Source organism: Zeugodacus cucurbitae, chromosome 3 (assembly GCF_028554725.1).
Source record: "Zeugodacus cucurbitae isolate PBARC_wt_2022May chromosome 3, idZeuCucr1.2, whole genome shotgun sequence".
NCBI classification, from domain to species: Eukaryota; Metazoa; Arthropoda; class Insecta; order Diptera; family Tephritidae; genus Zeugodacus; species Zeugodacus cucurbitae.
The window spans coordinates 1,359,995-1,504,173 of record NC_071668.1 but is presented as its reverse complement, the minus strand read 5'-3'; the positions used below and the strand labels follow the sequence as shown (position 1 = coordinate 1,504,173).

Below are 144,179 nucleotides of genomic sequence, written 5' to 3'. Positions count from 1 at the left end.
TTAAGCTCTTCGGAATTCAGTACTTCGTGTGAATACCTGTATTGTGGCTTTGAACGGAACTGGGTTCTATGAATACCAAGCATACTAAATTACTACCCAATATCAAATAAGCTATAGAGGACACTCTAACTGAATATTTCTTACAATTTTCATTTTAATTTTTATTTTTTATATAAATTTCGTCAAATATCTGCATTAGCACCTTAACCAATATCCACCAGCAAGCAGACTTTTAGGCGCAGAAACCAATAAAACGTGTTCAACTGAATGAGATGACTGTTTAGCAACGCTTACAACGGTCAATGCAATACACATTACCAATGACCTCATATAACAAAATTCTGCCACAATTCGGTCGGGACTGTCGTCGTCATCGTCGTGTTTGTGAGCGTTGCTTTGGTGGCATGCTGCGCACTTAATTTACAACTTTTGACATGTTTATGATAACTTGGGTCATTTACGTGCAACCTTTGTGTTAACGCCAGGTGAGATGTGGCTACAACAACAACAACAACGCATATATACTTTAAGCCATACTTACCACAGACTTGTTAGCAAAACGCTTTGCATACGACGCATGCGCATTGCTGCAGTCACAGTCGCAATCGAACTGGCCCCACACGCAATGTGCGACCGTACGACCAGAAAGTGCCCACCAAAACGGAATGGCACAAAAACACAGAAGAATGTCGAAGTTAAAGGAGACAAATTCATTGCCACAGACACTGTGGCTCTGCCAGTGCGCGGGCATATTTCATATATAATATTTAGGGTTTGTTTGTCGAGAGTGGAGTGCGGCGGTGGCGGAGGCGCCACAAAGTGGAATGTACAATAACAATGTTCGCACTGCAGGACATCACTTAATTGCAAACATGTTTTTTAACACGACGTTCAACATGCGCTGGCACAGTTGAAACTCGCGTGCTCAGCGAGGGACTTGTGGAGCGCCAAGTGCTAAGCGAGCTATGCAAATATCAAAAAAAAACGTAAAATTTGTATACAACTGTTTTGCAAATGTTGTATTGTATTTAAAAAAATTTCTTATACCAGCTAAAAAAAATTTGAATTACAAAATTTTCGAATTCGAAAAAAAATTGAAAAATCTTTCGAAATTTGACTGTGAATTCCTAGTTGCCAAGCTTCCATAAATCAAAACGAGGTAGTAGATGAAAGCTTAAACTGGAACTGCATGTCTTTTGTGAAATTTAGATGATATCACTAAAGTGAAGTATAACCTCAAAATCAACCTCGTCGTCTATCTCAGAAATCTTGAAGTTCATCTTCAGCACAAAAGTAACTGCTTCTTTAACATTTTCTAGAATTATTCGAACCAATATGCCCTAGTAACAATATGGCAGTCTTAGTTATGAAGGGCCTTATAAATATTTCCATATTTTATAGCCTTAAGCCGGCGTTCATAGCCATCGGCAACCTGCGCCATCGCGACAACAAGAAAGGCAAAATGAAACGGCAAATATCTTTGGTAATAACAATAAAATAATAAAATGTTATACTAACAGAAATGAGCTATGTTAACAACCACAACGGCCCACGATAATTAACAAGTTTTATTGATGCAGCTGCCTTCCAACTATATAAGTACACTGCGGCTCATATGCAGAGGAGGGCGATCGAAGTTGTGATAAACATGCGCCAAAGGCAACGATGAGACAATGTTAAGCAGCCGGAGAGGAGGTGGAGGCAAAACTGAAACGGAATTAACGCAGATACGGCAAATTAATTAATTTATAAGGATTATAAACATTTTATTATTGTACTACAACACATTCGAAATGGAGCTGGGAGAAGACGCATTTCGAAGTGCGAGTGCGAGTGGTCAGTTGTAAATTTTAGTGATATTAAGTGAGCTAAAATTAAAGGTGGATATAAAGACGGAAAGAGCGAATCAAAAATATATGTTTTTCGAATCTTTGTTGATCGCATGTGTATTTGTTTCATAATCCTAACTATGTCATGTTCTTATAACGGTTACTGAGAAATCGATCGATTTACGACTCGGGTTTGTTCGTACTTGATATCGGTTTTTGAAAAACGACCGTACTTCAATTCGTATGTGTTCGTATTAGATAAATACCCTGAGAAATCGACAAACTTCGACTCCGACACGTTCGTATACCATAATTGATTCGGTTTTTGTTCAACTGAGACCAAGAAACAACTTGAAAAAAATTTATTGGGAAGTGTACGTAGAAAACACACGATTCTGTTCGACTTCAGTTCGGCTCAATCTCTCACCTCACATGGAACTTCGTGTCGCCTTCAATCGCATTTGCATTTCGTTTTGTTTCGCAGCTTTATGCCGTTGTAAATGCGTGAAATATGCGAACGCTCCCATAATTATGAAACATAAGAGCGTTTTTCGAAACAGCGTGGTAAGAAGAAGAAGCAGCGAATGGTGTCACATGTAGTGCGTCAGTTGTTGGCCACATTTCCACACGTATGTGTGAATTGCTCAAACGTAATAAAAGACATAAATTGCTGAAATCACATGCTAATGCATAGTATCAGCAACTTATTATATGAAAACAACAACAACAAAAAATCGCATGTCAAGCAAAGCAATGAACACAACAAAAAACGACGCCATATACGAGTCCTAACACTTAACAACAACAAAACAACAGCGATGACATAAAGGCAACTAAAATGAAAAGCTTCCAACAAAAAAGGGAAATTCCATTGCATGTTAATTTGCTGTTGAAATAAGTACAAATGAAAAGGAAAATATTATTTTCATAACGCCTTATATATGTACTGTTACCGATATATAATAGGATGTGTATAACTGAGTCCTTGCGCACACCCTTTTGGTGCTTTCAGTGCGGCAGCAGAACAAGCACCAGTGATTGCATGCTCACCGCCAGTAGCGTTGGCGGTGTGTCAGCAGTGACGGTGGCACGTAAATGTCCATAATTCATAAAGGCCACCTTTGCGACTTACATAACCACACTACGAACACATACACACACACACTCACAGGCGAGTATTTATAGAAATGTGTTTAGCACAATGCTTGCCTAATCCATCTTTTGCTCGCCGCTCGCTTGCAAACAGCAAACCACTTCACATTTCATTCATTTGCGCCCATAAAAACACCAGCCGTCTATTTAAGTTATGTGACAACTACAACAATAAAAAAACGATGTGTGTATGTATGTAAGTGTCGTGAGCTTATCTGCTGGAAATTTCTAAAGGGCAAGTTGCGCTCGACTCGCAAGCACCAACGCGATTAGTAGTTGCCACAGTTGAAGTTGTAATTTTGTTGTCGACGGCCTTATAAGCTGGCAACATGCGAAATTTGTGTAGGACAGGCGATCACAGCTATTTGTGGTAATGCAGTGAGACATTCTCTGAAGTAAAACGCAAAAACAAAAAACCAAAAAAAAAAGTATTTTAAATGACATGAAGCTTTTGTGTAAGTGTGTCCAAAGCAATGAGAAAAAAACAACTAACTTTTTTTAAACAAATTACATAAGACTATGACTACTTGAAATTAGATAGACATATTTTGGTTTTAAGAACCCTATTATTGTAATCTTTTATAACATCCCTAATATGAGATGTGTTCAAAAAATAACGGGAATCCTTAGAATTTTAAAAGTTAAATTTCCCTTTATTTTTTGAATACAAAATCGGAAATTTACAAAATTTAAAAAAATAAAATGTCCGTTATTTTTTGAACACAAATCGGAAATTTCGAAACATTACAAAAATAAAATTAAAACTTTCATTACTTTTTGAACACAAATCGAAAATCTTCAAACCTCACAAAAACAACAAATTCCCGTTATTTTTTGAATACACCCTGTATATGCCAGGACTAAGTGGTTTTAAGGTAAATATTGCATTATTGAGCTTCGAGATCTTAAATACATCAGCGCAGACATTTAAAATACTCAAGAAATATGCCAGAACCTAGCATTAAGTAGGACTTGGAGTATCATGAATTGGAACCATGTTAGCTAAATATCTAAAAATAAAAGCTTTTTGCCTCCCTGAAAGTCAAGCAAGCATATTGAAGTGACATAGAAATGACTCTAAGCTTCGAAACACTTTATATGAACAATTTGAACATCCCAGCAGGGTGTAAATTTGAATTTCAAGAACGCATTAAAAATTATTATTGGAGTCAAATAAGATTGTATGGTGGTAACCTTAATATTAGCTTGAAATAATTAAAAACAAATTCCAGAATATTTTGCATTGTGACCAGAACTAACAAAAACTAAAAAAAAAAACAAATATTTTTTCATTAAAATTAAAAATAAAAAAATTCAAATAAAAGTCACAATTCGCCTGCTGCCCTATTTAAAATACGACGAAGTGGTATATTAAAATATGGCATAAGCATATACTTAACGGTTATAACTGTAACTTGGCAATAAACGAATGTGATAATATTTTTTAAAAGCATTTATTTTTTTTCATTTATTTATTCGCCGCTCTCCTTCATATATGTTAATTAACTTTGGCGCTTTGTGCCAATTCTCAACACAGAAATTTAATAGCGTCCACGGCTCTTGGTTGTTGCACGAAAACACTCACCTCCTTTACAACCCATAAATGCGCTCGTAAAAGCAGGCAGTAGCTGTGCGCATACGTATCACATGTGCCGGCGCGCATTTTCACTTTTCGTTTTTAATTGAAATAATATATTTAATAACAGAGCAGACGACGGACGAAGTCGCTCGCTCAGTGCGTTCCTTTGCGCGCCTTAAAGAGTTTGCGAGCTGATTATCCTTCGCCAACACACACTTGCATGTGCGTCTGTGTTCATATTTAAATGCGCTCGTGCATCTGTAGCAGTTGTGTGGCAGTAGCAATGCGTCTTCTCCTCGTTCAATCGGCCGCGTTCGGCACCTCCGCGCTTGCACCGTGCACTTGCAACGCCTTGTTGGTGCGAGTATGCAGCGGCACCGCTGTTGTGACGGCGCGTGTTGCCAGCGCCCATTCGCGCCAGAAATATGATCAATTTTCATGTTTATTGCGCACGATTCTTAGCCTCAAAGTTAAATGCGCCGACCTGTAATTTGGCAACGAATTCCGCGCCGCAGCGCGTCCAGCAAGTCTTACCAAGTGCGAGGCGCGTAATTCGCTCACATTACCATTCGCTCACATCACCGACCAGCGACCCGACACGACAACGGCAGCAACACTCCTGGACTTAATTTGCCCAAAGTGCTGGCTATAAACTGAAAAGGTGTGTAAAAAATGCAAAAAGGTGGCAAAGCACTGTACGCGGCCGACACATGAAATGCGCGAAGAATGGAGGTGAGGAAAATGGAATTTAAACATTTAAAAGCGGTGGAGGGAGCGACGTAGAGTACTTGGAAGGGGCATGAACGCATAATGAGTGCATTTAAGTAAATTTTTGTATATATAAATATGTGTAAACAATAAGAGTATGAGGAAATTGTCTTCCGTATCGATACTGAAAGTGATTTGTAACAATTTAATGTCTTTATATCTTGAAAAGCATGTAAATACACTCGTCTATAACTCGATATATGAAACGAAAATATAAATAAAAATCAAAATGTGTTACTTGTAAACCATTTAAGCAACCCTGTAGTATCCGAATGAGTTACAAAACATGCCAGATGCTGTTGTGTAAGATCACTTTAATGTGCATTTGCCTCAGGACCTACGCCATGCAACAAGTAAAGTAGCTCGCTATAGTCTACTCCTGTCCATTTGACAACAGCGACAGTTGTAAATGAGTAGATTGGCACAAACAAGTCAACTCAATTCAACAGACGTGTAATACTTAATTTGCAAAGACATTCAAAATTGTTCGACAATGGAATTTTGCACGCAACTTGAACCCAACTATCTCTTAATTCTTCAGCAGAGAAGTGTATATAAACGCTTAAATGCATATAAATAGGCTGCTCAAGTACGCAGCTGACATGCTTTGTTGATTTTCATACTAAATTTGAATACTCATAAAGAGGATATTATAGAAAACCTTTTAGACGTTGTAACCAACTGTTGTAAACTCAAGAATTCGGAATTTTTTTTGGAAAAAAAATTAAATATGGATATGAGTAGCTTTATATGTTTCACATCAGGCAAGGATCTGACCGAAATATTGGTGATATGATATTTGAAACAATAAAAACAAATTATTGAGCTCTTTTGGGCAAATAGGTTATGAATTGTTTTAAAAATAAATAAAAATTCTTTAGATATTACATGAAAACTTCACAGTTCCCGAAGAACCGATTAAAATAAAACAAGTTGCTCGCTTAAGTCTTTTGTTTGGCAGCAAAGTTTATTTCATTTTAATAACTCACACCTATAGATGATGTAAAGCGCTTTATTGCTATTTCAGAGTCACAGTTCAGTTTTCCCTCAATCAGAGTTTTTGTTGTAGCATACATAAATTTACCTCTCAAAACCATTTTCGAACATAAATTATGGGATTTTCGACATTTCGTTACAGAAGAAATTAAAATTTTATCACTTCGCCGCTTTTAATTATTAACAATAAAACAATATTTTTCCAACATTTTTAACCTTTTTTTCTCAAATTTCTCTTGCAGATTACATTTGCCGCGCGCGATTGGTTACATAGCCACAAGTGTATGTAATTGCGTGTTGTGTGCATGCCTGCAGCATTCAACGGCTGACTTTTTATTATGTGGCATCCACAAATCATTTCATTGTTCGCCAGTAAGGTGTCACATTTTATTGCGCGCGCTCCACAATGCCTACGGCGCGCTCAAACAACAACAGACACACACATCAGCCAGATATCCGCATCTGCATGTTTGATTGATCACGCTGGCTATCGGACATAATTTGGTGGATTTGAGGCCTTCGAAAAATATTATACCTCGAACAAACGAGCGCTGCGAGCCGAATTTCTAGACACCATACACACATGTTCATACACATTCCATGTATTGAGGTTCGAAAATGTATTTAATAAATTTTTACTGCGCCTCAAGAAATGACTTTTATTATTGACTGCATAAAAGGTGAAAACACAAATCTTTTAAATCTAATAAAGCAAACCCCTTGCGAATGCGCGTATGTGTGACTTTGTGACTTTGTGTAGAAAGGACAACTTGTTGCATTCAAAGCTGGGTTTTTATGTGACGCTCGCTTGTTAAGGTCTGCATTCACAAATTGTGGCGTTTCTTTGTGTGTGTCTTTCAGGTTTTTATCGCCCACATTTTGTTGCGGCGATCGCCTCTCACACCGATACTCAACTCGCTGGATTGATTGATCATTAATCATAATTTTCGAAGCGATCAACAGTTTTGTACGCGTAAGCTTAAGATTTTTATGATTTCTATATGTATAGCGACTCAAATATTTTCACACCTCGCAAACAATGCAGTCACGGATTTATGGTTTTTTTTCTATGCACGATCGTGGGGGGCTGGCAATGCTCCAGCGTTTACCAGCGCTCGCGTTCTCTAAGCGCGAATAACAATAGTTTCGAAAGGTCTTTGTTATTTTGGCACCTAAATGGTGTGTACTCGCATGTGCGCACACAACAAATGTCTAATATCTAAATTTTCTATCGAATTATGACTTATCATAACTGCGCCCGATGATCGATGATCGACCGATCACTCGCTGTTCATGCAATGACTCATGAGGATACAGCGCAGAGACGGCGTTGAAATGCTCACCTGAAATTGTAGTTAGTGTTGCAAATAGCGCGTAATTGACACTTTATTGGCGTTGAGAACGTGAATTAGCAGAGCAAATTGAGAAATTTATACGGAGTCACAACTGATCATGCGATTTTGCACTTCAATTGATCTTCAAATATTTAAAAGCAGTTATTTTTGGTATGAAAACAAATTTTAATAAGTATACAATAGCAATGAGTGCCTTAGTAGTAACTAATCACCCCCGTTTCTCATTCCCAAACAAGCTCAATTTCATCACTTGAACGATTTCTTAGCATTGCATGCAGTTAATGATCTGCTCCGCATTTATTTCGGATTTCTGTTTGCTACCCAGTTGACACTGACGCCCATACTGACAACTTCATTAATAAATATTTTGTTTATTTGACATTCTCAACAATTTCAGAAATACATAAATATTTGTTTTCTGTTTCAAGCAGCATCTCAACAAGCATGCAACACAGTCTTCTAGCCACTTTCTATACCCCTTAACCCGCTATGATTCCCATAAAGCTTACAGTTGTTGTTGGCCTGTCAACTCGCTTCGCGCTGACAAGTGATCTTGCTTATGATTTCTGACAGCCAACAACTGACATTCGTTTGTCGTTCGCTGGAAAACTCTTGAACCGCTCACAAATACACCCTCATTCGTATTCTAATTAATGATGTTGATTTCACTGTCTGCATCGCGTATCGTCATTTCTATGAATTTGTTGATAGGCATCTTCACCATAATGAACTTATGAAAAATGCATAAGCAATTAAGCGAGTCGTTCGGATATTTTTTAGGTTTATTAGTTTTTGACTCTCAGCATTTAAATCACATATTTCTGTGGTATTTATCATTCCATATATGATTTTATGATTCTTTAATGACAAAGCTAATGTAGGTACGAACGAGTTTCATTTCAAATATCGCAGCACCAAACGATATAGAGCTCATACAGGTCTCCACTGCAAATCATATCAGTAGCTTAGTGTTTTTCGCGACCGAATTTCTATTACTCATACTCAGTTTTGAAAAATTTTAAACAAATGTACCGCATACTATCCATTTCCAATAGAAATTGCCTTATTTCTATCATATCCATCAAATGTACCTCTGCCATTGCATGCAACATTTACTGGTCTAACAGAACAATTACTTTCCCATGACCTATACACAGAGCCAATTTCTATCTAATAACTGTTTTGTAATTCATATGTAGCGTTGATTGTCTCCACCCCACAATGGAAGACAAGACAACAGCGCACACCGCCCAACAAATGATATGGCTCATTTACAGGGCACGTGTTTCGCCCATTATGACCGCAAAGGAATGCTAATCGACGCAAAGAGCGACACTGACAGCCGTGAAAATCGGATGCCGAAAATTGAAAGCATTTTTTATCATTTCAGTAATATCCGCATTTCAGCAGAGCGGAAGACAATGTGACACACGTGGTCACAAAGCCGCTGCTAATAATGAAGGCGGCCACAAGCAGGGGGGTTGTGCAAGCGAAAGCTGAAGAGAATGGGAGAGAGAGAGAGAGAAAAGGAAAACATTTGTCGCACTTGCATTTTCACTAAAAAATATTTGAAATAATAGAATTAAAAAAGAACCCGTAAAATTTAGTACTTTTTACCAAACCGTGAAATCTATTTTAGACAAATTATTCGAAGAGCAAATTTATTTATATATATTTTATACTTTATGTTAGTCAACGGCCCACCCACCTTATTTGCCTATGGATTCATTTTTTGCTCGACGACAGCACACAAAACTTACTTTTCGGAAGCACAGCGTGTCGAGAATGTGGGAGCTCATCGGTCCGTAATGAGAACTTTCAACGGAATTACCGCTGACGCCATTATTTATGATAACGATAAATCTTCTGTCAACCGATTTGGGTGGTTTGAAGTTCACTGACACGGGCAAAACAGTCCAAAATTCGTTTCAAGGAATCTGAACTGACGCCAAGTTTGCAGCCGGATCCGCAATCACGGGCAATACGCCTTTGTACGGTTGGCTGGCGGATCGCAGCGCCCGATCGCGTGTGCGTGTGGTCCAATTAAACGCGAAAAACTTTAACGGCAGCCAATGTGTGAATGATGCGTGAAATGTGCCACACCAATCACTAGCACACACATACACACATAAATGTGATGGCGTATAAGTCTCCGAATCTCCTCCCCATACACGCCCCAATTGTCGGTCGCTTGATGGGCCCACACGCGCAGCTGGATGCAGAGGGCAAAAGTTGAGCGCCTGTTGTCGCTTGTTGCACCGTCGCCACCGTTGGTGAATGCCGCCGAAAGTGTTGAATGACGCGCATCGACGACAAACAAAATCCGGCAACAACCGTCGCATCAGCGCAACATAGTACAAACGCCAAATTAAATGGGGATTTTCATATCAAAGCAGCGCTGCTGCTCCACGGCGCTGATTTTCAGCAAAGCCGATTAATTGAAACAAGTGTTTGCCGCACTGTCACAGTGTCACACCGAAGCAGCCACTTTCGTTGCACTTCATCAGCCGCAAAACAACAACACCAGCAACACTAGCAATAATAACAACAATAAGAGCAATAGCAGCATCAGCACATATGCCAACACCAAGTGAAGCGCTGAGAGTGCCACATGCGGCACGCACATATTTTATTGCAATTCAAGCGTTTGGCGTTAATTAAGACAAAATCAGGCGAATTTTTGTCACGTCGTCAGCGTGTGCGGATGGTGTGCAGCGCCCCCCGACTATGCGAAGTATGGCATGCAGACGCAGCGCTCACGGCGCCCTTTCCTTTGCATTAGCGCGGAGTTATGTGATTAATCGTATTTGTGGGCTTATTGAGCTTAACGGAATAACAGCAAACAAAAAAATGTATACATACATATGTATATAGAATAAAGACGAAAAATAAATTGTATACATTGGTTAAACATTTTATTTTATTATTTTTGATGGATCCCAATCGTCCTTGAAAATTATTCTTATAGACCCTACCTTTTTCGTATGTCATCTCTAAGATTTCGGAACATATCAAAGTAAACATCTTAAGCCAAGATTTCCACAGCCATTTCCAAGTGAACCCGAACATTGTTCAATAAAATCTGGTGAAATAAAATGTCTTCGCTGACATTTTGTAGCCTCTTATTACTTTGGACACCCCTCGTTGAACAAAAAGTCAAAATAGTAACAACTAATCTTTGAGGCGAGTGTTGAGGTAGATGAAAATAAAGACAATATACCTACAAGCATTTAATGGTGGCGCATTAGTCAAATGAGCCGCATACATGATGCGCTGATGATGAGCTGGCTGTCTATGCAAGCAACCAGCACATGCCCACGCGGCCCCAACAACATATATTGTCTGTCGCACTTCGCATGTTGCACGGCGTCAAGCATTTCAGCGCTTTGAGCGCTCATGCCAAACAATGCGCTGACGAATGAAATTGCTGCCGTTTCATCTCGAAATTATTTTCGCTTTTCGTTGTTTTCGTCGCCAATTTATTGTTGTTTATTTATGATTGTTATTAGCGAAAAGATCAAAGCCGTGGGCTGCACTCTTTGTTTTTTTGGCTGCCAGCTGTTGCCACATCAGCGCTTTCGCCGCACTCGACTGCAAATGTGGCATTTTGTAAATATGTTGCATTTTAGCGCTTTGCTCAAGCGTTTCACCTCCTGGCACACGGTGCACATAGAGAAGCTCTTACTCTTGCCCCACCACACACACACACCATCACACGAATAGCGGCAGTAAGATGCCGCATTTAATTTGTACAAATTAAATTAATATTAATTATGTGGTCAATTTGAAATTATACTTACTACACACACACACACAGACACACACACGCTCGGATGGTCAAGTAAATGCGCATTCGGCGCAACTCAAGTACTCAATTCAAATTCACCGCAACGAAACCACAAAATTACAGTCCACTCACACTTGACAAATTGACAAAAGCATAAGTGGGCTAAATAAAGGTGCGCTTGACCGACACTTGAGGGCTTCCATCATTTGACAAGACTGTCAGTAGCGCTCTAAATGGCACAGACACACAAAGTACCCATTTACTTGAAGCTTACACACATACGCATCTCTCTAGTTACCCTGAGTGCCAATTGTCCTTGCACAAATACAACGAAAGCGCCCCCGGACCACCCCATACACATTGACAGCAGCACACTTCAGGCCATCGAAGTTGCGGTCGAAGCAGCAGCTGACACTCTGCCCATTCCACTAAGGCCTCAAGTATATTCAAGGCATGCCTTTTCCGATTGTACACGAATGTGTGTATATTTATGGTCGACTTTCTTGTAAGAAATGCACCAGTGCGTAGCCAGTGTGCTGTTGTAATAATGTTGCAAGTTTGTTTGCGAACGCATTGTTGTTGTGTTTTGTGCTTCTTCGAAGAAATGTCAAAATCTTGAACATTGATTATCTGGAGACATTTTCAGCAATTAGCAAATCAACTGGACTGCGGTCTGTGGTAGTCATTTGTCAAATTGAGTAGCAAGTGAAAGCAGTTTTTGTGCGCATCAAGAGATGTGCAGATTATTGCTGGTTGGAAGAAGAAAATAATGCCATGATTTTTGATGAATCAAAATGGATATGGTTTACTTACTCGCCATTACAATGTCGAATTGATTACAATCAACTAAATGTATTGCCAGACTCTAGTTTCACGTGAATACTCACTATAACCTCACATGACTCACAAAATGTAAATCTGAGATCACGAGACTCCTCAAAATGTAAAAAACACGTGACGTGACAATCTAAACAATTTAACAAATTCATCTCACGTGATCCCTCAAAAAGAAGACAAACTTGACCTAATATTAGCTCTAAAATTAAAAAAAAATTGTGCCTTACGTGATCCCTCAATATGCCAACCTACCCCATTTTACGTTAACTCCGTCTTTCCTATTATAAACAAACCTGACTCCACATAACGACTTATAGTGTAAGGAAACTTAATATCACGTCACCGCCTACAAAATTCAACTATCTTGCCCTCACATGATCCCTAGAATCATAAACAAATGAATGAATGATCACAGCATAAGAACACACTTAACCGACTTGTGTGACCTCGGTAAATGCAAACAAAACTGATACCACGACACCCCTGAATATGTAAACAGAACTAACTTTAACTGACCCGTCACAATGAAAAAACTCCAAATTTCAATCCTGGAGAAAAATGTAAACAAGACTCAGACAAGCCTGGTCTCACTTGGCTCCCAAGATGTAAACCACCGTGATCCTTCAAAATATTAAGGTCATTGACCCCGAACCAAAATGTAAACAAACCCCTGTCAAAGGTCACTGACCCCGGCCAAAGGTTTGTTTACATTTCGGAATCACGTGATGTCTGGTTAGTTTACATTTGGAGATCACGTGACGTCAAGTTTGTTTACATTTGGGGATCACGTGATGTGTGGGGTTATTTACATTTGGAGATCACGTGTTGCCCGGTTTGCTTACATCTGAAGATCACGTGATGTCAGGTTTGTTTACATTTGGGGATCACGTGATGTCAGGTTGTTTACATTCGGTGATCACGTGATGTCAGGTTGTTTACATTTAGGGATCACGTGATGTCAAGTTTGTTTACATTCGGTGATCACTTGACTTCAGGTTAGCTTACATTTGACGATCACGTGATGTCAAGTTTGTTTACATTTGGGGATCACGTGATGTCAGGTTTGTTTACATTTGAGGATCACGTGATGTCACGTGATGTCAGGTTTGTTTACATTTGGGGATCACGTGATGTCAAGTTTGTTTACATTTTTGGATCACGTGACTACAACTTAGCTTACATTTGGAGATCACGTGATGTCAGGTCTGTTTACATTTGAAGATCACGTAATGTCAGGTTGTTTACAATTTCAGGATCAATTGTTTACATTTCAGGATCACGTGATGTCAAGTTTGTTTACATTTTTGGATCACGTGACTTCAGGTTAGTTTACATTTGGAGATCACGTGATGTCAGGTTTGTTTACATTTGAATATCACGTGATGTCGGGTTTGTTTACATTTTTGGATCACGTGACTTCAGGTTTTTTTACATTTGGAGATCACGTGATAAAGAGGCCAGGCTTGTTTGTATTATAAGGGTTCACGTAACGTAACGTTAATTCATTTTGAGGGAGCACGTAACAACAGGTTGGTTTATATTTACGGAAATCAGGTTTATTAATGTTTTGAGGTTTTAGATGAGTTGAAGTTTGTTGTTTGTGGCAAAATTGGTTACAAGATTGATTAATATTGGTTGTATTGCGATTAGTTGCGTGGGGTCAGATTTATTTACAATTCAATTGATCATGAGAAGCCAAGCTTGTAAAGGTAATGTGACGTCGATTTGGTTTACATTTTCGTGTGTTTACATCAAGAAGGTTAGCGTTTTCCATGTGGGTTGCCATTGCATAAGAGTTTCACTGAAAGAGTGAGAAAGTTTGCACACGTTTGGAAAACGACTTCTTCTCCAAAAGTTGATTAAGGAACCTACAAAGATGTCGGAGTTATTGTTAGTATTTTAAGAAAGACTTGAACAAAAGACGCTTGAATTACCCCTCTTAAATAATTCGTGTAGATTCCAACCAAAATAATTCTTAGTTTTTCTCATTTGACATTGAAGTTTTAATTTGAAGATCTAAATTCGCCGTTATGTTACTTGTTCCTATACATGAATGTTTGTATATATGTATGTATGTATTTGTTCACAAACAGCATCTGTTCGAATGTTAACTGTTGTTAAAGAGCTGCCCCCAAGGATGCGTACTCATTTCACACCTCATTTAATATTAGCATACGCGTTTGTCAGCCTAGAAATATGCTATGTGAGTTGAAATGGAAAAAATCCACTTAGTTAGGCAAATGAGACATTCAACAGACTTGACTGCTTGTCACTTTATTTTAATTTTTCGTGATTTATATACACGATTTTTTCAACGCTCTCAATGCCATGATTTATGTGTGCACATCTCAGGCGACAGATTCCCAAAAGGACTTCAAACACACACACACACACTTGAGCGATTGAAAGGACAATTGCTGTTGTTGTTCGGCTTGTTTTTGTTGTCACTTTCAGTTGACTGATTTTGTTACGATTACTTTGACTCTATCTTCTTTTTTTGTATTTGATTTGAGAATTACGAAGTGTTAACAAGGCTTTGCCTTTGTAGAGAGCAACGCAGGACAATGCTGCCGCTGTGGCGATGTGTGAGTGTAGCGTGTATACTCGTAGACAGCAAACAAATGTAAATTTATCAAATTATGGCATAATGAAGTGGCATCATCAGACTGGGCGTGATAGCTGTGATGGCAAGCGAGCGCTAAGGGAATTAAGGGAAATGGCGCATATGTTAATTTTCACCCAGCAGTCTGTTTGTGCGCGCAAGTGGCAAGTATCATTCAATTTTGTAAATATACGTATATTTATATTTATTTATTTATACATATTATTAGCGCTCGTTTCGATTCGACGCTTGCTCAGCGCTTAATGATGGCAGAATGCAACAAAACTAAGTACAACAACATATATGTATATGTGCCACCCTTTGTGCACTCACTATCTGTATATGTAGTTATTTATATGTGTGAGGACTTTTACAAGTTGCCAACTTTTGTTGCAAATTAATAATTTAGTTTTAATGTGTCTTCTGCCCTAGCAAATTTTAATAATACAATTGACAACACGCGAAAGCATCATTAACAAAGCCGACACAAACGACTAAAGCACATACACACACTCTTGCAAGCAGTCATGAGTGTCATATCACATGAAATAAAAACAAAAACAAAAACAAAATGCATAGTCGCTTCCGCAGCTCAGGAGGCAAATGACACCAGACATCAGCAGTCGCAACATGTGCACCATCGAAGTGTTGTTGTTGCAAGTGTCAGCAATTGTTGTTGTACTGCTCTTTTTGCATTCATTTGTTTGTTTGTAGCCGAAAGCTACTTATCGACATTCACTTGCCAGCAGCGCCATTACAAACGTCCTTCGCCGCTCATACAAGTCGTCAATTAATCTACTTGCCTTTCAACATGTGTTCCGAAGACAGTTTGTGGCTCTGCAACACACTTTCTCGTTGAGATATTAATATTTAGCAGTTATTAATATGTAAATGCGGATATGCACTCATACATACACAAAAAAAGGCTTGCTTGTGTGCGTGTTTCACGCTGCTGCTTTTCATAGCGAATAAATGTACAAAATTCTTTGGCGGCTCACATTTTCGCTTTGTAATTATTTGCCAGCTAACTAATTCATGATTCATTTCAACGAATGCGGCACGAAGCCACCACATCTGTTTGTCTATCTGTCCATTTCTCTGGACGGGTTTTTTCGACAACAATCATATCACCAGGCAATCAATTGGCCAAATCTTTTGTTTCGCTCTTTGTACTCCATTGTAATTGAATGTTTTGCCACGAAACCCGTTGTTTTGTGATGTGTTGAGTGGCTTGCATGCGCTTACAGACCGCTTCACTAACTGCGAAATAATTATTTTGTTAATCTGTATAACAGAGTCTGGATTTCAAGTCCATTTAAAGGGAAAAGAATAAAAGACAGTTGCATGAAATCAGCATAATGACCTCGTTATGATTTTCTGCCTAAGATTATCTTTTGTTTGGGGGTTCGATATGTTTTAGTATTGTAAATGAATCAATCGGACCTTGTCGGGAATTATAAGTCCTAAAATTGGCCATTCTTCTTAATATACTCTTAGTTTCCGAAAGAGAAAAATGTATTTATCTTCGAATACAGAGACGAGTCGAACATATCTATAAGCCGCTAGATCATCCGACTTGCAGCTTAGGAGCAACCTAAAGAACTTGTCCACATCTCTAATTATCCAATTCAGGATTTTCACGAATCCCATTACTTCTAAATAAATAATTGGACCATCCACAATTATTACAAGGATTTTTCATATATCATCATATATTTAAAGGTAAATGGATTAAGTATATGTTCTCTTTCTTTCTACTAGATATCTACATGATACATAAGTTTACTATATTAAATCAGCGGCTGAAAGGATACTCCAAGAATCTTTTTTGCACTACTATTCCACATGCTTAATGTTAACCCGAAAATCTGATTTTCAACATGACTGACTTCGCCGCTATTGACTTTCGCTTACCACCACCGGCTTACTCACTGCTCGCGCATTGAACCTGATTTGCTTTGTTACGCAGTTAATGAGACCATAGATAACAAAATAAACTGTCAACTCGAACCCTAACAAATCAACTAAGTGCCAGCCTATACGAAAGGAAATCAGCAGATCTACCACCCAACGCCAGTCACAACAAAGAAAGCACAACACCAGCAGCATCAAACAAACTGGCAAATGAACAACAATGGCTACAATGTGGCAAACAAAAACAACTACGGATATACTTGTATGGCTAGCGCCGCAATATCTCTATTTATTTACTGCGAGCCGAAGAAGAAGGGTAAAAATAATGTGCGAAATATCACAAGTTGGCACTATAACGCTGCCGACGGCGGCGAGTGTGGCCGTTGTGCGTGCTCAGCGTTGCACGTTCCGCGTTCCGCGTTGCGCATTGCTGGCGGGCTTTGCAGAGCGCCTCCGAAGCTGACGCAGTTACGCCGGATTAACAACCCTTTCGACGACGCACACAAGCGCGCAAACACGTCTTCGTGAATATGTGTATGTGCGTGTCGGCAGATTCATTGCGCTACGCACGAGAGGGCAAACCCCTTCCGTGCCCACCAATGCACCCTCCATTCGCACGTCCGCGCTCGCGTCGCTGACTTGGTTGGCTGAGGAAATGAGCAATTTATAAAATTGTTCCGCTAAATAAATTAAAATTTTTGAAGTATTAGGCGTGAAATTGAGATTTTAAATTTGCCGATTTAAAGTATCGCAGCTACGCGTCGACTTAAAGTGTTTATCTCGGCGCGCAGACTTAGCGACTGCGAAAACATTGAATCGCCGTTTCAACTGTGAGTTGAAGAAGCTGCAAAAAGTACTGCGAAAGAAATTAATTACCAACGCCGACTCATTAAGAATTGTTTTTGCTCTGGCTGCTGACATGCAATCGACAGGCAGTGAAGATCATCAGATCCGCTGCTCCATCTTCCCTCCGCGCCCCCTGGAAATATGAAAGTTCGCCGCTTGTACTATTGGACCAATACAATGATGCCGATACATGAGACATGGCATGTGAGTGGAATTAGCTGCTTGTAGCCGCAGGCAAGAGCTTCGAACACCAGCTAGAAACCTAATCAAACATTTTCTCACCTCGGAGGCAAGGCCGGCAGCTAATCGCTCATAAACATATGTACATGCGTGCTATCACAAACAGACATGTGTATAAACAAAATTGCCGCTATTGCATGCCTCAACCGGTGTCTGTGTTGGTGGCTGGCAGTTAATAGTTGCATGTTCTTCCTTTGGCTCCTTTCCATTCCAATGCAGCCGAAACCAAGAGGGGCGTTATTAGCGTTGAACGTTCTGTCGACCTACCAGACAATCTTCGTTCTTTTGTTTTAACACCGCACTACAGTTGATCTTCCGCCGCCACTTCTTCTGTGCGCACCCTTCGGATTCCTCACCACATCTCTCCCATCGGCTTCTTGTTGTCTGCTATGTGCGCATTCGCCGTAAATCAACCTGTTGCCCTGCACACAAGATGACGACAGGCGATGGAGGCTTCATCAGCAGTGCCATCAACATTGTCAAAATCACGATCAACAAAATGATCGTCACTTTTTGCTCCGCTTTATTCTCTATTATTTGTTTGTATGATTACGCAGCGTTGTAAGAAATGCAATAAAAATGTAAATGATACACCTAAGTATCTGGAGTCGCGCTAGTTGAATATTTTGAGGGTTATTTTAAGAGCAGTGAACAGTAGATTCGAATAAAAGCCGAAATCAGAAACAAGGTTAATCGATTTTAAATCGATTCTACCAGCCATCGCTATAGGCAGTGTCTTTTTATGGTTTTTAGCGCGTTCTTTTCTTCATGAGCCTGCGATTGCTGGTTAGGCGACCGTCTTGTAGCTTTTAATTAACTTTCTCCAACCAGAAGAGTGTTTATTTGAATAGTAGTAATTGTGATTGTAAAACCATTTTATTGCAGCTTGTTGCAGGTAAGTGGCATTTAATGGACCCACCACAAAGCAGAAGCGCAATGAGTGATATTTAAAGTGATTTAAAAAAGTTTATGTTACAGCTAAACATTTTCACACCAGATTCCCACGAAATCACATGTGAGTATTTCTGACTTTGTTCCAGAATTTCAATATTTCGAAACCTGAATTGATTGCTTTCTCCATAGATTTCACATGGAACCAAAAATCTTCCAAGAGAATACTTTATAAATTTGTATACCAAATCAAACGGTAGATATTCGCCGTACATTTCTTTCACGCAGCCTTTGCTTCTTCAATAAAACGCCCAGCGGCAACAACCTTTCTGCTCGTCCTGAACAAATCATTTTCCACATCGTTTGCCATGCTGCTCGTAAATAATCCCGCTGGCAGGGCGCTCGAACAAAATCAACAACGTAGAGCGCCTCCTCTGCCAGCCACACATACCCGCAACACATGTCTCGCAAGCTGGAATGATTTATTTGCTCGCTTCTTGGCTGGTGTTCCGTTTGAATGACATTTGCGTCTCATTGCATTGCTGTAAATTCACTACTTGCCACTTTCGCAACTTAAAGAGGCGCAATAATTGCACAAGAGCACACAGCAAAAAGAAAAGAAGAAGCTGTATAGTCTACAAGCCAACCTGGCAGGCAACCATCGACAAGATCGCACACCCAACTCGTTGAAGATCAAGCAGAGGAAGAACTCAGGGTGCGAATGCGCGTGTGGCAGAGTCGGAGGAGGTGCGACAAATGAGGGGAGCCACTTTATTGATACTTTCTTCTTCGTTCGGGCTCATGTCAAATGATGAATGGCAAGCGGAAGAAGTGTTACACATGTTGTAAGCACACAGAACTGCTTTCACAGTGCGATATTAATTTGCTAATTTACATGAAAACGAATATTTACGCTTTGAAAAAAGTCAATAAGAACTCATAAAACGCGTCAATTCTTATTACACTATCATTTGCTTAAGTAGTAAACCCACTACTCGAACTCCGAATAATGCCCAGCCCTACTCTTCAACATAGATGTTACAGTCAAGGTGTCAAATTGACAGACGACACTTTTGTCAGTCACATTAGTCATTTATTTTAATGGCAAGCGAACGCTGTGTCAATCTCAGTTGTCTAAGCTACGCACTCTATTCCACAGCGTCACCCCAAATGGGTGTATATTTCACTCAGTCAGCTTGAAAAGATTCCGCAAGACATTTTTATTTGTCATAATTGTCACTGGTGTCAAGGGAAGTGACAGTTGCTAAATAGTTGCAAGCAATTGCTGTGCTATTTCGGTCTTCTGTGTGCTCCCGACTTCCACAGTTAGTCGTACTAGGCATTCGGCACTATCTAAGAGAACTGGTAATTATAATTTATACAGGCCCATATTTCACGAGAATAGCTTTACATATGGGTATATAAGTGAGTGGCGCCCCTGTAGAAAAATAACATTCAGAAGAAGATATGTTCGAACGGAACTGAGCATTATCTTGTTTCCAGAGAGGCACGAGGACTTTGCGCATACTTTCTAAACTTTAACCTAAAAATTTCAGCTTCTACAAAGTATTTCATGAAGGTTGCCAGAACTTCAATGCCTTTACCCCCACATAGTATATACCTTTAAAAGTAAATAAACACCAAATGGAATGAAATCAGCTCGAGGCTGGTCGCATGCTCTCGTTGGCAGTCCATTTCACCGAAACAAAATTTATGGCCAACGCTTAAACGCTGTACAAACTTTGCATTGTGGCAACTGGCTTATTAACACAGGCCAGCAACATTCTCCGCCGCAGTCAGGACGTCATACAAACTCTTAAGATAACTTTTGTTTTTATTTTTTTACCCGAAAACAGCTTTCATATAAAGCACTCAACTGTCCAACTTGTGGTCAACAGTTGGTGTTTTGGAATAACCGAACCTTTTTAAACCAAGAGCTGAACTTCAGCCAGTCAGCTCGCAGTAAGCGAGAGTTATGACCGCACATTAATACGCTGTCAACACACTCATTTGTAGTAAACAGCTAAGCCGCGGAGCGAGGGCTTAAATGTTGGACAGTCAAAAACTCGAAGTGCTTAGTACTGAAGCAGCGCTGGATCTGCGAAGCTCCAAATAAAAGGGATCGTGCCAGTGGTCAAATATTCGGCTTATTCAGGCATTTGCATTTGCATATAGTCCGATACAGAATGTAAAGGCACATCTACTTCGGTTGTTCATACAAGCTTGTATTGAAACTTTGTGCTCCTAACCACTAATGATCGCTCATAACTTTCGCGCACAAATCAATTGACATTTTTATATATGTGTATTCTACCACTGTTCTGCTTTGAAACTCACGTTCTTTACGGATTTCGAAATTCTCATAAAAACGCTGCAACTGCTGTTGCAAGTGTTGATGGGCTTAACTGTTTGCCCCTGTCGCGTTATTATTGATTAGCTCTGGCTTTTTGCACTTGTTTGATTGTTATATGGACAACCGTTTGGGCCATTGGTACCTACGCATGCCGTTTGCTTTATTGACTGTTTGGCTTTATTTATTTTTGCTATTTTTAAAGATTTTGACTTTGTTTGCCTGCGTTGTTCTTACGCTGCCTTCTTCTGTTTCATGTTTTCTGTTCAAGTGATTGTTGCAGCTTATGACAGTCACAGCAGGTGGCTAAGACCCTGCTCCAACAGTCTGTTTCATATTTTCTTATACAGTCAACTGTCACTGGTTGGCATCGTTGGCGCTTCGCTGTTGGTTTTGGCTGCCTACCTGCTTGCTGTTGATCAATTTCCGATTTTGACATTTGCTGTTTGTTTGCATATTTCAATTTTATACCAAAAAGCATTTGAAGTGGGATCTGGTAGTGATCAAGATCACTGATCAAAGCTTTAATCAATGAATTCTGGATTTGTTTACGAATGAATGTCATGTACGAATAAGAACAACATAGAATATAAGTGAACAGACTCGTATCCTTTTCTAGTACTCTTTATAAATACTACTGGGCTTTCCTCAGACCCAATAATCAACCGAAAGCTTTTCAAAAACTGTGTTCTCTTCACCAAATATTAAACCAAACTCACTTTTGCTCAAGTTCCACCTCTATACTTCCACCATGTACATATGTTCCTGTCACCATAATAAAATCATCAAAATGCAGACGACGTCCCCTAACCTATAACCGACTCTAAGGTGCTACACATCACAGGCACCGACTCAAATCAGTGGCACACAAGCACACTCCTCTCGTGTACGGTCACTTCGTGTTCGATGCAACTGCCACCACATACGAGTAAGTACTTTTCAGCCGATCGCCGCTGGCAACGTTCAACGCAGGAACTAAATATTTAATTCAACAACAAATTCATTTGCAACACTTCGGCTACCAGACGTTGCACAATGAAGCAGCAAATGGCTGTGTGTGTGTGAGCATCGACTAGTCCCAGTCTTAGTAGCTTAAAGCTTTGTTGAGTCGCTGCGTCGCACGTCATTTCGTCAAAATTGCCAACATGCCAGAGATTACCAACTGTCAGTCGAGTGTCATGCTTGTGGAACATACGTCATCCAAAGTGTTGAGCTAATTTAACATATGTTGATAAAACAAAAACAACACGCAAATGTTGCAACAAACACTTGTTGTTGTACGCTCAGTTGCACATGTATTTGGCGTATTTCTTGAGATCGAGTGAGCAAACTGTCTCGAGAAGTTGGAATATATACAAATAGAAATAATAGCAACAACAACAACAATAACAACGACGCAATTAAAATATTTCGAGCGCTGGCAACATTGCCACTGTCAGTGCCATGGCAGCGTTTCGGGCAGCAGCAGCAGCACTACCACCGCCAACAGCAATAGCAATAGCAAGAACAATTATAATAAAATTATTGCAACACAATTAACTGCACATTAAAAACATAATTATCGCATTGCAACGACCGCCCGGACGTTGTTGCCCGTCGGCTGTCGGCAGCCAGCAACCAGCATTGTCGTAGCGTGTTCGTTTTGTTGTTGTTGTAATCGCTACTGCTGCACTCTGCTGCCATTCTTGCAGCGGCAATTGCAATTTGTTGCACGATCATGTCTTTGCCGATCGCGTTCATGGCCAACCGCCTCGACAACGCGGCAACGGCAGCACCACGCGATCGCACATTTCTATTTGTCTGTAGTTGGATCTGTTTGAGTGCGCATGTAATACATATGTCTAGCGATATGAGCGCACATATGTAAGGCAAGTATCCAGCGCGCTGATCGTGGCGGCGATCGTGTTGTAATTAGAAATTGTTGTGCATAATTGGCATTGTAAATGAAACGTGCGCAAGCAGGCAGGCAGTCAGTAGAAACAGCAAATGCTACCGAGTCACTAATGAAAGCCGCTAGTAGCTGAGATTCTATGTAGGCTGCAATCTTCACTGCGTTGCGGAAGTCAACAATTCTGTTCCGTGTTACAAACACTTTGCATGACATTAAAATACATACAGACACATTTGCAAATGGAAATGAGAAGTTTATTCAATGTGACAATAATGGCCAAAGCATCACTGGGTAATAACCGAATTAAAATTATAGAATTATAGAACATGGGCGACATGGGTGACATGGCTGACATGTCGCCTTTAAATGAGTTCACGATCATCTCAATCTAGAACCAAAGTAACTCCACTGCCAGTACTGTTTACATGCCCATTTGAATGGAAGATAGTATGATACTCGGGTCCAACGATAGGTCTCCTTGTACCACAAGATTCGTTTTTTCAATAAAAAAATTTCAACATTTTTCGTATTTAGGCCAATATTAGACTGTTTAGTCCAATATATAGATTACCGATTTCTGTCAGTTCCAAAATAATAGCTCTTTATATTCCTTATTATAACTTTTATAAATAAACTCCGCGAAGTTATGATCCATATACAAACACGCCATTATGTGTGTTCCCATTCATGTTTCCTGTCCACTCTTGCTGCTGGTGTTCGGCTTGTTCCCCATAAATTAAACATAATATTTCACTTTAGCGTGTATGGCTCGAGAGCGATCTTTATCTGGCCAAGTGCTTTGTTGTATGTCTAAACGATTTTTATGATGTGCCATGACGTTTCGTTACGTTCGTTATGTGTTTGTAAGTGTTCAACGCCGCCAAACGTGTTCGTTCTCAGTTGATAATTTAAGTATTTTACGACCCACCGAAACCGGCTGCAAACTATTTACACACAACCGAATACATACCTACATACATATTTACAAGATACTTGTGTAGCTTGGCTCAACGCTAGCTAAGCTGTCGTTGTTTTTGTTTTCGTATCGCATTAATAACGAAATTAAACGAACACGATTTTAAACGTTGATTTTACATTTTAATCGTCGTGTTTGGCCAACGCTATGCCAGCCAGCGCTCAGCTCATGAATGTCAAATTTCCACCTATCATGGATTCGTCTGCTCATTTCCGTTTGCTACTACACAACCGACCCGCTGCGGCAAACGAAGCGCTGGCTTCGGCTTCAAATTTCAAAATAATGAACGCTGTTATTGTAAATGCTCATGCTGATGGCCGTTGAATGATCATTTAATGAGCGTTTGATCATTTGATTTTAATGTCTGTGAGTATACTCCGAAGCTTATGGGTCTTTGGTGGTTTCTGGACAACAGAAGTGAGGCTGCCAGACCGGTTGCGTATCGAGTATTTTGAGTATAAAAACACTTCGTCGATAAGTTTGTTTCTGATTAGCGCATTCGTAATGGTTTTAATAGTAATCATTACACGTTTAAATTATGTGAGCGCTACTAGAAGTTTAGAGGGGCTTTCCTCTCTTATAGCTATGAAGTCCATGTATTGCTGTTATGCGAAAAATTAAGCGCTCTCCAAAATGATCGGATCGTTATTTAAAGCCACAAGGTTTCAGCTAACATCGGAGTTACTATAAGAGGCCAGTTCAAAAAATAACGGGAATTTTTGATATCAAATTAATTTCCTTTCTCTAATTTTTCAATAATATATGGCATCACTTAAAAAAACTTTCAACGACCTTTTCTCAACTATCCATCTACCAAAGAATCAGCAGGCAAGTATGAGTCTAACCGAAAACAATGGCGCATAAAAATAATACTTTGTTGAAATCATTAAAATCACATAGTTTATCGCCACCACCGGCATTCAGACGACAAAAACTCAGTGAAAACTGTCCAATTGATTTAATCCGTGCATTAAGTTTTCTGGCATAAGTTGCCGTTTGTCACGCTTAGATTTCAGAGCACATAATGCCAGCTTTAGCCCCCCTGCCTCTGCGTCTTTTCACTGATTGACTGAATGTTGCCTGCCTCTTTTGTACAGTGAAACACTGAAACTCGACACACATTTGAATGACAATGATGTCTTAAGACAGCATGACTGACTTTTTAAATAATCATTTAATTCTCCTGCCCTTTGTGTTCTCTCATTCCGTTGTAGACAATATTTTGACATTTTTAGTGATGCTGTCCACATCAAATGGACAATAGTTATTGACACCGCTTCGGTAACACATACACACACTCATACCCACCCAAGGTACTTATGTGTATTAATTTATTGTTGTATTTATAGCAATCTGTTCATATTTAATATATGAACGATATTAATGAAGTGTGGCGTAAGGCAATATTTTGAATGTGTTTATTATTTAAAGTCACTCTTAGAGGCAGGTGAATGCTTCAGACATACACTAGCTTACTCTTTCCAAATTGGTTTATCAAAAGTAAGCTCAAAATTAGTCGGAATGAAAAATTATTATTTTGAAGTTATCTGTAAAAAAATATCAAAATATTGAATATATTACTTCGTTTTAAGAAAAAATGTGCTAAATACTCTCAAGGTGATACTTTCAGTACTTAATTTGCTTAAGATGCGGCTTAAAACGGTACTAGCAGCCTTAATCTGCGGGATTATTGTATTTGGTGGCAATTACTTATTAGCTTTTCGCTTGCAAATAATGACAATAGATGGATACAATTCACACACAACGCTCAATTAAGACGTCAAAAAGCACTAAAAAAGCATACAATATAGTAATGGCTTCACTGAGTCAAGCCATTGTCCATATAAAGTCGTTGAAGCTCCAGAATGAATGGACTGGAATGAATGGCGTAAAAGTGGAATTTTTACTTTAATGAATGAAAATCGATTTGGATTGTGCTTTTTACTATGCAGAACTTTGTTACCGTTAAATAATTTTCTATAATAATAAGTGTATTAAGACATTAGGGGCACACTCAACTCGTTCTGTATAACTCAAAGCAGCTCTCAAGCATACTTCTACACGGCTTATGCTAATATTATGTGGAAATACAGTTTTGAAATTTCGCATTTAATATCGTTTCACTTTGTAACTGCTACATTTTTAATAATAGATAACCTTTAATAAAAGACGAAAAAGGTTTTTGCGCATTATCCTCTCTGCCGATGTACACATGTACATACTCGTACATATTTATAGCCCATATTTGTGCCTTTATGGCGAAAATAAATGTGCTGACATGGATCTACACAATTCGGCTTTCTACTTTTATGACGCGCAACGCTCTCGCTCGTGAGCTTGACTAAACAGCATTTACAGGCATATGAAATAAAAAGCTTGTCAAGTAATAATTTGTTTTATGATATGAAAAATATTCCACAACAAAGCTGCCGAAATAAAATAAAAACGTGAAGGCAAGTTCATAAAACCAAAATTGCCATTATTTTTACAACCTCCATGCACACACACACATTCACACACAAATACATAAAAACAGGCATATACTGTTCGATATGTGACTATATACACGAGTATATATGTCTGTTAAAATTATTTAAACCGCCGCCAGCAAACAAGCCATCCGCTATAGGCCCAGACCACCGCTCACTCAATTAAATGAGCGTTATCTATGCGAAATTTTAAAGCGTTTACACATAAATCCTTGTAATTTTATGCTGCTTATTTGCTGTTAACCCAAAACGCTTTGACAACCCATTCACCAACACATGCTAACACGCTCTCCATGTTCGCCAACAGCCAGCAACCACACCCAGCCGAGCGGGCGAGGGCGAGGAAAAAAGTATCGACGCACAAAAAAGCCAACGTAACGGAGCAAAAAGGGATTTGAAAATTCAACTGTAGCTTATATGGCTCATCATAAAAATAAATTTCACCCACACCGACGCCATTGTGTCTAAAGTGAGTTTTTTAAGCGCCCTCCCCGCCTCGCTTTGCCACACCAGCCATAGAAAGTTTGCAACTGCCAGTCAGCGATGCGAAGCGGAGGCAGCGGCAACAACAACAGCAACAAAAACGTCGGGCAAAGTTTATCAAAGTACGCTTCCGCCCTCCTCCGAGCCACCAGCAAGCGCGCACAATGTAATCTATTGCCCTGCCCCGCTCCGCACTGTCACCCACGTGCTGCGAGACATCAACACGCACACGCCGACTAACTGAGCAGGACGCTCGTTAAAATGTGAATTTAAACGGAAAATGGCTTTTGAAAAAAAAAGTTGGCGGAGAGAGAAACGTTCGCACAATACCTAAAATGGCGCATTAGCCAACACTTTCTTGACGCCCTCGGCACCCGGCACACCCCCAATCGCAACTGCTGTAACTTTGGGCGCTCGAGCAGTCGGCTGTGGCAGGTACTTTGGATATTTTTGCGCACATTTTCATGCCACAAAACTTTTCGACGCGCTCTTTTACAAATTACCAACAACTTAATTTTTATTTTATTTTCAACGCAACGCTCACACGCCGCGCGCCGCCAACTGCTTGCTGCCTCATCGAGCCGAATGTGGCCGTCTAACGGCATAACGGTTATAGCCAGCAGAGCCAGCAGAGTTGTGGAGTTGAAAACGTTCGCAACATTTTCGCCTGCTCGTCGCCGCCTCATTGACTTGTTAAAGTGTTAGTGAGCTTTTTGGGGTTTTCACAAAGTGCCGTTACGCATGTGAACACACACTCGGGCGTATGTCTTACTTACCGAAAAGTAGATAACACATTGTATGTACCGAAATTGCGAAATAAAGGTTTGAGAAAGGAATTCGCAAGTATCTAGCATGAGTATTATATATGTATATATGTATATGAGTGTGTCTGTAGGTGCGAGGGCGTTGCTGCTGATACCAGATAATCCAGTTGTAAAATGTCTGCTTTATATAAAAATTAACATTTTAAACAACCCTCCGCCGATCCAGCCATTTATAAACTTACATACTCTTCTAAAAAGTATGTAAGTGTGTACGCAACATAATTTCACCAGCCGTTGCGTCACTCAGTAAGAATGTTGTGAAAACTAATTTTCATAAAATTAAGCGGCAGTTGCTTTCCCCACCTCATTCTCCACTCAGCGCCCATCCCCAAGTGAGCTAATTTTTGTAGCCATTTTATGCGAAGAGCTAAAATTCTCGACTCACTTAACTCGCTGTTGCCATGTAATTAGCCAAAATTATGATATGACGATCTAGTCTAATGACTTGCAAGGACCGTTGGGGTACTGCTGGCATGCAGATACTTTTATATATGTACATATGTATATACCCATCAAAGAATAAGTAGAATTTGCATAGAAAAGACAAATTGCTGCAAGAAGAAGAATTCTAATAAAAGTAACTTCTTCTTTAATTAGCTATAATTAAAGCACTCGGAGGTACAATTCTATTTCGGAGCTTTCAAGGGGATTTATGCATTGATGCATAGTTATTTAGAGATACTTGGCGTCAGTCGCAGCTACGATTTATCGCAAAAGCCTCTTGAAATATCAGAGCTCTCCAAAGACTTCCATATAGCATCTTACATATTATATGTATATGAAGTAATAGGGTAATGCTGCCAATATCTGCTACTATGGACCGAGTATCTAACTGTAAAAGTAAAGTCCTCTCTCCACGAACTAAGACCAAACTCTACAAGTCCTTCATCATTCCCGTCCTGCTCTACGGTGCAGAAGTGTGGATGATGTCGACATCCAATGAGACGGATCTCGGAGTTTTCAAGAGAGCGTTTTTGCGGAAGATCCTTTGAACATTGGCAACTGTTCCATAAGCTGTATGAGTTATACTACGAAATTGACATAGTTCAGCGAATAAAAAGACAGCGGCTACGGAATGGACGGAAGCTCTTCAGCTTTAAAAGTGTTCGATGTATCCGCTGGTGGAACTGCGAGAAAAAGTTATCAATGCCGCGCTGTTGTTAACTCAGCTACAATCGCATAGCGGTGTCTCAGTTGGTATCTAAAGAAGAAGAATTGGGTAATTTAATCATAATTACCACTATGAAATTCTAACGAAGATCTCTAGGGCTTCCCATGAAAGTCTAAGCTTCACCTTGGTGAAAAAAGGTTAAAGTACTTAGACTAATGCAAATATTAAATGCTGTCGAAGTTCAAGCAGGAAAATTATCAAAATTTTCCCTCCAAAAATTAGACTCCTCAGAGTCATAGACGCAACCGTTTCAGTAAAACGGATTCATTCCAACTCTTTTTAGGGCCCCGATGTGTGGGTTAAACAATCACCAACAGGAAAGCTCAATCTCGCCGCACCACACACAGTTTTGTAGACATTCTATTTGTATATCTGCACACCTCTCACTTGTGCACAAGCAGTGAGCTCTGCTAGTCTTCAAGAGCTCGACTTTTTCGATTCGCAATTTTAATTAAAAGCTCAACTCCGACGGACTGCACGTAGCCTACGGTCGCCGGACACACTCAAGGTGAACTTTTGGCATTTTTAGTGTCAGCCAATAATAGGCGAGCGGCGGCGCTTCTGTTCCCTCGCGTAGGTATTTACGATTAGTTAGTGAGTTTAAATATCAACTAAAACTTTGGCGGCAACTTAATGAACCGCAGTTTATGCCCCGACGTGTCTGTGTTGAGAGTGTGTTGTTCGCTTTTGTTTATTTTTTGTGTCTAAAATGCGCCCGAAGCAGCCGCTGCCAATTGCATTTTGCACAGCCAACTTCACACTTTACAATTTTGCCGCACAACAACAACAACAACACTCAGAGTGCACTCCTTCAACAAGCGAGCTGGCGATTGGAAACATTCACATAAATCTTAGCGACACGCTCTTGGCGGCTGGCCGTGTCTTGTGCGCCTGCCTTTGAGTGGAAATTTCACATCGCCGCCAAAGTCGCGTCGCCACCACACTTGGACTCGTAATGCCTCCCTACAACGGTGGTTGAGCCTGTGTGTCGGCTCTGGCTTTGGTGGGTAAATGAATGCAAGGCGCGAAATTGCGACGCGCCACCGAGTGACAACTGTGTCGGCTACTGTGCGCGCGCATGCGCAGCCATAAAAATATGCTCCACACTGACGACAGTGGAAGGTGCACCGCAGCCGCTGCAACTACTCTGCGACCAGCTACTGGAGTTAAGCCACCGAATGCGAGCTCGCCGATTTGCATACAAGTAGAAGCGAATATTTGGACAAGGATTTTCGCAAACGTCAGCCAGCGCACAAGAGGCGCTGCACTCGCGCGCTTTGAAAGGCTAGACCCAGAGAGCAACATAAAAGCCACGAAATGGTTACTTAAAACTGAAATAAATTTTATTTATGCGCACATTTGCATTTTTCCAATTTTTAACACCTCCGGCGGTCATCAAGCATGCCCAAAACGGGCAGCCAACTATGGTCGCACACACCTGGGTGTATGGGAGTGCTCAGGTAATGGTTAATAGCAAATCAGGGTTCGACGCTGCGGTTGAAATTAACAGCTTATGAACAAATGAATTTATGAAAATGTCTCTATATTTCCATATTATAATTCATAAGTTAACAGCCTGAACTCGATTATTGCGTATTTGCTGGATTCATTGTGAAGAACTCAATAAAAGAAACTCTTCTATCTTATTTAGAGTCCTAATAAACTTCAATATTCGTCGATACAAACCGGGAGTCTTCAATTGCAAATCGGCTGTGATGATAGCCGCCGCCACCGCCACCGCCACCAATAGAGCAACCCCACAGCTTCCGCGGAACGAGCTCGTGGCAAGTGAGCTAGTCAAGTGGGCCGAGTACAAATTTGCCACTATTCCACAAACTGAATTGTTGTAGTTGTTGCAGAATTACAGCAACACAAGAACACTTCTCGTAACACTCACACGCTTGACAGCAGCAGGTGTGGCGTTGTACCTACTCCAATGTTGTTGTATGTTGTTGTCATGTTGCATATTAATAGCGCTCGAGGGTGCGTTGAAATTATGCCATCAAATTGGTTTCATATCAGAAAGGTGATGTTCACTGTTGCCGCTCTGACAATATGCGAGGCGGAGGTTGTTGGGCAAATTTAGATACAAGTGGGCTGAAAACATGCTAAACAACAACTCTAGAACAACAGAAACAACACTCATTCATTGAGGCAACCGAGTAGCGCGTGATTTATAATTGCTTACGAATATGTGAAGATCTTAACCCTTGGTGGATCCCTGGTCGAAGAGTTTCGAAATGAAAAACACTTAAAGCTGAATAAGACATGGTCTGCAAGAGCAACCAGATTACTTCACTGTTATTGTACAAAACTTCTGGAGATTCTTCAATTTTCTAGCCTAAGATTTTATTTCGAACTATTTTAGACTGTAGTATTCAAAAGGGTTAAACATTCGAAAGTCACAAGTCACCCCTTAACACCCGCAAACGGGTCTGCCACGCATACGAAGAAGTGAAACATCAAAAATAATTATGCATTTTGCCACAATTTAAGTCTTGCTTTAACGAACACAACATCGTACAATTAAATAGGAACAGCCGAAACGTTCAAACTGGTCACAGTGCAGTCAAAGCAAGCGTCCAGTAGGAGTTGCGCCTTACGCCCAGCATTATTCGAGGAAAAGAAACCCAAAAGTTCACAGCAAAAGCAAAAGACACGACAACAGCAGCACATACGCGCTTCCTCATTCATCGCTCGAGGATACATCATTCACCACGCAGCCTCAACGCCTTTTTCTGCACACCGAAGCGCTTCGAACGCTACGAATAGGACAGTTGAGTGTATGAATGAGTGTGTGTGTAACGGTCAGCCTTGCCGACAAACGCGATTAACAACGCCATCGGACACTGCGGCAACCAGAGCTTCAGCTCTACCCAGAGCTCGCCGAGGTCGTCACCGTGGCTGCTGCCGCCGCCGCCGTCGCCGTTGGCCAAAATTGGTAGGAGTTGATGCGTTGATGCAATTACACCATAATATTCACACTTTGCGAGGTGAGAAAATTGCTGGCTATTAAAAAATCATAATATCAAGTCGGATCGAAGAAGTCGTCAGGTTGGCAAGGCGGATTTGTGCGGCAAAAAAGAAGCTCTTTCAAAACCGGCCGCTTGTCAAAGCAGGTCCTACATAAGGATGTCGGCTAGAGCTCAACACACACCGCATGGCATACGATGTGTTGTTGCGCAGCGCAAGGATGATGATGTTGATGATGATACTCGGCTGATGCTGATGATATGCCGTTGCGTGTGCCTTCGATTCAGCTTTCAAGCAGCCGCAGCCGCAATTGCCGGGCTGTAAAAAGGGGCGCAACGAACGGTCTAAGCGGGTTTGGCTGCTGTGGCAGTCATTGAACGCCCATTTTCGCTGAATTATGCAACAATTTTGGCATATTCTTTTCACTGCCGGTTATTGGTGAGTCTTATTAGGTTATAATGTTCAATCGATGCTTCTCTTTTTGTAATCTTTCTCTATATTGCCAATCACATTATGGCAGATGGAAGTTAAGTTTTTCTAAATAAAATTTTGGGTGATATCTGGTAAACTGGTAGTTATTACTTTGTCTGGAATATCTTTCTTTGATAATCGATATATACCAGAGATACAAGCGTGAAGTACCCTCAGTTAAGATCGATTGTTTCAGAGAGATCTCAGAGAGATCTTTAATATGCATATTCCGATAAAGATATGAAGCTTTTTGTAACTAATGTCGCTTCACTTCATCAACACATCAGGTTCACTTCAAGCATTAAAGACTTTATTCAAACGCCCAGTTCACGTTGGAAAGCAAAACTATGAGGCCAACCTATGATTTCTACAATTTTATGACTTTACGACTGAAAATTATATATTCTTAAAAACAAATAAAAAAATACTCGCTCAAATAAAATTTAATTTTCAACTAATAATCATAATCGTCAGGCGATTTAATCTAATCACCGCACGCAACATTAATATATTCATAAACAATTAAAAAATCTCGTGTCCACCGCCCGACTGCCACCAACGAGCTTTTTTATGGCTCGGACTGTAGTAAAAATTTCAGCTGTTAATTTAAAAGTATTTCTTCTGATATTTTACGACCCGAACTGGGGCTACGTCTGCTTTGATCTACGCTGGGGAGAGAAAGCGGTCGGCGTTTTTCGCAAATCTCAAACTGAGAGTGTCTTTTTCTCATTCTTTCGTAATGCCTTTGTACATAAAAGGTTTTATAGAGTCGCAAACAAGCAAAAATATTGACAGCAGTAGTTTGTGGGTGTGTTATGCTCGTGTACGTTGTGTGTCGTAATGCGAAAATATTCCGCGAAATGCATGGCGATTTCACAAAACATTACTGCCTTAGACGTCTTTGTGTCAAAGTTGCATATTTAAAAACACATAATTCTGCGAAAATTGCACCGAGCCGACACTGATCACCGTCAAACGATGCGGCAAACCAGCTGCCACAGTTCTAAATCACATCTCGTTTCATCTGTTCGACATTTTTGCGGCACAATCGGATGCGCGCTTCGGCACACGAGTGTGTTAGCGAGTGTGCAGGCAGTGGTGGTGTCATAAAATGGCAACATTGTTACTTTGACAACATTTTTAGTAGGAAATAAATGATTTTTCTGACAGTTCATTCAACACATTGGCGCTTAAAAAGCTTTGACGGCAACAAACTTAAGATTTCGAATGAACGCGGCTTCTGCTTGATGGCTGTCTGCGCCTGTGCTGTTGCTTTTATTTGGTATCTGAATATCACAAACACTTGGGGCAGACATGCCTCGGCATGGACTTATCAACAAAACTTTGACCCCTTCGTATCAAAAAAATCATAAATACAAACAAATGTAACACCAAGTCGCCACACTTGGCGCCGTCATAAAAATCCATTTTCAAATTCTAAATCAACCGTCACAAACTAGTATTCACATTACCCTCACACAAATAAAGTTGTTTCATCGGCCAATATATTCCCGAATCAAGAGAGGGAGGTGGTAAGCGAAAGATTAATCATTTGTCGAATATTTAACAAAAATCCCATAAACACACACATACTTGCAATCAACTTCGTAGATCAGACAAATCAGTCAATACCCGATCAACCGGTCAGATGACGAAAGCGTTAGAAATCTCCCCACAGTGCACTCAACGGCAGTCATTGCCCTGTAGGAAATTGCAACCAGCGCTTTAACACTCAACGAAGAGTATGTAGAGCGCGTATATAAAGAGGGAGACTTTAGTCCGTCAGCTCAAACATATATTCAAATATACTCAAAATCCATCATCTTGTTTGTGTTAAGTGAGATTATAATATTTTTTTTGATATCTTTCCTACAGGCACTGCAACAAGCTGTTTCGCACCCACCACATGCTCGCAGGTCATTACAATCGTGTTACTCAACGTTGCTTCTTCAACACCGTCCATCGATAATTAATGATTAACGTTAATTTGTTAGCAGTTTCAACTGATTGGTGAGTAATCAACTAGAAATCAAAGTCAATCATTTGTTGATTTCTAATTTTCTACATTATTTATTTCATAATTCGTTTCTGCCACATTAGTTCCGCTTGCATTTTGTTCTAAGTTTATGTTTAAATCTCGTTTTAGTGGACCCACAGCAGTCACTTGAAGCCAGTTGGCGCCATATCGGCGTTGGGAAGCCAATAAATCATTCGTCTTAGAATTTCAGTACATGACCAGTAAAGTAGATCGCATTATCGTCCAAAATGAGAAATACAAATGGGCGATCGATTGTCAGTTTCGTCTGGAAGAAACGACCTGATCTCTCTAGTATTTGTGAATCTGCGGGAATAGTGTTTAGGAATTGGACGGTAATTCTATGAGACCTGAAAATATTTTATATATACTTACAAGTGGCACCTGAAGCCTCCGAACCTTTTTCGTCCACCGAAATAAATGCCTTGTGCTTCACCTCTGACACAAAGAGCGGATTGTTCGCACCAGTTACCATGTTTGGTAGTTCAGCATCAGAAAACAGCAAATTTAAACCCATCTGCAGCCAAAATAATAAATATATTAGAATTATTCACTTTTTCGAGTAAAACCAACTCACCGTCTTCAAAGGCTCCACCAAGCTTAAGTCGAATTCAATTTTAAATTTCGGCAACACGAGATCCAAAGTCGTTGCTTTCAACAAACCACGCATTTGCTGCAACGTATTGACACTCAGTGTCTGCTCCAATCTGGCAACTCCACCATCTAACTGATTTGGCAACAGTATGAGCATACGCAATGCGGTATTTTGATATGGCAACTCCGCTGCAACCAGATCGAGATTAGGCACTGCGGCATATCTTATATCCACGTCTGTCCGAAACATCATGGGCACTTTTACCCGCTGCGCCGAGTTCACATTAAAATCACGTGGCACAGTGTACGATGGATCGAATGGATAGAGCCACTCCGCCTTGAAGTATATCGCATTCGTCAATACTACAGCAGTGTCTGGTGTCAAGACAGCTGGATCAATGAGATTCTTTATCTTCCCATGCGTTTCGGACTCTACCCAGGCATTAATGCTCTGCGCCGCTTCAACATTCCTTGCGAAATCCACCGTTACAGCCGATGACTGGAAATATCTGCTCAGGAGCGCTTGGTATGACGGTATTATCTGCAGTCGCCTATCGACATAGATGCGATTGGCCATTTCCAATTTACTTTGGGGCGCTTTGACCGCAGTTTGTATAAGTTCACCGAAATCAGCGGCTGCAGCCTCTTGGTTGGCGAAGCGCTCCAGCGAGAGCACGCGTCGCATCTCAGCCGCCGTTTGATTAGCAGCGCCAACATACGTCATCGCCAGGCAGGTTTGCACCGAGGCGGGAGATACGATGATGTTCTCATTCGGCTGATATGTTGTGATTGTTTTGAAGAAGTTCAAGGCGAATTCAGCACGACCTTGACGATCCAAACTACTCGACAATTGCGCGAGCAAAAAGCCCAATAACAATACAACTAATTGAGGCATTTCGAAATCGAATTAGTTATTACATAAATTCAATTAAGCTCAACTCACCTATTTTAGTCATCGCTGCGGCGGCAAGTACGTCAACTCAGTTGGGATTAATAACGAGCACTAAGCGCACAGAGGCCAGCAAATATTTATTTATAAAGTACTCAGAATGAAATTGAGCACTCAACAAGCCGAAAAACACAGCTTCTTCGCTTATCACCTTACACTGTGCAACAAATTTTTGACACCCAAACTCATGACTATGCCTGATAGCCCCACTATCTCGCGCCGAAACATTTTGTTGTATCTTTTTGATTTTTCTTTTTATGTATTCTCTCACGTATATGTGTCTACACCAGCTCTCAGTTGCGTTGAAATTCCAAACTCTATTTCATTCGGTGCATAAATTCGCTGGTGACATGTGCCCAGACATTAATGGCTCCATCGTTTTGGTGAATGGTGAATGAAGATCGCAAAATGTTGCTGGAGGCAAGCAACGTGTTTTGGTTTTCGGTTTTTTCGTTTCCCTTCCTAGCCTTCACCATTCCGCTGCCACCACTATTGCCAGTAATTTTCACCTTTAACTGCAAATCGCGACTCGTTGGTGTTTAATTGGTTGTTCATAATAAAGTTGTTAAAATATCCGCGTTAAGCAACAACAACAATTAGTGAACGGCTATGTGAGGTGACTAGCGACAACAACAACAAATATGAATATATACATATACATATAGACATACGAGTAGACGACAAACACTGCAAAGATCACTTCGAAAAACAACAAATATGTCGATGGCCCCAACAACAATAACAACAGTAATAGCAGCAGCAGATAAAGCTCTGAAATAAATACGTGTTGAGGCGTTGATTGTCGCTGCATTCAGCATGTCATAAACAGGGTACTAAAAATCGGTTTCTCTTGTCTATCATATTTCTCTCGATTAATTCAGTTTTAATTGCATTTGCTTATTGTACATATTGTATGTATGTATGTATGTATGAGCCAACGTTTGTTAGCGCGTGCAAATGATGACTGCGCTGCACATACTCATACTTACATATATCCACCTCATATAGATTATTGAATGTATGTATGTTTTAATTTGCTGTGGTGGAAAGCGGGGTCTTCCCGCGGTGGCGCGGATTACGTTTGTTTTGTAAGTCGAGTATTTTTGGCAGCTCAAGCACTTCGATTGAGAGCAGTAAGATCATTAAAAACTCAATTCTCCACAATACAGGTCGAAATCTGGCGAAAACGTTGGTTCAGCGAAGATCTTTGACAATAAATTCAGTTACCGTCGAACTGTAACGGGACGGAAAATTATAGTTATTTGACAAATTTTAATATTAAATTGGGTCTCCGGAAGGAACTCGGCCATTTCATGAATGTTGAAATAAATAAAACGTGCTTATATGCCCACAAATTCTTACGCTCTCTCTCTCTCACTCTCAGTTCCGAGACCCTCCGAGCACTTTGGAGAGAAGTTGCAAATGTTTACTATTACTCATTCTATACAACACAAGAATCCAAATTAAAGAAAGTTATAAAACCCTGAAAGCGGTTTCTTTTGAGGATACAATCGCCGAGCTGTATCAGCTATCGACAAAACTCAGCAATGCATTGATCAGTAACTATTTAAGGAAGCCGACTGCAGCAAAAATCCATCATCTAAAGAAAAGCAGAGCAACCAGTCAACTCACAGGCACGCCAAATGCTGGTGTTGCAGCATTCATCTCTTGTCGGCCGCTTGTTGCATCAATAAACTACGCCAGCGGCATTTTCCCAACTACGAAAGTGTTAACTCCGAAAACTGCGTACCGCCCTGTAATTATGTCTGGGTTTTCGTATATAAATAATTGCGCCGACGAAATGTGCGGACCATCAAAAAATCAGAAAAACCCGCATACGTTCTATCTCGCTCACGTCTGTGTCTTCCAGACAATTGCTGTCGATCGCGTTGCGGCGGCAGACAGCGTGGCGTGCGAGTTTGATGTGCCACGCCAGGAATGAGTGCATTTGCGGCCGGACGAACGGTTGGCTGGACAGCTAATCGACAGAACGGCAGTCGGTCAAACGATGTTGTGGCTACCAGTGCTGATGCGGACGCCGCTGATAAAGATGCCGTCGTTGATGCTGTTGCTATTGATGATGATGGTGCTGATGATGAAAGCGATCGCTGAAGAAGCGTTGCTTGAAGATACCGCTCGGATAGCCGTCGGAAATTAGTTTTTTTTGTCGAAATTCGCTTCCAGCCACAGTGTTTCGGATGCTAAGAGTTCTTATTAATTTGAGGTTGTTACCGTTTTACTTTTTTTCCTATATTCTGATAATTTTTTTTCCAAAATCCGTTCTTCAATTTTTTTTATTATTCTTTTTTGAGATTTAGAGCAATTATGGTTTCTCTTTTTTGGTTTTTTGGCAGTAGGTCAACTGCAATATTTCAATTCAAGTGTTGAACTGTATACAAGCTTAAAGAAAAGTCCAATAATGTGCGGACAATTCTAATAGGCACCTTAATATTGAGAATTCAGAGCAAAATTTAATGTTTCTGACAAAAACATTTTAAATAAGAAAATCTAATATTTTGAGGTTAGGTCAATTAACTCAAAAGATTATTTATTAATCTGTCATGACTTTCTGTTGTTCTTTAGTTGACTTCGGGAGCGCACTTAAGTTACATATAATCTTAGTTTGAATAGTCTTAATGGCTGCTGGTTCGAAGAAGCCCCTAATATCGATCTTTGGCTTTCTAGAGATGCTCCCACTGCGTTAAGACATTTCTCCCATTTAATTTTAATATTTTTATTGATTGCCTCGCTTCACCGCATGCAATTTGTAGTGACCATGTTTCGCAGCTTTATTTTGACACTTCGAATTTCTGCAAATAAATCTCGGCATTATTCCATAATTCAGATGAAATTTTGTGTACAAACAAATAAGGCGGGAAGGCGGCCGCTCGTTCCCGATCGATGCATAAAAAGGCAAATTTATGAGACGCCGAACAACGGGAGATGACAATGCACGCGCAAACGCAAACGCATGCGCCGCGCACGCAACACCACCTACAGTTCGGCGTGTAGTTTATGCGCATGCGTCGAGTGTCGCCGCGCCGCGTTCGTGTCGGGCGCTGAGTAGTCGGTGCAAGCGGTGCAGCGTTCATAAGTCAAAGTTTACGCAAATAAAAGTGCAAAAGTGCAGCAGCGAGGAAGTGAAATCGAAAAGCAATAAAAATAACAACAACAAACAACAACAACAGCGCGCGCAGTTTGTAGCGGCATTCAACGCTGCGCCGGTGAGCTACACCAATCGATAGTCATTAAATCAAACAGTTAGCCGGCAATTAGTGACGGCTTGCGTTAATCGCCATCGTCAGTGTGTGCATATGCAAATAAATGCTTATGTTTATGTTATGTTAATGCCAGTCAGTTAGTTACGTTGCGGCGTGTGGAGGTGTGCACGGCGCGACCGAATGTAAATGTAAATTGCGAACACAGTAATTTGTTGCAATTATCGTCACTTGAAAGCTGTGAAATGCTGATTTGCAAGTCATCACTTCAATTCAACAACTCGTTGATATGTACAACAACAACAACAACAACATATATGCAATTTAGTTATTATAGAAAATTAGTTGTTAATTCTTATGGCCACTTTTAAACGCTTTGAACTAACGCCATTGATTGTTGATTGTCGCATTAATCACTGAGCTCCACGGCGAATTATCGCCCATATTTGCGATAATAATTCACTTAATGCGATCGCCTGTCGCAAACGCTGTTCTCTAAATTAGTTTGTTTTTCCAATTAGCATACGATTAAAACCACTGCGAAAAAAGTCAGCGACTTATTGAACCCAGTCGTTGATTGTCGAGTAATTAAATGCTATTTTTATGATTTGAACATACAATAAAATAATTGTAACAATTATAAAACAATGTGAGTTAAATGAAAGTCAAATATTTCTGTTGTATTGCTGAGACAGTGTACAGTCCTGCATACCTTGTGTAGCGCACACGTCAGTGGCGACCCCAAAAAGTACAACGAATTCAAAGTGTGATAAATGCCTAACTCTCAGACTCTTCGACTTTTCGATGCGCCCTTACTCGCTTGCGCTTGGCCGCAGCGAATAAATAATATTCGCATGAAATGTGTCGCGTTGCACGGCCGTGATGCGCGCACGGAGGCGGTTGAGGCATGCGCGAAAATGAATGGACAGCGAGAAATCCAGCTTCAGCAGCAGCAGCATTGAGAGCGCAGGCGCCTCGGGCCCACAACGCCATGCCGCTGTGTCTGCTTCAATGGACATTTATGAAATGGCATCGTGGGCGCCCGTTTATGTGGAATTTCATTTAATGCACGCCAGCAACAACAACAACAACACCGGCGTGAAAATTGATATATGTGCGCAGCGCTCATAAAAATGTCAAAAATATGTCGCTTTAGTTTGACTTTTTTCCACAGTGCCCCACTCGCTTGGCGTCTGTTGCACGCATATATTCATTTAATTGGCAATGCAAACACGCTGCTTGATGAGCGGGGAGGGGGTGGCTGCAATGCGCACGCGCGCCACAAACACCTCGAGTATGCAGCAGCGGGATGGCAGTAGGACCGTGCGGCCGTCAATGGCAGCATGTGCCGCACGCATGCGCGCCACCGACACGCAGTGATACAGTTTCAGCAGCAATCGCGCTGAGGTGGCCTCCTCACTGCTGAAAAGGTGCAAAAAAACGATTTTCTTTTGAATCAAACAAGGTGCAGAAATGCGCGAGTGAAGCTCATTTAATGCGCGCATTTGTGTTGCACGAGGTGTTTGTTGCACGTTGAGCTAACGATATGTGAAATCAACGAGCGCACAGTGGAATTGCTGGGCGTTTATGTGACGACGCGCCTGCGTGCATAAAGCAAATTTCACGCAAATCAAAATGTCATAAATATGTGGCTTATGCAGCACGCTTACGTCCGTGCAACAACAATGATGCGCATTAATGCCACACAATCTCGTTTAAGCGAAATGAATTTAATACTATTGTAAAGGGCATTGTAAAGGGCGCGCGAGGGGAGGGTGCTTGGTGCTGTTACGGAGATCGCTGGGCCCTCTCTGACAGGCGCTAAATTGGCGAGATTTCAACATGTCGCCGACAATGCGCTGTGGTGACAGGCCGAGGCGGCCAACCGCTGCAATGGAAAGACAGGAAACAACAAAAGAATGAGGAAGCGCATAGTACTGATTGTTTAGCAGACAATGTGTGGGTGTTTGTCATGCTTCATCCACCGTGTGTTTAACGCTTTTAATTGGTGATCCAAATTCTTCGCAAAATATTTAATTTAAACTTTTTGGAGATAAATGCTCTTGACCTATATGGATTCGTATTCAACTTTGTAGTTGAAATAAAAATGTGGAAGTAATGTATTTAATTCAGTTCTATCTTCGGTAAAGTAAAATCAAATAAATTTAGATATTTTCAAAACATATTCACTTTAAGTCAATAAAAATTTAAATTTCAGCATTTTCAGTTCCAACAACTGGCTTACTCTTACTCCCCAATCGCTGCGCATACATATTTTAATGGCCAATCTAGTAGCACAGCTGGGCATGCTTGCGTTGAAAAAGAAGTAAAGTGAGTTCCAGTGGAATGCAATAAAAGACAGCAGCAAGCTAACACGCATCGCAAGGATTAGGCGGCACTGCAATTCTTCATGTATCGCTTGCAAGCGTGCAGCGTGCAAAGCATTGCTGGAAAACAATAAACCCGAAACAACCCACGTTGCTACTCTGCACTGAGCCATTTGTCTTGTGCTAACAACAAAGAGTGCTGCAGCAAAGTCCACACTGGCAGCCAGTAAGCAGCAATGGCTGTCGAAAGAGGAGCTCAGCTGCAGGAGTGGGTGGAAATGTGGTGTGTGTGTGTGTGTGTGTGTGCAACGAATCGCCATTACACACATGGGAGCCCAGTGGCAGGCAGCAAATTGAATTTAAATGCGTGTTGACCACACGCTCATGCGGCGGAGTTTTTATGTGCTTCTATCTGTACGTGTGTGTGTGTGTTAAACATTTCCGTTTCCGTATGCTACGCGTTGCGGCAATAAATGGATAAAATATGTGTCGCAGTGGCAATCGAGTTCGAGAGTACATGTGGGCGTGTGAGCGCTCCCTTTGGAGCGTCGGCTGAGAGTGCCATAGCGGCAATCGTTAAATACAAATGCTACTTGTGCGGCAATTAAAAATGACAAAATGTCGCCACATCGCAGCAAAAACAATAAAAGCGAAAGCCTCTTGCAAACACAGTTGGATAATCCTAAAATGTATACAATGTGTCCAGTGAGGACCGTTGGCAACAGAAACAATAAGTATACACAAATATAAGGATAGAACCGATATATTGCGGTTGTTGTTGTGAACTAGTAAATCTTAAGCCAGCCTAAATACAATTTATAACACCGTTCCCACGACAGTCGGTTCTACGTAACCGGAACGGACCCGGATTTTTATCCGGCCAAGGACTGCCAAATCGGCAACATTCCTCAAAATTTTCTAGGGAATGTTTTATGCCGCTACAACAACAACAACAATTTAAAATATTTGTAATATGAAAAAAAGCAAATGCTTAGGAGAATGGCTTTGATTGAATGGTTTCCTAAGAGATTATGAAGGTTAGATAAGTCCAATCGTGTAATCTATTTAATAAATATCAACTAGCTGTGTACTTGTTTACCACCTTCATGGGAGAATCTTCAAGACAATACAAAAAGTTAAAGATTCCGCGGCACATGGTTTATTGGATAATGGCAGAGCAGCCCGAAGCCTCATCCGACGATGAAACACTGACGTAGAATGAATGATATTAAGACCAACTTTATCATGGTCTGCAATACCCCCACCTTTTTGGGACTCTGCACAGTGGGCAAGTGCTTGTAATGGACACGCTTAATCACCCACAGCAGCGACGCAATCAGCATCAGTCAGTGGCAATAACGGCAATACGCATGTTTTACTGTAAAAATTTGCACGTTTATGGATGCGAGCGAAAACCAGAAGCAATTAAAACGGATTAAAAGACAAGCGACTGATTTATGGAGGCGAATTGTAAGCACACTTAAAATCTGTGGTCATCTGTGGTCAGCGACCGCCACCACAAAGCGGCGATTACGGGCCACTCTTTGTCGATTTGCGGCAAACAGTCAACCGCCCCTACCCTCTCCCACAAGCGGATTGCTCTGCATTTGCAGCTCTAATTGCAATAATTGCGCAATGAAGCAATTTAGAAGAATCGCTTCGTGCCAAACTATCAATGCGAGAATTCTAATTGAAAAAAGCTCGATGGCAGAGCCACTGCTCGCATTCATTCATTCATTGGCAGCGCCATGACACACAACACATGACAATAAAAGCCCCAACTAACTACAAGCATGCAGCAGTTGGACATCGCGTTGTTGCATAAATGAAGGCGAGTGTTTGTGTGTGTGTGTGTGTGTGTGTGCAGCGATGGGCGGCGTTTGAAAAAGTGTTGCACCGAATTTGCCGCATAGGAAATGGTTTTGTGATCGCGTATTTAGAATTTATATCCGCATATAGTGCACATAAATCTGGCAATGGCACAACATGGCTGTAACAACAACAACAACAACACTGCAAAAAAGAGTAATGGCAAGTGGCATAAAGTGTTGCTGCAACAATAGCCAGCGCTGTTGCTGTTCTAGTTGTTGTTGTTGTTGTCGTTAGAGTAGCTAGAATACACATCAGCATGGCATGCGACATGCGGCAGTTGCAAGCGATATGCTTTCACTCTCCGATTTATCCAGCGTACGTGCAACAGACAACACTACGGTCACATATAGCCATAACTGTGTTGCATGTGTTTGTGCACAAAAATTGTTGTTTGCTACAACATTTATAATTGCTTGTAGGATTTGTAGCTCAGCGATTATTGTTTTTGCATTTCCATGCTTTTATTGTGAATTCGTACGAAAACACACACACACATACACACATAAGTCCATTGACCGCCGCCATATTTTACGAAATGGCCATAGCAAGCGTTGCCGTTAGAAATACAAAATGAATTGCTGCAACATCTGCGCTGCACACACTCACACACGCATGTAAACGAAATAAATATCCGAATGAGTCCACTTGTGTGTGTGTGTGTGGCAGCTCATGTGTTCGGCTTGTTTGCTGTAGAATTTGTGTAAAATCGTTAAAAGTAAATCTTCATTAGATCTGTGCAACACAGCGTAAAACAAGTCTCTGTTTACGTAAATAAAAAAAAAGTATGGCATCTCTGGCTTTCCCAAAGCTTTGGCGTCTATCAATTGATTTACGTGGCGATGCTGTGCCGTTTGTACTGAAATTGATGACAATTCTCGCCATAAAAATTCATTTAATTCTTCAGCCAAAAATTACTCAAAATATCCCAAATCGATAATGGAAATTCAGAAATGCATAAATTAGTTCAAAGATTTTCGTGAGTTAAAATATCGACTTTCGGAGACATGAGCTTAACCCGTCGTTTATAATTTTGAGTCACATCGAACCGAGAAGTATTATTTTTATTTAAGTTTTCATATTATAATCAAAATGAAACGTGAAAGTGAAATTGTCATGCGTTCTCATCATTATGATATTTCATACCTGTCATGTTATGCCACAAAAAGTATATTTCTAGTGCGTATACAATAAATATATGCATTAAGACAAAAATATATATTTTTACAGTCTTTCCTTCAAAAATTCATAAAAAATGAGGTTAAACACGATCGCTGTACTATACCGTTACATGCACGCATTCTAATTTGCGGTTAAGTGGTGAAACTTTTCGTTACTTTTCAATACTTTGTACCACCAACCCCTAATGGAGGGATGATTGCGTTGATGAGATGCCAGGCAAGTTGCCGCATATGACAGCCAACAGAGCCGGACGGGCCAACAGGAGGAAGATGAGCAGTTAACCGCAATTTGTTTAAAAGTTGTAAAAAGCGCAATAAAGATGATTAAAACGTAATTATGTTTAATTTTTACTTGAACTGCCAAAAAGTTTGCGTCTCTCCTACAGAGTATGCACGAGAGGGTACAAAAAAGTCGTTGAAACTGCGGAGCGGGATTATGATAATTAAAGAACTATTTTCGGCTGCCACCAACGTTAAGCGTTGAACGGTTTGGCAGGAGGAGCATGTAAATTAATCTCTTAAAAATTATGACAATCAATTATGAGCGCGAAATGTCGACTTTTTGACAGTTTCGAAGGGTTTCAACTTACAAAGGGTAGACAGAGAATTTTAAGCGAAAGCAAGTTTTAGCTCGATTCACTTATTAGAATAACATTGTTTTTGTAATTGATTAGTGAAAAAGTCGCGTTGCAATTTCTTTTAGCTACAATAAATCACTTGCCACCCCTCTCTCTCTTTGCATGGTATATGTGTTACACTTGTTTTTGGGCAATTATTGATATTGCCACACACGAGTGCCACTTAATCCACCGGGATTCGCAGCAAATGCTTAGACATATATTATTTTTTTATTTGCCACACACACACACACACACACACATGCCGTTCATATGTGGGTTGTTGTATGACGACATTAATGACAAATCAATATAGGAACTGACTCGTACACCCGTGAGCGCTTTTGTTTGCCGGGGTGGCTGGCATGGGCTCACTCCATATTGATTAGCACTTGCTCAGGCTTTGATTCAGCGTATAACATTTCAATTCAATCAATTGAGGGCGAGTATTAATGGTCATTGACACACTCGTATGGGCATAAAATTAATGCGGTCGCACTGCTGCAAATTGAAATGTTTCCGGAAAAATTTATGACTTCTTTCTGCTCGGTAGTTGGTTTTGGCACATTTGTGCACTTGCTGAGGAACATTTGTGTGGATGGGGAGCGGAACAAGTGCACGAAATTTCTCACGAAAGTTGAAGGTGAAGGAGGCGAAAGGTGACGAGATTTACGTTTGTGGGAAATAGTTGGAATATTTGTTTTCTTCATATGAAGCTGGATGAGATATTATTAAATTTCCTTTGGGAGCGCGCTGAAAGTGCGAAGATAATTGTGGGAAAATAATTTGCATTGATATTATTCTTCGAAAAAGCTAATAATTGGCGGAAAATTCGATAGCCGGAAGATAAAAAATTTCAAGTTTAATATTAATATTGAAAAGGTGAAGAAATATAAAAATTGCTGATAAAAAATATTTTTTTTTTAATTTTTTAATTTTTGTAATGAAAATTTTGTTTTTTATATAAATTTATTTTTAACTTTTTATAGCATTTTTATGAATTCCTCTAGTTACATATACCCAAAAATGCAATTCTCCACTTACTGCATAGTCTTTAACACTAAACTAGAAAACAGAAAATATTAAAAACCTCAAATATGTAACCTTTACATCGAATTTATTTGTCGTAAACCATAAAATTTTAAATAATTCAAGTCGACTTTTTATTATCAATAAACAACGCAGAACGTCTCGCACTAACGCCATCCATACATATATACACTTTCTAAGGCCGTGTCGAATGCCCTTAATTTTAACAAAGTCATTAAAATTTCACGTTTGATAACTTTGGGAAACCGCGGGCGGTGGGAGTCCTCAGTGTGCTGTCGGAGTGTGTGGTAAGACGCATATGAATATATGGTTTCGAGCATTAACTTCTTCTTCTATATGCATCAGCTCATTATATGACAAAAACAACAAGCGGCTGATGCGAGAAACTGTCAGCCACACAATTCAACTGGAATTACGGTGTTGACGCTGACGCTGAGTCGTTAACATCACTGCCGTTGGCCACCACAAAGTCACATGCCACGATTATTAGCTGTCGGACGCATTGCACTGCCACAGCAGAGGAGTCTATATCGACTAGGCAACGGCAATAAGCTGCGTCGCCAACCTTTTATTATGTTAAATGGTTTTTTAGTATTATTAAAAAAACATCGGGAATTTCATTTTCATTGCCTGCGCAGCACTTGCGGCCAACAATTAATTGATAAGAGCAGAAGAACACCGCGAGCACAATACATATACACACATACATACATATTCATAAGTGTGTCGTTAGAGAAATTTGAATTTGAATTTGAATTTGAATTACAATTTGATGTTAACGATTTGCAACCCGCAGCGTCGTGCACCATTTGCAAGCGTCTGTTAGTATGTGTGTATGATGCATGCGTGTGGCAAGGCTCGTATTTTCGCCTTTGTTGCATTACAATAAATGTTGACCACATACCTACCTATGTAAAAGTATATAAAACGCCAGGGAACGGCATGAAATTTTTATGGCGACTACACTCTGATACTAAAACCGCCGCAGCCTTTGAACAAACATACCCCCGACCACCAGCAGCACTTGCGGCATAGAGCTAGGATCAAGCACATACGCACACCTATGGACATATGTGGAGAAAATATCATAAAAATGTCTTCAAAGTGCCCGATTAAACGATCATCAAATAACGCGAGGCTTCAATAAGCAAATTTTCAAATACTGAAGTATAACTGTATATGTGTTTGTGGTCAAAATAGTCAAATACTGGCATACATACTATATAAATATGTATATGAAGAATATTATCTTTAAATTTTGTGTTATTGTAAGTGAGACCTCATATATAACAATTAGATTTGCCTCTAGTTGGTTCAATCAAAATCTTAATATAATGTCAAAAGTAGATAAATTAAAGTCACATATGAATGTTCATATATAGACGAATACACAAATAATCTACTCATTTGTGGAATATTTTAATTTTGAACTCAATAAAAGTCGATTTCAATGGAATCGCGTGTGAGTTGGTAAAAACATGCACAAGAGACTTGACAATCGTGGTTGACATGTCACGAAAAACTAACAAACTATTTTATTTACACATGTCAAAACTATAACTGTAGTTACCAATTATTTAGTCTGTCAAAATCACCGTATCAAATGTCACAATGAATGTGTTTAACATAAATGGGTATATTAACTGAAAGAATAGTTTCTTCCATCACATGACACACACACACACATATGTATATACATATGTTGGAAAGTTATAAGCTAAATAATATAGAGAATGTGAAATTAATGAAGCAAGAAAATTTATTTTTCTTTGATTTAAATATTTGTGAATTATATCCATATCCCTAGGAAATACATCTCAGTACGAGGTGTGTTAAAAAAATAACGGGAATTTTAAAATTTACAATTATACAATTTTTTTTTAAGTTGATATACATACCTGCATAGCTCTTAAGCAGTGTTCATTTGTATTCTTTGCTTACTTTGTCTGTAGCAGGAGCTAAGGTTAGACGTGTTTTTATGAGCTTAGCCATTTTTCGTTTGTTGAAAGCTCACACAAATACTGTAACGATATCCTAGCCTCTATATTCGCCATACATGACTATGCGTGACTTTTTTCTGTTTCCAAAAATAAAGAGAACTTTAAGGGGTTATATACAGTTAGACGGCCGAAAAACGTGAATTTTCCAGAATTTTTTCTGAGAAAACTTTTGAATTTATTGATCCAAAAATTTATATTTTTATTTATCTTTTAACTGTATTTTAAGACTTAGTACTAGTAAAAATATTTATTTGAAAAAGAGCTACAGCTGATCTCGAGGAGCACCACTCAAAAAAGACGTTTTGCGGTGACCACTATATCTCGGAACTGGATCATCCGAAATTAAAAAACCAAGCAGATTTCGTTAAAATAATGTTAAATCTAGTAATTAATCGAAGGAATAAGCAAAATAAAATTTTTTGACAAAATGGCGGTTTCTCCAAAAAAAAATCGATTTTTTACCGAAATTTCGGCCTTAAATTGTTTATTAAAAAAAAAAATATTTATCGGAGAGAAAAAATCTTCGATTAATTACTAAAAAATATATTTAAGAAGGTCATGTTAAAATTTGAGACTAATCGGTCTAGAAGTTTTCGAGTAATGTTGGTCACCGACTTTAAAAACACCATTTTGAGAAAAACGCGTTTAAAGTTTGGACCTTGTACTTCCAAGCACTCTGAAACGCCTTTTCAAATTTTTCATTTGCTTGTAACTTTGAAAATATTCACCGGAACGATATGAAATTTTCTGTGTGTATTCTTAAATATATGTACATTAAGAAAATGAAATAAAAAAAATCGATTTTTTGAAAATTCTAACTGTATATAACCCCTTAAGGCAGTAGTCTGCTTCAAAAAATCGATTTTTTTGTTTTGTTTTAAATCTCTTCCAAAACAATCCAAGAATATGTCTTTAAAATTCCAGAGGCCAATTTGACATATTTTCGAAGCTAGAGCAGTTTTAGTGGACGAGCGTCGAACAGACGCGAATGCTCAGGCAGACCCGGCCGAAAACTTTAAAGCGCGTTTTCTCGAGTTTTCATTTTCACAAGTGTTAGAAAATGATGCCGGCGATAACAAAAAGAATATATGTCCGGTCGAAAAAACCCAAAGTGATCTAGCTTCAGTATTAAATTATCTTCTATTTGAACTAAAAAAGTTGTATTAAAGTTAAAAAAGTTGTGTTAAAGTATTATTTAAACTACTTGTTTTGCAACTTAAAGTCAATTCTTTTCTTAAAAAAGTGATTTTTTTTTTCAAACTTCGAAAAAATTTGTAATTTTATAACTTCTTCGGTATTTTTTAGTTCATAAAGAAAAGAAACTTCTAAAAATTAAAAAACAAATTTGGTTCGACTGTTTCAGATGCATCGCACGACCTCCATCACCGGCACCGATTTACAAGTGCAGACTCCAGGCGCTCCAGAAGAATACTTACAACTTTGAAAAAATTTCAATATTTTTTAATAATAAATATTGTTTTTTAAGCCTTAAATATAGTACACTATCGCCTTAAAATTCCGTTTACCGCAATCATTTCCTTCCCTTTCAAAAAACAATTGGTAAAAAACGCTTTTTTCGGCTTCTAAAGCAGACTACTGCCTAAAAGAGTCGTCGTTTTACAAGCATGCGAGAAACCGCTGGAGGAGCCAAGGGCTTTCCAAAAAAATCGAATTTGAGAAGTGTTTCGACGATTGGAAGGAGCGCTGGCATAGGCATCGAATGGAGACAATTTTATTCAAAAAACGAAAATTCCCGTTATTTTTTGAACAAACCTCTAATACCATTATTTATCCAACAAGGAACACCTAATCGTACCCAAATTGTAATGGATAGCTGCATACGTACTTATACTGTATGAAGTATATGGATGTAAAATTAAATCAATCTGCTTTTAGGCGCTTCATAAAGGACTTTTATGAATCTATATACTATTATTATTATTATTAATTATATATAGGATATATACATATATATAATATATTATTTCAAAATTATAAAAATTATATTTATGTTGTGCGAAGGTCAAGCACCTCAAAATATATGAATTTCTCGCCTGTTTACTTTACTCTTTAAATTTACACTACATTCAGCCTCCTTTAACTTTAAGTAAATACTAAGGCAGATGCATAAAAAATCGATATTCCGTTACGTCGTCCACTTTTGCCACTTTTTTACGTTTTTACAGCAGAATTCTTTATGTTCTCCACTATCTTCAGCGTTAACGCAGTGCACCCGCTTCGCCTTTTTCTGCTCCACCACTTTTTCCACCATTTATCAGTTTATGTACTTTTGAACGCAAGCATAAAGTCTACAGAACACATAAGGGTGTCGGCAACCCCAACGCGTCTACTCTCCGTATATTAGATATGTAGAAGCTGTATAGTGGCGCATATTTGTGATTCTATGCGCGTCAGCAGCCGTTTATATCCTTTTTCACAATTTTCATATCATACTCGAGTCGCGCCAAAGCATACTGTCCCAGCCCAAGCATCAATGCGCCCCAAATCTACGCGAGTACATACATACATACAAATACCCTGCTGTTTGTGAATGTATGTATGTGTGTGTGTGTGCTCTCATGTATGGGTAGACATTTCCACAACTCTTGAATGCCGCATTGACATGGCCGACTGCCAACACTGCGGCACCCACCGCCACACCGCCTCACCGCTCGCGACGGCCATCGTCAGCGTCGTTGCCATTTGCCATTCAGCAGTGCCGCCAACACATTAACGCAAATCGTACGTGCCACCGATGTTGAATGCTTGATGCTGCTGCCGCCACCGCACGTTGCACGTTGCTGGCGATGCTTGATGTTGGTGCGCGGCGGTGGCGCTGATGTGACCGTTATTGTTGGCGGGTCGGTGTGCGCCATGCGCCACAAAAGAGCTGTTGAAGTGGCAAATTTTCACAAGCACACCGCAGTGACGACGACGACAACTGCGAAAAACAACAAAAAAAAATGAGAACAAAAAACAAAAGAAAACGAGCAAGCAAGGAAGTAAAGTAAGGAAACGAAATTGCCAATAGCCAGCACGGTTGCCGAGAAAGTTGCAGGAGGCAAAGTAGAAAAAGATTGGCTAACGGTAGTGCGGGCGCTTAGACGTTAGCAGTGAACGCGCCACAAACAAGCGAAGCTTTTTTCCACATTGACTCTGTGTGTTAGTTATGTATGCTCGGAGTTGCTCGTGGAATGGCCGACCTGGGATGTGCCACATTGTCAATCGCGTAAGGACCCACATAAATTTGTATAGCTTGTGAACGGTGTAGAGGGACTCCGGAAGTGCCGTGAAAGAGCACAATTGGTGTCAACACCAGTTCGATGTATTGGCGGTGATGCTGGGGCATTGAAGACATGTCTACATACACAAATAGATGGAAATATGTGTTTACTTGCTTGGACAACAAAATGTGGAGTAGACATTAAAATATCTGCACAGTGGGATCATTACTGAGGAATAACTCGGACAGCAGAGTTTTGAGGGTCCAAATTGAGTATACACCTTCTTGACCAAAAAAATTCAGTTTGGAGTGAAATTTACGAGATTGGTCAGATGATTAAATTTCGTTCAAAAACTATTAAGAATAATAGATTTTCATTTATTTACGAAATTCATTGTCTTAATGCAATAACTTCAGTTGAAATGCGTTTCACTGTTTGCCAGTAAATGGTACTCTTCCAACCATGGAAATCGCGCAAACTCAGTTCTGCGTAAAAAGCCGCATTTCCCCAGAGAACGTGCAAGGCATTAAAGAAAAAACCGTAAAAGAGGCTTCTGCAATATTTCAACACGCCATACACAGCCACCCCCTTTGCGCTGAATACCGTTATTTCTCTCTATCTATCCTTCATCTCGAGAACAAGCACCCACCCACCCACACAGCAGCCACAGCACAAAAAAGGGGAAATTTTTCATGTCCGCTCTCAAAGGAAATCACATAATTAAGGTGAGCGAATATACTCGAAGACTCCTGGTGCCACTGACCCCCATCCCGGATGCGTAGACTCAGACTCATATTGGCAACAGTTCGGCCAAGCGCCACCCTTGAACAGCGCGACGACATTTCCATCTTCATTTAGAAGCCAACACTTCGCCACTCCCCCGCCTCGATCCGCTTACAGACTAGTGGTCTCGCTGTTCATTTATATACTCCGGGAGACTGACAGGCATGAACGATGATAAAGTGAACGACAATGTCGTCGTTAGACAGTTACTCTGCCTGGCTTCACTTCACTGCCTCTCGCCCCCAACCACCTACGCCATCTGCTGGCGGTTGCTTTCTAAGCCGCAAAGCATTAGTTTTTCTTTTTTGGGTCTGTTGTTGTTGTTGTTGTTGACTGTGTGTATGTGACAGACAGCATCCATATGTTACCCGATAATTTGGCGAAAGTTTTAATGAAAGACATGGGAGCCATTTTTGCCGCCATTTTTATGCTTGCGCACACATGCAAACACAACCCACAAATATGCATACACAGTTATTAACAGTACTCACAATACATACATGCATACTTAGGATACATATTTATGTGTGTGTAACTTACGGTTCTTTGGCAAAGTGGGTGAGACGAGTAAGCGCAATTTCTTCCAGCAATTGTGAAAAACAGTTGAGCTTTATTGGGTTGTCTTCTTGCTGTGCGCTAACGGATGTTGTGGTATTCTCTATGTTGACATCTCGTAATGACCAAATTTAATGCAGAACTAGCTGTGTTGATATAATAAAGATAAGATGCCAGCTGCTGAAGAAAAAGAAAACAGTTTGAGAAATAATAAAGTGGGGGGAAGTTGATATTAAGCTAATTAGTGGAGTAGGCAGTCAATAATACATAGGACAGTTCGCAATTAAAGCTGAAAATTATTATATCTTCACCATCTTTCAATAGACCACCTTTGGGTTAGATGTCAGAGTAGATTATTCGATGTGTGTTCAAAAAATAACGGGAATTTTTATTTCTTTTATAATATTTACTAATTCGTTTATGCACATAATCCAGCTTTTTTATAATTTCCGTTACTTTTTGAATACACCGCATACTTACATATATGCTTTGAAAATTTAGTTAAATAATACATGTAAAAAATCGGCTTTGAACTGATTTGTCTAAGAGGCAAGTGATAAAAAAACTTCTTTGAATAAGGAATCAAGGATTCTCATGGAAAAATGGATTTTTTCGTTCCTTGCAAGTCTACTGATGTACGAATTATCTCATATAATGGTTCCTGCGCGGGAAAAATTAGCAAAACAGAAAAAATGTTCGAAAAAGTTCGTAAAAAAGGTGCAATAAACTACAAAACTGTATGTGTTCACACCTAACCTCACAAAGCATGTGTACTCTGGCGGTACTGTCAAAAAATCGCAACAATTTCGCACACACACAAAAAAAATCGTGGAAAAAGTTTAGATACCGTGTATACATACTTACATACATACAACAACAACAACAAGCAGACAGCACAAAGAAAAACGAAGCAGACTCGTTACAAATTCCGATTTCCCGCTGGACTAGCGGGCCAACCCAACTACACCGTTCATCGTCCAACACACATAAAATGGCGAACAGTTTTGACAGTTTGTTATCCATTCGAAGTTGTGCGCGCACATTGTAAATATTTAAAACATAGCGGTTGATTTTTTCTAAATAATTTTTAACAGTTTTCTACAAACTGAAAAAAAAAACCATGCGAGATTCCCAGCTGCCATGTTGTTATGTTTGGACCATAGCACCCGAGGCGTCCAACACCTGTTTTGGTACTACAGCAACAAAAACGACAGTGTCAAGTAATATTTTTGCAAAGTCTCGTCTCTAAGGATAACGGTTTGTGCATATCGCTACTGCGGGCAACCTGTCGTGTAACGGACATTAGTGGACTTCAAACGTAAGCAACAAACATACATATCTACATCTATATATACATATATAGAGACCATTATGGTTTATGTACATTTTTATGATATGACAAGATAAGCGTTTATTTTCTGCTCGAAATATGGAAAAAATGCTGTAATATTTGAATGCGCGCAATGATAACTAAAATAATGCATATTTCTTTGCAAGCTGTCACAAAGTCAAAAATTACAAAAAATATGAAAAAAACAAACTGTTTCACTTTTTGTTGGTATTTACAGATAATTTGCGGTTTCGTCATTTAAGGCTTATTAGTTGGCATTTTAGCGTGCGTGTGAGGGCCTCCTTACATAATACACACTCGCAGGCAATTTGTTGGATTTCCTTGCGGTTTTCCGTTTGTCCGTTAATACTTTTCTCACATAGAGCGCAAAGTTAGCTGTGAAAAACCGTAAACTGTGCGTTTATGCATTTCTCTTTTGCTCCGCCCAGTATCGTTGGTAAAAAGTGGCATGTGTGTAACTGTTTCGCCTTTTTTACAGTATAATTTCGGTTAAAACGCAGAAAGTGCGTGAGTGTCCTGCGTTATTTGCGGTTTTCAGTAGAAAAATGTAATGGAAATTTATCTGCTGCTCTTCAGATATTATTTATTATGACTTATTGTAATAACACTGTGTTTCAGAGAAACAAAAAACTTAGAACTAAAATACTGAATAAATTGTGTAGGACCATATGAATGTATAGATATACATTTAAGTAAAAAATTAAAGAAATTTGAATTTGGATACGTTCTTCAGAGATTGTAAAAACGGTCTTTGCTGCCTTTGGATAAAATAATATTTTCTCCGAAATTGGATAATATTTTATCCAATCGATAAAAAGCGTTGCTGAAAGCTTACCTTCGGTGGTGTGTAACTAAGCTAAATCATGTGGTGTGTGACATAGATACGTTCCATAGTGACATCTGCAGGAATATAGAGAAACGCTTACCAGCGGCATCTATATTTGAACACAAAAAATTCGGAGAAGTTGTCAAAAAACATTGAAAAACATTTATTTTTGAATTAATTTCATTATGTTCTTCGTTATATTTAATACTTAATTTAACGCCTAAAACAGAGCAACCAAAAAACAGTGATTTGAAAAACCTACTTTATTTACAAAATTATTTAAAATTCATATTTGACACTGATTTTAAACATTTACGCTCAAATGTATGTACAACGAACCGTTGCCAAGGATACCTTATTACGCCAGTGCAATAACGAAGTATACTTTATCATATTCCGCAAGTGACATGAAGTGCATTGTAATAGCATTAATAATAAAATAAAATTACATTTTCATATTAATTATTTAATAACAAAGAAAAAAGCGAAAAACAATGAAGTTCATACCTTTGCATACGAAGAACACAGCTATAATTTACAAGAACTCGCTATGTTCCTCCGCAAGCATTATCGTACTCATTTTCATTATCTTGTCTGTAATGATACCCATGTTGCTGGTGTCGCTTCTCAGTCCGTATTCCGGTATTTCGGAATCACGTATACTCTTCGAGCAACCGCGACTGCAATTTAAATTTCAAAGCATATTAATTGCTGAAACGGAAGGGGAAGATGTGAATCACATAAAAAATGTTAATTTGGTGGTATGCAGTACCCTGCCGCAGCTAAATACTGTTGTAATGGAACTGGGCCAAAGTTGTGAGGGAATTAAGGTAAGCAATAGTCGCAGCAGCTTAGTTGATCTTTAATACAGTGCTAACTCTTTATAGTATTGGACCGACGACTTTGATCATGATGGCACAATTGATCGCGCACATTTCCAACAACAACTAGAATCACTACCAGGTCGCATCAAGAGCATCAATTTGGCAATACTTTTTGAGGCGAAGCTGAAGGTGGGGTTTGATAAATAATAAACAGAGTACACTATATTAACAAACTTTTTACTTTGTTTACAGCACAAATGTTCTCTTTCGCCGCCAGCACTTCTCACTTATCATAATGTTATCCCATCAGGAATGCAGTTAAGCACTGGCACCATATTACTAAAAGCGGAATTAAAACTTAAGCAATATATAGAGTTCACTTGCCCATTTCCCGGTCGCAATACTAAAACACAATTTCTTCCGGTGAAATTCAACTCCAATAGTAGTCATGTGAACATGAACGATTTTCAAATACAAAACCTGCTTGAACAACTAAAAAGGAATCCAGCATATTTTCAGCTCTCGGAACAAGAAACTTACTTTCGACGCGAATCCGGAAACACACTTCGCATACAATTGGATTTAGATGTATTGCAAGTGCCTGCGCGATACCACCTTAGTGTTTGGGAGCGCCTGGGACAATTTTGGTTATATTTTGCTTCCTTCTTCGGTATCTCATTCTATATTATGAACAAAGTTAAAGATTATTTGTTTGGTCAGCACATTATTCGGGCTTGGGAAGTGATACCTTGGAAGAAGCTCTACTGACAAGAACAGGAACGAGACTACATTGATTTGGATGAGTTCTCAACCTCCGTAATGTACTAAATATTAAAAAACAAATTAAATTAAATTAAAAAACAGCAGTAATTTAATTATTGCATCCACAGGAGTGCTTGTGTATTGCTTAAACTTTGGCGACTTTAACAAAACTGTTTTGTTCTTAATTTTGTACAGTATTATTTATAACCACAGCTTATCGATTTGCGATTTGACAGTAAACAAATTAGTCTTTTTTAAGAAAATCTTTACATGTTACAGTTTCGTTGCATGTTATAAGAATACACTGTCTGGTATGGTATCTTATAAAATAAAAATAAACTTTAATAAAATTCATCGTCTGCACACCTTTATATACCGAACATGTGGTATCATTTCTTCTGGAACGATGTAAAATCTAGATTTCCAGAATTAAGAGGAATTGTGGACGACGCGGGGCTGGGATCATAGGCACGATTATCCTCGATAATAATAGTTGTGTGAGGGTAGTAATCGAGTTGCACAAATAAATAACGATATTCCATTTTCCCCGAAGATGCCTGTTATTTGTATAGAAAGATATTACTGAACAGAAGTTCTATTGATATGTTAACCATTACCTGACGTGACTCCAAATGAACTGTGCCTCTGTTGCGTATACCTTGCACGTAGAACTGCATGCGTACATGTAGTACTCCGTTTCTCTCGAAAGTCGAATGTGCAACACGTTGTCGGCGACCACGACGTGACTCCTCACCATACCCTTTTATGGGAGCTCCCAGTGCATCTTGAACACGCGGATCCTAAATAGTTGATATTTGAAAAAAACAACAATCTTTTAATTGCATTTGAACCTACCTCCTTTACGAGATCCAAGGCGTCTGAGTAAATATTATTTGGGCTACAACTAGAAAAGAGCTCGCGGAAAATTGCGTAAAACATTACGCCGGTTACTCCAATACCGGCTAGAATTATCGCTGTGTAACTGACAGTTTTTGTATTTTCCTTGATTTTTTCACCCAGAGGTCTAACATCTGTCGATATATCAGCTCGTTCTCTAGACTCCTGCAAGGAACGACTCGTGTCCTCCTCCTTTCGTATTTGATATAGAGGGGACTGCGACATGGCAATCATGCGGCACATTTGATGTTTTAAAGTTTTATTCATCACTTGTCGTAGTAAAACCAGTTGCGCCATTTTACAAATTTATTAAACGCAATTTTATGTTCTTAATAGATTAATATTTAATAAAATACAATAACAGAGAACTTGGACTTATGAATGAGATATCCAAACAGCTGATTTCCATACCGTTGTTGCCACATATTTACAGAAGGGATATTCACTACCAACAGTATTAGAAATAATACAATTTATGAAATTTCATTTAATGAAGCATATAAAACAAATACATTTAAAGACTTACATATGTGAACCCAAAAATAGATGGGACAAAGGTACAAATTTCAAGCCATCAACGTCATCAACATTGTCATTTACTTATGTGATATGATTTTCATTCAAATTTTAATTTCATATACAGCATTATTCCTTTCCAAAGTATGGCAACGTTAATTTGGTATTACCTTTGGGCCACCTTTTAGCGTCATTTCATTCCTATGACATTCGCCATTTTCTCACTTTGCTTTGAATGAAAAATATATAAAGAATTTACGTTGTCAATTTTCAGAGATTGTTAAAATAGGAATCGGAGTCAGAATCGGAATCAGAAAATTGTGAACCAGAATGAGTAATGGACGTGTGCGTGCGCGCGGTAGTTCCATAATCTCATCATTGTGTGAGTGTGAAAATTATAATATTTAAGATGATTTTAGACAACAGAACAAAGAATAATTAACGCCAAGATAAGTGGTTCCGGAAATAAACATTCCCAACAGTAATGTTTGTTGTGAAAATACATAATTTAAAAAGCTTTTGTGTTGAAATAATTTAATAGAATTGTGTATTGGGAATATAATGGCATAAATATGATTTGTATATATTATAAAGTGGAAAATTGTGCCGCGACATAAACGACCAAATATAAACGCAACTGTGAAATGCATCTGTAGGATTTTCGTTAATGTGGCTTGCTATCTCTTGAGTATACATACTTACACACATGTTTGTATGTAGTTAACAATATAGTAGATATTTGAAATCTATAATGGAATTTTCAATATATATATGAAAATATTAACACAAATTATTAAAAAAGACATATTTTGTAGTTATACCAAAATTTGTTTAAAATATATTATTGAATTGTACCTATAAAAAATTAGTTTACTTCAAATTGTAGTCATTAAAGTGTACAGATCACCAAAGACCTAAATAATCATGTACGTGAAATAGCTTTGGTTATCATAATAAAAAATAAAATCCATTTGACCCAGTATTTTAATATATATATATTTTAAATTTCTTTGTTTTAAATGTTAATGAAAAGAGTACCTTAAATTATAAAACAAATGATAGTATTGTTATTAAGTAAAGTGAATTAAATATTAAGTTTGAACTTTTCTTTTTAGATTAAGCAGGAGTGAATACTGCACAAGTTAAGAAAAGCACGCTACCTCCGGCCAATTGGCAGAACTTCCATTAACTCCTTCAAGCAATTTTAGCGAATCATACTAAAAGAAAACACTAAAATTCCAAAACAACGTACTTCACATAAACCAAAGCAACATCAAACATATCCATCCGATTGCAATTCTAATAAAATTTAAGTCGAAAATAAAAATAAAATTATTTACGCCAGTAAAGTTATACTATAACGCAATATATACACACATAAGTTTGTAACTTAATAACATATTATATTATAAATTTCTAACTTTGCTACAAAACTAAAAAGTATTAACCATTCTGCGTAAAAAAAGTAGAAGTCCTACAATTTTGGCACAAAGTAAACATCTTTAAAAGCATTTAATAAAGAAATCATGGATTGGGTTATTCATGACGAACTCGGCATCACAGTCGGTCATGTGGCGAGCGGAGCCGCAGCATCTGCTATGGTAATCGGCGGTGTTATACCATACGTACCGCAATATTTGGAAATAAAGAAAACTCAGGATGCAGACGGATTTTCACTTCACGTTTGCCTTGCGCTATTGATTGCAAATTCCTTAAGGATTTTTTTCTGGTAAGTTGAAAACTATCACATTTACTTAACAAAAGCTACATTCAACTCTAAATATATATCGCAATTATATATTATTTCCATATAAATATATGTACATATATTTCGTATAATATGTAATTAAATTTGACATGTATAATTCTTAACTGAATGAATAGGTAGTTGTAGTCAGTATTACTTGGAAGACTGCAGCGCGCATGACTAGTAACTATGCACGTGCCAATAGTTGTTAAAAATGCCGATGCTGGAGTCTTCGCATGCTCCGTTTCGACTAGCATCCGAACTCGTTACATTTAGTAAGTATGGTCAGTTCTTGACAGAAAAAGTATGTCGCTCCCAAGACAACATGACCGGAGCGTGCACGTATTCCTACAGCAACAATACACATCGTTTTATGTTTTTATAATTTGATAACGACTACATATTTCTAAAAAGATTTTCATTAAGCGCAAGTGTTTCGTAATATCTGTAGTACTTAGTAGTAGTTTGCGTATTCATGCATAAATACAATAAAACAGGTATGACCTGTTCAACAAGATTTGCTAATTCGTATTAGTGTTAATTATGTGTGCATATCTGTGCCTTTTTTAATTTTTAATTTCTGGTTAATGAAGTGACAATATTGGGTTCATCAGTTTATATCAATATTGATGACCACAAATTATTTCATGTTATTATTGTCAAATTACGGGCCAATTGTCGCAATTACATAAAACTAACATCAATTATTAAAGTCTGAGGATATTATATTTCAAACATATACAATTACTCAAATAATTTGCGCTAATAATTTTAATTTCGGTATAGAAATTTGTACGTATGCTTATTTAATAGAAAATATAAGTATGCATATTTCCTAAGCTTTAATTTAAGCTGGTAATATTTGGTCAGTTGTTTCTTAATTACTAGTTTATTTAACAAATTTCGTTGCAAAACAATACTAATATCAAGGTAACTCCCACAAACCAGTTGTAGAGTTCCAAATTTTAACTACTTTTTCTATGAATTCACAGACCTATTTACTTCAATACAAAAATGTGTATTATATACGTTTGTATCGAAAAATAGTCTGCCCCAAATAAGTTTAGCTATTTTAGAAGTGTTATCCACCATTATTGCTATAATCAGTTATAAAATATGATGTTAATAAAATGTGGACTGATAAAGCAATAAGCATAGTTATCAACAAATGTAGATATGTTTAAGATATGTATGTATGTATGTATGTATATGTGTTCATATATGGTAAATATGTACTTTAAGGTGTAAAGTCGCAAATAACTGAGATACGAATAAGTTAAGTACACTTTCTATCCCACTAAACCAATAAAGCTTGATATCCAAATTTTGGAAGACGCGACTTGGTAAAGATCAATACATACACTAGAGCGTACATATGCCTATGTTGTTTTACTCAGAAATAGGTACTTGCATTGAGCACCCCATATGCCACAAAATGAATAGTATATTGTAAACATTTCTGTATACGTATCTTTTAGACAGGGTTATCAAAACAAAACAATCGAGATCGTTTACAATGATGCTGACTTGTGCAACTAATTATATTACTTGTATGTGTATGTGTAAATTCTTTGGAAGAAATTATCAGAACTCTCTCCCAGGAATGCGTTGAATATATATTTGGTTCGTACAAATTGTTTTCATGCCATTAAAACTCATCGTAGTATTTCTCACCGACATGCGATATAATTATCAAAGTGTCTACATACATACATACATGCGGGCCAGTTAACAGGCTAATGACAGTAAACAGAAAGAATACATTAATGCGCACACGTTATTACAAAATGGTTGCGACGGCTGATAATCAAGTGCTGAACCCCCTGCCTAATCGCAAAGGTTGATGATCTCATGAGGTTCTGAAATACGAGTGTATCGCGCTGATGATTTGGAGTTCCACAAACAATTTTATATGCTTGAATTTACCTTGGTATCTGTGTGGCTGTGTATATTGATCACATTTAATTTGATTTGTGTTAAAGTGTTGGCGGCAAAATCACTTCCGTCAATTGTTATTTGTTAAATATGTTTGTATGTACTCATACCGTTAATATTTCTCAACGCTGGCTACTTCAAACTCATGGACGAGTTTTTTATAATTCAATAAAATCATGCACGGAATTATAAATTTACAAAAAATATGCGAAACACAAATGAAATGAGTAAATTCATTTATGTATTCATACATTGCAAAATGATCTGTCTGCGAAGGGTTCTTATCAATTTCATTTCATATTATACAAATACAATATAAATATATACTTTTTCGCTTCCGTACTAGTATTTCACAGCACAAATAGTATTTAACTACGCATTCAGTTTTTATAAACGTCAATAAAACTGTTGAAAACAACAAAAAGAATTGGTTATTTGCTTTTCTATTATTTCATTAACATTTGTCTGCTTAATTACCCTATTTTTCATTTATCATTTATATTTATTCACATTTTGTTTTCCACACATGTATATACATATGTATATACAAATATATTTATCTAGACAGTAAGCGAATGCACATATAGATTTCTACTTCACCTTCGTCCATTATGTATACTCCGGTTTCTCGTACATTTGATTAAAATGATAACTGTCTGGATAACAAGCGCTTTTGATAAATGTGATTACGATGCTTTCGGCTGTACGAAGTTGAATACATACAGTACAAATATTCCCTTTAGGAACATCAATTGATTAAATTTGTATGAATGTATCCATATAGAAGTGTAAAAGTATCTGTTTACCATACATACGACTGATAGTGACAATTGTCGATGTAAAAGTATAAATATCAACCAAACGGTATCATAACCGCATATTGCTTGATCGCTTGATAGCGTTGATAATTCATTAAGTGGCCTATATAATTAATTAAGTCTGCGGGGTTTCCGAACCGCTTACTGCCTAACGATATTCATTAAATTAAAGTTGCATAAAAATATTAAATTATACTGTCGCTTATCTGAGAACTTGTTACTTTCTTTCTTTTCCCCGTCTGGCCTTAGATTGTGTAAGCCAATGATAAGAAGCAAATTGCTTTTTATCAGTTCAACAGCCACTTCTTGACACTCTACGATTATTTTCACTATATTTTTTTCCAATATAAACAATTGTGTGTGTATTCAAGAGTGTTGGACAAACATTCGAACGATTTATGTAAATAATTAGCAGTTATAACAATCAATATTGTGTTAATATTTGCACTAAAAGTACAACATTTACTTTGGTCATTTGGATATTTAATGTTTATTTTTCTATCGATTTGACTCAATGGATGATATTAAAATAATTGTTCAGATTTGTATATTACTCATAAACAATTTGAATTTGGTAAGATCGGAGAATGACAATGAGACTATTGTTCTTACATTCATACATGTGAACCAGCTTGTTGGATTTTCAACCAAAATTCAGTTAAAATATGTACGACTCACGCGCAAATAACACGTTTCAGTCCGATTTTTACTAGAATTGCCATTAGTACACTAATTACATTCTCTCACACACAGCTCAATTTACAACTAATTATTACACTAGTATACAATGAAATACATATATGAATACACGTGATGTACATTTTCGTTAATAAAAGGTTATTACCATTTAAATACTTAGCATACAGTCATCCATACATCGCATATCATATCATATACATATGTATGTGTGTAAAGCTGTTGCCTCAAATCCACGCATTGCAGCCGTCTGCCAATCGGTCTAATGCCGCCAGCTTTTGCTGTCTCGTAAATAATTGCTGCTGGCGAGTATCTGTCGCCACGCCAATATTGTCGTCGGCCGACTGTCATTGCACTTGACCATGGCAACTTGCAATTTCTATGACGAAAAGAAGCGTGGCCATTTAAGCGATGACTCAGAAACCGGTCTCACCGCTCGTTAGTAGTCAGCGCCAAACATGTTTCGTTTTATTCAACACCAACATTCAACATATTCGCGCAATGGAAGTTTTCAACGGAAATCAGTAGCGTTGCCGCTATAAATAAAGCGTTTGCAAGCAGCAGCATTGATAGATTGCCAGTTTATGCCAGTTTTAGTATATTGTTGGAGAAATCAAGAATAAAGGAGGGTGTATTTTTAATAGTGGCGTGTTCGTCCGTAGTGTTGCTGTAAGCTGTTAATTAATTCTTGATATTGATTAAATGCTCTTACTAAATTAAAATAAAAGTATTTATAAACTCCTTCTGTAATGTGAATAAATTGGATTTAGCAAATATTTTTTGATCTATTTTTAATTTGTATTTGTGTTGACCTTTCTGTAAGGTCAATCGTAAGGATTCAACTTTGTAGCAAATCACTTTTAAAACATTTTTCTTGCTTCTGCCCTTCTAAGCGATAAAATTGGGAGTGCCTCCGCAGGTGCTGCGTGGGTGAGGTTATCTTCTGTCATTGTGATTTCATTAAACGTAAACCAACGGTTTACTTTTCGCTGTCCGAAGCGACTGTTCTAATAAAACAAAAGGTCAGTACATACTAAAACACGCGCTATCCGTTCTGAGATATGTTTGGGTGGGTGTGTTTTGGGCAGTGGTAACCTATACCTATAATATAAAAGGTCTTTAGAATACATCATATACTTATATTCATGCATATATTCCAATATTTAATGAAATAAAATTATTTGAGTGTTAATGACTATTGAAACCTATTGTGTATAGTATTATATATGTATAAACAATGACAATAAGAATCAAAGGTATTCAAAAGCAGTAAAATCATCGTCTCATTTAAAATATGGTAAAAACAGGTTTCAATTGTCTAAACGTGTACTATATGGTATACATACATAACGCCAAATATATAATATGGAATATATGAATCAAGCTTTTCCTTATAAATACATATTTTATAATTATTACGTGCTCACAGATGTGTTTAAGTCTTTGTTTTTTTTTTTTTTTAAGTTTTAACTATGTACAGAAATGACGATGATGATGATCTTAATGATTTTGTGGGCCAAATTTTGTGGGTAAACAAATCTAATAATTATGAAAAATTCAGTAACACATGAGCCAATGAGCTCATTTGCCTTTCATAACAACAAAATGTATATTTTTAAAATTTGCATTTTCACACAACAACCAATTTCCTGGCGCATCACTAGAAAATTGAACACCACATACGTCCAGTGAATTATTCCATACCATGTCCAAAGTTTTTATGGTTTTATTTATAAGCTTTCACTTATTGCTCTATTTTTTTGTTATTTATTTTTTCGTTTGTTTTTATTCTCATTTGTAGTACGTTTTGTTTCCATTTCGCTGAATCGCGCATTTTCGCGTCCATAATTTACAATGCCGCATCGATTTTCTCATGCCACATGAGCTGTGAGCTGTCAAGTGTGGCGTGAACCTGTTACAAGCTCAGCGAAATTGCACACATTCTTACGACACGGTTCGCGCCGAGTTCACGTGGCTGGTGCTTCACGTTCCTACGCAGACTTACCTTACCTTTCCAGTGCACGGCATGTAATTCGTGTGTTGGTATTTCGTTTTAATTTTTCATTTGTGTTTCTTTAAAACGCGCCGTTGATTTGGGTGGTGTGGTCAATGGTAATAACATCTTATTTCCAATTTCTCATGCATTTCACATTTCATGTGCATCGAAGTGTTCATTAGAGGGGTTGTGTGTGTGTGGGTTTTAATTAATTAATCTTTGAATTAAATGCATGCGCCCTGCCCCTGCCAGATTAAAATACGCGCACGTTGGATCAGTACTTTACATTTACTTTGTATATATTCCACATTCCACTTACAGCGGAGTGTAACACTATCTGAAACGTATGAGTATTTTAAGTTGCTATGTGAAAAAGTTCTCAAGGTTGCTTTTTCAAGCTGCTCTGAGTGCTAAAATATGTTTGCCAATTAACGTTCCACTTTGTTTGTAATAACGAAAAATATAAAAAAAGTTTGTAGATTTATAAATGGAAAATATTATATGTCCACATTTAGATCAGTGGAGAGTACATCAAAAGTCGAGGAATCCCCTTTATTATATTAATATATTTAAATAGTTACCATATTCTCAACAGTCGCAGTTTTATTTTAGTCTACCATATCTGAGCGGAATATTGATCAAAAACCATAATTTCCTTGCCGCTTTTATCAAAACCAAATGAACAATATATGCTCCTTATAGTCAGTTATCAACGTCAACGTCAGCGTCGCATTCCAGAAATCATTTGATTTGCCATACTCACGTCATATTTAAGATTATTTATATATTTTTGAACGTTTCTTAATAGAATTCATTGTTCAAATTATTTAATTCAATAAATATATGTATTTTATTTATTTATATATTTGTATATATGTACATATGCATACATACACTCATACACTATGTTTCTATAAGTTTAAAAATGGTATCTAGCCTATGACCTAATTAAAGATCTAACCTTAGTAGCTTAGTAGTAGTTCATAGACTAACTTTGTATTAGTTTATTTATTTAGAGATTGGTTTTGAGATGATGTATGTAAGTTCATTTGCTAGATGATTCAAATAAAATATTTTTTTGTTTCATTTAATTTGTTCGTGAGAATCGTCATTAAATGATTTGCGTATTACAAAGAAAACTTCAACTTATCTTTAAATGAAAACCACAAGTTACCTAAATTGTGGTCGATATCATGTGTCTGCTGGCGGTATGTTGATTAATAAGACATAAATATCATATTCTTATGTATAGTCGTATGAATGGACTTGTATACATATATAGGGTGCTCTTTTCAGAGATACACAATTTAAAGAGTTGGTCCCTACTACAGCGCCAAGGCACATTATTTTTGAAAGTTGGTCTCTATGTTCATAAACCAACTCCCACCGACCAGTTGGAAGCTACCATTCGGTTCATTATTGCCAAGATTAGAACTATCGCGTGTATTTTATTTGACATTAAAGTTCTATACTTCTAAAAAACAGCCTTTACATATCTGAAAAATTCATGGTGCAGAATAACAAGTGATAAAAAGGTATTTATGTCCCTTTAAATGCATTATATCTCTAAAAAATGAAAAATAATTCAGAAAAGAAAAACTTAACACAAAAGTAATGACTCATGCGCATACAATTCAGATTAAGTACTATTAAGGGACAATGTGATTGTTATTCCCCGGAAACACTCCGATAAAAGTAAGCAGATCATGAATTAATCAACATCACATTTCCCTGTTGGAAACTTAGTGACATAGCATCAGATTCTTCGCGAGATGTTTTAGACTTACGCTTAGAAAATAATTGTCAATTACGAGAGAGAGACATGAATGAAAGGCAAATGTGGTTATGCGTTATCTTATACAGTATTAGATATCATTTAACCAAAATAGTAACACATAATTCTCCTAAGGAACTTCAAACGATCCAGAGACGTTGGCTGTGTTTGTTCGACAATAATGGATTAACCGTGAAGATTAACCGATTGTAATAACTCACGGCTAATGAGAGGGGAGAAAACTCAAATAGTCCCTTCCTCTCCTTTCTATTCATTATATAGACCACTAATATATATTCAGAGTTAAATGAACATCGTTATGTCACTTGGAAAATGCCTTAGTTTAATGTTGAATACATGAAGCTCATGCACTTTGATTAAATCTAGAGCTTTGCTGATTAATACTTAAAATTCCTCGCTACAATTAATGTGAATTCTCTCTTTTTCTGTGTGAGTGTGGACTTAAACAATACTACGAGTAAATGCACCAAAGAGCGCCGCGGTTAATCCATCACTCGCTTTGCGCTCGTGCAATGAATAGTTCTATTCAGTTCAGTTCCAAAGCAATGCTTGAGTTGCAATTTACGAGTATGTATGCAAGTACTAGTTGTAGCGTTTTGCCACATTAATCTAGTTGCGAGCTCTCATGCAAAACTCATACATGAACGTGGAATAAATATGTATATGCGAAAGAACGCACAATCCGGCTACATGAAGCGGATAAATTTGTAATGTGTGCTTGAAATACTATATAGAATACTAAATAACCAATAGACACTAATATGGAGCGAGCGACCGAGATGCCATCGCTAGACGATTTTGGCACAGATAAACGTACTTGAAGTGCCACGCTAAGTACTATGTTGCTAGCGTTGAGTTGCGTTGAGTTACGTTGGTTACGTTACCTATATCTACAACCAACATGAAGACTCATTATCATCATAATGATCAACATTCAGATGAGATAAGATATTATATCTCGACGTGATGAACCAAATTTTAGAAAGAACTGTGACAATTTAACCGCAATATACATATATATGTATGTATATGTCGCATATGTTGCATTCAACTCAAACTTAGATAAATATATCCCTTGCATACGCGCTCGCCTCTTTAAAATTAGTTATGCTATTTATATGTGTCTGCTTGTGGGCGTAAGTGCTACATTTCTCAAGTGTAAGCGCCATGGGAGTGGCGGCCCACCGGGTGGGCGCCTCAGGAAACAACCTTGTAAATGACAACGACGCGTTCAGACAAATATGACAAAGCCACAATTTATGTGGCATCTCAGTGCATTGGCAATAACCACAACCACGGGTGGTTTTCTCACCTCCCATTTTATTCGCGCCAAGAGCGTAAGATATCCTGTTGAGATTGATGCACGAAGCTTTTTGGATTTATTTGAATTGTCGCCGCAGCAGCAGCTCGAGTATGTAAACTGTGTAACTGTTTCCTTACAATTAAGCTTATTGTTGTGAGCTTAAGAATGCATTCCGTTTTGCATAAACTTGCCAAAGTCACTCTGAATCTTTTAGTAAATATGTTAAACCGAAGAAGCTTTTTAGTCTTAAGTCTTAAGAATTGCATCTACTTTTTCATTTATCGCTTCTTCTATCTTCTATTCTTCTTCTATCTATTAAAAAATAATTTAAGTAATGCCTAAAATTATTTGTCCGTCCATATTTTTGCTTGTAAATACAACAATAATTTAATAATAAGTTTGTGAGTGCTTTTAGTTTTCACTTCTGTTTTCAATAAACACGCCTTTGAATTGGAAGAAAGCTAAATTTCGAAACTAACAAGCAAATAAAAAACTGTTGAAGTAGATAAACTATTCAAATAATGAAATAGTGGCGGGGGACTCAACTGTTTCCAACTTTGTCAGTGTGTGTGTGTAGATTAATTGCTCTTTTAATTAGACTAAAAAATATACCCACAATTCCAGTGAGCACACTTTACACTCATTTGTAAGGCGACGTGGCTGCTTATGGACAATTAAAATGTGCCAAATTGTTATTACATGCATAAAACTTTGCATTAATCTAGATCCGTATGTGTGTAGCTCAGAATCGGTAGCATTACAAATGTCACATGTAATTAACAGCAAACTACTGTAGGAGTGTTTTTGCAATGGAATATACCTACATTGGCTTCATTTATTATACTATTTACTTCTTTTTTATGCAATAAATTCCAAGTAAGATCCAATGCTTTAACGGATGTGTTCATTATGTCGAAGAATAACGAGTTATGTGGGTGAAGTTATCTAGTTATCTGTTGCTGGCTGCTATAAAAATACTTGTATATTTTACATAAATATATGTACACTCTGTTTCCAGTCCAGTCATACACATAAAGACTTTAGTGTCCGCATAGCCTATTTTTACATTTATTTGCATCTATCGATTTTCTCTGTGCTAGACCTCACCTTGCGGCTCGGATGTATGTATACACTATGTGTTGCAAGCCGTATAGATATTCTAAATGGTTTACAAGCAAAAGTCTAACGTTTCATACTAACACATGCTATGGAACGTGCTATTTTGGTAAGCTTTTATTTTACTGTACAATTTGTATAAATTACAAATATCTGTTTGCTTTAAGGGCGTTTTGTAAATTGAAAACATAAGATACACTCCGCTGGCAAACAAGCCGTAGCGCATGCCGACAAATAAACTTTAACAGCATAATGCAGGACTCATAACGAGCATGCATTTCAACACTTAAAGCGTGGTATCCTGATTTACGCGTAAAAACGTTGAGGGCAATCCATAACACCGACCAACACCATCGCAGCTGTTGGCATATATTTTTAGGCGCGCACTTTAAGGGGTGCAACTGACGTTTTGACCCAGTTTACTTGTTTTACGGTGTTTTGCTCGCTGTTACAGTTTGCATAGCGGTATTATATTGCTCCAATACATATAAAAGCACACATATGTATACATACTTAGCCCGGTGTCTGTATGACAGCAGATAGGAATGTAACTGTATTTTGTTGTTTGAATAACCACACTTTACTTTATCACCGCATTAAGCGTTCTCCGCGACGGAGTTCAAAAGCTCGAACGGCCGCATGTATTTTTCTTTTCGTTGTAAGATTTGATACATCAAAAATCATAATTGTGACAATTTCTTAAGTTTTGAGTAACTTTTGCCTTTGTATTAGTATAAGCAAATTCCATTTTATTTCTATTTCCGCTTGTATTAGCTTCCGTTTCCCAATTTGCTGATATCGCTTTCACATGACTTATAACATCTAACGGATACACAAACAAATATGTAGCTTTTTTGTGAACTTACTCTCAAGAAGAATAGCGCAGTGTCGTCTTATCACACAAACACATGACCTATACAACAGAATAACAGCTTTTCTCCTGTCATAATAAATAGCATTAAACTAAACAAATATCAAAAGAAACCCCATGATTTCCTCAAAGTCAAAAACGCAACGAAATGACGACGAACAATGCTCCAATGTTCTTTTCTTATTATTAACCGGCGAGCGGTGGATTTTTATGATCAAATAGGAGAATTTCTAAAAATAGAGGAATCTCAACACACAAAAACAACCGCAAAGTACACAATATGTTAGGGGGGGTCTCCCGTGCATTCCATGAACTCGCTGCAGGCAACAGAAGGTGAGAAATATCACACACGTCTCACATATATGATAGGACCGATGTTAAGATCGATTAAAAATAAAGTAAAAATCGAAAATCAAGAGTTTAGAAATAAATGCAGATTGTCCACTATTGAAATATGATTAGCATTTTCTAAATACTCTACAAGTATGTGTGTTCTGCAAATGGAATGAAAGCGAAGGTTTGCAGCAAGTCTCTTGGGCACGCAATCCATTCACACGTTAACGGCATACATAGCTGCCTCACGTGGTTTAATACATACTTACATGCATATGGTATTTATTACGTTCATATGCGTCGTGTGTATTAGTATTTCGTACGAGTTACGGTCGAGTGATTGCGGTTAAGTAAGCACTGGGACACAAGGATATAATTGATATGCCTTGGCTGTAATCACGGTCAAGAGTTAAGAGCTTTTTATATATTATGATATCAGCTGGCGCCAATATGTTTGTATTTCATATTAATGATAAGCCTTTATTTAGATATATACTTGGATAAATAATATATTCAAGTTCCTGTGCATTTATGGACACCTCACTCATCCATGTTGGGATTATTATCATTAATGCAGACATATAAAATCTTCATTCTTATTAATGTCATAAATGTTTGGCAGTGTTGTAAATATGTCACATAATATCGTTTTTGTTGTTATTCTCTTTCAGGTTTTCCAAGCAATATGAGCTTCCGCTTCTTGTACAAAGTGTTGTGATGAACATTACTATGTTCCTTATGATCCATTTGTGCGTTAAAGTGAAACGAATGAATGCTTCCAATAGGGAACTCACATTCTCGGGTAAGTGCACTATAAAATATGCACTTTTCAAACAACAACAAAGAATAACTTTTTTATTCTCTTAGCTGACGATCTGCGTCTACCAAAAGTAACGACCGACACCGATACTGCCGGTTCAGTATCCACAGATGCCGGCGTTTTGAAACGTGCCCGCTCGAGACACTATTTAAACGGTAAGTATCGACTAAGAACTTAAATAAAGCAATTAATACTACAATTCAACTTCAAAACTGTTTTCCAAAATTATGATTACAGATCTCGATTATAAATATTTTTGGAATTGGAGCGATTTTCAATCGTATCTCGATTTTATGCTCGTTGTTTGGGCAGTCGGCGCAGCTATCACATATCTAATGTTATCTGTTACGTGGTTCATGGAAGCGGTTGGCTTTTGCGCAGTCTTCACCGAGGCTATGTTAGGTGAGCACTAGCTAACACATAATCAACGAATTTTAATTAATTTATTTACTTAGGAGCACCACAATTTCTACGGAACTTTAAGAATAAATCAACTTACGGAATGAGCATCCAAATGGTCATCATGTGGACGCTAGGTGATATGTTTAAGACTGGCTACTTTATTGTTAGGGAATCTCCAACACAATTTTGGATTTGTGGAACATTACAGGTGAATGAAGCATATATTATATTAATATAAAAGTATATCTTTCTAAATCTTGTTGAAATTTAAAACATTTACTTACTGTATATCCGGTTTATTTATTTGTAGGTTAGCTTAGATATTGCAATTCTTTTGCAAGTGTGGTTCTATAGAAAGAACACGAAGGCGCGTGATATGCGCCGCGGAGATTAGCAGTTTGCCCCCGAAGAACAACCACAACAAACACAAAACAATCCACATGATATTCACACTCAAACCAATACCACGGACAACAACCAATCTCTTGCTATTTCGCCTACGAGTAGCGGAGATGATCATCTGCTTACCGCAAATGCAGATAATGAACATTTCAACAACTATGGAAATACCGAATATAAAAAATATCATGATAACAGAGCCTTCCAATATCACCACAATAACAATACACTTTCGAAAATAAAGGGGTTATCCAATGTCATCCCAACTGACGAGAATTACGCATTAGACGCCGTAGTGATTGTCAAAAACTCCAATGGCATATTAAGAAACTCATCAAGTCGTTCGAAATCTGATTTTCCAATTGATAACGTTGCGGCCACAGAAACTGATGGCAGAGCACGTCGCAGATGCCGGTGTCAACATAGTGATGTGGTGCGGCAGCGCCATAATGCCACACAAACACCAAGCTCCATAGTGAACTGCAGCCAATTGATAAATTGCCATAGTCATAGCGCATCAATTAATTGTTGTGGAAACAGAAAATCTACCGACTGTTGCAGCCTAATTAGTGGTGATTTAAAATCCGGTGAAATTACATCGCACTGCCACATCACACACCATTGTCACCATTATTCTCCGGGCAGTGGTGGGGACGGAGAGAAGAGCAGCAAAAAGTCGTGTGGGTGTAATAAACACAAAAATAATCGACATCATCATTCACACCATCATAGGCACCGACATCATCAGTATCGTCACTTACAATCGGAACTTCAGCAACGGGATAAACACGTCCGCCAACTTCCAGGTTATACCAGTAAGTCTTCCTTTGACTCCAGCGATGATCTACAACAATCTGGCCTTGGAAATCAGCAAGAACGCTTGCACGACATTGCAATTGAAATCGATGCAGCCACATTGACTGAAGACAACACAAGCACTGCCACCTCAAATTTTGCGTATAAAATGGCGAAGGCTAATATAGCGCCCATAATAATGGCGCCAATACACGACAACGATGAGGATGACAAGACACAAAGGAGAAAATATCATGATTATCGATGTGATTCCATGAATTCGACCAGCACAGGAGAAACTGATGAATTGTCTCATAGAAATTCCGGTGTGAGACATAAGAAGACAGGTAAGATCTAATATTATCAAGTATTATATAAATCTAAAGTAAAATACTGAATGGGAAAGCAAAAATATCAACGTTGAGTTTCGGGTAAAATGCAGTTAAAAATTTGGACTTCTTCGGTCTTCGTTAAGAAAGTACAAAAATATTTTATAACTTGAAACTATGTATACATTGTTTTTCAGATTGTGATAACATACCAATTTGGACTGAATCCAACACCGACCGACATGAAGACACTATTACACCAGAGATAGCTTACTGTAAGGACTCTCAGTGTTGCATCAAGAAGAGAGAGGCTAGCAAACTTGACGCGGCACATAACGAATGTGTTCGAATTCAGCGCAAACAATTCAAGGCGAGTGGAGCAGATGAATGTTGCAGCACTTGCTCACATTGTTCGGATTGTTCCTGCCAGAATGCAGATGCCACTAGCTGCAGCAGTTTCGATGAGTTGGAAGCAGACGACAATGATGAGGAACGACGGATGGCACCTCACGAACTAGTGGTGTCGGCAGAATGTCATCGCTGTAATTTCCGTCAAACATCCACAACGTCTACTGGCGATGAAGCGGAAGAGGAGGACGGTGGTAAATATGAAAAAGTGACCGCTAAAATGGTCAAACATTCGCAACGATCCATACCGGATAACAATGGTACGGATAGTTCTGCGCATACGAGTAGAAGGAGCAGTGCGAGTTATTGCTCCTGTCATTCGAGCACTTGTTATTGTTGTGAATGTAAATGTGCGGATGTTGTTGAGGACGACTGCGACTCAACGACTGGTCAGATGCTTACAGCGCGGGACAACCCCTGTACAGCTTTAACATCGACTGCCGAACTTGAGCTAGAACACTCAAGTACACTAACACCGTTAACAAATGCCTCATCAGCTGTGTCAACGCCTGGTGCGGAAGAAGCCGATGTGACACTACGAAGTTTGACCAACACATTTGCCGAGGACATTTGTTCCTCTCCGAGCCAATCGGCAGAGTATTTCTCACTCTCCTCCAACAATCAGCAAAGCCATTTTTCTCCCACAGATACGCCCACTCATAGACCATTGAAGACACCTAGCGAAATTACAGCGGATAAATCGGTCGATGCCGGGGAACTTGGTAAAAAGCCATGCAAACACTACACCAAACATCATCGCCATAAAAACCCTGCTTCTGCCATGGACTGCTACTTATGACGAAGTGTTTCGCTGGTCGCGTGGCCAGCGATCGACGTGAACTCGCTACTTCAGCAGACTATAAGAAAAACGGCCGTTCTTCACGAACCTGCAACAGCGCGACTAACAGAAACACAAGGTGAGTACAAATGCTCCTATGCGCTCTTAATTGGGGTCACTATAACTTTTTTTTTATTATTTTACAGTGTCGGAACAACACCAAAAGGGTACACGACATGGGAGCAATGATAGTTCCACGGCCACATTGACCCCATCAATTACAACAATCATCAAATACCCACCTATGAACAGTGCAGCTAGTATTTCCACAGCTTCAGGCACATCACAGCAGATATCACTGCAATCGCTTAACGCTGTCACAACTGTCACGGCCATTTGTGGCAGTAACGGTGCTTCTGTGGTCACTACCGCGTCGGCACCCAGTAGCGGTCGTGTGAAACGTACTTCCAAATTTTCACCTGCTGCTACAGAAGCATTCAACTGTGACCCTATACTATTTGGTCAGGAGCGACGATCCACAGAAATCATCTTATAGCCATGTGGCAAGAATGGGAGATACAAACCAAGAACTAACGCCTAGAGTGCCATACTTATCTGAAGTTTAGTGGTATGGGAGGATTATGTCTCGGCTGACTCTATTTAAATCTGACCATGTTATAAATATGTATATCATTTAGCTTGATGACCTTTGTCTATTAGTTTCTTTTTCCAACCTTGCTAGTCACTATTTTGAGATATTTAATTCGGTTGATCACTAGTTGTTAAAACACATGTACATAAATATAATTTGAATCCGAATTTTTTTTATATTTTAAACACTATGCCTATGCAGAAAGAAAGAATTGAGCTATTACAAATTCTATTATAATTCTGTATGGTTGATCTAATAGAAAAATTATTATGCTTTTGCACACTTTATCTATACATTAGTTTGATATTGGCGCGAATATTCATGGAATTGACTTATAGAAATATCAAAAACCGTTTACCGTACTTTTTACAGGTATTTAAGACTAGAATGAGTGTAGGAATACTGACAAAGTTTTCCTCATTTTATTGTGTGAATTGGATTGGAAACAAGATTTTATGGAACTAGAAAATGAATTTCGTTGTTTCTCGGGGGTTCACTTGTAAATTATTTAAATTAAGTAACTATGTATTTGTAAATTAATGTAAAATATATTAAGAATGTATTAAAATAGCTCCTTTTTTTATAAAATTTAGTTTTAATTTAAAATTAAGTGTTATACATTCTAATAAAAATTTACAACTTACATTGACTTATTTTCTCCTTATTTAAAGCATTTAACATTATTTGTTTGTTTTCGTGATATAAAATAAATGCATATTCATCCATTCTTAATAAGTTGGCATTGCAGGTTATGTATTTACCTTAAGTGAATTTACAAGTTTTACAAATTGCACCTTTTTAAACCTTTTTTTCTGACTTTCTCATCATTATTTTTGTAGTATTTCTTCCAATATTCGTTAACTAAAGATTTCTTATATAAAGTAACGAAAAAAGAATTAATAAAATTAAAGAAAGTTTGCTTAAAGAAAACAGTTAAAACATGCATTTATTTAATAACGATCTTCATGAGATCATGAATGCGGAAACATATTTAGAATTACTTAAAGTCAGAAACACATACATATGTATATATTTATATACATATATATGAAAAGATCAAATGATAGCACAAATTGTTAAATAGTACGTAAAAATTTATTAACTCACATACACTTACACCTGCAATAGTAGTGACTTCCATTCTTTTTTATCCAGAGAATGTTGGAGACCAACTATTTAATTATTCGGATTGATACATAATTCTTTAGAAAAGTATATTAACATAGAAATATTTCGATGGGGACATGAGTAAAATGGCAATATGGCACAGCCCGAAGATTCGCTTACTTTATAAAGTAAACTAGAAAAATAGTAATATTAAAATAAAAGAATTATATGAATAAACCGAATATTATTAGAGCGATTGTGTAGTGTTATTTTGTTAACTTGTTGGACTGAGATTCAGTTCCATACGATTATAAATATATACAAATTTATATTAGAAGTGTTTAAGCTATATACTATACATACATCTGTCACTATATACCCAAAATCTTTTGGATTTATAACAAAAAATTTCAAACATAAAAACCCATATATTAAAATATACTCGCATTATCATAGATATGTGTGTATATATAAAGGCCATATTGGAATAACGTAAAAATTATTGTAACAGTTCAAAGCAATAAATATCATGCTTAGGAAGAAATATTGACATTAATTCTTGTGATTTCTCAAAAACTTAACGTATGCGTTAGTGAGTATATTTACCAACGCAGTATATCCAATTCCTAATTCAATTAACAGTTAGAGGATAAAACCAATTACGTACTTTATATACTTACAAACATTAATTAACTTCTTATTACAGTAGATGCATAGCTCTTTTTCAAACACTTTATATTGTACAAATATGGGAAGAATATCAGTAGCCTATATAACTACATGTGTATATGTAGCTTCCTGAAAAGAAAAAAAAATTAAAACAAATATCAAATATTACATATAAATCTTTTAATTTAAAAATAAAAACGATATACCGTAAGTACAGGCAAAACGACTGCGATAATAAATACTTCACCGTGCTCTACTCCTTTCTAACTTTTAAAAATTTTAAACTTATTTAGCATTTTAAATTATCTGTACTAAATATGCACTTAATTACTTTCCGGCCTTGAGTATGACAAGTAGAGGGTGATTTAGATTTTTCATAAATAAGTAAACGGTTAGCTTGCTTTTTCTCTGCTTCACCCTGTTAGAATCGCTTGTCATCGTTTTCGTTTCATATGCATCAGCAACATTGGTAATTTCTGTCAATTTTTGCATTTTTGCAACACAAGTTAACGGAATTTCATTACGAGCGGTTGTATGGTGCGGTGAGTGGCACAGTGGGCCGATAAAATAACAAGAAAAGGCGAAACAACTACAAACAAAACGGAAGTGGGGGTATATGAAAATAAAGTATTTAACCAAAACAAAAAGTTTGAAATTTTTACCAACGTATTGTTGTACATATCCTCAGAAAGAGTGTGTAAGTGATAAATTATTGCCAAATCGGTTTTCTCAACGAGAATTCAGCATCTGGGCTGCAAGCATTGATTTTACCCATCTGCATTGGTCTCGGATAAGGCGGCTGTCACAAGAATAAAGCCCACACAGACAAACAGCATTTCTATAAGGGTGGAAAGGGAAAAAATAACAGCATTCCTGATAAATAAATTATCTTTGCATGACGGTGAGTACACACTAGTTGTAGTTCTAGCATGCATAGAACCCATAGCTTTTATAATTGGTCCATTGGCAAAAACAAAACTCTGTTGAAATCATCTTCACTTCACTCACCGATTTATATATGTATATTCGTAAATATGTGTGTACATGCGTAGAACAAATTTTATGGATATGTAAATGTACTTGTATGTATGTAATCACTACTTTCGATAAGTAATAGCCATTACTGAAAAAATAGTTGTTTTTATCTTTGTTTATTTTATATTACTATTTATATCAATGTTAATTTTCTGTTGACATTATAAGTATTTTTGTGATTCCCTTTAACAATGATATGCTTACTACATTCCGTAGTGATGCTGAAATTCGTCCTTTTAGTAGTGAGCTCAAACCAACGTAATCTCGTTCTTATATGTGATATATGTATTCTTATACATTTTATTTGTTTTGCTCTTCTTCTTTTTTTCTAAACTAAAAACACTGCGATTTATGCACCCATCATTCCTAAAGTAACATATGCGAGAATGCTATTCTGATAAAAAAGGTTAATGAGATAATGATTGTGATAAATAATGATTTGTTTAATGTTATTTTAATAAAAATACACATACAAATTTACACATTTCTATTCCCAAGCAATATTAATATTAATTGTCAAAAGAACTAAACTCATACAGAATAGCTTTGAAAGACAGAAGGACAGCTGTAATGTTATTCTCATGTAACAGCCTATTTCCTGCCCTTTGAGGTTCATAATTAAAGAAGTAACCTTCACATATTCACCTTGTCTACTCGGAAGGTCAGTAAAGTATTGCAATCGACACTGTGCATAAGCTGTTTGGTCGAAGAGTAAGGATACTTGCATGCGAACATACGTAATTATGTACAAATAGGCATATTAAATAGTTCTACACATGAAGATTCACACTAGTGTAGAACTCCTCATTTTCCTTACAATATCTAAAATCTTCTCCTCTACAATGGAAATTAAATAGACAAGGCTTTGTTTAAATTTTCCTAAACTTGAACCCAAACCCACTGATACACCACATATGTTGCCTTTGTGGAGATACCAACTGGGTTAATTTTATTGGCATACTAAAATCGCTGTCTAAGCATCAACGCCTATCATGTTTCATTTGTTATGCTTGGCTGACTTTATTTAAAATTTTGCTTTATTTAGTTAATGTCACACACAGTTTAAAGGTCTAATACACACTTGTTCATGTGTGTACAAGTTTGTTTAGGATTTTCAAGTTCAATGATTAGCACACTGAAGGTGAGGAGGACACTTTATACAATAACATATATGAGTGTCTGCATGTATATCCTCAAGCTCTTAGTTTTGGCTTGTGATTTAATCCGAATAAACCTTACATTTCACTTACTAATTTCCACTAAAATCATGAATAATTAAGAATGAAACTACCCAAATCTTATTAACAACTAACTGCCTGATGACTAAAAATTATCGAAAATTGATGTTTTGGGAGTCGTACTAATAATATCAAGTATAGAAACAAGGTTATGTTGAATTTAGAAATCTCATTAAAATATACATTAAATTTCCACTTGCACAGCTAAGCTTGTTTAGATTTTGGAGCCATAAGACTGAATGTATCCGGTGCACATAAGATAATGAAGATAATAGGAGGATGTTATTTTGTGCGATTTCATTTAATGATTTCCTTCATGGTTATTAAAACGAAAAAGTTTCCGTTCTCATTGTCAGTTATGTTCGCATCACAAATGAGAAAGTATCAGAAAATATTATGTTGCATACAACTAGGCGTTTTACATATTTTTTCACATGTAAGGCAATTCGAGGTATTCAATAAGATAAAACACAAATTTATATATGTATATGTAATATTTGTTTGTGTTAGAGGCTTACGGCGTTTGTCTATATTGTATGTATGTACGTATCTACGCGTTCAAAGGAGAAAATAAAATCAGCTATTTCAAGGTCAAATAAATTGACTGTCAACTAGCGGGGATAATAAGCAGAATGTTGACTAATATTGGCATTCCAGGAGCCCCTTTCAAATACGCTGCGTATTTCTGACATGTGTACATATGTATGTATGTATGTTTGTATCCAACATATCTTATCTACTCCTACGCTCTCACAATAAACACTGCCATCACTGCAATAGATGTTTGTAAATATACGAGTATGTACATAAACATTGCCAGCATTATCAGCATACACATACATACATATGTATATAGAACGTACATACATATGTACAAATATTATCGTTTGTGGGGCGTGCAAAATTGGTTTTTCAAATTATAAAGAGGAGTGATAGACATATCTATAATATTCCTATCTAAAGATACGAACTACAAACATATAAAAAGTTGGTGTTTATTTTGATTTTCATCAGTACGATCGCGATAAATACATATTTGAAAATTGTGTTCTAATTGTCCTCGGGCTTTATTTTCAAATTTTGTATATAAGATATTTGATGTATGAGAAAGCAGGTAAATATATATGTACTTATGTAAATGGACGTCTCTCGCAACATGTTGCACCAGTTTTGAGGAGTATTATTCACCTAACTGTTCTTTGTAAGACCTTAACATCATACATACATACATATGGAGATATCAAAAAGCTCATAATTGAATTTATAACTGCTTTAAAAACAAGTTAAACTAACCATTGTAATTGAATTACTTAATAATTTACATTTATTAATCACCGTTAATTTTACATACAACAAAGAAATTAACAAAGACATACATATTTATGTAAATCAGTCGTGTGAAATATACACTTGATTGGTGACAATGTAGTGTTGCCATCGAGACTACAAGACCCATAAACAGCATCAGTTCTTGCGAATCATTAATTTATTAAACATACATACATATATACATTTGCGTGTTATTGGCAGAAGTTCAAAGCACTGCAGCAGCAGCTGGTTGAGTCGCACCATTGCGCTGATGATAAACAAAGGCTTACGTATTGACCGCACTGGTGCATACACACATATGTATGTACATATATGAATATGGTGTGTACGCACTGATAAAAAATACAACTTTGTACAATGTCGTGAATGCATCACCAACACTTCCCAATAAATCCATCAGAGGCGCTTTAAACATGTAAGACACTCCAATTGCCGAGTTGCTGTACACCCGCCCCAAAATAAATAAATAAGAGTAGAAGCTAGGCCAAGTTGTTGCAAATTTGGAAGCAAAAAAAAAATACGTGAAGTTATGATGTCTTCTCATACATGCATTACGTACTCGTATACATGATGTGTATGTACATAAGTATGTACGTATGTTTAAGCTTGCAATTCGAACTGCAATGTGTGAACAATTTGCAAACCAACTAACTACTTGCACACATACACACATATGTACATGCATTATGTACTCACTCGGGAAATTCGTAGCAAGCGACAATTCGTTGATTGTTAACAAGCGCGTAATCGATATATGTACATAAATGTGTGTGCACATATGTATTTGTTTATATGTGCGTATTAGCAACAACAATAGGGCGTATAATTTTTCATTTCATATGAAAAAAAAAAAATTATAAATAAATTATTTTATATCTATTTATTTGGTATGTACTGTATTCTTCATGTCGACGAACTATCTGCTTATATACAATGCCCGGTGTTCTCCTACATTTAATAGCTGCTTTTATATTCACAGATTCAAACCGTGAGCATGCGAGTGATTCACTTTTACTTACTTTCATCTGACGTGCCTTACAGATTAGTTGTTCTTTTATTGCAGTTTGGTTTGTATGTCTGTGTGTGTGGATATTTATTTGCATGCATATTACAACGCTTAAAAGAAAAGACGCCAGATTTGTCCGCCTTTGTTTGTTTCCACAATCATCCATGCATTCATTTATTATACAATATACTATATGTATGTGCACCCATATGTAGGTGCGCTCACAATCGCATATACGGAATAAAGCTATTTGCATGTCCCAACTGAAAACCAGACGAAAAGAATACAATAAATTGTTTATATACATATGTATGTATATTTGTATATTATATAAAAACTAACTATACAAAGGCACTACGCAATTAAATGTAAATCAATATATTTCAATATGCAGCAAGTGCATCTACTAAATGTGTCCACAGAGAGCTATGCACAATAGAATTTGTTTATAATAATTAGTATATCAGTTGGACATTCTACATAAGGTTGTGTCGGGTACTTCATTTTGTTGGCTATGGTTCCACATTAGTAATGAGTACATTCCACGAACCAGTTTTTTAACATTTCAAAAATATTGTTCGAGTAAAAAAAAACATATAGTATATCACACCAGATTCGGTTGTTGTTGTTGTTGTTGTAGCGGTACCAGATTCGGTACTACATCGTGTTATGAGAGATGCCTTCTTCCAGCAACATTTTGCAATATACAAGAATTATCTTCGAACCGATTAATTTTGTAATCTGCGTTTAAGCCTACATTTATATCTGCATAAAATATTGGTATGTATATACATACATGTATATTAATATCCTACACCCAAAGTATTCAATACACAATAAGTGCTGCAACAAAAGACAAAGCCTAATTGACCGATAAATATGGCGCCAGTTTTATACATACATATCTACATATTTTGCACGGTGTTTGTTGGTTTTGTTGTTCAATATTTTAATCATTAATTCCACATATGGGATTAAATAATTGCAACATGAGTTCCTGATTACAGAGAGACATACCTTGAATGCAAGCTTGCATATTTGTATGCATACACCACCTACTTACTTTTACATGTGCTTCATTGTGGATTACGGTAATATATGCATTATTTATATAGCATGCGATACGTTGAAATATGCATATATTTTTTTCATTCTGATTAAAGCCTCAACTCACTATATCGGACATTTTGAAAGATGAACAGGATCTGAAGCTAAATCAGAACCTCTTCAGACCAATGATCAGATCCATGATCAGCTCGTCTAGAGAGCGTTCTATTTATTGTCTCAAAGTTACTCGCTTATCTCTTTTACTGTTTTCCGGGAATGGAACAATATATATACAAACATATATAAATAATTACTGACAACTTTATAAAAATATTGATTCACTGCATGCCTCTTACTTGCACTTAAATACTTCCCAGTTCACTTCAGACCGTGCTACCTTTGCAAATCCCAACACTATAAATAGGAAAATGTTGACAGCATGAAAATAACACTACAAATACTATATAAATAATGGATACCACAAGTTATTTTTTGCGGGCACGTGTTGATGCACTTACTGTGACGCCTCTTTTCGCCAATTTGTATCAGTATATACATATAATATATACATACATATATAGTGAATATTTACATATTTTATCACCCTCTCTCTGTGTCCTGTATATGTATTTATTGCCGTTTTATTGATTCTGCATTTTATTGAAATAAAATCAATCTCTTTTAAATATATTACGTTATTAAATATAGCGTAGAGGCAGGTGCGAATAAATTTTGTGCTTGCCGGAGTTCGATCACTAACTGCCTCACCCATTCTATTGCTGGCGCACACTTCCTTTCTATACATACATTTGTATTTTAATATATATTTACATATTGCATTTGCGTGAACACGCGCTTTTCGTGTACAACAACAAAGTGTATAAACTATTTTTTACTTGCTCCTTTACTCCTTTGTGTTATTTTTCATCGGTGTTATCCTTATCCTGAACACAGAACGCTTTGAGAGGCCAAGTGACATAAATTCTATCAACACCATTTTGTTTTTGTTAAGTATAGTATTTATAATTACAATTTTCTAAAAGTTGACTGCAAAAAGCTTTAGACCAAAATCTCCTTGCGACCAACATTTTCTCACACTTTTCCTACCATTTGTTGCATTAATTTAATTTCGCATTGTTATAAATATTGCTTACTATATTTAAGTATATTTGCTTGTAATCTATAGTCATCAGCATTATTTTATCACTTTGTTGACTTTCTTCCACTAATTTGTTTGTGCACACTTAACAAACATAATTTATTATCTATGGAATTATTCTGAGTATATACATAATCGCTCTTACGTAGTAATAAATTGAGTTTTACAAATTCTATTGAAATTAGATTTTTTACTTTTTTATTACGTAAAAATAAAAATGTTCGCTTAGTATTAATAATTTATTAAAATGTTTACAGATTTGCTTTCCAACGCATGTACAAAATGAAAAGCGCTCTAGGTACAAGACTGAAAAATTGGAAAAAAGAGTAGTGCTCAAATAAGAACGTGGGACTTAAACAGAAAACGGAAACTGCTTGAAAACCACCGAAAATATAGAGTATCAGTTGTGACCAGTTCCACCGCCTACTCCGCACAATTAAAGACTTTAAATAACAATAACAATAAATACAGACGAGCACAAAATTAAAAATAAATTTACAAAATGTCCTCACGTCTAAAGGAGAAAGTGACGGCTGCTATAAGAAAGTTCAACAAGAGCCGAAGCCGCAGTGGCAGTGGTGATAAGACAGCTGAGGCTGGAGGTGGCGCTACAAATGGGAATGGGTCTGGCGGCAATGTCGGCGGCAACGCGTCGGCGAAGAATTCAAACGGTGCAGGTGTTGCAGCTGAATCGCCGGGTAGACGTGTGCGACGACAGGATAACAAGTAAATATGTTTAGCAGATTTTGCATATCCATTTCTTCAAAGTCAAATTCGCTTTTTTTACAGGGTGTCACCAGCTACCAGTCGAATGGTAATGTCAGTCAATGTTCAACATGCCCCCGATCACAGTATTCGGGCACGGCGCCTAATGAAGGAATACAAGGAGATACAAAAGGTGCACAACAGTAAAAAGGAGCCGGTCTTCACGGTAAGCGCGTATTTTATAGTGTATATGTATATGTATTACGTCATATAATGACATTGCTATCTCAGGTGGAGCTTATAAACGACAACCTGTATGAATGGTACGCACGACTCCATATTGTCGATCCCGATTCGAAATTGGCGAAAGACATGGCCGAGATGAACATTCCATTTATACTCCTGCATCTGGTATTTCCCGATAATTTCCCCTTCGCACCGCCATTTATGCGTGTTGTCGAACCGCGAATCGAGAAGGGGTTCGTAATGGAGGGCGGAGCGATTTGCATGGAATTGTTAACGCCACGCGGTTGGGCCTCAGCCTACACTGTAGAGGCGGTGCTAATGCAGTTTGCAGCGAGTTTAGTCAAAGGCCAAGGACGTATTGTGCGAAAAACAAAGAGTTCAAAGGAATTTAGTAGGTGAGAGAAAATGTGCACAGAAATTATTTACATATAATTTCTTCTACCAAAAGCTTATAAAGCTGCATATAACAATACACAAATTAAGATCTAAAGAATTCCGATTTTCTCTAGGTCTTAATATATGTGGAAGGCTTTAATATTATTAATTACAATGAATTTATTGAAATTATTTATTAAGAGCAGTTTTTTTAAGTGATCTAAATCATTTTTTCTCCATTTGACAGACGAACTGCGGAAGAAGCTTTCCGTTCATTGGTGAAAACACACGAAAAATATGGCTGGGTAACTCCCGCACTTTCCGACGGTTGAATTGCTGTGCATACATACACAACAGTTGTATACACAAGAGGTGTTGGAAAACAAATAAACACGTCAAGAATTAAATGCTGGTCCATTAATTGGTCCAAAAATATACTCATTAAGTTTATTTATTTGGCATGTATGTATGTATGTGGAGATTATATGATGTATATATAATATATTAAAAAAAATTTATTGAACTCGGTATTTTCGTTAAAAAGCTGCCACAAAAAGATAATTCGTTTTAAGTATGTAATAGCATTTGTACTTGTATTACCGTAACGGTTTGCACATTTATATATGTATACATAAAGCATATATAGCTTAATATAAATATGTCTTTCGTGTTTATTTAATTCTTGTCTGCAAAAAATATGGGGATAGAATAAGATTTTTATAAGACACCATGTAACATAATATACACTACACTAATAACAAATTGGTAAATTTATCAATTCGCGAGTTCGCAAGTAAACCGAAAACCATCCAGCAACAACCTAAAACTGTAAATATTTAGATTAAAAACAAATTAATTGTACTTCAAACAAAAAAAAAACATAAATTCTAATACATATATACTAATCGTTTGAATATGACCCTATATCGGTCCTTGAATTGAATGCGAAACGTGAATTTTCAAACATACAGCTACATATGTATGCAACATGGTGGTGTAAGTTATTTTAAATAAACTTATTTTATGTATAGTAAGGTTTACAGTCGCAAAAGTCAATGTTAAGCTTATTTTACAGATTTTAGTCAATAATTATTATTTCGAACGCCATTGCATACAAGTATAATTTGGGTAGGGGCTCACATAGCAACGGAAAGCAACAAACAGTTTTCATAAAACTCAAGAGTTCAAAATTTTAGTTAAGTTTTGAAGCGAAGTACTATATACTAATATAAATTAGTTAAGCATACTGTGTTATAGAATTGGAAAGCCAATATTTTGTGATTTGATAGATACTGAATTATATTACCAAAAAAATTATTTTTTTAATTATTTATTTATGTTGACTCCAAAGACTATTAGTACGTAATCACTTATTAATTATAAACACTCTAAATAAAATAAATATACAATAAATGTAAATATTTATTGAAGAATTACAAATATGTTTCTCAAATGTAAATCAAATGCATAAAATATAAACATAAATGCATCTGGGATGTGTCTACCAATTATAGTTAAACAGTTTCTTATTTTTCAGTCTAATATATACAACAAACGTTTATATATTTTTTTAAATTAGTTAAAAATGCTTTAAATATATATTAGTATTAGACAGACATGTTTATAAAGCGTATTAAAGCAGACAAAGTTTTCTTCGTGAATTAGGTTGTAAAATGGTTTACGTAAAATAGAATTTGCCCTGCGAAAACATTATTCAGTATTGTATGAATTTTGAGATGTTTGCATATAGTTATGTATGTAAGCGTTCGTATGTTTAAAATAACTTAATAAATCTCTGAGTGTCATAACAAAGCTGTTTTTTATTTCCGAAATGGTAAGTTTTTATTAAATTACATTAAAAAGTAAATTTTAATATACATATTCAGGCAATGTGGAAATTAAAAAAAATGTGAAAATTGAAAAGTCAGTACACCACATATCGAATTGAAAGTGAATTTGCTAGAAATTAACTCGGAAATGAACTACAGAACCTGTCTGATTGACATGTTTATGATTCGGTAAGTTGAAAAGGCATAAGAACATTTATACCATCGATAGTTTTCATATTCACACTGACAACCTGTCACAAAGATTATACATATTTACTGTTTACACTGGTCTGTTCTAAACACATCACATTAAATCGTTGGTTAGACTTGAAGAAATTGAACTGAAAATTAAAAAAAAGAAATGTATGCAAATTAATATTTCTCGTTTTACATTACTTTTTCTTGAACGATAACTACTATTTTAGTAGGTATATCAGATAGAATATCATTTATATCAGATTTTGAGCCAACTAAAGCAACTAAATTCATTTAAATGTGTATTTTTCTAGATATCTTCTGGTATATTAAACAAAAATACCCGCATTAATATTCGAACAAAGCATTTTAAATTTGCTGAATTCTAACAAGCATCGAACGGAACCAAACATTGACAGTTTGACAATCGCTGTATTATAGAAGTTTATGAGTGACTGAAATAAGTAGCAGAGATGTCAGCAGCCACACAATTTTCGCATTTTTCAAAGGCAAAAAAAGTATTTAAATCGTGCAAATTCTTAATGAATTATAGTTTCTGAACAATTTTTGAATATTGAGTGAAAGATTTGATAGGTTTTTGTAAAAAGAACTATTCGATTACACAGTGAAAACTACCAGTGAAATTGGTGTGGTCGAAGATTTTACGTAGTTAACCGAGGAAGAGTTCGTGCGTATGCGTAAGCAAAAAAGGGAGAAAGGATAACATTTCACAGGTAAATTACTACCACATTTGTTTAAATGATTCAACAAAACATAGACCATTTTAAAATATATTGTGTGGAGTTACTAAAAGCATACAAATTCATTGAAATGTGCATATTTTTGTGAAGATATTAATAATTGAAAATGGTGCTCGCCACACGAAATCAATTGACATTCGTCAATTTAAAGTGTGTTGCCACCATATTAAGAATTCGCAATAAAAATCTCCTCATTTTACCCAAGCATAGACATTTAATATAGAATGTGTGATCATACTAATGTCATGTTTACTCATGTGGGGTTTCTTAAATAATGTGGGTATACATTTTTTAGTTATACAATGTTTAAATATGTATTTTATGTATATATTTAAATAATGTAAAGAAAAACTAATTTTGCTCAGAAAACGGAACAAATTGACTTGAGGTAAAGTACACAAAATAAATACGGACAATAGAAGATAACAAGGTTAATCGATGTAAAATAGTCAAATTTAATTTTTCTCTTCCCGGTTATTAGATGACACCGATTAAATGATTACGATAATAGTTATTGTTAGTTTATTTTTATAAATGCAGAGAAGGTAGATAATTAGATAAATCTGTTAAAAAATCCCTTGAAATTTTCATTTGACCAAAGGTGGCAACACTAACATAAACGAAACGCTTTCAGCAGAGGGGTTGAGTATATTTAACAGCTCAGCAGGTTGAGAACTGACCGAATGATTGCCTGTGTCTATCCGTGTCTGGGTTTCCCAACATCATCTGCAAGTGCCCAGTCGTGCATAGTCCCAGAAATAATTATGTTCTTTTCTTAAATAGTGCGGCAGAAAATATCTTTGAGCATTCTTCAAGTGACAGCAGTGTGTCGTATATCAAAACTATAAAAAGAAACAAACATAGCATACATACAATGGATGTAGGAGAAATAATTCAAACAGCTGATGGACCTCCACAAACAATAAGTTCAGAATTAATAAAAAATTCTACTGAATCAACAAGCAATATTCCTCCAAGTTGTGGCCAAATTGGGGAAAGTGAAACAACTTCTGGATCAGCTATACCATTAAATAATAGCAAAACTCTAAAACGTTGTTTGAGTGTACCAATTTTACGCGCTGGTCCTTCATTCACATCAATGACCACTCGAGCTGCTGCTGCAGCTATGGCGATGCGTGGAGTTGGAAATACAGCTAATTCTGTGGGTGGAAGCAATCCAAAAGAGGCACTATCAACACCAACAAAACATCAAACATTTAACAAGCGTGAGCCCGTTGTTGATGTATCAACTGTAAACAACTTTGGACATAATATACACATTGGAATACCACGTTCAAATCCTTCCTCCAGGTATATATTTCTTTTTACGCTTAATGCGTGGAATATACATTAAAATTTGATATATATATATTTGGTCTCATTAATTATAGGGAAGTTTCGCCGGCGCCAGTGTTCAACATATTTGCACCACGTGCCCGTCGTTACTCGGCCAGTTACACACCTCATGGAGCAGCTGGCGTAGCAGGCAACTCAAATGCAGCAAGTGGATTGCCGCTTTGTCTCACTCCACGTGTCTCCCAGTTGAGACAAGAGGAATGTGTCGACATGTTGAATACGCGCGAAGCAAATCATGAACGTGAACTACATAGTGCCATGCAAATGTCCCAAAGTTGGGAGGACTTAACTCTGGTTGCTGAAAATTGGTCTTGTAAATCAGAGGACTTAAGTAATCCACTCCAGGTTTCCTTACCATCTGGGGTCACAAGTTGTTCGAGTCCAAGCCCCACAAAGTATGATTCTTAAATCGATATTGAAAATAGTATTTTATAACGTTTCTCTTATTTACAGTAATCGAGCTGGAATGCGGCTCCCATATGGCTTGTCACCATCACCAACAAGACGCACTTTCGCTACTAGGCGATCAATGTCACCCATAGCTATGCGGCCATCGCAATTAGGGCCTGTTAAGCGCAAGTTTGAGTTGGATGAAGGTAGTACAGGAAGTAATTGGAATGTGTACTCCCAACCACCATTGAAGAAAATATTTACGGAGAGGTAGACATTTACTAATTCTATAATATGTCAACTGTTCTAATCTGCATATGTTTAAATTAATTTTTTCAGTCGTGGTTCTTCACCAGTTTGCCAATCCCCTTCCTCAATATGCCCCAGTCCGGATTCTGGTACATACGATGGGCGAATAACACCAAAACTATTCATATCCAAGCTGTGCACCAATAATACAAACAACAATTCAGCATGTTCATCACCGAGCAGCAGCGTCAGTGGTGGGATCATCGACTCAACAACTACCTCAGGGATATGCTCCTCTGGCTCTTCAACGGCTTCCTCCATATCTGGTGGCAGCGAGCCAATGTGCATTGGGAATGTGGGAATGGATGAAGGCATTTCGGTGGCAGAAAGTAACGAAAAACATAGAATTAACAGAATTTCAACAACCAGTGCTTCCTCTCGAAGCAGCATTGACACAAATACAGCTGGTGAAGTGCAAGCAATGGCCACCGATATGCAGGATGATGCCACACTATTGGATGACATGAAGAGTGAGACATCGTCCATCGGGGGGTGCTCCAGCATCAGCATCGAGTCATCTTCCTGCGACAGCGCCTCCAAGGCTGCTGCAAGCTTCCTTAATAGACTGAACGTTGATGATATTAGCACAAGTCCGCTGGCTGTACAAAAAAGCTACTACATCAACAAACAGGGCTCGACTGGTAACAAAAAGTTCATCGTTAGCAGTGTAAGCAGCGAACCAACCGAAAGTATTAACGTAACTAGTACCAACGTTAACTCCTCTACACTAACCGTAAACTCATCGGACATTGTGTCTTCAGCATGCACAAACGGACCGTAAATCAGTGAGATATTGTTTGTTTGCACAATAAATTAAGTTAATAATTAATCAGAGGAGGATTTCTAAACTTGTTTTTAGTTTTCTCCATTCGTATTTTGCCCTCGATATTACACAAGTAGTTGGCTAGAAAGTACTAGGATTATAGAGAAAAAAGTTCGATGTTAAGTTGACATAGATATATTTGCCCGCCATCATTTATTGTTATCAACTCATTTTTGTAGAGTTTAGTTATCCCTTCTAATTCATGTCATAGTCCATTTACTGTAAATTTATTTTGTCTATAAGTCAGACTGCGCGTATTTGGCAGTCATTTCATTTCACTTTCATTTAGTAGTTATACTGTTATTTTTAAGTCTGTAATGTATGTATATGTATATAAATTATAATAATTTATGTAAACAAAAAGTGGATTTCACTAATTAATGATATGAAGAAAATTGTTTCTTTTTTGTTTGGTTTATATTTGATATCTGATTTATGAATATATTTATTAATTTACGTCACACCCTGATTAACAATATGTGATTGTTTTTGTAAAATAAACTAAATGATCAATCGCACATTGGTTAGTTGGTTTTTGGTTAGAGGAAAGATTTCGACTGAATGGATCCGTTATGACGAATACTTAAGTTAATTCTATTATTATCTTCGGACTTGTTATTAACGTGTAGCTCTTATAACAATTTTGGTTTATACTTTCGAGTTGAAAAAAGTTAAAAAAAAGTTGCGATATTTGCAGAATATGACACTTTAAATATGTTAGAGGATTATGCGTAAAGTATCCCTTGAGTTACTGTTTGTAACTTTTAAGAACTAATAAATTAAAAACAATTATAAATTCAATAAAATATGTGTACTTTATTTTATAAAGAATTTGCAATATCATGGTATACATGTAAACGTGGTATAAATATACATATTTCTATAAAATATACACTATCATTAATTTTTATACCAAAAAGGTTTTTTTTTTGTTTTTGAGAATCACAAGTGTTTTTCATGTTTCAATTTCAAGTAACAACATTCGAGACTGTTTATAGAGAAAGAGCGTATACTATGAAAGCTGTAGGCCCAACAATTTAAGGAACATGGGAGTAAAAAAAGATAAACTAATAGTATATCTAAGTAAAAAATAAAATAATGTTTATGCTCTACTGAGAACTTATTGCACTAAATTTGGATTAAATATTTAAGAAATTGCATGCGGATTTTCGACTTTACAATCAAATTGTCTCAGACACAAATTATTCATAATTTTTTTTATCAAAAGTCACTACGTTGCTTTAGCTGCATTTCTCGAAATCCATAGCTGTATTTTATACTCTATACCTTATCATATGTAATCTCATAATACTTTTACTTTTTCTTGGGGATAATATTTTGTATAAATACGAAATTAAATACTAAAATGGAATGTCACTGGAATACTATGAAAAAAAAAGTTCCATTCATAAACGATCTCTGCTTTAAGAAGCATAAATGTTAAACTAAACGCTCATCACTCGGTAAAACAGTAATTTGTAATAATACATTCATATCGAAAAGCTTAAGTACTTAACTCCTTATATACAATATTCTAAAAAATGTGGACTTAACAGGCGTTTGTTGCCTGGAGACAGATTAATACGCTGGGTATTAACATTTATGTAGATCAACGCTATATAACGGCATGTGCAAGTGAACATATATTGTATGGTCAAATCACTTTTGGAAGAAATACAAGGATTAATTAAAGCACGTAGCACGTTGCAATGCTGTTTCGCGCAATTCTTCCTTGCAAGCGCCCACATGCTCAATTAATTCATCGCGCTGCTCAAAGGTCTTTTTGCAGATATAGCATTCGTAGAGGTACACCATGGGATCGTGTTCCTTCAAGTGTTTGGTATACAACTCGATTTCTGTGAAGCGTTGCTTACACTCGCAGCACTCTAGCCAATCTTCGTTTGACGAGTCCTCTTCGTTTGAATCGTAGCTGCTGTCACAATGTGTTCTTGCTTTCTTTTGTGGACTGGACACGGTACTAGAAGAGCTCAATTGTTGCTGATCAAAATTCATGTCGTCATCATCGTCGTCATCTTCCTCGTTTGCATGCGTTTTCTTATGTTCGCTGTATTCCAAGTAGTCGCGATATTTTCTTGGGCAATGTAGACATTTATAATAGCGATCGCGTTGATGTGTCGCCATGTGTTTCTTTAGGGTTGAGTATTCTCGAAACGGTTTGCGGCATTTATTGCAAGAAAATGGTTTTTCGCCCGTATGTATCATGAAGTGGCGCTTCAGATTGTGCCGCGTACCAAACGGCCGCTGACACAGTGGACAGGGAAATTCTCTGCGTGTTACAACACCTAACTGATTATAGTTGGGTCGATGAACCACAGGAATATTGTCCAGCAACAACTGAGTGCTACTTGGTGTGGTTTTATTGACTGTAATCGGTGCATTTATCGGCACCAAAGACGGCATATCTGAGCTGAGTAAAGGTGTAGAATTCGAGCGTTTCAGTGAAGAGGCGGAATGTTCAATATCTTGTGTAGACTTTTCTTTAACTTTTTGTTCGTTGTTGTTGCTTATCGTAGTCGAGTTTTCAATTAAGGTATCTCCCGTTGCTGCTGAGGCATCATGAAAGCTCTCAGCAGACAGCACAGGTCTTGCAATGAGTGGCGGCGGTGGTAGAGGTGGGGTGGGCAACGATGGTGTTTGTGGTTTGTCTGGCGAAGAAGACGGTGACGCGGAAAGTTGCGGTCGCATTGCGGCTGTTATTGCGCTCGTCTTCGAATCGCAGTCATTGCAACGTGTTGAATCTTGAATCATGGGCGGCTTAACACGACAAACCATGCACACGAAATTCGCTTCGTTTGAATGTCGGCGGCGATGTTTCTTCAGGTCGCTGAACTCACGAAACCTCCGATCGCACATATCGCAACCAAATGGACGTTCACCTGTGATGGCAAAGAGAAAACCTCAATGAAATCATCGAAGTCAATTCTATACGTACTTCTGTAGACTAGTGTAAAAATTTGATGTACAGTGTATTGTTTGTTTCGTACAGTATGTAATTCTTATTAAAAATATATCTTCTCTATATTTCACCACGTGTACCAACAACACAAATTGTATTCTATATTAAAAAAATCTTTTTTATGTTCTCACCTGTGTGTATCATCATGTGTCTTCTCAAATTATAACTTGATTGCACTTTTTTGCCACATAAATAACATTCGAAAAATTGTCGACCCTTTTCACGTCTATCTAAATCTTCCCAATTCAATTCTAGTACTTTTTCGGGCTTATCGATGAACTCGATGTTTTCATCATCTGAATTGAGAACAACAACTTCGTTGCTGGAAACATTTATACCCGCCTTCCCAATGCCGGATTCTTTCACGACGTCATTGATGTCATCATCGTCGCATTTCAATTCACAACTAACAGCTGCAGCGGCGAATGATAGCTCATCATCGTCGTCATCGCTATTAAATCCCACCAGAGTCACTTCATTTTCCGTATTCTCTTGCTCGGGTTCAGAGTCACTGCTATCTGAGAGTTCAATATGCGCAATGATACGTTCCTTGGAGAGTTCGATTTTTTTGTGAGGAGTCAATTTCGTCGACTTTTTTGTAAACGACGGACTCTTCGGAATAAGGCTAATGCATGGAGATTTGAGTCTGGCTCTACATTTCTCTTTCCTGATGGTAGATGAATTTAAATCTGACAAGGCAATGTGCTGAACATCAGTTTGTACATCATTTTTAAGAGTGTTGTTTTCTACTTCATTCATTATTTGTCGTAGCTCCTCTCGGTCATCTTCATCATCTAAATCAATAATTTCATATACGACTTGATTATCTTTTGTTTTAGGCTCGGATTCTTTTGAACAGTTCGTAGAGCTTCTTCTCTTTTTCTGTAAAGCACATTCTCGACCAATTTTCATTAACAAGCCTTTTATTTTAGTATCTTCTATCGAGATAAAATTTTCTTCAGGCTCTTGATATTCGTAGTGTGTATTTAAATCCGCCACTGAACCATTTTCAGAAATCTCCTCTGAAGAAGCAAATTGGAATGTCAATGGGGGAGGATGAATGTTAGGTGCCTGCAGTAGTGGTGGGGGTTGTGGTAGTTGCGCCGTGACAGCTGAATGCGACGCATTCGGCGGTGTGCCATATGTACTACAACAAGCAGGCAAGTTAGTTGAGCAGCAGGAAGGAGGTCTTTGCATGGAAACTTCGTACGTAATGTCGCGGCGTCCTTGCTGATCCCATGGTATGCTAAATATTTCAATTCCCTGTTGGCCAGTTGGGATATTGCAGCAGTCCAATGATTTTGGATAATTCAAAGATGGTCTTTTAGTTGGTACACGCGGTACGGCTTGAACAGCGATCGACGGTAATGATGGTGGTGAGCCATAATTTATGTTTGATTGTGAAGGCAAACGCACGAGTGTTGGTGGGGCTGTTGTTGCAGACGCTGGCAATGTTGCATGTTGTTGAGTTAGTTGATGATGATGGTCAACGACTTTTAGGGTCGAGTGCGTGGTATTATTGCCGTGTGTGGGTACAGATGGTGAGCATTTTAATTTCATGAGAATTTCCATTTCGTATTTTATATTCTAAGAGTGTGTATGTACTAACGCCAACTAAAAATGGAGTAGAGTAATTTTGATACGGAATATTCTAAAAAATATTTCTATAAAAACATGTATTTTGCTTTGAATTTCTTACCAGCAAACGTGATTTCCGTTTTGAGTTTATAAGCGCTTCTATTTATACGACCACAGTAATACGTTTCTTCATTGTTACCCTTTTTAATTTACCCGTGCGATTTACTGGCTTCGCCTTTGCCACATTTGATGATGCCGTCTATGAACTCGTCTTTTTTGTTGCACGAAGGCAAATTCTTTGCCTTCTGTTGATGTTGAACGTAGATTCTTTTCACGACTGCAGACTACGCTAGTCTCGATCTCGAGGCTGAATCACCCAAGCAGCACGAACTCAGGCAATAAAAAACAAAACTTCACCGTCTACAAACCGAAACCACTCACGTAGTAAGCTCAGTTTTTGTTGTTTTATTAATGCTTTCGATATTGTTTTTTCCGTGAAGATTTTACCTGTGCCCACTGATTCAAGCACTGCCAGCATATAGCCAATGCCATTGCGTGCTAACTTGTTTTTCTTCAGGCGATGATATGCGAACGAAAATTCAAAGAAAAATATATATAAAAGAGTGGCGAAATAAAAATATTAAAGGAAAAATAAAAAAACTCACTACTGCCACAACAATTTTCTTGCCGCGCAGCGTGCGTCAAACAAACGGGGCAAAACCAAACAACCACTGAACGTAAAAATCCGTATCACAGTGGAGCTCTGCCAAGGCAAAAACCGAGCGACGAACCGCACAGTGCGAGCAATGCTCGATCTTTATACACCCCCTACCGTTTCGCTCCAGTGCTCCAGTTGAAACAATTGGCGCCGACAATTGGTCCCCTTTCACACTTCTTTTCCATGCACCGACAAATCCAGTTTATCTTTTAATTGAAATCTTGCTTCTCGGATATCTTGCGTTGCTCCTTCAAGATTAGTGTACGACTTACACATCAAATGCGTATAAAAAGTTATACATGTCAAATGTATAGTATTATATTAAAGAATTTCAACAAATTTAATTCATTCAACAATCACAAATGTTTTTATTTACACTACTATCACTTTTGAGTCGGCTGTTTCACTCCACATAAAACTAACAATTGGGAATTTAGGTTTTGATTTATTTTGCGCTCTGGAAAGCAACTGGAAAATTTCTCTTGTTGTTTTCATTCAAAATTACGTGTTTACTAAAAATATAACTTTTCAGTGGCAAAGAATTCTCACAGAGTGCTTCTGAGCACAATAATATTTATTTGTTTATTCAATGAACAAAAAACAATAGAAATGTTGTATTACAGTTGAAATAAAGAAATATTCGCCAGGGCTCGTAACTCTCGGCTCCCAAGAGTTCTTAGTACTCGGTACCACAGCGTCAAATAGAAATTTCCGTTAAATTTAACCGGAACGGATCTGGATATCTATATTACGTAACTCTACGTAATAAAATTAAGAATCAATTCGGACAAACACTATTGTTAAAAAAATTAATTAACAAAGAAAATATTTGTCTAAAAATTATTTCAATTATATTCCTCACCCTGTGTTCTTTATTATTTCATCAAAGTTAATCGATTTTTTTTTCAACTGAAGAGTAATTGTGAGAAAAACAACAAAAGGTATTGAATTTATTGGTAATAAGTATTTTTGGCATTGATTAGAAAAAAAATTTGTTTAATTGAAACCATAACAATCAGTCTTATGTGTAAATATAGAGTAAAAGTTATAGATGAAGTAGTAATATTAAAAGATTTATAATTTTTCGTTCTCTAGGTAACATTCACTAACTACTACACTTGACTCATTCTCGCAATCTTTTTGGAAGTGGATTAAAATGAGTGCCCGTTCAAGACGTCCTGGCACTGCCAGTAGCCAAACTCCGAATGAGTGTGTACAGGTAGTGGTGCGTTGTCGACCCATAAGCAACAAGGAACAATCTGAGGGTTCCGAGGAAGTGGTGGCAGTGTATCCCAATCGTGGCGTTGTAGAAATAACAAACTTGACCGAAGCAAATAAAGAACAAACAAAAATGTTCACCTATGATGCAGCTTATGATGCTTGTGCGACACAAATCAATTTATATAATGAGGTCGTATTTCCGCTTGTAAGTTCGGTTCTAGATGGTTTTAATGGCTGCATATTTGCGTATGGTCAAACTGGAACAGGAAAAACGTTTACCATGGAAGGTGTAAGAGGTAATGAAGACCTCAAGGGTATCATTCCTCGTACATTCGAACAAATTTGGCTTCATATTAATCGGACCGAAAACTTTCAATTTCTTGTCGATGTCAGCTATTTGGAGATTTATATGGAAGAGTTACGCGACTTGTTAAAACCGAATTCTAAACATTTAGAAGTGCGAGAGCGTGGTTCTGGTGTTTATGTACCCAATTTACATGCCATAAATTGCAAAAGTGTTGATGATATGCTAAATGTAATGCATATTGGCAATAAGAATCGAACTGTGGGTTTTACAAACATGAATGAACATAGTTCACGATCGCACGCTATATTCATGATAAGAATAGAGATGTGTGATATTGAGACAAACACTATAAAAGTTGGAAAACTTAATTTGATAGATTTAGCAGGAAGCGAACGCCAGTCTAAAACAGGTGCGTCAGCAGAACGATTAAAGGAAGCAAGTAAAATAAATCTTGCTCTATCTTCACTTGGAAATGTAATATCAGCTCTGGCAGAGAATTCACCTCATATACCCTATCGTGATTCTAAGCTTACACGCCTGTTACAGGATTCTCTGGGAGGTAATTCGAAAACAATTATGATTGCTAATATTGGTCCATCAGCATATAATTACAATGAAACCTTAACAACCTTACGGTACGCATCCCGTGCTAAAACTATTCAAAATAAACCAGTGAAGAATGAAGATCCACAGGACGCGAAGCTTAAAGAATATCAAGAGGAAATCGAAAGGTTGAAGCGCTTGATTGCACCAAAACAACAACGCACAGAAAAGACAATCAAGAAACGACAACGTAAACCAAAGAAAGAAAAAGTAAGCAACGAAGTGGTGCAATTAGAAGTAGAAGAAAGTGATGAGGAGCCTGAATCGGATAAAGAAAATGAAGCGGAAGTAGTGAAGTCAAATGAAGAATTAGAACGGGAGCGTGTTGAGACAGCTAAACTTGCTACTAAACTAGCAGAACTAGAATCACAGTTAGTGCGTGGTGGAAAAAATTTGTTGGATACTTACAGTGAACGTCAGTTAGAACTTGAGAAGAAACTGGTTGAGATTGCAGAAAGAAAAAAACGTGAAATAGAAATTCAGCAGCAACTGGAATTGCAAGAAGAGACCACATTGGAAATCCGAGAGACGGTTACATCTTTGGAGCAAGAAGTAGAATTGAAGAAAAGAAAGTTATCCAAGTGTTACGCTAAATATTTAGCTCTACAACAAGAGCTCAATGATTGTAAATATGACCATAATCAAGATTTAAGGGAATTAGAAATGGCACAAAATGAACTAGTGAAGGAATTGAAGCGACAGTTATTAATCATAGATAATTTTGTACCAGTAGAGGTGAAGCAACGTCTCTATACCCAGGCAAAATACGATGAGGAACAAGAAGAGTGGAAATTCTCAACCATCCCAATGGTAGGAGATCAAAGTAGCTTAACAAAGCGTCCTGTTTCACACCCTCAACGCCGTCGGCCCATCTCAGAATACGCATTAATGGAAGCTAAAACCAATGGATCCTCCGCTTTGCGTTTTAAAAATGAAAACATTGTATCGTACGAACTAGAAATGCCTTGTCGAACCACTCAGGAGTATCGTTCGCCGAAAGTGTCAGCTTCGCTGCAAGCGGTGTTAGCTCAAGCTATGCAAACCGGTGACGACATCGATATTGTGGATTCCCATACTAATTCCATACGTAGTCGACTTGAGAATATTATTAATGCTAGTGCCAATGCTTCAGCTGCTCTGGCATCTGTTAATAACAGTCCTACAACTCCGAATGTCGTGACCGCCGTTCCCGTGGCTGGAGCACGTAATATTAAACCGGGTCGAGGTGTCGGCTCCCCTGGTTCGGCAATTGACTCAAATAGACGTCCACCAACTGGACGAATGGGGCTTAAGAAACCAGCATCGGCCTATCCCAAAGCTCGTGGGTTGGTTAATAAGTAAATACCGCACAGCTAAGAACAAAACGACACCTTTAACATATGGATGCACACATATTTTAATGGAATGTCTTATTGTATTAAAATTATAAAAAGTTCGAAAAGCTTATATTTCTCCACTCACAATATCTGATACAATTATCGAAGATCTATATTATATTATTTGAATGGGTTATAACTCATTGGTAGATTTTGTTTATTTTTGAAAAGTATGTTAAGGAGTTAATACTCGTATTTTTTTATACATATGTATATGTATGTATTTGTTGATCATTTTACTTTACACAAATTTTTACAATTTTATTTTCTAAGTTCATTGTTTTATTGACTGTGCAATATATTAATAAGAAACCAAAAGTCATATTAAGCATTTTTTTAATTTGATAAGCTTTACAGTAATAAAATAAATCACGCACCCTGCACAAAAAAGTGTATTTTTCATACCGAGGTAAATTTAGTGACTTGGAGAAAATCCTATTTATCTAGATTATTTATGCCTGTTTTTTCTACCATTTCAAGTAATACTTTCAGCTTGTTCTCAAATAACTCACAACGTATGGGCATTTCGAGCGCATAAAATGGATTTTTTAGGACATAATCCGAATAAAGTTCATATATTTTGCGTAGTAACATGTCCATACCACTAAGGCCCGTTTCGGAAATAATGATGAACTTAACTCCGGTTAGCGTTTGAAAGCAATGCAATGTAAATGTGTCCGCCTCCAATACTTCGATGCCCGAACTTTTAGGCTCTGGACTTAGTTGACTTGCAAATGCGTACAGTGGATAAAATGTACTAGCTTGTACAATCTTTTCATTGGTTGTCAATTTAGGCCTACAAAACTTTAAATTCACTGGATAGTTCTCGGAGTTTTCCAGCACAGTTTTTACGTCACGTCCATCTTCTAGTGTGTTGCCGTTCACTGGCATACCATTTACAGCTGTCAGCACATGTCCAACTAAGGATATGATATTATTTACTTCACTGAATTGGTGAAACTTAAAATATTAAAATATTATACAAACCATTAATTCCATCCTTTTTGTTAAATACCACCGACACTTTCTTCGGGTCATAGTCCAGCATTAAATCAATGGGATACGTAAACGAACGTTCTTGCTCTATTCTCGGCACATTGCTATCCAAATTATAGATTAGGCCACCGGATTTACTAACTATATATACTCCATAAATAATCATTTCGAGCAATATTTGTATTTACAATTTAACAATAATAATCTTCTTCTTCTTCTTACATGCTGCTACTCGAAATGTTCACAATGGAGTCTAAAATGAGTATGTTTGTAGGCATGTATACATAGAAAAATCATAACAAATATTTTGAGTATTTATAAAATATATATCAGCAAATCCGCCCTTTTAGTTTTTCTGTTTCATTTTAATACTATTTTTTCCATCTTTCTTCTGAATAAAAAACGTTTATCAATTAATTTTTCCGTCTTTATGAATTGATTGCTAAAATCATTAAGATTATTATTTGTATTTATTAGCGTTTTTCTTAATTATGTCTTTTCTTATTTCAATACATTAGTTATTTACAAAGTTAAATATGCACTATATAATAAAGACAATAAATAGTTGCAAACGTTATTTGTAAAAGAATTAGCGTACATTGTGTTAAAATACTTGAAGCTATAGGACTTGCCATGACACAAGCCAAAAATTTAAATTCGTATGAATAAAATGGTTACGATATAAACTTTTGCATTTCGACTTACTTGGTTTTGTATTTCAGTTACATATTAAATGTATGTATATATATTACACAACACTCTTTTATATCTACTTATAAATTAATAACAATTGCAATGCACAAATGCTTAGGCTCTTAAATAGATCAGCTCATTAGAGCATGAAGTAATTTCTACACTTTCCTAAACTTCTTGGAAACATTTTGAAATCATTTAATCGATATATGCAGTAACGTTAAATAGCCTTGGCATATAGTTGCCTAAATGCGTCACCGAAAGTATTTATTTGGAAATCCAGTTTTATGAAAAGGCGTTTTCGTTTCGAATGCCAAGATGTGGGCAGATTTATAGTGAATTGTTGTTTTTTTGCTTAAATGTAGTATAGGCGCACTATTGATTTGGTGATAAGTGTGTCGTTGTCATAGAAACTTGTTTGGATTGTGACATTACCATTTAAGACCTTGGCTGGCATCATCTGGGACTCAGGGGCAGCTTCAATTGTCGATTGCCAAGTATTTGTAGTGTTTGCTCCTACCCAACCCATTTCGAAAAACCATTCTTCCATTATGCGTCCTTTGAAGAGCACCTTTTGATCGAGTCGAAAATTTTCCATTGGTTCAACGGTGCTGAAGTTGATTTCACGGGACACGGCTCGTAAATCCAATATTTTGATAGGTACACGCGCTTCATGTTCCACATCTGGTGAAGAGAAATCCTTGTTCTCTTGCCAAATTACTTTTCCAGAATCCGCATCGCGGAGAATCATATAATTTATTTGGAAACCTTTTTGGATTCTATCTCCAGAACTTATATCTGTATCTTCGGAGCCCATGATTGTTTTTCTTTGGTGCTGTTTCACAATATCACTTTACAATTGATTTATAAATAACTTATTCAATTATTTTCGTCGTTTTTTTTCGCTCACAACCAATGTAAAAATTCAATTGACGTTTATAAGTTTTTGTTGTATTTCCAAATGAGCGTTCTTCTTCTTCTTAGAGTTGTGCTGATCACAATTATTCGGCCGTCACAATGATCACCTTGTACACAGCTGTCAACGCAATCAAAAGCTCATTTATGAAGTTGCTCGATATATACTCAGTCAAGCGTATTTTTTCGCTTCCGCATTCGCATTCGCATACGCGAGCTATGTAGTCTCTGCATTACGCACGTCCTTACGTTTATGTTAAATTTTTAACTGACACCCAAATACAATGAATTAATAAGTATATTTGTATCTACAATAGTTATGTGAAAAATAAGAATTATATTAAATATGTGAACTTTCAGTGTTTTGTCAAAATTGTGCACGATAATTTAATATCAAATCAGCAAAAAAAATTTAAATTGTGTCAAACATTGTTTTGTGCATTTGAGTCGGTCTGTGACTGAAGGTGTTAAGTGAATTCTCGAAACTTTGCTACTATGTTATAGCGGAATTTAAGTGTTTGGATAAGTTAACTTTGTATATTTGTTCTTTGCATATAGGAAGGCTTGTAACTAGATACCTTAAAAAACAACGAATTTTACTTCACTACAAAGTGTTTTCATAATAATCACAAAATGGATCAAATGCTGAGTCCGGGGTTTTCCATTCCCAGCATTTCTGCAACACCGCTTCACCAAATGGATGCAGATCAACAGATTGTACCTAATCCTGTTTATCACCCTGCCGCGGATACGCATGACTTAAATCACATGGGAATGCCTTCTTTAATGAATAGTGGAAACTCACCGGCAACTGTAAATAGCTCTAATATGCTTGGCAGTTCGCATCCCACTTTGCCCACGGCGCATAAACAAATGCAATCGTTTCAAAGTTCCAGTTCTCTAATGACAAATGGTGGGACGCCACAAAGTTTAATGCAACCCCAAACACCCGTAAGTAGATGCTGTAGATATCGAGATATATGCAGTTTTACTAATAATTTTATTTTGTTCAACAGCAAAGTTTGATGTCACCAATGGTACCGATGAGTGAACGAGCGGAAAATCTTAGTAATATACATCAAACAATGGGCCCTGCCACTCCTATGACACCAATGACACCTGGTTCCGCTGACCCCGGAATTGTTCCCCAACTACAGTAAGTATACCTAAAAACTAACTATGTATATGAAATGTGTATCCATTTAATATTATTTTGTGTGTACATTTTAGGAACATAGTTTCAACAGTGAATTTGTGTTGTAAATTGGATTTGAAAAAAATAGCGCTGCATGCACGTAATGCAGAGTATAATCCCAAGCGTTTTGCCGCGGTTATTATGCGAATTCGTGAGCCACGTACAACAGCACTAATTTTCTCCTCGGGCAAAATGGTATGTACCGGTGCAAAGAGTGAGGATGACTCTAGATTGGCAGCAAGAAAGTATGCACGAATCATTCAAAAATTAGGATTTCAGGTATTTGATACTGTTGACTATGATAATGAAGAATAATTGCTAATACTTGCACTTCTGCAGGCTAAATTTCGTGATTTCAAAATCCAAAACATGGTCGGATCATGTGATGTGAAGTTTCCTATACGTCTGGAAGGTCTTGTACTTACCCATTGCAATTTCAGTTCTTATGAACCGGAGTTATTTCCCGGTCTAATTTATCGAATGGTTCGACCTCGTATTGTGCTGCTAATTTTCGTGTCCGGTAAAGTGGTGCTGACTGGTGCAAAAGTACGACAGGAAATCTATGAAGCGTTTGACAAGATATTCCCTATTCTAAAGAAGTTCAAAAAGCAATCTTAACACAAAGGTTCGTTTATTGTTTCTTTGGGAGTTATGAATTCATTTGCAAGCAAGTTTTGCATTAAATGACTCTTCGTTGCTTAAAGTTGGTTGCTGACAATTACTTTGCAATTGTTCTGGATGAATCAGGGAGTTATTTTTCTATATATTAAACCTATATATAATGTATGTGTGGAAAACTAGATAAGTGTACATTGTAGTTTATTTAATAAGTATGTATAATATATTTAGAAGCAACGGGTTCATAAGCCGTGAACTATAAATATACACCAATTTTATACGGCCTGTTCTAATATGTATATGTAACTAATATAGCTTTTTGTTTAATATATTCAAAATAAATTGAAAATATACAAGTAAATACGTCCATTTCATATTGACTTTAGCAGGTTTTACCGATGAATCATTGCTGTTGTTTAACAATTGAACTTTTTTCTAACACTCCTAAAATTGTAAAACACAAATTGTGAGTTTTCAGCTAAATCTACACCCATTGGATGGCCCACACGTTCCAAAAACAATTCAAAGTCGTGTTCTTATAAATTTTACTTTATATTTCGTTCTCATAAAGTATAATTACATATGTGGAAACAGAATTAAATTTATGTTATTACAAGCATTGAGCCATCAATCCACCCAAGTTATCGAACTCAATCTTTTCGGTTATATTTTTCGTCTTGATTTTCTCATCTTGAACAGCAATTATAATTAAGTTTCCTTGATGTTTCCAGCCATACTTCTTTATCCACTGCTCAAGTGTGGAATCTGCAATATAATATTAATATATTTTTAACAATGTTATAAAGTTACAACAGCAGTATTGATTACCCTCAACTCCTCCGAGCAGTTCCTTTAACAAATCTTTCCTGATAGTTTGGAAGGTGATTCCAACAACGTGACATACGAATTTACGTATGGAATCATGGAAACCAGAAATGTGGCGAAACAGCGAGCGGTTTACTTCAGCACGCTGCCAAAACAATGTGAAATCTGTGCGCTCCAATATATCGGCCAAATCGATTATGGTCTGGACGGTGCCATCCTTCATCTGTTGTGGCAACAATAAACATTTGGCCATAACAAAATCTGTATGTGGCAGGTTTGTCAAACACTTCAGCAGTATTGTGTATGTGATATCGAAGTTCAGCATATGTGGGTTGAACTGGTAAAGCTTGAGCACTGCCAGATTTGCTTCCAGATCGTAGGTATTATTTTTAGCTTGATCTTCGACATAAGCTTCCAGAGTTTTAAGATGATCCGGGTTGTACCTGTAGTGAAATTGCAGAGTAGAAACGGCGTTTAAGGTTATGTTTGTATCCACACCTGCACAAATATAATTATCGGGCTTACCGTTCAATGCATCCTAACATTTCTTGTATGGTTTGACTTTGGCCGTTTTCCATTTTAACCATATGCGACATTCTCGATTAATAGACGAATTTTTAATAATTTAATATGGAAAAATAATAATCCAGCAGTGCGACGCAAACAGAATTCGCAAGTTGACGTTCAAAAAGGGAGTGAGAGCGCTGGAGAGCGTCAACAACTGTGACAACTGTCAGTGCCTTAGGTGGATAATGCAGTTTCGACTGGTTTTGAGAGTTTGTAATAGATCGAGTACTACATACAGGCTGTTTCACATTAATAGGTCCAAAAAAATAGTGTTCGTTTCCTGAAAATAACTTTCGACATGTTTACAAATAATTTCATTAAAAATTGTTTAGTTTAGTTAATAAAAAAAAAAAAATAAATGCTTTTTGATTTCGATATCTTATTTCATTTTTATTATAATATGAGAAGTTAAGTTAGTAAATAAAACTAAATATTTTTAGTTGAGCTAATTTATATGATTTTAAAAGATTTATTATATTTATCAATTTTTTAAATAAATTTTGCAAAAAAAAATAAAAAACTAAAAGTTATTCAGTAAAAGTAGTTTAAGATATTCTTCACAAATATTTTTTTTCATAAAAATATTTTTTTTATCATTTATTGATTAATTAATGATTTGGAAAATATACTGCAAATAGTAAATTGTATACAATAACTAAAAATATTGGTGACTTCAAAAATTATTATTATAAATATAGGGTGTTTTCAAACAGAATATAACCTCCAAATTCGAGTTAACAAAAATATACATTTTTACTTTTATTCTAATATAATAACTAAATAATTTATTTTTATATTTTTCATGTTTTAATTTATCAATGAAAATGAAAGAATTAACTTTAAAAACTCTCTTCCATTTCAACGTTAATTGTTGGTATAATTTTTATGTAAGTTTGATTAAATGTGTTATCTATTCAATTGTTGCGGACCTTAATTTGCCTAAAAAATAATAAACGGATCACTGCTAGGCAACTGGGAGCCTTGTGACTCATATATGGATGGACTCACAAGAGCCAATTTAATTTCACATATGGATTAGGTGAACACATCCTCAGGCGTTCAACTCAGCAATTGGTTTGCTTTCCGTTGACCTTGTCGGCCTTGTCAGGCTTTGGCTTGCGCTGTCGATTGAAAACAAAAGCAGGCGCTGAAAACAGATCAGCACAAATTGAAAATTTAATCAAACAACAGGTTTCCACAGTTTCAGAGGAATCGCAAGACTGCCACGGATCATCTGTTATAACTGTAACTGTAAGAGTAAAATATTCGCAATTCGCTAAAGCGGAGGACAACGGAATACTTTCGCAATCCCAGAACCTATCTGTATATGAATTCGAGATTTACTCATACGTACATATGTACATATATGCATGTGTGTGTGTGGGGTAAGTATGTTTTGGCGTCTGCCCACAGTGTCCTGCACGGCTTAGACACCTTCGACACCATCAACGAGAGATATGTGAACTTAAGCACTTATAAATTGTTATTGTAAAGTCGTGGCGCATACGAGCAAAGTTCAAGGGATTTTCGCGTCGTAAAGTAATCGAATGACATTTTACCTTCGGTTTGTGTAAAATCCTATTCCATTACTTTTGAAAATGAATTTTTTCTAGGAAAAATAACTGCGGGTTAGGATTTCCGTTTGTTTATGTACTAAGCTTTACACATATATACCATTTGACAATCTCAATTTGGTAAACTTTACAAACCACTTGCGGTGATTTTATATGAGACAAAAAATGCCAATTTCTGTTACCGTAAAAACATGGACTGCTCTCTAGTAGGTATTGCCATTCATACTATTTAAAACTAGTTCATTACACAGCAGGATATTAACATAAACTCTGTGTCTTTCATATGTATATGTATGTGTGTTTGTGTGTGTGGTGACCCCCTGAGGCAGCTGCAGAGCACTTCAGCTACTTTATAACGAAGTCCGAGCGACTCTTTGTATGCCAAACATAAGAAACCTCAAGTCTCAAAGATTGATCTCTTCATTTTGGTATGTTAGCGTTTGTGTTGAAAAGTGGGCGTTTACCATTATTGGAAAGTAGGATTTCAATTAGTTAATAAATTGATCTCCAAACAAATACGTCATGCTGTGAGTACTAAGCTCGCTCCAAATACTAATACTCAATGCGCGAACACAAAGCAATCTACAGACACATACATAAATTCATACGAGCAAATGCATATTAGCAGTTCTTACACGAGCACAACCGAACACTAGTATAGATAGCCGAGCACGTACCTACATACATACATACATGCGCACTAAATATGCCAATTTCGAATATGTAAGCCAAAATGATAATATCTAAGCCAAAATGGTTCAGATTGTTCATTGTATACTGCCTTAACCGCAGGTAAATGAGCGTGTCGTGTCTAAAAGGATCATAACTGACATGTTAGCCTAGCGACAGATTAGAATATGTGGATTAATTTAAATACCTTTTGGGTTAATGCTCTAACTAAGGCAAAGGCTGAGAAGACAAGCTACATACAAACGAGTATGAAGATCAAATGAGAAAGGGGTTTTGTGTGCGAAAGTAGCAGGAGGATCTCATTACTTTTAAAAGGATTTCAATTAAGTTACAAATTGATTCTCAAACAATCAATATACGCTGTGCGTGTAGTTAAATACTCGGGACGACAGAAGTGCCACATCCCAGCAAATACAGCCTAAACAATGGAAAAGTACTACACTGGAACACCATAGGAAACCGGGCCGAAAAACATGAGACTGCACAAATAAATGAAATATTCAAGAATATATGTAATTAACGGTAATAAATATTGGATTTTGATTGGATAGCTAATATTGAGCATTTTTCGTGATTGGTAATCTTATATTTGAGATTTGAGAAAAGGAATAGTTCTCTGAAGATTCTCTTGTTTTTTCACAAAGTTTTTTGTTGGAACAAGGGGTATAAACTGATTAATAAATAGAGAATTAAATAGATAAACGATAATTTTAATCATATATTCGGGGGACTTTGCTCTTTCATCCATTTTTAAGCTCATTATGGAAGAAATCGATGGATGTTTCAAGCGTGGGTCATTGATATGCAAACCTATCCAACCACGTTGGAATTTAAATAATCAAAAATGTTAAACAATCTCCTATTGGATGTGGTGTAAGCTCACAAATCCCACTGCCAATTATCGCATCGGCGATAAATATCTTTAACTCCGCGCTTAGTTGGCTCTGGCGTATGGTGTTTGTGGCGGTCTTACATACATACGAGTAAGCACACATACATATATACATATAAATGTACACTTATCACATCATAGCTTAATGATTTCAACGCCAAGCAGCAGCGCTTGCAACTGACAGAATAACAAGATCTTGAGTGGTTGACGCATTCAAGTGCGGCGCTGAAGTGTTAATTGGAAAGCATTTCACACCCCCCTTTGTATGTAGTATGGTGTGGTGCGGTGTAAAGGATATTCTCTTTACGCGCCTTTTCATGGCATGAAATCAGATATGAGCGATGTTAAAATCAATTTTTGGATTTTAATTGTAGTGCAAGTACTTAAGAAAAAAATAAATAAAATAAAAATACACTTCGTTGGCAGAGAGTGAGGTTAAGGGCGAAAATTTAGTGAATTTAAATGGAGAGGACAGCTGGAATAATATGCTGCATACTGGGCGCATAAACACTGGACACACAGAACAGATTGCCAAAGTCTGAACAAAAGCATGTAACCGTCTTCGAACACATAATGCACGAAGTTGGCCGATTATACGCTCCGGTTGTGAATTGATGGTGCGTGAGTAATAATTTTATAGTTAAATCCAACGTTGATACTTTTATATTTTAATCTTGCTCGAAATGCGATGCAGAACTATATATATATACATGCAGACCCTGTTAAATACATATATGTTCATTTATGGGTGTATGTATGTGCAGGAATTATTGCATTCTGCAATTACTTATGCGTTCGAAAACAGGAAATTACAAAATTCTTGCTTGCGAAAATCCTTGGCTCAAACGATCAAATGCGCATCAACGCAGTTTTTTAATTTACCGTTTTATTTGTTATATGCCTCCTTTATGCTCTATTGACGAGCAACGCTTGAAAGGAGCCAACATATCGGTAAACAAAGGAGGACAGCAATATTTTGCTACACCAGCTTATCCCGGTTCATCCATGTTTTACAAAGTGGCACCGGCGCGGCATGCGATCGCGCTAGTGAGAACATATTCAAACCGGCAGAATGACCGAAGTGAAAGAGACGTGCAAGCCGAAAACAATATATTTTTGGCAGCTCTTACAAACAAAAAAAAAAATACAAAAAAAAGAAAGGAACACAAGATTTTTTAACGGTCAATTGAAAACGATTTCGGCCAATGTAGATCAAGCGTAAAATTTTTCTCTCGTTCTATTTACTCACGCACATTTTGTTTGAGCATTGAGCATTGACGGAGCAAACACGAAAAATGACCAGTAGCTGCGCAGATCATTATCAGCTGGCCGACCCAAGGTAGTGCTAACATGTGGGATAACATGGGATTTGAGCAATTGCACTTTTCCACTTCAGTTTGTTTCGGTGGCGTGAGTTCGGTTTGGAATAAATTGCTCGTTTATTGTTTGTACACAGGAAACCCGTATGCCTAGAACACTTCGAAATTGCAATAAATAAATATTGATGGTATATACGAGATGTGTTCAAAAAATAACGGGAATTTTAAAATTCCCAGTTATAAAAAAGTCCAATTATCAAATTTTTTTTTTTAATTTTTTGATGTTGATGTACATGCCTACGAAGTATGATAAAAAATCCTGCAATTTTTTGAACACACCTCGTAAACATACGTAAACTTCTGTGGATATGAAGAGGTGAAATGGTCGTGAATGCATTCCAATTTCAAAAACACGAGTATCGAAAAGTTTTGAAACTTATTTGAAAGTTCACGATATTTGTTCCGATCTTTCATTCGCAAGATGGAGTACATTATAAATATAGAAACATAATCTAAGATATTATATTTTTCCTTTTTCCTACTCATTCCCTTAATACTTTCGCTGTTTGTTTGTGAATACGAGTAATACTCTTGTTTAGGCACTTTTTGCACTTTTGCATTCACATTGTGTCTATTCGCCAAGCAATTAGCGAAAATGTGGAGTCTGCCGTCGATCGTTTTGATCGTTTTGATAGCTGTTCGATCTTGAAAAATAAATAAATCCTTAGGCGAAATCTGTAAGGCTTCAAATGGAAAACTCTTCCCCAAATTCGGTTTGCAAGCATTGTTCTCCTACACGTTTGTTATTCTTTGGCGCTGGAGAGTTGTGTGTAAAGAGTTAAAATAAACAAATATTTGATTTACAACCAAAACAATGCAACCTTTGTAGAGTTTCCGAACAATTTCTAATGCGTTTAGGGTCCCGTCGGTCGATCGCAACCGAATTACAATTGGCGAATGAAAAGGTGTTTTCCATTGTCGTCCTTCGTATTTATTGCTTTAGAGGTGATACTAAGATGTCTGTATACATGCATATGTGTTGAACAAATCGGAGATAAATAAAATATATTTATAGCAACAATCAATTCAAAATGTCTTGTCCTGATTAAAGTGTGGTGAATATTGATCTTATCAGAAGAGTACCGTCTACTGCAATACATTCTTTAGACTGTTCTCGTTTAAGTTATACTTTTACAGACATCGCTCCGTATCACAGAAATACAAATAAAAAAAAAAAAACAAATAAAAACTAAAAAGTACCATTTGGTTTCGAGCTTGTCACCTTCTTCGGCCACACTATTGGCTTTGTTCCGAAGTGCAATGTCAACGCATTTGTGGTAAATCTGCACTGACTGCCAGAAATTACTCAATAATTCAACGAGTGTACCGACGACGTCTAAAGTCGCTAATAGAATTTTCAGTTTGACTGCATGTCGCCAGCATATTTGCTTGCGATTCTCATATGTGTGAGTGTGTCATTGTTGCAGCTTTGGCTGCCATCGAAGCTGATTGGAGTGCCAAGAGCGCCTGAAGCATGGAAAGCAATTCTTGTTAAGCGCAAACAAAAAATGGAGCAAAAGCGAAAATAAACCCATGGAAATCGAATCATATTTGTAGTTAATAAAAAGTGATTTGCTGTAATGGCAAGAGTTATTTACCCTTCTTCTGCTTCTTCTTCTACGTCCTTCTAAGGACCTACATAAGTATTTGTCTGACTTTGGTTATGGTCGTATGTGTGTACGAGTATATATTGACCTTTCGTAATTCCCTTAACCCATAATTATGCGACTGTGTGGGTGAGTTTGAGCGCATGTGTGTGCTTGCCTTGGGACATTAGGACCCATACATGTACTAGTATGTGTGTGTATGATTGTATAAAATAGAATATTCTGTAGAAGTAAACTGCAACATATGTAACTCTTGGGGACCAAGATGAAAGCATGTGTGGGAGGAGAACGTATTCGTCGTTGTGGAAATGCTACGAGAAGCTTAAAAGTTTTCCAGATTTTATGTGCACTCACTCGAGTTTTGTTGATCACTTTTTACTTGATTTTCGCTGCGTTTGTTTTATTTCATTTTTTGTTTTTGTTTTTGTTCAGCTTTTGTTTTAGTACCAAAGGCGATTCTTCTAAGTACTTTTTATTTAGTAAGGTTTTAGTGCACGCTTCTCTTCTCTTTTTAGAAGCAGAAGCAACGGAATGAAAGTAGCGAAAGCGTTGGAACTTTTTGTTTTAGTTGTTAGATTGAATTTTAAATAAAAATGAAATTAACTTGGGTATTTGTAAATGGATTTTTCGCTACCTTTGTGGCTTGACTGGAGTGCCGTTGTGCCGCCGTGTGTGTTGAGTGTGGGCAGGTATACGCGTGTCGAAGGGGATATGCTGCCGATTTTTGTTTATTTAACAAAGTTTTTTTTTGCTTTTTTTTTAGTTTCTTCCACGAATTTGCGATGATTTGGCGAGTCGCTCTGATTGCCGTTCGATTGCTAGCGCTGAGTAAACATAGCGGAATAAAAGGTTTTTCTACTTGACGATTTGCTGCGGCCAACTCCGATTCAATTTGATTTGATTCATTGCCAGTAATAAGAATCTGCATAGAAAGTTGATTTTTTGTTCGCACCGATGTTCGATTTTTACCGAGTATGAAAGACTGCGCAGCATGCGGCACTGAAGGAAATTAAGTGTTTCTTCTCATTTCCTTTCAACGCCATATTTACAGACCAAATGAGAAAAGTTTACCGCAAAGAGAATGCGTTATTGATTTACAAGGGAAAATGCCAAAAGCGCAAGGGCTGATCAACGGATATATACGTAATGCACATCCATATATGAGGCTGTGGGAATATACGTTGCAACCAAATATTTATGTGGCAGGAAGATAAAAAATATTTCATTTATTTATGTATGAGCGAGGAATAAAATAGAAGTTAAGGGTCTATACCAGTGTAACATATGAAAATTTAGGCGATTTTCGTGATTTTTTTTTAAAGAAAGTACTCGATCGATTGTTTCGAAGTTTTTTGCACATAATTACACTACATTTCCAATTTTTTTTTACAAAAATATTGAAAAATAATGGAGTTATATACTATCTTCGGAAGTGCCAAAAAAAAGTTCCCCAACTGCTGACATAATTCCGGTTGAATGAGTTGCTGAAAATAGAAAATTTAAAAAGGATATTAAAGTTAAGTATATTTCCAATGACCTACAATTTTTGAAAAATATCAAAAATTTACAAAATGGCGTAGTTCGTTTCGTAATTTCGTTTTTTAGGTAAAAAATAGTATTTTTCTAAATGCCAAATTGACAATTTTCAACCAATTAAAAAGATCGTAGGTCATTGTATAGTAACCTTAGTCAAGAATACTCAGTTTAAATTTGAAGTCGATCGATCAATGTATCGTTGAGTTATGATGTCAGCAATTTTGAGAAAAGTCGTTTCCTACCATTCAAAAACCATTCAAAAACTATTCAAGATACGATCTCACCGCTTTCACGGTATATTTTTGAAAGTATTAACTATCGAATAAGCAAAAAATAAAAAAATCGATTTTTTGAAAATGTCACCTGGCGTAGCCCCTTAAAATACCATAATAGATTAAATATCCTTGTTTTGGGAAGTTTTATTATAAACTTTATATATTTCACAAAGCATTAATAACTGTACTTTTCGATATCTTCATCAATTACCATTTGAAGCCTCTCACAAGCATTTGTTAATAAAGAAACATGAGAATTTTGGATTAAAATAATATAATAATATGCGTGTCAATACAACACATGCAAATCCATATATACAAATATCTAACTGTATGCATATATGTATGTATGTACATAAGCTGCCACCATTTTAAATTCGCCTATTTGCTTTTCCAATAGAATTTCTGATTCGACGTCGGTGTAACAAAAATATTAGGTGGATTTAAGATGTGAGTACACGCACACGCAAACACTGAAAGCGATGAAACCTATGCTGCAATGGCATTGTTAAAAAATAATTGTGTGTATAATGTGCATGGATCAACGGATAAAGGTAATCTGCAGCAGGCTCGACCTTAATGCTTACATACATACATACACGTACATATGTATATGGCGCATAACATTGTACATACATACGCTCGATTGCGCGGGAAATTCTATTTATATTTATATTTATATGCGTGTATGCACGTATATGAACACTTTCATGCATAACCGTACGTTTAGAATTTTATAGGCATATCCCTTCATTTGAGCGAATGCCTCTGTTAATAAACACATTTGTAGACATAAATAGTGGTTGTATACCGTTTCTTGTGTGTTCGGTATGAGGTGAGGCGTAAATTTAGCGGTAAACGTGTGTTGATCTGCCATTGACACTAATCCAATGCTGTATCATGCGGATATAGTAGAAATCCCAGCCAGCTCTGATGAAACCCCGGTATTTAGCAATATTAATACGTATAATAGCCGAAATATTAACTGTATTAAGCATGAAAGTGACTGTAATAGTTACCCTGGAAGCTTTGGAACATACTTATATAATTTAATGATCGTGTGCTGCTCTATGTATAGATTACTTGCATGATTGCATGTGGAATAGTTTGGGCATCATTGGTATTCGGAATTAACGGCAGATCAGCGCTGTTTCCCTTATTCGATTTAATGTAGATTTGCGCTTCATATTAAGCTCGTGCTTGAATAACAGTAAGGTGCTTCAAACCTAAAAAAAGAAAATACTTTGAGGACAGTAGTTTAAAGTATAATAAAATTTTTTTCATTATATAATAATAATTTAATATTTTGTTTATCTCATCAATAATATTCTCATATCGGAACGCGCATATGTATAATGGATAGAGTTTACGAAAATTAGTTCAATTCAATTTCCAAGTTCTTCTGTAGTCAAATTCAATTACTTTCAATGTTCCACTAAAATGCTTTAAGCAATGTAGAAAATGAAATGAAAGTCTTTTTAGAATATAGGAGCGTTATCTCTGTAAAGCAAAGTCTTGATTTGCTAAATGTAACAATAAACATATTTCGTATTAATTTAAATGTTAAGCTTTTCATTTGAATTTTGTTGTAATTGTATTTCAAATAATTTGTAATCCTAAAACAAAAACAGCTATGCACTCCTATAAACATAATAATTAATATATAACTTTTAATTACTATATTACAATTTTTAACAAACAGACCAACAAAACTGGGCTTATATTACTCATTTCAGTGATACAAAATATCTTCAGGCACAAATCTGCATTACATACAAATATTGAAAGTAATGAAGTACACATTGTTGTGCACAATGAAACTAAGAGGAATCCAAATGCCTTTTTAACTTAATTAATTAGCACACAAATACATTATTCAAAACGGAGTAAGGCACACACACACACGCATACATATATAATGACAGTATCTACATTTACGGTTGAGTTTGGGTTGATTAAAAAATGTGTTTATATCTAGCTATATATACATACAAATATACATAAGTATAAATAGCGTTAGTATGTTGCTGTAAGTACAGATAAACATGATATTGAAATGTATCTACGAATTGCCATGGCATTGTAGACGACGCTACCCGTTCACTTTATTAAATATGTAAATGTACACACAAACAACAATATTTTAATGGTATATAAAAATAAGGAATAAGCTCTGCCAAAGCAAATACCTCTGTTGGTATTTTTTAAGATACTCAAGTAATATTGTATTAATATAGCAAAAACATAATAACAAATGTTCTTTATTTTATTTCAATTTGGAAGCTTTTAATTTGGACGGATGTTCCCACACAAAATTTCCAAGAGCATAAGCGACAATGAAAATGACAGAAGAGTAGTGTAGAGGTAAGAGAGCGTCTTCAAAGCCTTCCTTTTTGTTTTCTATTTGGTTAATAGGAACTTTTTCTTCTGAATTTGAAAGTTGGTTATAGATTACTGTGTTTTGATATATGCGAGTCCTATTTAAAGTTTATGTATATATACTGCATATCCCTTCAACGTCAATAATCCATTACTATGCAAAAAAGCAAATACAAATACATAAATCTGTATACGCAAGCATTATAGATGTTTTCATATCACTGCCTAACAACTTTCCTTATCATTTAGAAATCAACGGGGGTGGGGCGACGTTTAACTTCGACGGATTCAACGTCTAATATTGTTTATGTATTGCCAAAAAACATAAAAGCATTAATTTAGTCATTATCTACTTAAGACGTGTGGAGCGTATGCAAGATGCGAGCAAGATTTGTGCGGAGACTTGTTCTGAATATCTCATGTCGCAAGCAACTACAGTGCAAGAGCGAGCAGTGCGAACGAAACAAAGTATATTATTAAGATATAAACTGCACATACACATAAGGATGTGGGGTTTCACTTTGAATAAATAACATACGAAATTACAGTGAACTGAAGATACATACATACATATACACCATGCAATAGAGCCATCTTAAGTTTTGCCTTGTGTAGCGCAAGATAATGGTGAGCGGAATGTCGTTCATATAAATATAAAGATACATTTATACATGCAAATACTGTAGAGAAGCATTGCTGGCGCCAATACATATCAATTTATAGCCAACACACATACATACATATATAACTACGTACTTGTGCAGTAATTTATATCCAAGCAGCTATTTTCAACGGTTTTACACTTATAACTGTTCATTCGAGCGCATTGTACCGCCCATTACGATGTGTATACGACGCTCCCACGAGAGTGGCGTGATTCACAATATGGTTTGAGGTGAAATTATCTCACAGATATCATTGTAGAATCTTCATATTAAATACTCGTTAGAGTCAGTGAGCATTTCGCTGTGGATGTAAGGCAGTTTGTGCTCTTAAGGAATTACTTCAATGGGGAATACACATATGCATTTACAGCTATATTTATGTGACATACGGACATGTTTGCCGAGTAGTAGGCGTAACCTATCAAAACAACCCCAAACAGCAACAGACAAGTCTCAAATACGCTTATGAACATTTGACAGCTGTTGGAAGTCGACCAGTGATGTAGTTTGCCAAATAATATGGGATTACATGTGACATAACTAACGGAAATGTTATTAAAGTAGTGGTTAATATTGTCTTAACATGTCTGTTTTTATTATATAATATAAAATATATACTATATAAGTCTCTTCCTTGCTCTTACAACATTTTAGACAGATGTTTTATAAACTCTTCATCTCTGAGTCCACTATAGGTCTTTATTACAAGTGTGATATCAAAAGATCTTTTTCCAATATTTCGTTCTTTGATAGATCACCTAATAAAATCTTTATAAATCCTCGTTTATAAGCTTCACATCACTGTTGCCACTGCTACAATAGCAAAAATAGTACCGATGGGAAAGAGAAATGCCACCCCTATTTTGGTGTTGCTGCGGTGCTCTCTTTAGAGAGTTGCAATCATTTTCCAATATGGTAGCTAACGGATGGGTGTGTCTTAGCGGATTTGTGCTCTCTGCACGCACAAAACAACAATTTCGAGCTGTTCTGATTGGTTGCAATGGTTGGCTTTGCTTATCCGAATGCCAGAAATGCCATGCTCGAACTGGTTTTGAGTGGAGGATGGCAATATAAAGATGTCGTCCGGTATTAGAAGCTGTTTGACAGGTTTAACATATGAATGTAATGCCTGATTTTATGGTGGCGTGTATGTGTGGATGTTTGGCTGGCTGAGAGATGCCAGTGTTTGTATCGCCGTCAAAGAACAGATAAAACAGTTTCGAATTTCGAGTCAGAAGGGTTGGTTGGCTGAAAGATTTCACGCGTAGATTTTGTGGATTTAATTAAACACTCTTTCATTTTCCAAATATAATTGAAGCGCGCGTGTATGCAGTCGGTCAGTGTCAGTGGTCAATCAGTGAATAATTATCTACTGTATTAAGTGCGTGCGTTCGTGCTAATAAAGTTATAGTGTAAGAGATTACAAGATTACTAGATTAGACAAATACTAAATATTATAAATGAAAAATATTAAAAAAAAAGATTCTATGAATAACTTAGTACTGTATACTTGCTAACAAAGTAAACGTACCGAAACTGATTCAGTAAAATATATAGATTTCCTGTGTTCAAGTACAAATAAAAATCGCCAAAATTCTGTCCTCACTGTGGAATGCGCCCACCCAGTTGGTCGGTGGATTGGATTCAAAAGGCGCCAAGCATCCAAAATTTAAAATAACAGTGGTCAGTACACCGAGTCCATCACCGACGTCGCCTCCACCAACACCACCCCCATTGTCGCTCTCGTTGCCTTTGACATCGCATAACGCAACGATTGCCATTAGTAATTCCGCATTGCTTCATAACAACAACAGTGATATGGTTGAGACGACCACTCCTCCCAGTGGAGTTGCTATGAAACGTTATGCCGTCGGAATAGTTGGTACGGGGAGTCCGCTCAGTGAACACCAACATCATCAGCAACAACATCATCACCAGCAGCAGCAACAACAACACCAACACCATTTACAGCAACAATTGCAACAACAGCAGTCTAACTTACAACATATGAGTCAAAGTCGTCAAAGTTCGCGATCCCCACCGTCGAGTACGCCGAATGCCGCCTATTTGACTACCGCGATGCTTTTAAATTCGCAACAATGTGGCTATCTGGGACAACGATTACAATCGGTGTTGCAACAACAGCAACAAAATCAAATGCAGCAACATCAACACCACCAGCAGTCGCAATCACAAACTCCCTCCTCTGATGATGGATCGCAATCCGGCGCCACCATCATTGACGATGAGCGTCCACACCGACCTGCGGCAGGCACCGCAACTGCCGCGGCCGCAGCGGCTTCACTCTTTACCATTGACAGTATTTTAGGTGGTTCAAGATCCGCCGTAAATAGTAGTAATATTAATAACAGTAACAACAATAACAACACCAGTCATATGGTCATCGGTGGCACAAAGCGCTCCGATTCCCCCGCCTCACCCAGTTCTAATTCCAGTTCAGCGGCAACGAGCCCCATACGACCGCAACGGGTTCCTGCCATGTTGCAGCATCCCGGCTTGCATTTGGGCCATTTAGCCGCAGCTGCCGCCACCGGGTTCGCCGCCTCTCCATCCGATTTCTTAGGTGAGTAAACGTTAATATTTTTTATAAATATGACTCATAATAATCTACATTATGCTGAGCCTCTTGCGCAGTTCTGTAGCATAAAACATTTATAGGCTCACAGAAATCTTTTAATCCAGCCCAGAAGATGCCTTCATAAGAAATATAAATTTGTATTTGCGACTGTAAATATGCAGAATACCGCAGAAAAATCATTAAAACGCTAGACATATAAAAAGCTTTACGTCTGAGCGCTCGTCTATGCTCGGCTTTGTGTAATGCGGTGATCAATTTACCTCTATTCCTTGTCTGTTGGTCTATTTGAATATACCTTTTACCAAACAACTCTTAAGTAACGCGCTTACATGTACCCTCACACCCACCACCTCTCAGTGCTTTCATTCCACGCGCTGCAAATTAGAGGGCGGAAAGTGTGAGCTTATATTATATTATAGCATTTTCTCTGGTTTACGGTATTTTTACAGCAACACTTGTGCCGCATTAGCGTACCTATGCAACGTAATTTTAGAACTCTTCTCTCGCTTTGCATTCGAGCTGCGGCGAAAGGGATTTGAGGAATGAGTGAATGGCACGTAAAATGCAATGAACCGCAAAAGATGATTTCTACACTTTTGTATGGGTGAGCTGGAATGCTGCTGGCTGGAAGATTTATCTAGAATCACTAAAGTACAAATAGAAAAAAATATTGCATGGAATATTATTGGCTTTTATCAAAGTGAAGATTCTTTAAGATGCTTTTCATCGTGTCTTGAAGCTGGCGGCAGGTATTACCGTTATCCTGTCAAGGATTTATGCTTACTCATGCAAAAGAAGATGTTGGATTTTACTTTTCAAATATAAAGTATGCTTAAAATGGCTTACAATTTACAGCAACACTAAATTATTCAAATGTTAAAAGTATTTGAATTTTCCGTTCCGATTTACATAAACCAACAAAAAATATAGAAAAAAATAAAAATTTACGCTCAAATTAAACCGTAAAAAGTTGAGCCGAAAAAATTCGTATGTACACAAATATGAATGCACTTATGGCGCTGCTTTTTCGTCGCTTCTTTATGCTGCTACTTTTACTGAAAAATATCTCGTTACAACGAGTGCGAAGCATAAAAATCTCCGCTTTTGTATATTCAAAGTTTCTGCGTTCGAGCTCATTTTTGCTACGCATATTTTAATTTGACTACCAAAAACCCGTATTCATATACATGTAAATTTTACATTCTTTCGCCTTGACTCTTCCACAGTGGCGTACCCGAATTTCTATCCAAATTACATGCACGCCGCCGCGGTCGCTCATGTGGCTGCAGCGCAAATGCAGGCTCATGTCAGCGGTCATGGTGCCGCGGCGGCCGCCCTAGCAGCGCACACACATCCCCACCATGCGCATCACTTGCACCACCCGCATCACCCGCACCATCATGTGGCCCATCATTTGGGTCATGGACCACCGCCAAAACGAAAGCGCCGTCATCGCACAATTTTCACCGAAGAACAATTGGAGCAGCTTGAGGCGACTTTCGACAAGACACACTATCCCGATGTGGTGCTACGCGAGCAGTTAGCGCTGAAAGTGGATCTCAAGGAGGAGCGTGTGGAGGTGAGTTTACAACTTCAACTTTTATATTTGATCATATTACTAGAAATATAGATACATTAGTGGGACAATTTTTGCTTACGGAAATCTAAGGGGAATACACAAATTCAGAAATAGTTAATTTGAAATATTCGAAATCTCATTTCTTTATGTGGATTAATACATTAACAGTTAATGATTTAAAGTGTCATGGACATTTTTGGCTTTACGTCTTGCATGGATCAAGGGTATCTGATCGTTTGTAACGGAGTTGGTTACGAAACTAAATTTTCAAGAATCCCTGCCCTGTGCGTTAGTAAGCAAATCCTTGTGAAACCTTGTGTCTGAGTCAACTCATTTATATGCAGGGAAATCATTTCCGCCAAGGATTGCTGCTGATTTTTCCGCGCGAAACCAATTGAGTGCAGTCATTTGAGAAAATCACTTTGTTTATTTAGTTGTTCGCTTTAATTGAGAGGCTTCCGACCACGACAACAATTACAACAAAAACAATAATAAGAATAACAATGGCAAATAGCATACCACTAAGGAGTCGATAAATACCAAACGTTTACATATATATATATATGTATATGCATGGTAAATAACCAACTGTTCTCCGCAAGTGGGAGTAAACGGGCATACCCATGATAAAATCAAAATTATCATTTCACTTAATTTCAATGAAGTTGGGATTGTTGTTGTTGGATGTGGCGTAATTTACAGAGATCGCATTTTGATTTGCAATGTAAACAAAGTCGTTTGCCGGCTGTGGGACGGACATGGACGGAGTGCTGAGAATGCACAGCATTACCAAGGCACACACACTCAAGTGCACCCGTACGTCCTCCGCCCTCAGCCTCTTTCTAATGCATGCTAATACAGACGAAAAACAAGCTTCGTGGCACAGCAAAGTTGGCAGGCCAGCAGTCACACAGCGGATAAAGCTGAGTGAATTGCGTGTGTAAGATGCGTTAAAAGCAAAACCGATAGTAATACCAACAACAGCAACAACAACATCACCTTGGTACGAGCGTAACAAAAATTATACCCGCGGGATAGCTTAACGCGCTGGCAGAACAACTGTTTTGCAGGGTGCGTTCAACCACCCCTGAGTGCGATGTTTACTTTAAAAACCATAAAAATTTATGCAAACCTTAGGAGTTTTTGAGCGCTGAGCGTTGTTGTTGTTATAATGCTTATTGTTACTCATTGATAATTGTTGTTGCTGTTGTTATTTGAAGAAAATCCCACAAATGGATTTGGAATACAAATGAATGTGCAACATTTAGCGTTTAGCATTTAGCTGTGCTGTTGTTGTTGTGTTATTTGATAGATCCATTAATATAACGATTTGTCAACAAATTAGCAAACATGCGACGAGTTGACAATTCAATTTGTATTATATAACTTTCGAAACGCCGCAGCGTCTCCTTGTGTGCATACATATCGACGCGTTTGTTGTTTGTGCTTTAAATGGCAATTAAACACCATACGTTTTGACACCGTCGGGCCGAGTAAGTGAGAGATGTGGGGTACGCGGGCGGTATGATTCCAGCACAAGCTAAGCGCTGCATTTGTAGGGATTTGTGCGTTGATTGTAAGCTTCGTTACAAAGTAGTTGTTGTTAAGTAGTTGCATGATACAACAACCACACCCACACACACACACACATACATAGCAGCAAACAACGGTCGGTGAAAGGGGTTGTGTGTGCATTTGTTTGGCTTGCACATTCAACTATGCTTTGTGTGCCTCTAATATAAATAGTCCACCAACGCCAGACGCTGGTGAGGGAGTTTGGGTTTCCTTGAGCTTTGGTTGGCGTGTCAACACACATTTGTGGACATTTGTGCAGTAATTAGGATTATTACCTTGAGTTTGAATAAGTTGCAACAGCATTAGTTGCTTTGGATGTGTGTGTGTACGATGTCTTGGCTGTTTATCTAATAGTAATCAGCATATCTACTCATATCAAGACATACATATTGTTACAAAACACGTTTAGTATGGTATATGATATTTAAGGATATGCTTAAGTAGACGCCGTAAGGTATTTTATCACTTTCAATTTGTTTTGTAAATTTTGATAGTGTGTGAGTAGTGAGTGGGGGTGTGTTGAAGGCAACGGGTGTGACCCGGAAATCTGTCAAGTGCGAAAATAATGCCTCCGTTTAATGTTATTTGACCGCAGGCTAAGAGCTTTCGCATTAGCATTGACGGTGTGAGCTTTGTCACTTTCATTCCTTGCTTTAAGCTTCGAATAAGTGGTGGGCGGAGGGGAGAGGAGAATACACTAAAACCGTTCGTTGTTTGGCGGAGTGATGAGACCTACTGCTATAGATGAGATCAAAGTTATTTCTAATGGTGATTATGTAATGCTGTGAACAAACAGATTTATTTCTTGGTTTCTGTCTACTATTTTTTGCGGGCAATGGTAGTCTTTATAAACTACTATAATGCATATAATTTAATTTAAATTATTTGAATTTAATATTATATCCATATACCTAATTGGTTCTCACACCTTTGTATGATGTCTTGTCAAGCTTTTTTTCCTAAATATAAGGTTGAAAGATTTTTATTCGTCATTATCTACGGTGTTAGCCTCTATTAGCAAAAAGTGTTTCTCGAAATTTTTGTATAATTTCGTTGTGTGATATGCTACTTATGGAATAATAGAAATACAACAACAACAACAAAAATCTAGACAATACTTCATACAATATACAAATGTATGTAGGAAGGAAGCCATAAAGCTGAATGACTTGGTATTTTCTCACAGTCAATCTTCAAGTGTTAGCTACTGTTTGACTCTCTGCGTGCTGTCGAAAGGCTGCACAATACCACTAATCTCACAACTGTATTGTTTGCTTTGATCTTCGCGTTTGTGCACTCGCTCATATGCACGTATGTATGTCTGTATGTATGCAAGTATGCATACACTTATGGTTGATCGTGAAGAAACCTTATTTAAATGAAAATAAACCATTTAACTGCTGCAAATTGCTATACGAGTATACATATAAATATATATGTATGTCTACATTAATTTACCTTTTTTTACATTTTTTGTTGTTTTCTGCTGCTTTTAATTATTTTCGTTGTTTTTGGATATTATCTCAAATTCAACTAATATTTGATCAGTACGAGCCCACACAGTAGCACCAATATTTACAATATTTTTCACCTCCAACAATACTCACATATTTGTATGTATGTATGTATGTATGTCGGCATTGAGTATTTAGGCGTAGTCAAATATTTTCATTTGTCAATGCGATTGGCATTCCGTTCGTCGAGGCTCGTTGGCTGAGAACAAATTACGCTCGCATTCACTTTTTCACTCTTTTCTAAAGACAAATATTTGCAAAGCGCTTCAATTTTGTACAAACGCGCATGCAGCAGTTATAACAACAATTCGACTCTTTCGTTATTGTCTTTTTTTGGTGGTTTCAAGTCGAAAGCCAAATCACGTCAAACACTTGAACGACAGGATTAGTTGAATTTGAATTCTTATGCTTGATTGCCGACCGATGACTATTCAATTTCACTTGTGCTCTGGCGTTTTCTGTGTGGTCACACAAAAAATTCTTGAACTCTTGCTAATAAATTTCAATTACCAATCGAATTATCGCTGATGAAATTTTAAATTACAACCTAAAATTACAACTGACAAATAATTTAAGAAATCACAATCGAATATTCGAAATCGAAAAAATATTTAATTAATCACATTCCATAAATGGATCTAAAAAATAACTGAAAATACATTTGCCTTACAAATTGACTATTAATCTCTTGATTATATCGGAATGCCAACGCTAATAAGTACACTTACCCAGCTGTATATACTATATGTATGTATATATATGTAAATGAGTATTCTCCAAAAGCTGCAGCCATACGTGTAATTAACATATTAAAGTGTATGATGTGTTGTGAAGGTGTTCACACAGACCTGCAGCGATCTAATAAAGCAAAACCAAGCTTACAAATGAACACATCTTCCATCCATACATATGTATGTATGTATATGTATGTACATATGCATCCGCACATTACAGTAGCTCGCACTTTAGGCCTTTCGAGACACTCAAAGTAATTGCTTATACAAGTACTCCAAATCATTTATAAACACCCATACATACACACATACAATCATATGTGCCCGAGTATTGGATGAAGCCGTTGCTACTGTTTAGCATAATTTTACTTAAACAAAAGTGTTGCCACTTGAGCCGAACAGCAAAGAAAGAAAGAGCCGTTTCGACTGTCCTTCCAGCGTGCGGCAGAGCAGTGCGCTGGCCAACAACGCTTGAACAGGAGTTGCGAGAGCGACACTTATGCGTACGCTGGTCACACATGTCGCGACTAGTGTGTGTAAAAAAGATTTGTAAGACCGTATGGACTGATTGGTATGTATTTACATACAGACAGACAGACAGACAGACAGTAGTGACTCAATGCGCCTTGGAAATGACATAAGTGGCAATAATTATTGAAAATCTGCCGTTTAAGTGTGCATTGGCATAATAGGTTTGAAGACAGTCACACGCACACAAGTACATGTTACACATACATACATATTACTTATACATACATATGCATGTATATGTCTACCGCTTACGTTTGTCATTTAGCCACTCAATTTGCCTGCCGTTGACAGCGAAAATGCCAAGTTAATGCCGAGTCACTGTGAAGCCGTTGTTGTTGCTATGTTGGTGATGAGGAAATATGCAAATTGATTTGGAGATTTTTCTCGAGATTGTTGAATATTTGCATATTTGTAGTTGTGCTTTTGTATGGAATTTTAAGTTTTCTTCCATTTACTTGTTTTGATTTCACAAATCATTATTATTTTTATTTAAACCTCAAGTATTTTAAAAAGTATAAATCCCAGAGTGCTGAGAGAGCAACAAAACTGCGCGCATAATTATCAGTTATATAGACATACTATGTATGTGTATGTAAGTAAGAATGTATAGAGAAGCAAGCATATGATTAAACAATGCTTTTTGGATGCTACTCGAGAGAGATGAGAGATCATGAGCGATAAATTGAAAATACTAAAATTTTAAATTTAAAATGTTTTTTTAGTTATAAAAAATCAGCTTTATTAAGTGGCAAGTGTTGTATTTTGCTATTTTCCTCTAGCATATGGTACACTGCCATAGAATCGGCTTATGGATTCCGGTGAATTGTTGCCACGTTTTTCGACTTAACGCTTTATTTTATTTCATAATATTTTTCCCCCGCGCACAAAATAAAATAAAATGAAAATTTCACTTAAGTGTAAATTTATGCACTCTTTCCCTCTCGCTCTCTCCCACCCGCCGGGAAGCTGGCGGCACAAATAGCTAATACAATAACAACATTAACGCACTTTGTCAATGTTTTGCTAAGGATTGCATATGCCGGCGGATCGAATTTGAAAGTATATAAATGGCAAAGCTTGGCTCCTTGTGGCCTGCTATAGTTGCAACACTTGAGGGCATAATTTAAAGTTACTCCATAAAAATGTTTATGCGCTGCAAGCAAAACAAACCGAAACCTTAAATAACAGCAAATCCCTGAGGAGACAGGTTAAAAGCACGAACACACACACTCACACACACACTCACACACTTGCTTAATGCTTTGCACACAACGACTTACGTACCTTCATAGTGTATCCTGACAAGCTTACAGCCCAACAGCGGTGTGTATATGTACATAATAGTATGGATGAGGGTGTTTGTATTTTTGAAATAGCGTGTTCTCAATAAGCAGAAATTATGAAAATAATAATTTTAGCTGCAAGTGGCATTTATTGTAAAACCGCAATGTGTGGCTCAAGTGCTTTAATAAAACGTAAACACTTTCATGGCATTGTGCGCCCAAACTTTGCGGGTGAGGGTGTGAACATCATATCAGCCACTTTGGTGGTGGTTTGTGCATGAAATATGCATGCTACATTGAATGCGAGTGTGTGAGTGTGTTGGTGTGAGAGTGTGTGAAATGCAAGGTTGCGGACACATTGCCGCCGGCCACTTGTTACGTTATTTAAAATCAACGAAAATCTGCTGATTCCAACTCATTGCCATTTAATTTCATTTAATTCATACAAAAATAAACAATATTTTAATTTACGCCATAAAAGTAATGAAACACCAAAACGGGTGGGTTTTTCCTACAGTTTGCAAATATGCATGCAATTTGTGGTTGTAATAAATTCAATTTATTGCATGTAAATATTACATAAATACATTTATAAAATATGACCTGTGTTCAAAAAATAACGGGAATTTTCGTTTTTTGAAAAAAAAATTTCACTTTCTATTGGAAATTTTAAAATTCCCGTTATTTTTTGAGCATACCTCGTATACTGATAAATGCCGTATAAAAGTTTTAAACAAACACAGACTTGGTGGTCCAAATACCACAGCTTAAGTGATATTTTATTTTTATTTGTTTGTATATACAAATACACCTTCGCAAAAGAGCGCAAACTTCAAAAGGCACCTAACCTAAATGCGGCCAGATAGAGCCAGCAATTGCTGCTAATTGTTGTCCTTTTGTCGGTCTACTTAAGCCTTACTTAGATGGCTTGAAAAAACAGCGGCAAAAAAGGAAAAACTATAACAATAAACAAGTGGCATTCCGACATACATACATACATAGCTATTTGTATTTAGTAACAATAAAGCAATAAAAAAAAAACAAAATGTTCCAAAAATGTGCTCATAAGACACATTCGACAACAAAATATGTGTTAAGAACGTTGCAAAGATGATTGTGCACTTTTGTGCTCGGGAATACTCGTACGTATCCACATTTTGAGGCATTGCGTGGTGAAAATGTTGTGGATAATGCTTCAATAATAGAGCGGCGCGTTTAGTCCTTTCAAAACACAAATAAACACACACTTCTTCAGACGATGACGTGAATTTAAGATTTGGGGATCCCATTTTTTCCGTTTTCTATTGCTTCTTTTCTTATATATATTTTCGATATTTTTTTTTCTTTTTCCTGAAGTTTTAGAAATAGAAAAGCGGCTTGACTGATTTTCAGCAAATATGTATATATTTTAAAATTCCATTCAATCCCCATTGATTGGCATGTAATTGATGCAAATTTATTCACACTACCCAATTCTGTTGTGGAAACATGAATCTTTTACTTTTAATCACATCAATTTTGCAGTCAAGTTTTCGAGCGTTTTCAATCAGCTGAAGCCATTTGAGACTTGTGCCTTGTACGAGAGTAGTACAGTTGAATCTTTTCAACTTTTTTTTATATTTTTTTTTACTTTAGCTTCTAATTAGACTAGGTGCGTATTTCCTGTGTGCTGTGTGTGCGAGAGGCAGCAATGGAAAATTGCTTTCAGTGAGAGCTATGTACTTGTTTGCGTCTGAGTAGTTGGTGACATGATGACAGCTGCTGAGATTAGCCAAGCGCAAAGTTGTGACAACCAGCCTCATGCAGCCAAAGTGGCTGAGTGCATTGCAGCCAACACGATCAAAGTAAGGCATACAACCAACATAACCACAGCAACCTCTACAACCTATCAGCCTCACTTGTTTGCCTAAAATGCCGAAATATAGTCAAAACATTGGCAGTAATTTTTGCCTCGGCGTTGTTGTTGTTGTTGCCGGTTAGCTGGCTTTTTGCGTTGCACTCGTTAGATTGAAGGCAGTCATGTGTGCAACTCGTATGCTTTGGTTGCAACAGCACTCACACACACACACACACAGTGAGCAATCGGTGCAGCAACTTTAATCCATGGCGCCACTTTAGTTTCTAACGGGCGGGCATTTGGGGGGAGGGGTATGTGCTGATGTTGCTGAAATTGCCACAACGCCATGTGGGAGCCGTGTAACTAAGTTTGTTTTTCGGCCCAAAATCTCTAGGCCGAAAATCGACGAGGTGTTGAGAGGCAGTTTCACTGAATTTTTATTAAAACAACGTTTCTGTGAAATCGGCAAAAGTGCAACACGGTGTTGCCAGTGTTGGTGTATTCATGGTTAAGTGTGCATATTGGCTGGTGTCGGTGAGCGTGTATGGTGATTATGTTTGTCTGTTTGCTCGTGACCTGAGCACATATCTATGTATATACTCATATGTAGATAGCTTTATATATACGTGTATCGCTATCGAAATCCATTGGCTTGATTTTTGGTGTTGTTGTTGCTGTTGTTATTGTGCGACGGCGCAGGCTGCTTGCTTACTTTTTGCTGTGGCGTGTAGTTAATTAAAAATCAACCGCTGCTGGGTGTGTTTGTTTAATGGATTTCATGCACGTTGCCATTGCCGCTGCCGCTGCCACAGCTACAGCCAACGCCGACCCGCTTGGCCGCGCATCACCGCCTGCGAAAGCATACAAAACTTAGCGGCGCAGAGTATCAGCGATTTATACGCTTTAGAGTTGTAAAATCCGCCTATATATACACACACATGCACACTCATATGCATATGAAAAATTGAGACAAACACACGCACACACACACACAGAGCAACATACACACATACTCGTATCAGCGCATTGCTTGCGGCCATTTTGCTCACCATCACTTGCGGTGCGTATTTTGTTCTTAGGGAATTGAGCGCTCAAATTGAACCGTGCCGCAGCCACAGCTTTGAGTTGGCCGTGTGTTGATTTTGCAGTTTTCGCTGTTAAGTGAATTGTTTAAAAATTCAAATAACGCCGTTGAAACGCGAGGAAACCGAGGGAAAAACGGCACAGCTTAGACCAAGGCGGCTGTAAAGCGATTCTCGGAGTTAGCTGAGATTTTTCATGCCTGATAAAAATCCCGTCGAGGTATTGAGCTTTATGCAAATTCAACTACCGTGAGGAGATACATAAAAGACGGCTGATGTTTCGGCTGGAAATATCAATTTATCTTTGCTAAAATTCTCATGGTTTCTTAAGTAAATAATCTCAAATATCAGCTCTCAGTGCATTACATTGATTCTTCGCCTATTTCTATATAATTTGTCCTGCTAAAAGCTCTGGAATATGGAAATAATGTATATATGTACATATGTAGGTTCGCATGAAATAGAGTAAATTTTTAATGCACTATTCAGCACCCGCAGCGCCCGTGGCGGCCATAAAGCGCTTAAAATTTCTGTTTATTTAATTTGAAAAATGGAGTTTGGATATTTTGCACCACTAAGCCAACATTTTCATAACAATGGCCGCTTACCGCTGTTTCAAAACACAAGTACAACAACACTAGTCGCAACAAACCTTACACCAGCCACTGCGTAAAAATGTATATATGTAAAGAATTAAACACATAGGAATCAAGCGTTTTAGTTGTAGATACATATGTAAGTGCTTGTGTTATGTTTGTTTTACACGTGTTCACCTATGTATATACATATATATCTATATCTACATATATGTACATATCTACATCTATTCTACATCTACATCTATTTGCTGACCAGCAGCTTGCGGTTATTAAAATTTTGTTTTAGTCACGGATTTTTTAATACAGTCGCCAATAGTACAAAACCGCCATAACAATTACATATAGTATATGAACATATGTAGAGTAGAAAGTGTGGGCGCATATGGCAAATGGCGAAAAAACTGTGAAAATTCTGTTGATTGGAAAAATTATGAGATTAGTAAGCGGCAGCAAACTGACCTTGCCACGCTGATCCTTTTAATATGCAATTATTATGTATATTTTTTATATATTTCTATATGCATATATGCATGTATATTCATCAAATATTTATATATGTATATTTCTTATTCGTTTTATTGCTAGATTTTTAGTTTAGCGCTGTTTAATTTGAAAAATCAACTGACTTTCGGTATTTAAATATTACCGATTTTAATTAGCCGCAAATTTTATAATTAATGTTTGCTTGGACATACATACATATATTTTTTGTGTGTTTATTTTATTTGTTTAACTTTGCACTATTTTATGGGAAATTAATGCGCCCAAAGTACTTAATAATGTAATGCATATAATTAATTTTTTTTTGCTGTTCATCGAAAAATATTTACATAGTTAAGAGGCGAAATCCGCGAAAAATTAGTAAATGCAACATTGCAGTATACAGCCGTTATTGGCAAACCAGTACGCGGGTGCGTGATTGGTGGTTGTATTAGGCAATTTATGACTTAATATAGTAGTACTGACAACTTGAATGTAATATATTGTAATAGTATTGTGGAAAATTACAAAAAAAATATATTTTTTATTCTTTTTCTATTTATTTAATATAATTCTTGTTGTTGCTTAAATATTTTCAATATATATATACTGATTTGTAGCAGTTCTCTAAGGCTTGGTTGTATATACTCAAAGTCATTTAGTATAACTTTAAAGTGGCAATTCACCATCCTATCTTTTCTAAACACAAAAATGGCCGGAGAGTCCAACATAAGGAGAAGCTTCGAAAACCATTTCTGTTAAATGTAGTCTAAATTTCATAGCAACAAGCATGATTTCAGTTTGCGCTTGACTTCATTTAATATATAATATGTATTTGACAAATACTTAAACGATTCAATTTAAAATTATATAATATTATATGCATGCCTCAAATTCGCAATATATAATCACTCAATTTGACAAATGCGAATTGACAGCTGGGATTAAGACTGTTGAGTCGTCACTTTAAATGTGCCTCAGATTCGCTTGCAACCACACTGTAACTGGCATACATTGTTACAGACAACAAAATTGCAATATAACCACCACGATAGCTTTCATTAAATATACATAGAAACATACATATATACAAACATACTTAAATGAATTCAACCGCTTTGATATCATCAAAGGTTGCCAAGGTGTTGGCAGCATACAGATATCATACATATGTATGTGTGCATGTTTGCACAAGTATTCGCCATTGAACGCCTGGGCGGTTTTAAATTTACAATGGATAAGTAAAAAAGAAAGTACAAGATTTTACGCTAAATGTCAAGTTTAATTAGTGATTAGAGCACTTTAAAAGCTTTGTTGTGCGTTTTATATTTGTTTTTGCTTTTGTAAAAAAAAAAATCTTTTTGTGAGCAATAATAAATAGCGATTGCATATTTTAAATTCCGCATGAAGAGAGCGTACTCTATAGCAGTGGCTCAGTTGATTTTTGAGTGTGTTCTTTTCCGTAAAATCACTCAACTGCATTTTGATTTGGCAATTCCAATAAATAAAATGAAATATACTTTGAACTGTGAGCAGCGGCACAAAAAATGCAGCTATGCAGATAGCAACAATAAACAAAGTGATAACAACAATAAACTATCAACAAGTAACGTGAAAATAATAACAGCCGCGCTCTTCTATTTTTATTTTTCAATTAAAAGTTAGAAAAATAGCTGCGAGCATTTTGTTGATTTTAAATTATTTTCTTTATTGTTTCGCGCAAAGCATTAGGGTTTGTGCTCGCCGGTAGCAGAGAGAGATAACAACGAATCAGGTTGTAAAGTGAGGACCAAACTCAGCATGGCTCAATTCACCAAACCATAGCCTGCACAACAACAAAGCAAATGCCAAATAGATAACGTTACTTTGGTGCAAGTGTTAGTAAATGTGTGTGTGTGTAAATAGAAATGGTCAATGCGCCTGCAACCACCCACCAACGATTAAGCACAAAGTGAAGCTCCACCCACGTTAGCTGTAAACATGAGTTGGCTTAAGTTCTCTCGCAGCTAGCGCCAATCATCACTGACATCGCCTCACACTACTATGTATCTCTGGCTGTATTTGCACTGTGTGCGAACATTTCACCCTTAAGTCATTTACACAACCCTGCCTTATTTAAACAAATACAAAATACAAATAATAATAATAAGAAAATTATTTATTTTTGAATGGCAAACAAGGAGAAAAGTTAATCCAAATTTCAATGCTCAGAAATAAATTGAATGAGCAAACTTGCTCCACCTGAAAAGGCCCAGTTAAATGAGGGAAATCGGGCGGAAACTCCCTCTATATGGAGTGTGGAGCGGAGGAAATTTCCATTTGCCATCCATTTTCTTGAGCTGCTTCTTTACTGTTTGGTTGTTTGCCTTTTTCTGTGCTTGTTTTTCTTGTCTTGCCTTCCCCGGTTGGCCTCTTGTAGCGTTTTTGTGTCTTAATTAAAAGACCAATTTGCAACTTCCGCCTGAACGCTTCCAGAAAACTTTCTCCAACGCGAGTGGGCGGGGAGTGCGCGTATTATGAAAAGCGCCACGTTGCGCATAGCAACTCACACCCAGGAAGCTGCTGAAAAGCAGCGTAAACGTAAGAACACTAGCACAGCAGTAAAGTACATGAAAGGGAGTGAGGCTGGCTCTGGCAAAAGCCAATGTAAAATTAATTACAATTATAATAAACCGCCTAATTAGGCGGGAAGCAAATGAAAGTACGCGAGAAGAAGCTCTAAAGAAAGAAAACTGTAATTTAAATATTACAAAAGTATTTCGCGAACGCAGAGCAGCGACGTTCGACGTCGGCTGATGGGAAATGCTAGCAGCAAAAGGTCAAGCTTAGCTGAGCGTAAGCAGGAAATCTGAAGGCGCACACTTTACCAACGCTTCACTCCGCGGAAATCTACAAATATGTAAATGAAAAAAAGCTAATGTACATATGTTTGTGTGAAAAAGTTGTGCGGTTGTGCGTCAAGGATTCAAAGATAAGGCGACGTGGATGGAAGCCAAAACAGTGTTAGCGATTCAGTAGAAAATGGAAATAAATACAATAAACCGAGCAAAGCAAAACCAAATCTGTGTTGCTCTTAAGAAAAATAAGGTTCTTTGTTCAATGCACTTTTCTGGCATGACTGGAACGCGGGTGTTACGCGGCTTTTATGCATAACCGCGGGGACCACGTGAATTTTATTCTATTTCTTTTGATTTGTTCTTCTTGCTTCCTTCCTACTCAAACATGCGACATTTTCTTATTGAAATTTAATTTGAAAAACGGATGAAAGTGTTTTTGAAGCCATAGCGATTTTTCTGAAGTTTCCTTATACGGCGATAAACAAATAAAGGTGGGATACATTTAGAAGAAAAGGGAAGAAAAGAGCACATATTTAGTACTCGAATGAAATATTTTCCTTTTAATGTACATAATATTTTCGACTTTTACATCTGAATACTTTTCAGTTTAAATACTCCATGCGATGAGTCCAGATGGATGTCTCTTATAATTTCGTTAAATCGGCGGAATTTGTTGTCTTCTATTTTATGAAATTTCATATGCTGCGCGTTGCGTTGCCATGCGAATATTGTTTTCGCATTTGTGCTCTTTCATGAGCTGAAAGACATTTCTTTCATTGGGGCAGCCATGCAAGTGCAACGGTTGCTTTGGGTGTTGAGGTTTTCGTAAGCAAATTAAAATATTAAAAAATAAATATTTGCTCCCAATGAAGATTGTAATCGAATATTACATTTAGGAATCCAGAAAAATAATGCTTAAATATAGAATTCATTTTATTAAGTTTCCGTTTTCATTTCGTCTTTTCAGGTTTGGTTTAAAAACCGTCGCGCTAAGTGGCGTAAACAGAAGCGTGAGGAGCAGGAGCGTCTGCGTAAGCTGCAAGAGGAGCAGTGCGGCGGTGCCGGCAACGCGCCGTCAGGCGCCTCAGGCGCTGCGGGAATGGCCGCGGTGAACGCCAACGGCGCTGTAATGGCCGCTGTGGCGAATCTGAAATGCGCCGCCGAGGATTACGCCAGTCAACTGAGTCATCACATTAAAACCGATCCGAATAGCTATAATAGCGACGCCGATGAGTCGTCCGACCTGGAGGTGGCATAAAACACTGTGCGCCACGCCACTTATTTGTACATATGTAGATTTTCACCTTAATTTAAATATAATTTAGTTGGTATGTTCTTAGACCAAAATGGTATTTGTAAAGTTTGAAATGTGTGCGCACGCGCGTGTGTGTGTGTATATAAATAAAGACAAAAATGTTTTTATTTTTTTTCATCAAAATCCATTTTATAATATCAATTTTGTATAATTTCACCAAACGTTGTGTGAATGTAGCCGTCGCTAATTATCTATTTAACTATTGTATATATCTCTGTTTGTTTGTATGTATGTTTCGTTTGTTATTTTTATTATTATGTGTTTGTTTGTTATAGCGCCTTAAATTATACTAATAAATTTTGTAATATAAATTATGCATTAAACTATATATAACTGTAAAAGTGTGTTGTTGTGACATTTATTTTTTTTATTGTAATAAATCACAATTTGTAAATGTATTTGACTAGTAGCTAAAGGTGTGCGCGTGTCCATTTTTTATTTGATTTCGAAGTGTTAAATTAAGTGAATAACTGTCTTAGCCCAATATGCATAGTAAATATAAATGTAATCAATAAATCATTAATTGTAAGAATTAAGAATTAATTAAAAAATGTCAAACTTAATAAAAACTAATAATAATTAAAGCAGTTTTTGGAATTTCAATTTTTCTTTGAAGGCTAGTGTACTGAACTCTGAGTACTGACTCGACTGACAGACACTTGAAGCCGATCCCAGTAGACAATGGCAAACCTTCGAGCTGATATGAAAATAACTACTAATAAAATTGCTCTGCATTTTAGAGAGTCTTGAAACTTGGCATATAGCTGTAATTAGAAGAAACTCGTTCAATATAGAAAAGTTAAAAACTCCGATTATACATATTTAGTTTTCAAATAGAATCAATCTCAAAAATAGAAGGACAGAGTCTGGTATATCTTATCACTGATATTTTTTCTTTAGTATTCCTCTCGTTTCCATATACATATAATTATCGAATCATATATAATGACTGTATCGTCTAGGCAAGTTTTCGGAAATCCGACGGTATTTTCCTAACAATTTCACTAAAAAACCATGATACCTAGAAGAATTTTATTAGGTATGAATAAAAAAAGTTCCACGAATATGTCGCCAAGAGTTTAATGAACGATTTATAGCAAGAAGTCCAACATGATTTTATGAATTTTTTTCTTAAACTATTTTTGGTGATCTGTGCTAAAATTGATCAATATCGGTTAAGATATCTAGGATAATGTCTCAGTGGATCGTTTAAAAATATCTTCTTCGTCTTTTAATGATATTTACAGAACGACTTGGCATTGCTTGAAACTCGTATAAATTAGGGAACAGATTTTTTTTCCATTCCATTCACTCATTAAAACAAAAATTAAAATTTTCGAACATGAACACATATTGTCTTTTCATTCACTCTTCTATTCTCCGCTCTTTTCTATTGTATGTTAAGCAATACTAACTGAATCAAAGTTCTGAAATGATACAATGCAAAAATAGAAAAATTTAAAGCTTGATGAATAAAAGGCCATTGGATATAACAAGGGTGTCGTCGTGAAGAAGACTGCAGTGAATTTGCATTGTCACTGACCATTTCAGTTGTTGTTTGTTGCTTTCACATCCTTTCATCTCACTGCTGGAATTGTGATTCGTAGCTATTGGAAATTTTATAAATAACAATTTGCATTCGACTTGATTGTCAAAGGATGACCAACACATTGATGGCATTGCTGCAATGCACATTCAGTGTTGCTGAATGCTGGATGTCCTGTGCATCCTTAGAAATATCAATTGTCCTGTCTTATAAACAATTTGCAAACCTCACAAACGCATGCATATATACTTTAGTATTCCACTTTAGCAGTAACTAGGTAATGCATTCCTATCCAAAAGTCTCTCTGTTGCAAGCAATACTCGTATATACATACATACAAATACCTTATGTATATAGTAGTGCCAGAATCAAAACTGAAACGACAGTGAACCATTTAAATTGATAAATATGGAAAGTAACAAATCATTTTAAAATCAAGTAAATCAGAAATGTAGAAATGTTTAGGAAAGGTATTTTCAGATGTGATGATTTGTCGACCTAGCTTTTGTGCTTGTGTCAAAGGAACTATTCGCACAGTGGACAGCTTATATAGAATTCTACATAAAAATATGAGTGAAGCTTAAAAGTATGGTTAATGAAATGGCTTTTGAGCTGTCTGACTTCACTTCAATATACCGCATAGATTTATGCATCCATTCGATGTATTAAATTCGAGTTGCGTCTTCTAAGGTTGTACCACCAAGTTTTGTACCATCCCTCAACAGATGATAGATTCTCGAAGAACAAACTTTCAAATTTAAGGCAATCAAAGATAATAATATAAATTGCCGACGATGATTTATACTTTTTTGAATTTCAATAGTAATGAAATGTTTAATTAAGTAATAAGAAATATGTATATATGATGGATCATTCTTGAATATTAAGATAGCTATAGAATATAAAATAAAAAAAAGAAATAAATAAATGATAGGAATAAAAGAAATTTGGGTTCTTGATGTTAATAGTTTAATAAAAAAGTGTCTTATAAATATAACCTCTAAAAATATGTGTATATTAGGCGCCATTAAGCGCCATTTTAAAATAGTAAGATGGACTTACATTATTTTAAATACTTCTTCTCTAGTGAATGCGTGTGGAGGGCATTGAAAATAACAGTAATAATAGTATGCAAGGTAAACCAGTAGACATTACTCACGATGGACTGTGGTTATACTGTTGAAAGAATGAAAGAGTGACAACAAGACATTAATGAAGCAAGAAGACAGCTGTCTTTGGGTAAACAAACGTGTGCCAATGCGCTCGAGTCTACGCTTCAGTTGCCTTCCTGCATCTTATTACCGAGAAGTAATCGCACGGCAGTCCAGGAGTGACCTAAAAAAATACCAAGAACATGCTCTCCACGCTTCTCTCCACCACGATTTCTTCGATTTTTTCCCGGTCGAACATCTTGGGTCGCATTTGCATTTGCATTTGCTTTTTGGTAATGTTTACACGGCTTCCTATCGAATTTCCATGTTGTTTGCCTATCTATTTGACAATTTTTTCCTTGTTTGGTTATTCGCTTCCGAATGGCTTGTTGGCCAAATACGAGTGAGACCGCAATGATGCATTGAGGGGAGCCAGTGACGCACAGTGACAATGACACAGTCGAACTCGAAGCCCATTGGATGGATGATTGGATGGAAGGAGGATGTATATGAGCCGGGGTGCCTGCTGCTGCTGCTGCTGGTACTTTGGTGGTGGCAAAGCATATTCTTTTCACATTTCGAATTTCTCATTGCCACTTTGGCTACGCTCTGGTAGTTTGTCGTGTTATTGTTGTTGTCATGCATTTAATTGTGTGCGTTGGCTATTTGTCAACGTTAATAGTTCATGTAAAAATTTACAAATATTTGCAATCTATTAAACGTTGATTTTTATTTAATTTGTCGACTTTTTTCTCCGCTGAGGGCGGGCTGGTATTGTTGAAATTTAATATGCGTGCGTGCTGGTGTCCGCGTGTGTGCGTTTGCGTGTTGTTTCATTAAGCCAGCCATGGATGTATGTAGTTTGTTGTGGCCAAAGGTGCGTTTTTAACTCAGTTCGTTTTTTCCATTTAAGCGATTTTAATGTATTTTTAATTAAACCCTTTTTCACATGATCGGCAGCACTCATACACTCACTCGCGTATGTGCGTGGCTATGTGAACGCTTCCAAACGACATCATTCACATTTATATTTTTTAATTAGCGCGCTTAAATGTAGCAAAAAATTATTGAACAAACACAAATATGAATATTTCGTTAATTGCATCTTTCGCTTGAACACCTTTTGGTTGGTTGAGCCAAAGGATTCGCGCGAATGTCCGCGCTGACGAATGTGGAAGCGACTGCTGCTGGCCCATAGCGCATGGATACATATGTACGAATGCGGATTGTTTTCACAAAAGTCACTTAAAATGATATAAATTCATATATAGCTATGCCTGTATGTGCTTACATAGTATATACTGTGCACTGAAAGAGTTTTTTCTCGTCGATTTCGAATGCACATTTCACAATGCCACACGCACATACTCGCACATACAGGTGAGTGCATACTTTTTCATTTCATATGGTGTATTTAATATTTGCAATTCATTTTTCGCCTTTGATGGCTTTATTTATTGCGCGAAAAATGCAAATAACCCATTCGGAAAAACACGCACGACCATTGTGTTTCGTTGAAATCCATACACTTGTACCTATGTATATACAAACATATGTACATACATAGCATATAAGTAAGGATACGGTTAAGTCGGTGCTTAACCAAGCACTTGGTGCTTTTGCGAGCTTTGAGTTATAGAATAGTGAAATGGGTGTGGTTTCCGAGCAATTTTCTCCGATGCGTTGAGTGAACGTGTCTAACTTTTTCTATTCTTTCACTTCAATATCATAGTTTCAAATGTTAACTAGTATCGTACTTGATCTGTGTTCATGAATGGTACTGCTTAGAGTGATGTATAAGAGTTTACTGTTTACCTTAAGTTAGAACTTCTTCCAGCACTAATTTTCCGCTGCTTCCTATTATATAAGTATAAGATCTAGCGCTTATATGAATCGTTCATACTTACTTCCTAGAATAACTCTGAGTTTATTTTTTTAGTAATATGTAAGTTCCATGTAAACTCTGACACCAAGAGATATTCAATATTTGCCGTTTCACTATGAAAACAATAAAAATATTATAAAATAGCATATATATACATACATACATACCATGAACTTCCTACACCTATATACAAAAATATATATTTTTTCTTTAAATTTCCCTAACAAGAATGGCTGAAGCTACTGAATGTATTTCGATATTCTGCAAAGACACAAAATATATATTTTATTTAAGAGATTAGGCCACAATAATTGGAATCTATAAAATATTTTATTACTTTTCACGTTGTTAAAACAAGTGAATGACGCCGCTGGCAGTCTTGCATTAAAAATACATAAATCCTACTCAGTCAAGCGCTAGTATGGGCCAAAAGCATTTACATACATATATAGGAATACATATTATATAAGTATAATGAATACACGGAGGTTGCGAAGATTTATAGTAATCATGTAACTTGATTTTCACTTAAGAGAACCATAACAGAGACAAATTCTGTATACAGTAATGATGAGAAAATAATAAAAATTATATATAAAAGAGTTTTTCATTATTTTGGATTATTTAGTAACTACATTATAGAATTAACTTCGAAAAATTGAGGATATATGTTTTTTTATACTCTCGCAACAAAAGTTGCTAAGAGAGTACTATAGTTTTATCCACATAACGGTTGTTTGTAAGTCCTAAAACTAAACGAGTTAGATATAAGGTTATATATACCAAAGTGATCAGGGTGACGAGTAAAGTTCAAATCCGGATGTCTGTCTGTCCGTCTGTCCGTCCGTGCAAGCTGTAACTTGAGTAAAAATTGAGATATCTTAATGAAACTTGGAACACATGTTCCTTGGCACCATAAGAAGGTTAAGTTCGAAGATGGGCGGAATCGGACCACAGCCACGCCCACAAAATGGCGATAACCAAAAACACATAAAGAGCTATAATTAAGCCATAAATAAAGTTATGAAAATAAAATTTATAATAATCCGATAATAACAACGCCCACCTCCCATACAAAGGTTAGGTTGAAAATGACTAAAAGTGCGTTAACTCACTAACGAGAAACGTCAAAAACAAAAAATTTTACATAAGAAATGGCAGAAGGAAGCTGCACTGAGATTTTTTTAGGAAATGGAAAAGGTGCGTGGCGTCGCCCACTTATGGCTCAAAAACCATATCTCAAGAACTACTCGACAGATTTCAATGAAATTCGGTGTATAATATTTTCTTGACAGTCTGATGACACTGGTGAAATATGAGCGAAATCGGTTCACAACCACGACAACTTCCCATATAACTCAATTTTGAATTCCATCTGATTCCTTCACTTTATAATGTATACATAAGGAAAAGATAAAGATAGCGAAACAACTTTACACAAATACTGTATTTGAGCTGTGACATCACTTGTGGAAAAATTGTCAAAATCGAACCATGACTTTTCAAGGCCCCTGATATCAAATATGAAGAACTCAGTGCCTAAGGGTAATTTTTCACCGAAAATATAGGTAGATCTCTAAATAAATTGCGAGAGTATAAAATGTTTGGTTGCACCCGAACTTAGCCTTTCCTTACTTGTTTTATTTACTTTTATTTTACTTATGACTCAATCTAAATTAGTTTGGTTCAATACCCCGAAAAAATCACGATTTTGTCGTATAGTGTATAATTTTCTAAATATTATTCTTTCATTGGTTTTTATTAATCTTTAAACTCTGCTTCTGCAACTTTATTTTACAAAACTGTTACCGAGCATATTTCCTCTTAAGACTGCACATTTTCTATTTGTGCATATACATACAAACATATATGTGGCAGTATGTACCGGCTAAATGGCTGCCTTTATATTTGATCATATAAAATTTAGTATATAATTTTTATTTGCATAAGTAAATTGGTATGTCCACATAAATTGTGTATGTACATATGTACGTTCATTCATTTATGCATGCCTCCACACAAGTTTTCCTTATTGGCTCCGATAAATTTTGTATTTCACAATCGATTAAAGCACGCAGAGAGTCTATGCCGCACACATTCGTACATATGTACATATACATAACATATCTTAAACCCATGTATGCACGCGTTTATTATGGTTTTAATCTTCAAACAGCCTCAAGGCAGAGATTAAAAAATTAATTTCATTTCATATGCAGCGACGGTTCGATTTCTGAACTCGTTGGGTGAGTAGTAAAGTAGTATGCAGGAGATTTTATACAACTAATAGAGCCATTCTTGGAACAGAATATTATTGATGTGTGGATACAGAGTACATGTATAATAAATAGTAATTTAGCATTACTTTTGCACTCTAAATACTGAACTCCATACATGTTCATACGTAATTATTATTTTCATAAGCAAGCGAGCAGTAATTAATGCTTGCATGTACATATCTATAACACGCATAATCAACAAAATGGCCGAATCTCATCTCACATGTACATATGTCAGTGTGTAAGCATGAGCGCATTGCCAATTTGATAGCACTGACTGACGCTTTATCCAACTACCTAGCCGACAGCCGGATGACTGCTACTGTTTGGCAGAATTGTCGGTTGTGGCGTTGACACCGGCAATGACAGGCAGCAATGGAACAATCAGCAAATGGGGATTATTACCCTTTTATATGAGCAAGCATACACACACACATACATGTATCTGGAGAGTGCGAGTATGAGTGTGATGTGGATTTGCGCCTGTGTATTCAATGGCATACATACATATGTATGTATGTATATAGAACGCAACTGTAAATCCCATCAAAGGCCAATTTGTATTCTCACCTCAGACAAAGTGCAACGCCACGACTCTCGGCAGCCACCGGAGCAGCTGAACGCAAACCGCCGCTGCCGAGCGACAGCACAACAACACCAACAACAAATGACTGAACGACATTCGATGGCGTTAACAATGGCAGATGCCAAAAACAATGGATTTGACTGTTTAACTGGTGCACTAGTGCGAATCCAGCTCATGCTCATGTTCATGCTCCTGCTCTCGTACTATTCATTCTGTGAATGCTCATTATTTTACTACTTTCCCCGGCAGCCTTTCAGCAGCCTTTCATCACCTATCGGTTAGGCTTTCGCTTGTTTTGTCTGGCTTATATTTGCACTTTGTGACATGTAGAAGGCAGCGCGTGGGCTTAGCCCAAATAAGTCTGGTCTTAAAGAAAGACCGCTGGCAGTAAAGGATCTTCTTTGAGTTGTTCTTATTGCTCGAGTTCGGGGGTGTAGCCGTGCAAGAGGCACTGCGAAAAGACGCACAGCAAGCGACAATTGTTTGAGTATCAATTTGTGGGTTAATTGAAATCCTGTTTGCTCGTAATGAGATCGTAGCAAAGCTATATGCTGCCGTCAATATGTTGAATGCGTTCCTTTGAAATGCGATTCATAATCCAATATAAGTAGACCATATAACCGCATGATGCAGCCTAACTAAGTAGGTACACCGCCTAAATCCACTCTTAGTCATTGAAGATGCTCAGCAAATGGGAATTTACATTACATTATCCACCTTTTATGATAATTTCAGACAAATATCGCAAAGAAGCTGCTCCGCTACTCGTAAGTAGCAATGCTTGTAGCAAAGCAGCAAAAAACTTAGTTTTTCTTCAGTTTCGGTATTACGTTGATATAAACCACGCTGCATCGGCAGTGAAGCATTAAATTTACGTCATTCGAACGCAAATGTAAAACCGCAGTGGCAATACACCGTGAGAAATTCAATGCAAAAGCGGGGTATAGCAGTCTTAGTTCATGTGCTAAACCTCATGAAGTCGTCAAATTTCTCCAAGTGTATTAAACGCAATCCATTCACCTGTTACCTAACTGCCACACTTCTCTGTTTCTATTGAGCATTCAAGTTTCCTATAAAACAGTTGGAAAATATTGTCAGATTGGCAATTCGACCGCGACTGAGAATGCGTCGTCACCTGAAAGTGTTTCTGCTGCTCGCACTCTTGGTCACCTATGTGACAGCGAAGAAGAAGGAGGAGAAAGAAGAGTCCTCCGAGGAGGAAGAAGAGGAGGGCGAGAAGTATCATAAGGAGGAGCACAAGGAGAAGAAGCATAAAGGCGATAAGGGTCATAAGGAGCATAAGGAATGGGAGGAGGGCGAGAAGAAGCACCACGAGGAGGAGGACCATGAACACAAGTATGGTAATAAGGGCGGGAAGAAGAAGAAGTACTATGATGAGGAGGAGGAGTATGGTGAGAAGAAGGAGCATGGTGCGCATAAGAAGGGCGGCAAGCATCATCATAAGAAAAAGCATAAGAAGGGACACAAAGAATTGGAATACCATAAGAAATTCAATAAGGACGAGTATAAGAAAGAGAAGAAATTCTACGATGATGAACATAAGGCGGGACATCATAAGAAACATGGCAAGGATCATAAGCATGATTTAGAGGAGGAGGGTGGTCACAAGAAGGGTGAACACTACGAGGCTGGCAAAAAGAAGGAACACAAGAAACATAAGGAACACTATCAAAAGGGACATAAGGATGAAGATGAGAAGAAGTACAAGAAGAAACATAAGCATGGTGAACATCATGAGGAGCACGAGGAGTATGGCAAGAAAGGTGAAAAGAAAGGCAAACATAAGGAGGGTCATAAAAAGGAGAGCAAGAAAGAGAAGGAAAAGAAGAGCAAAAAAGAGGAGGAGAGTAAGCATTGAACGAGATATAATTTTAACGATTTACATATAAATTGTGATCAAAGCAAGAGGAGGCAAGAGGAAGTGAAAGAGGCGACCGCCTTATTTCTTTAATAAAATAACGGTAATTCTAAAAAATAAAATGTGTTTCTGAGTTGAAACTAATTTAATTTGATATGTAGGTTTTGAAAAAAATCTCAAGGCTATCAATCTACTCAGAGTTCTCCTTAGTAGGATAATCATATCTGAATTGGTTCATTGCTCAAATAAAACTGGTTTTATAGCGTAATCCAATAAATAAATGTGTAGTTTGAAACATAATTAAGACATCAAATGCAAATAGAATTATACAAGCAACACTCATTTAAATAGATTCACACATATATGTATGCATGTAGGTATGTGCAGCACCCAGGAGATAAGCAGCTATGGAAATGTTGACAGGAAATTCAAATCGATCCCTGTAATGATGTCAATAGAAATTTTGCAACTACAAAGCGCTGCAGTGTGCGCCATTGATGCAACCACAATAAGTTCACTAAAATGCAG

General features: G+C 37.1%; 14 protein-coding genes and 1 long non-coding RNA gene across 24 annotated transcripts; 8 read left to right on the top strand and 7 right to left on the bottom strand.

Annotated features, from left to right (window-relative positions):
* Window positions 1-34,466: 34,466 nt before the first annotated feature.
* LOC105209718 (serine protease inhibitor 42Dd) lies at window positions 34,467-36,155 on the bottom strand. Its single transcript, XM_011180291.3, has 4 exons — window positions 35,997-36,155; window positions 35,037-35,935; window positions 34,835-34,976; window positions 34,467-34,765 (listed from the first exon to the last, which is right to left on the bottom strand). The coding sequence occupies exons 1-4, from the start codon at window positions 36,007-36,009 to the stop codon at window positions 34,641-34,643; spliced, it is 1,179 nt and encodes a 392-aa protein (XP_011178593.2). The 5' UTR covers window positions 36,010-36,155; the 3' UTR covers window positions 34,467-34,640.
* A 19,084-nt stretch (window positions 36,156-55,239) lies between these two features.
* LOC105209716 (uncharacterized) lies at window positions 55,240-56,595 on the top strand. The gene is made up of 3 exons (XM_029038709.2): window positions 55,240-55,833; window positions 55,891-56,016; window positions 56,080-56,595. The coding sequence occupies exons 1-3, from the start codon at window positions 55,498-55,500 to the stop codon at window positions 56,593-56,595; spliced, it is 978 nt and encodes a 325-aa protein (XP_028894542.2). The 5' UTR covers window positions 55,240-55,497.
* Window positions 56,596-56,697: 102 nt separating this feature from the next.
* Window positions 56,698-57,906, bottom strand: LOC105209715 (mitochondrial import inner membrane translocase subunit Tim21). The gene is made up of 3 exons (XM_011180288.2): window positions 57,445-57,906; window positions 57,207-57,389; window positions 56,698-57,146 (listed from the first exon to the last, which is right to left on the bottom strand). Exons 1-3 carry the CDS (start codon window positions 57,781-57,783, stop codon window positions 56,979-56,981), a joined length of 690 nt encoding a protein of 229 aa, XP_011178590.1. The 5' UTR covers window positions 57,784-57,906; the 3' UTR covers window positions 56,698-56,978.
* Window positions 57,907-58,493: 587 nt separating this feature from the next.
* Window positions 58,494-75,844, top strand: LOC105209717 (uncharacterized). Its single transcript, XM_054227812.1, is given in 9 exon segments — window positions 58,494-58,654; window positions 59,118-59,731; window positions 71,284-71,414; window positions 71,480-71,587; window positions 71,670-71,834; window positions 71,888-72,042; window positions 72,145-73,375; window positions 73,555-74,682; window positions 74,750-75,844. Coding segments are annotated over 8 exon segments (3,471 nt in total). The 5' UTR covers window positions 58,494-58,654; window positions 59,118-59,528; the 3' UTR covers window positions 75,100-75,844.
* LOC114803675 (uncharacterized) lies at window positions 72,158-83,733 on the bottom strand. Of its 2 annotated transcripts, XR_008470555.1 has the most exons (4): window positions 83,145-83,733; window positions 81,593-81,842; window positions 76,983-77,100; window positions 72,158-76,495 (listed from the first exon to the last, which is right to left on the bottom strand). It is a non-coding gene; the product is annotated as an uncharacterized LOC114803675 (long non-coding RNA). The 2 variants fall into 2 exon arrangements; XR_003752124.2 differs by having other exon boundaries at window positions 72,158-77,100; window positions 83,145-83,727.
* Window positions 77,458-86,923, top strand: LOC105209711 (ubiquitin-conjugating enzyme E2Q-like protein 1). 4 transcript variants are annotated; one of them, XM_011180276.3, is made up of 5 exons: window positions 77,458-77,872; window positions 84,043-84,511; window positions 84,575-84,716; window positions 84,782-85,131; window positions 85,359-86,923. In XM_011180276.3, the coding sequence occupies exons 2-5, from the start codon at window positions 84,288-84,290 to the stop codon at window positions 85,441-85,443; spliced, it is 801 nt and encodes a 266-aa protein (XP_011178578.1). In that variant the 5' UTR covers window positions 77,458-77,872; window positions 84,043-84,287; the 3' UTR covers window positions 85,444-86,923. The 4 variants fall into 4 exon arrangements, with proteins under 4 accessions (XP_011178578.1, XP_054083791.1, XP_011178581.1 ...); XM_054227816.1 differs by lacking the exon at window positions 77,458-77,872 and adding an exon at window positions 82,247-82,359; XM_011180279.3 differs by lacking the exon at window positions 77,458-77,872 and adding an exon at window positions 83,757-83,908.
* Window positions 86,924-87,557: 634 nt separating this feature from the next.
* Znf467_1 (uncharacterized) lies at window positions 87,558-92,154 on the top strand. Of its 2 annotated transcripts, none has more exons than XM_011180282.3 (5): window positions 87,558-87,869; window positions 88,680-89,207; window positions 89,288-89,647; window positions 89,706-89,912; window positions 89,982-92,154. In XM_011180282.3, the coding sequence occupies exons 2-5, from the start codon at window positions 88,771-88,773 to the stop codon at window positions 90,730-90,732; spliced, it is 1,755 nt and encodes a 584-aa protein (XP_011178584.2). In that variant the 5' UTR covers window positions 87,558-87,869; window positions 88,680-88,770; the 3' UTR covers window positions 90,733-92,154. The 2 variants fall into 2 exon arrangements, with proteins under 2 accessions (XP_011178584.2, XP_054083790.1); XM_054227815.1 differs by having other exon boundaries at window positions 88,498-89,207.
* On the bottom strand, window positions 90,777-96,563 carry LOC105209714 (transcription factor E4F1). 2 transcript variants are annotated; one of them, XM_011180284.3, is made up of 4 exons: window positions 95,995-96,563; window positions 95,451-95,900; window positions 93,883-95,365; window positions 90,777-93,671 (listed from the first exon to the last, which is right to left on the bottom strand). In XM_011180284.3, exons 3-4 carry the CDS (start codon window positions 95,321-95,323, stop codon window positions 92,458-92,460), a joined length of 2,655 nt encoding a protein of 884 aa, XP_011178586.2. In that variant the 5' UTR covers window positions 95,324-95,365; window positions 95,451-95,900; window positions 95,995-96,563; the 3' UTR covers window positions 90,777-92,457. The 2 variants fall into 2 exon arrangements, with proteins under 2 accessions (XP_011178586.2, XP_011178587.2); XM_011180285.3 differs by having other exon boundaries at window positions 96,162-96,563.
* Window positions 96,564-96,831: 268 nt separating this feature from the next.
* Window positions 96,832-99,865, top strand: LOC105209709 (kinesin-like protein Klp68D). Of its 4 annotated transcripts, none has more exons than XM_011180273.3 (2): window positions 96,832-96,988; window positions 97,143-99,865. In XM_011180273.3, the coding sequence occupies exon 2, from the start codon at window positions 97,204-97,206 to the stop codon at window positions 99,517-99,519; it is 2,316 nt and encodes a 771-aa protein (XP_011178575.1). In that variant the 5' UTR covers window positions 96,832-96,988; window positions 97,143-97,203; the 3' UTR covers window positions 99,520-99,865. The 4 variants fall into 4 exon arrangements, with proteins under 4 accessions (XP_011178575.1, XP_011178574.1, XP_028894462.1 ...); XM_011180272.3 differs by having other exon boundaries at window positions 96,945-97,074; XM_029038629.2 differs by having other exon boundaries at window positions 96,981-97,003.
* Window positions 99,866-99,873: 8 nt separating this feature from the next.
* Window positions 99,874-100,806, bottom strand: LOC105209708 (trafficking protein particle complex subunit 4). The gene is made up of 2 exons (XM_011180271.3): window positions 100,542-100,806; window positions 99,874-100,474 (listed from the first exon to the last, which is right to left on the bottom strand). Exons 1-2 carry the CDS (start codon window positions 100,714-100,716, stop codon window positions 99,990-99,992), a joined length of 660 nt encoding a protein of 219 aa, XP_011178573.1. The 5' UTR covers window positions 100,717-100,806; the 3' UTR covers window positions 99,874-99,989.
* A 157-nt stretch (window positions 100,807-100,963) lies between these two features.
* Window positions 100,964-102,217, bottom strand: LOC105209707 (probable cGMP 3',5'-cyclic phosphodiesterase subunit delta). Its single transcript, XM_011180270.3, has one exon. It carries the CDS (start codon window positions 102,058-102,060, stop codon window positions 101,599-101,601), a length of 462 nt encoding a protein of 153 aa, XP_011178572.1. The 5' UTR covers window positions 102,061-102,217; the 3' UTR covers window positions 100,964-101,598.
* A 401-nt stretch (window positions 102,218-102,618) lies between these two features.
* LOC105209704 (TATA-box-binding protein) lies at window positions 102,619-104,674 on the top strand. Its single transcript, XM_011180268.3, has 4 exons — window positions 102,619-103,109; window positions 103,175-103,314; window positions 103,389-103,632; window positions 103,693-104,674. The coding sequence occupies exons 1-4, from the start codon at window positions 102,792-102,794 to the stop codon at window positions 103,969-103,971; spliced, it is 981 nt and encodes a 326-aa protein (XP_011178570.1). The 5' UTR covers window positions 102,619-102,791; the 3' UTR covers window positions 103,972-104,674.
* Window positions 104,503-105,505, bottom strand: LOC105209705 (eukaryotic translation initiation factor 3 subunit K). Its single transcript, XM_011180269.3, has 3 exons — window positions 105,322-105,505; window positions 104,800-105,239; window positions 104,503-104,736 (listed from the first exon to the last, which is right to left on the bottom strand). The coding sequence occupies exons 1-3, from the start codon at window positions 105,390-105,392 to the stop codon at window positions 104,582-104,584; spliced, it is 666 nt and encodes a 221-aa protein (XP_011178571.1). The 5' UTR covers window positions 105,393-105,505; the 3' UTR covers window positions 104,503-104,581.
* A 12,042-nt stretch (window positions 105,506-117,547) lies between these two features.
* Window positions 117,548-134,354, top strand: LOC105209703 (homeobox protein goosecoid). Its single transcript, XM_054227884.1, has 3 exons — window positions 117,548-118,944; window positions 120,186-120,538; window positions 133,978-134,354. The coding sequence occupies exons 1-3, from the start codon at window positions 118,179-118,181 to the stop codon at window positions 134,266-134,268; spliced, it is 1,410 nt and encodes a 469-aa protein (XP_054083859.1). The 5' UTR covers window positions 117,548-118,178; the 3' UTR covers window positions 134,269-134,354.
* An 8,507-nt stretch (window positions 134,355-142,861) lies between these two features.
* Window positions 142,862-143,733, top strand: LOC105209702 (cilia- and flagella-associated protein 251). Its single transcript, XM_011180266.3, has one exon. It carries the CDS (start codon window positions 142,896-142,898, stop codon window positions 143,649-143,651), a length of 756 nt encoding a protein of 251 aa, XP_011178568.2. The 5' UTR covers window positions 142,862-142,895; the 3' UTR covers window positions 143,652-143,733.
* The last annotated feature ends 446 nt before the right edge of the window (window positions 143,734-144,179 follow it).

Coding starts and splice junctions, on each gene's coding strand:
- LOC105209707 (XM_011180270.3), bottom strand. CDS start 102,060: ATGGGCTCCGAAGATACAGATATAAGTTCTGGAGATAGAATCCAAAAA.
- LOC105209711 (XM_011180276.3), top strand. CDS start 84,288: ATGTCCTCACGTCTAAAGGAGAAAGTGACGGCTGCTATAAGAAAGTTC. Junction 84,512..84,574: donor GTGCGACGACAGGATAACAA/GTAAATATGTTT, acceptor CTTTTTTTACAG/GGTGTCACCAGCTACCAGTC. Junction 85,132..85,358: donor AGTTCAAAGGAATTTAGTAG/GTGAGAGAAAAT, acceptor TCCATTTGACAG/ACGAACTGCGGAAGAAGCTT.
- LOC105209709 (XM_011180273.3), top strand. CDS start 97,204: ATGAGTGCCCGTTCAAGACGTCCTGGCACTGCCAGTAGCCAAACTCCG.
- LOC105209705 (XM_011180269.3), bottom strand. CDS start 105,392: ATGTCGCATATGGTTAAAATGGAAAACGGCCAAAGTCAAACCATACAA. Junction 105,240..105,321: donor ATGTTAGGATGCATTGAACG/GTAAGCCCGATA, acceptor ATTTCACTACAG/GTACAACCCGGATCATCTTA. Junction 104,737..104,799: donor ACTGCTCGGAGGAGTTGAGG/GTAATCAATACT, acceptor ATTATATTGCAG/ATTCCACACTTGAGCAGTGG.
- LOC105209708 (XM_011180271.3), bottom strand. CDS start 100,716: ATGATTATTTATGGAGTATATATAGTTAGTAAATCCGGTGGCCTAATC. Junction 100,475..100,541: donor CAAAAAGGATGGAATTAATG/GTTTGTATAATA, acceptor TCATATCCTTAG/TTGGACATGTGCTGACAGCT.
- LOC105209702 (XM_011180266.3), top strand. CDS start 142,896: ATGCGTCGTCACCTGAAAGTGTTTCTGCTGCTCGCACTCTTGGTCACC.
- Znf467_1 (XM_011180282.3), top strand. CDS start 88,771: ATGGATGTAGGAGAAATAATTCAAACAGCTGATGGACCTCCACAAACA. Junction 89,208..89,287: donor CGTTCAAATCCTTCCTCCAG/GTATATATTTCT, acceptor CATTAATTATAG/GGAAGTTTCGCCGGCGCCAG. Junction 89,913..89,981: donor AAGAAAATATTTACGGAGAG/GTAGACATTTAC, acceptor TAATTTTTTCAG/TCGTGGTTCTTCACCAGTTT.
- LOC105209715 (XM_011180288.2), bottom strand. CDS start 57,783: ATGGCGCAACTGGTTTTACTACGACAAGTGATGAATAAAACTTTAAAA. Junction 57,390..57,444: donor CCTTGGATCTCGTAAAGGAG/GTAGGTTCAAAT, acceptor TCAACTATTTAG/GATCCGCGTGTTCAAGATGC. Junction 57,147..57,206: donor TTCATTTGGAGTCACGTCAG/GTAATGGTTAAC, acceptor TACAAATAACAG/GCATCTTCGGGGAAAATGGA.
- LOC105209718 (XM_011180291.3), bottom strand. Junction 34,977..35,036: donor TGGTGGAGCCTTTGAAGACG/GTGAGTTGGTTT, acceptor TTTTGGCTGCAG/ATGGGTTTAAATTTGCTGTT. Junction 34,766..34,834: donor GGAGGCTTCAGGTGCCACTT/GTAAGTATATAT, acceptor CTATTCCCGCAG/ATTCACAAATACTAGAGAGA.
- LOC105209716 (XM_029038709.2), top strand. CDS start 55,498: ATGAAGTTCATACCTTTGCATACGAAGAACACAGCTATAATTTACAAG. Junction 55,834..55,890: donor AAAGTTGTGAGGGAATTAAG/GTAAGCAATAGT, acceptor AACTCTTTATAG/TATTGGACCGACGACTTTGA. Junction 56,017..56,079: donor TTTTTGAGGCGAAGCTGAAG/GTGGGGTTTGAT, acceptor CTTTGTTTACAG/CACAAATGTTCTCTTTCGCC.
- LOC105209704 (XM_011180268.3), top strand. CDS start 102,792: ATGGATCAAATGCTGAGTCCGGGGTTTTCCATTCCCAGCATTTCTGCA. Junction 103,110..103,174: donor TAATGCAACCCCAAACACCC/GTAAGTAGATGC, acceptor TTTGTTCAACAG/CAAAGTTTGATGTCACCAAT. Junction 103,315..103,388: donor GGAATTGTTCCCCAACTACA/GTAAGTATACCT, acceptor TGTACATTTTAG/GAACATAGTTTCAACAGTGA.
- LOC105209703 (XM_054227884.1), top strand. CDS start 118,179: ATGGTTGAGACGACCACTCCTCCCAGTGGAGTTGCTATGAAACGTTAT. Junction 118,945..120,185: donor CTCTCCATCCGATTTCTTAG/GTGAGTAAACGT, acceptor ACTCTTCCACAG/TGGCGTACCCGAATTTCTAT. Junction 120,539..133,977: donor TCAAGGAGGAGCGTGTGGAG/GTGAGTTTACAA, acceptor TCGTCTTTTCAG/GTTTGGTTTAAAAACCGTCG.
- LOC105209714 (XM_011180284.3), bottom strand. CDS start 95,323: ATGGAAATTCTCATGAAATTAAAATGCTCACCATCTGTACCCACACAC. Junction 93,672..93,882: donor ACACATGATGATACACACAG/GTGAGAACATAA, acceptor TTGCCATCACAG/GTGAACGTCCATTTGGTTGC.